The sequence below is a fragment of the Haliotis cracherodii genome, unplaced genomic scaffold (assembly GCF_022045235.1).
Source record: "Haliotis cracherodii isolate W230 unplaced genomic scaffold, xgHalCrac1.p SCAF_8, whole genome shotgun sequence".
NCBI classification, from domain to species: domain Eukaryota; kingdom Metazoa; phylum Mollusca; class Gastropoda; order Lepetellida; family Haliotidae; genus Haliotis; species Haliotis cracherodii.
Window position 1 is genome coordinate 19,821,718 of NW_027266341.1, and position 144,179 is coordinate 19,965,896.

Sequence of the window (144,179 nt, forward strand, 5' to 3'; positions counted from 1 at the left end):
CTAAATAAAAACATGATTTAATATTTGTGGATGAGGAAAATATTTTCTCTTGTGGTCTCAAAGGGACCAACCATTTCATATTCTGGACGAGCCTCTGAATTCTTATTAAATAATAATTTGTTCCAGACAATAATTTGTACCCAGGCTTTACCACCCAAAATAGATCCATGCTGATGTCGTGAAAAAAAAGAATTAACTTGTTCAGCTCCCCTTTTCAAAGAAAATAATTGAGTCTTCCGAAGCAGTGACCACACAAATAGCTTGTTGCTAACAAAGGCAGCGCTCACCAAATATTAAATGTTTGGTCCCTATTCAAAATCCCTAGGAAAATTTGACAAAAAAAATTGAATTTTCACTTAATTTAAGTGCATGGTATATTATCTATTATGCATTTGAATTAAAAAAAATTGATTCTCAGGCAATGACATAAGAATGATTAGTGTTTACAGTAAGGTGACCTAATTAGCAAATGTGTGTTAATTAGAGTTAAAAGGTTTATTTATGTGGGTGCTTTTGCCACTGCCTGAGAACCAAAACAATGTTTAGTAGCTAGATGTTCAGCATCTTCTTGTAGCTTTCCTTCAGAAAACCAACCTTTTGGATAATATTAAAGAAACCCATGGATTATCAATTTCTGAAATATGGTATGTCATATGATAACTCTTCTAAACGTATTCTACAACCCAAACCTTTCCCCCTTATTGCTATGAAAGTAGGAGAACTATAGACAGAAGAAAACAGACAGCATGTTGACTACCCTGGTCTACACAGATGACAGGTGCCAATAATGATGACATGCGCCATTGTCACTCAGAATCTTCATGGACAATGACAAGTGCCAGATTTGATGACAAGTGCCATTGTCACTTAGGATCTTCACAGACAATGACAGGTGCCAATAATGATGACAGGTGCCATTGTCACTCAGGATCTTCATGGACAATGACAGGTGCCAATAATGATGACAGGTGCCATTGTCACTTAGGATCTTCACAGACAATGACAGGTGCCAGTATTGATGACAAGTGCCATTGTCACTCAGGATCTTCATGGACAATGACAGGTGCCAATAATGATGAAATGCGCCATTGTCACTCAGGATCTTCACGGACAATGACAGGTGCCAGTATTGATGACAAGTGCCATTGTCACTTAGGATCTTCACAGACAATGACAGGTGCCAGTATTGATGACAGGTGCCATTGTCCCTTAGGATCTTCACAGACAATGACAGGTGCCAATAATGATGACAGGTGCCATTGTCACTCAGGATCTTCAGACAACAGTATATGCCAACAAAAGCAGATCAGATCAGATCTTGATCAGTAAAATGTAAAACATCAATATTGAAATCAAGACCTGACAAGAAGTGAGTATTCAACCTTTAACATGCCCTAAATATTAGGTTCTGCTAAAATTTGCTTCATATATTCTCTTCTTAGAATTGGTCATTGATCTTATATGTCATCAGCAGATGCCTGTTGTCAGTGGTTTAGACCAGGCCAGTGTCTGTAAACAGTAAACACGCAACTGTCCATATCTTATAGACAACGCATACCAGTTTACAAGATGTTGGTGATATTGTCCCTCAAATTTACCCTTGGTCCCAGTCATTGATATAATACAACACTCTGACTACAACTAAAGCTAAAAATCTTCCATTCGTATATCTTCCTCATTTATGTCTTCTTCCTCATCAAGAGACTCCTGGGAAATACCAGCATTGATGGGCTTGATGGCGGCAGGGTCAAGACGGGGCAAATTACTCATCATCTGCTCAGCGTTGAGCCAAGGTTTGAAGTGAGGGTTATTCTTGCTCTTCCAGTCTTTATATTTCTTACAAGCTTTGTAGATCCGGCTCACAACCTGGGAAAGAAAAAGCAATGCTGCTTGGTTAGGGAATGGTCATTCATTACAGGATGGGGAGTGGGGTAGGGGAAGGGTAGGGGTAGGGGTAGGGGCAGGGGTAGGGGTAGGGTAGGGGTCGGGGTTGGGGTAGGGATAGGGGTAGGGTAAGGGTAAGGGTAAGGGTAAGGGTAAGGGTAAGGGTAAGGGTAGGGGTAGGGGTGGGGTAGGGGTAGGGGTAGGGGTAGGGGTAGGGTAAGGGGTAGGGGTAGGGTAGGGGTAGGGGTAGGGTAAGGGTAGGGTAGGGGTCGGGGTTGGGGTAGGGATAGGGGTAGGGGTAGGGTAAGGGTAGGGGTGGGGTAGGGTAGGGGTAGGGATAGGGTAAGGGGTAGGGGTAGGGGTAGGGGTAGGGGTAGGGTAAGGGGTAGGGGTAGGGGTAGGGGTAGGGGTAGGGGTAGGGTAGGGGTGGGGTAGGGTAGGGGTAGGGGTAGGGTAAGGGGTAGGGGTGGGGTAGGGTAGGGGTAGGGGTAGGGTAAGGGGTAGGGGTAGGGGTAGGGGTAGGGGTAGGGGTAGGGGTAGGGATAGGGGTTGGGGTAGGGATAGGGGTAGGGGTAGGGTAAGGGTAGGGGTGGGGTAGGGTAGGGGTAGGGGTAGGGTAAGGGGTAGGCGTAGGGGTAGGGGTAGGGGTAGGGTAAGGGGTAGGGGTAGGGGTAGGGGTAGGGGTAGGGGTAGGGTAAGGGGTAGGGGTAGGGGTGGTGTCAGGGAATCAGGGGAGGGTCACCATAAAATATTACAGTTGCTACGGGAGGGTTGGGAAAAGTAATGGGGGGGGGTCTTCCAAAATGTGACAAGTTGACAAGAAGGTCATTATTTTCAGTACATTAGTGAATCACAAACCTTGGCCACCCCCCGCCACCTCCTACCCCCCTCCACCATATTAACAGACCAGTCCATTGGCCATTCATATTCAATTTATTTATTTCGAATATAATTTATTTTCTAGGAGTGAGTGATTTAGTATGGTTTTACGCCGCTTTTAGCAATATTCCAGCAATATTCCAGTGGGGGATACCAGAAATGGGCTTCACTCATTGTACCCATGTCGGGAATTGAACCTGGGTCTTCAGCATGATGAGCGATCGCTTTTCTTTTCTAAGAAGTTTATGCCAATGTTAAATGACATAAAGGATAACATCATGCACGCTTCCTGTAACCATGGTAACTGATAACATGTTGTTTCCATTCTCATTCTACATCCATGCATAAAACTACCAAAACATGTAACAGGAATAAGTTTACAGCAGCACAAATAATTTATGATGTATCACACCAACCATGACCAATAATTGTTTACGGAACTGAACATTATTGTCCATAACAATGAAGTAACTAAAAACAGAAATATTTCAAATTTGAAAGCACAGAAAATGTCAATAATGTACCAGTTTTGATGGCTATGATGTTCATTAAATGCTTTGTTTTCAAATAACATATATTATGCTTCAGTTAAAATGATTCAAACAGCCTCCGACGACCTTGCCCTAAAGGCAATGAATTACCTATAAATGGCTGTATATGGTTAACGGTAACAATAGACACCACCCACCTTTGGGGCCAGCATGTGTGTCAGCTTGTTCACAGCCCAGGATGGCAGCTTGCCTGAAACAGAAGCAGCACTGTGCAGACGGAGGGGAAACAGGGTTTAACATCGCATATATTATGTTGTGTGTGGCGTGGTGTGGCATGGCGTGGCGTGGCGTGACGTGGCGTGGCGCGGTGCGGTGCGGTGCGGTGCGGTGCGGCCTGGTGCGGCGTGGTGTGTGTAGGTGTGGTGTGGCGTGGCATGGCCTGGCCTGGTGCGGTGTGGCGTGGTGTGGCGTGGTGTGGCGTGTTTTGGCGTGGTGCGGCGTGGTGTGTGTAGGTGTGGTGTGGCGTGGCGTGGCATGGCCTGGCCTGGCCTGGTGCGGCGTGGCGTGTTGTGGTGTGGTGCGGCGTGGTGTGTGTAGGTGTGTATCTCATTAATCTGAACTACTTCAGACTTTCTCAGACTGCAGGTATTCTGCATATTTGTTGTTTGTTTGTTGCAACATCTGCTCATGCACGGATGTTTGAAACAACCCAGCATTTGACAGTTTTTATCAGGACATTCTAACAGCACATATTCAAATAAGATAGGTCGGGTCACCAACTAAGACTGAACAAGTTAAAGTGTTGTTACAAGAGTTAGCCGAACCCATTGAACATAAAAAAGTAGTGTTATGAGCACCACAACTGCTTTTGCTGTACTGGACATTTTCATCCTGTGGGTGAGCAGTGTTTTTTTGAAATTACAAGATTAAACAAGATTACTCTAACGTAAGATATCGTCATACACAGGTCATGACTGCCACAACAGCTTGATCAACTTGTGTAAACAAACTGACCACATCTGACGAGGTACTTGGTAAGAAGCACTCATATTTTTCACATTAATTTCATGATTTACAGTTTTCAACACCGTTCTGTAGCAACTAAATACCAAGAAATTTTCTTTCTAGTTTGGCTTGGCATGAATATTCACTAGAGCATGGTTCATTGCTGATGATTACAATAATGGCTACTGCACTTGAGATCAGGTGATGGGAGTTTTCAACTGATACAACTGATATCTATTTCCCTGTGATAACATTATTGTCTGTCTATCTTCAACAACTGTCTATCTACAACAATGTCTGGCCTGAATGCTGATACCTGTAGTCCTGTGACTTTGACATAAGCATGTTGAGGTCAAGGGTGAAAGGTTGACTATAGACATGATCCACCTACACAATGTTTCCTCACTATCAGATGGCCTTATAAACCAGAGTGAGTGAGGGTATTGTGTGGGTGAGTGAGTGAGTGAGTGTGTGGGAGGTAGGGTATTGTGTGAGTGAGTGAGTGAGTGGAAGGTAGGGTATTGTGTGAGTGAGTGAGTGAGTGAGTGAGTGAGTGAGTGAGTGAGTGGTTCTACAGTCTACACCGCTTTGAAAAGTGTTTCAGCTAGACAGGGAAGAAGTCTGAAATGACACAGTTGTTATATCGTTACCATACCCCGGTATATGTCATTGAAACCCATGAGCACTGGTATGGTGCTGACAAACCTAGAAACATAATCAGGATGGGCCGGGATATGAACCCACAATGATAAGATTTGTCAAACAGCTTTTTAGTCAACTGGACCACCTGTGCCTCGACCTTAAATATGACCATCTGATCCATCAATTGTAATCCCCATTAGGGCACAGAGAATAATTGATTATGGAGAGTTAGCATGGTTAGTTGAGCTCAACACAGCTTCGATCTTAAGATTTCCTAAATGTGTGAGCAAAGCCTAACGGATGCATGTCGATGACATTGATAAAACCCAACAAGAACAATATGGTGACTAAGAGCCCGATTAGAGAGTAACACCACACCTAAGGGACCTAAGTCTGCAATGACAAAACAGACAAAATCAGTCAAAATGGACAACGATGGGTCACAAATTGTTTTTTGATACAGTCAAACCTCGTTACCTCGAACAAACCAATAACTCGAACCTATTCTCCAGTCCCAACTTCCTTACTATATTATGTTCATGCCTCGTTTGGCTCGAAGTTGGGATATGTCGAAGTTACAACATGATCCTGCTTGGTTCTAGATAACAGGGTTTCACTGTATAACCTTAAATTAGTAAAAAGGGTGAAAGAATTGGTGGAAAGTGTTACTGAATATAACATGGATTAGATTAAGAAGTTACCGGTAAGCATAGTAAGTGATGATCCATTTTGATCTCTTGGAGGGGGAGCTTAGATGACTAGTTTCTTGAGAAATATGCCTCAAAATGAATAGTTTGCTAGCAGTGGTGAAAGTAAACAAACGTTACAATTTTTGTGTTATTAGTGAAAATGAATAGATTGTTTGATGGTGCTCAGTAAATAAATATTTTGTTGGATACAGCTGAGCAAAAATTAGATGGTTCTCAAAAGAAATCCCCTCACACTCCCTCAATACAAATCAAAAGGACACTCCCTTATACATTATTGATTCATCTGGCCTTGGCCTTTGACCTTTGATTTACCTTTAGGATCTGACTGGGAGATGTAGGTCAGCTGACATCTGTCGTTATCCAGCTTACGAATCATGTAACCCGTGAAATATGAAATACCTCGGATGAAACCTTTCCTTGGTGGGCATTTCTGTAATGGAATTGGGAAAAACATGTATATTAAAAACCACGATTGATAAGTCATAAGTTATTTCCAAATTACAAAAATGGAAACATGAGTGCATGTTTTGAAAGCATAATTGTCATGTTTCTATATGTTTATCATGAATTCTGTATTATTTGACTAAACGTTTACGTGTGAAGCAAGAAATAATGAGGACTAGCTGCTGTTGGTAATAACTCTGCAGTTGTTGTATCAAAGTATCACTACCTATAGAATAGTTTGGCCTGAAATTAGCCACATCATAGTTTGTACCAGAAAAATTAAGAAGATTAAAATCACAATTATTTCTATAAAATAAATCAGTATAGTTTCTACAGTGATTTTTCATGAAAGTATTATTTGGAAAACCAAATCACAGACATGATAGATCAGCGATTACACAGGGAAACAGTACTACAACGACATATTTTCTATATGGAAAATCAAAATATCAATATATATTACCAGTATTCATCTAGCCATCATAATACCCTAGGCAACCTTGCCAGATGGATCAGCTAGGTTTATAATGAACCATTCATAAATTACTTTAATATGAAAACAGTCCAATATGAAAGGATATGATATAAGAGTTCACTCCATAGAGATGATAAAAAAGCCATTTCATCAATAAAATGTCTGGCAACCGATACTGCACGTCATGCATGACAGTCCCAGGACTGGTTTATAAACAGCTGGTGATGTAGCTGGTGATAAACATGATATAGCTCGTAACTCCCTTCTATGCATTAACATACTCCTAGTCACCTTTCCTACATTAACCTGACTGTTGTAGTTACTACCTGTCTGTATCTTTCCTCTCACGAGCGTGTATTGACAAATGCTCATGTTTGTCTATCAATTAGGGCTTTTATGTTTTTAGCAGTTGGTTGACAAGACTGATCGACATAAAAAACGGAAAAGAGGACAAAAAGGTTTGGTATCTGCTGTTTCACAGTTAGATGACCCAGAAAAGTGTCAGTGAAAAAATCAAAGCTGTTTGGAGAATATAACTACTTTCAATAATAGACTAATCATTGCTGATAGATCCTGAAACTACTTTAGAACATTCAAACAAAAGCTGATTAAAACATCAGTTTATGTTCATCTTGATGTTTGCTTCTAGTATTTGTGCGTGTATACCGGAATCTGACCACCAACACTAGACATGCTGAACACAATGTTCTGTCAAGTAAGAGCTTGATTGTTTATTATTCGCAGTATGTGAATACAAATGGTTTTTTCCTTGTTTTGGACCATGTACGCTAACTTAAGGGAAACACAAGTTGTGAACCAACTAGTACTAAGAAAGGCCTTATGTTCCCTCTCCAGATCATTGCACCAACATTGTTTTTAGTTTCATTATGTGGCATATCTTAACTGAATCAGGACATTGAATAGAAAATGTGTGTACAGCTGATTGGCATTTCTGGCTTACGAGACAAGCACACACAGTACCTTATCTTATCATCTGCATATAAAACAATGCCTCGCATACAGTAAATACAACTAAAATGGTAAATCATCGCAAATATCGCATTTTCATCGACCAAGTTTGTTAACACAGTGTTGTGTTTGGCCGCGCACATTATCAATTTTCCTGAAAGTTGTACCGCGGAATAGGGAGATACACATTATACCGTATTTTCTTGAGTATAGTGCGCACTTTTTTTCGAAAAAACCCCAGCTATGTAGAAGGGGGTGCGCATTATACATGAATTATGAGTTTGGATGGTTTTTTCCCCCATCCAAGAAAACGTGTGTACAGCTGATTACTGTTTCCGGCTTAGTTTACGAGAAAATACACGAGGTAATCTTAATCCCTAGATATAAAACAATGCCTAGCAGAACAATAAATACTATTTAAACGGTAAATAAACATGTCTGGTGATTTTTTATCTCAAATTTCGAATTTGTACTGACGAAGTTTCTCAGCACCCGTTCGTTTGCCGGACTTCGCTGAAAGGGTACGATGTAAATTTTTCTGCGCATAATATTCAAATTTCGTTTTTTTCAAAATATTGAACCCGCTAGAGGGGGGTGCGCATTATACATGGGTGCGCACTATACTCAAGAGAATACGGTACTCAGTTGTGCATTACACGCAAGAAAGTACAGAATCTACTACATTGTACACTCTGCTAATGATCAATAAATCTATAATCACCTTGACATAATTAAAAAAACAAAAACAGTATCAGAGGAAGAATGTTTCATTCATCAGGGCTCGAAAAATACACTCGTCCGTTCGTATTGATGAGTGGCAGCACGTGCATGGTGAGAAAGAAGTGAATCCCATCCTACCGGGTGATTCAATCGTTTCTATTCATCTCTAATCAAATTCAATAAAAGACCATATTTTCTTGAGTATAGTACGCACCCAAGTATAATGCGCAAATCCCTCTTGGTGATTCAGTATTTAGGAAATTAAGAATGATTGTCAACATTAAGACACCTTCTCCGCATACCAATCAGTGAACTGTTTTTGGTTCAATTACTTTATTGCCTTTGAACTACCTTGCCAGTCGACAGAAAAAACAAACAAACTGTGTATTGTTTTAAGGAGTGCTCTACGCAGCGCTATTAACTGGTGCTATTAATGTTTGATTGGATAATTTCAGGTAAGATTAATGTAAGGATATATTTCTTACCATTGTCGATGGGGTTGGGTGAGTCGCATTGATAGTGAGTCGCATTTTTGGCTAGGGGATCATCAGTTGCATTAATTTGGAGAGGTTTACAGTGCATTAAATTTATAATAATCATAAGCATGATAAGCGAAGCACTTTTGTACCACTGATAGCTATTCCTGGAATGTTTTTTACGTATTGAACAATGAAACCAGTCACCGTAGAGGCTCCCGTGTGCACTATCGCGAAAAGTGAATGTTGACATATTATATTCAAACTACAACAAATGAGTCAAAAGACTTTATGGGTGTCCAAGTATGACATTTTTTATATATATCCACTCTCTGTCAAATAAAGTTTGTTTCAAGATGTCAATGGCTGTAATCTGACCATGATTACTGAAAATAATGGTGAGTAGTGCAGTCTACCGATCACTTCACAAATGATTTCACCAAAATGTATGTAAACAACATGGAATAAAATTTTGGTACACATGCATTATACCGGGTACATCCACCATGTTTGATGCTACTAATAAAGCCGCACGTGACAGCTCATGTACTTTATACCTGAAACCATGGTAACATTCCAGTTCATATTATCACAAATCAATTTAAATAATCCAGTTATCAAGTGACTGAGTGAGTGGTTTTGGTTTGACGACGCTTTGAACAATGTATCAGATCTGTTACAGAGTGTCAGCTTGATGTGGGAGGTATGGTGCTGACAAACCTAGAAACATAATCAGAGGGAACCAGCATTAGAACCAACGATCACAAGTTTCCGGCATGCCCAAGGGATGCAACTCTGCAAATTGTGTGACCCTTCAAGTTATTGAGACAAACAGACAATCCAGTCATCGATATTGTGAGCAACAATCCACGTCATCTGTGCACAATGGCACACAATCAACAAAGTCACCTATCCATCTTATAACAAGCATAAGTTGGTGGGGATCTATTCTAACCTAGTCTAACCCCCAGGTTGGATGGGTTCTGAATGACACGAGTCCAACATGCAAGGACTGCCTGTCATCCGAGCCTAGCACCTCTCTAAGATGTTTACCTCATGGTTGACGGAATGGTTGAAGATGTACAGCTCTGCACCAGTGTCCAGCCACGACCGCTGGGTTACAAAGTCTCGGTTCCTCACTGGAGGTGGGCACCGAACTGAAAAATAACACATAGGCATTTAGACGTGATAGACACAAGACAGAGAACTTATGGGTGTCAACTTTTTTATTAGGAGGAACACAACGTTTCGGAGTATATGCTTACTCCTTTACATAATAGGATGCTGAGAGCATATATATATGTGCACGTAAAAACAACAAGAGTAATAAGCATGATAAGTTAACAAAGGTGGAAACATTAACAAGCAAAGCCAATAGTTACTTAATGCTTACTGGTTATTAGCAATGGACAAATAGAAGGCAGGGGGTTAAATCAGAACTGATGGTAATTAGCAATGGACAAATAGAAGGCAGGGGGTTAAATCAGAACTCAATGGACAAATAGAAGGCAGGGGGTCAAATCAGAACTGATGGTTATTAGCAATGGACAAATAAAAGGCAGGGGGTTAAATCAGAACTGATGGTTATTAGCAATGGACAAATAGAAGGCAGGGGGTTAAATCAGAACTGATGGTTATTAGCAATGGACAAATAGAAGGCAGGGGGTTAAATCAGAACTGATGGTAATTAGCAATGGACAAATAGAAGGCAGGGGGTTAAATCAGAACTCATGGTTATTAGCAATGGACAAATAGAAGGCAGGGGGTTAATTAGCACTGATCAGTTCTAATCTACTCCAGGCTTTCTTTGTTATCTTAATACTTTTGTTGTTCTTACATGTACATATATACATATCTCAGCATCCTATCATTCATGGACCCGACGAAGGAGTAAGCATATACTTTGAAACGTTGTTCCTCATAATAAAGAAGTTGACATCCATAAATTCTCTTTCAATACCCTTTAAAGCATTGAGACGTTGGATATCCATTGAAATTTTATAATATAACCAAAGTTCAAATTTCTGAAAATTCAAAAGGCACCACTAGAACCTGATCAACATGTATACAAAGACATCTTGCTCAAGCAAGTGTCAGGAGAGGAAGAGTTGGGTTCAACGCCACTTTGAACATTATTTAATGAATATCATGGCACTGTCAGCTTGATGCTGACAGGAAGCCCAAGTTCTTCAGGCCTTGCATATTTACAATGACATTATCTAGTTTTCATGATTAATCAACTGTTCACCTTATTTAAGGGCACCATCAGCTCATGTATGAATGTTTGAAAACCCCACCATTTGACAGTTTGGATCATGATGCAGATATGGAAAGGCGTCATTGAAAAGGGAACCAATAAATATGTTTGTTGTGGTTTAACACAAAACTGAGACTGGTTATTCTCTGGCATTGATGTTTTATATTATGTTTAGGGTAAGGGGCATTAACAAATAATCTTTTTATTTGAAGTTTACTCGACATATTGCTTTTCCATTGGAAGAGAAGCATGTCACATGACTGTAAAACTGATGTTCATAGAGGTATGAACGACACAATTCAACATTCATACATTTGTCACAATACTGTACTCGATTGTCTTGAAATGACATAAACACAGACGGACTACCTCCACATTCCTGGGGAAACCACTGGAGTGAGTGAGTTTGGTTTTACGCTGCTTTTAGCAATATTCTAGCAATATCACGGCAGGGGACACCAGAAATGGGTTTCACACATTGTACCCATGTCGGGAATTGAACCCGGGTCTTCAGCTTGACGAGCGAACGCTTTAACCACTAGGCTACCTGACCGCCTGGGAAACCACTGGAAATTCCCTTGCACGAATACATACAACAGCGTTGTTTCTTGATCATTTAGACCCTTTAATCTTGAACTCAGAATTTTAGCATACATTGAGAAATGTCAGACACTTTGACTGCATGATCGTTCACGAATATCCTTGCCATGATCCAACCCAGCTGACTCTTTTTTGTGATTTCTTACAACTCAGTAGACATCCTTAAACAATTCCAGTCCTCTAGGAATCATAGCAATAGTGTCTCTACATCAGTATCCAACTATCAGCACATGCTACATAAATTATTCATTGAATGACTGAACATGCTGAGAGAAGTATATATTGTTAGCATTGGTATACATTTTATTTATACCCCACTTTCAGTCATGTTGCCATGGTTTCTTATGTTTATATAGTACTTAAGTAATAGTAGATGTATTGAACTATACATCTCTCCTTTTCAGTGTAGGATTTACAATAACCCTACTATTATCTTATGGTGACATGTCAGGATTATTTACTTGAATGCCTTCATACCATTTCACATATGATCCAAAAGTGATGATGAAACAGGTAAACATTGAAACTGATGTTTGTAGTTGTTTGTTGTTTAACGCCGCACTCAGCAATATTCCAGCTATATGACGGCGGTCTGTAAATAATCAAGTCTGGACCAGACAATCTGGTGATTGATATCATGAGCATCAATCCATGCAATTGGGATCGATGACATGCATCAACCAAGTCAACCTGATCCCGTTAGTGGCCTCTTACGACAAACATAGTCGTCTTTTACGGCAAGCATGGGTTGCTGAAGACCTATTCTATCCCGGATCTTCACGGAAACTGATGTACGATTATAAAATTTAATTGCTGAGCTTGTTTGCTTCTTGTTTAATGCTATAATCAGCAATATTCCAGCTATATGACGTTGGTCTGGAAATAATAAGGTCTGGACCAGAGCGATATTGTGAGCACCAATTCATGCCATTGAGGTACAATGACACACAATCATCAAAGTGTTTTTAAAATGTTTCATTATGGACCAGTCTACACCCTTAGATATACATAACTTTCATTGTGAAAATATCCGAAAACGTGAAAAACTATTTCCATTTGTGTATCCTCCACATGCTGCCACCTAAGCCTCAGTGAGCTCGTGATACGGTCACTTTGATGTGTTAAGCCATATTGTCATACACCTAACTGTCGCAGTTGTAATAGTAGGTCAAAATAATTATGCAAAACGATATGTAAAGCACACCGAAAAGCTTTCATTAGGCCCATCTGTCCTTATTTCAGATAAGTACATTTGTTTACAAAGGAGAGAAAAGTCGAGTCACGTGATAAGCCTACACACCGCGGTGTGGTCACTAGACAGAAAATTCTGTCAAAGAATAAGGCAAGCAGAGCCATGTAAGCTCGGGGTTACTGGCTATTGTTTACAAAGTTTCAGAGCGGTTGATGTCCTGTCCATTTCAGAGGGGTAATTGGTAAGTTCTGCGCCTCACATAGAAAGACTTGATCTAAAGACATCAAAATATGTTTTTCAACATAGTCACCTTCCACATTGATACACACACCTTCTCTTGGCTGTCCAATAACGTTCTACACATCTGCTATGACATCATCTTTCAAGCCTAAATGGGTTTCTGTTTGAGCTTTGTTTATGTTTGGTGACTGATAGAAGACTGACGGAGTCAGATCAGGAGAATAGGGTGGGTGCTGAAAGAGCTCATTGTCCTGATGAGGAGCACACCTTTTCTCAGCTTCCCACGTCTCAAAGTCTCAATTTCATCCTGTAAATGCAGCATGATATGCTCTGTTTATTGTCTGGGCTTTTTGGAAGATGACAGCTCCAGCATCTCAGAACATGAAGGCAATTTCCAGCTAATGCGAGTCTTTACCTTCTTTGATGCTGGTGATGTCAAATACTTCCACTGTTTCGCTTTCTGTATCAGCTTCAAATAGAGCAACATTATCTCAAGATGTGTGCCTGGTGTTTTTTTTATCAGATGTCAAAAGCTTTGGAACCAGTCTGGCAAATGAACTCGTAATATAACACTCGCCATTTGCCGGCTGGTCATCACCGTATCATCTAATCTCCAAAGCCAAAGATTTCACTACTAAGCAATTCCTTCTGTGTGAAACTGAGAACGTACATGCTAATCAATCAACCCCTGTACCATGCATACCAAGGCTAACACTGCATCTGTGACTTGCACATACTGTACAGATGCATGAAGCTAGTGTCAGCAGTGTGTTATTTGATCTTCAATGCACCTGGCGTCACCAACAGTCACAGTAACTGGGACAGTTCACAGTCTGGCACATGCTCTGGACACAGACTTTTACATACATGTCTACTCTTTCATTTTTATTATCAAATTTATTCATATATATCTAATTTATCTTTTGTAGTCTTAACCTGGTAATTCCATCAAATGTTATAACCATCAGTAATTCAGGCATAACACTGACAAGCTTTCGGATGTTCCTGGAACCGTAAGCTGAGGATTTTTATCAAGTTAATAAGAAAGATATAATGGTAACAACTTCTACTACCCCATGGGGATACTGGGTTAGAATATATCCCCAGCAATCTGTGCTGGTCGTAACCCCATGGGGATTCCAGGATAGAATATGTCCCCAGCAATCTGTGCTGGTCGTAACCCCATGGAGATTCCAGGATAGAATATGTCCCCAGCAATCTGTGCTGGTCGTAACCCCATGGGCATACTGGGTTAGAATATGTCCCCAGCAATCTGTGCTGGTCGTAACCCCATGGAGATTCCAGGATAGAATATGTCCCCAGCAGTCTGTGTTGGTCGTAACCCCATGGAGATTCCAGGATAGAATATGTCCCCAGCAGTCTGTGCTGGTCGTAACCCCATGGAGATTCCAGGATAGAATATGTCCCCAGCAGTTTGTGCTGGTCGTAACCCCATGGAGATTCCAGGATAGAATATGTCCCCAGCAATCTGTGCTGGTCGTACCCCCATGGAGATTCCAGGATAGAATATGTCCCCAGCAGTCTGTGCTGGTCGTAACCCCATGGGGATTCCAGGATAGAATATGTCCCCAGCAGTCTGTGCTGGTCGTAACCCCATGGGGATTCCAGGATAGAATATGTCCCCAGCAGTTTGTGCTGGTCGTAACCCCATGGAGATTCCAGGATAGAATATGTCCCCAGCAATCTGTGCTGGTCGTACCCCCATGGAGATTCCAGGATAGAATATGTCCCCAGCAGTCTGTGCTGGTCGTAACCCCATGGGGATTCCAGGATAGAATATGTCCCCAGCAGTCTGTGCTGGTCGTAACCCCATGGGGATTCCAGGATAGAATATGTCCCCAGCAGTCTGTGCTGGTCGTAACCCCATGGGGATTCCAGGATAGAATATGTCCCCAGCACTCTGTGCTGGTCGTAACTCCATGGGGATTCCAGGATAGAATATGTCCCCAGCACTCTGTGCTGGTCATAACCCTATGGGGATACCGGGTTAGAATATGTCCCCAGCAGTCTGTGCTGGTCATAACCCCATGGGGATACCAGGATAGAATATGTCCCCAGCAATCTGTGCTTGTCATAACCCCATGGGGATACCGGGTTAGAATATGTCCCCAGCACTCTGTGCCGGTCATAACCCCATGGGGATTCCAGGATAGAATATGTCCCCAGCACTCTGTGCTGGTCGTAACCCCATGGGGATTCCAGGATAGAATATGTCCCCAGCAATCTGTGCTGGTCGTAACCCCATGGGGATCCCAGGATAGAATATGTCCCCAGCAATCTGTGCTGGTCGTAACCCCATGGGGATCCCAGGATAGAATATGTCCCCAGCAGTCTGTGCCGGTCATAACCCCATGGGGATCCCAGGATAGAATATGTCCCCAGCACTCTGTGCTGGTCGTAACCCCATGGGGATCCCAGGATAGAATATGTCCCCAGCACTCTGTGCTGGTCATAACCCTATGGGGATACCGGGTTAGAATATGTCCCCAGCAGTCTGTGCCGGTCATAACCCCATGGGGATTCCAGGATAGAATATGTCCCCAGCAGTCTGTGCTGGTCGTAACCCCATGGGGATCCCAGGATAGAATAGGTCCCCAGCAATCTGTGCTGGGCGTAACCCCATGGGGATTCCAGGATAGAATATGTCCCCAGCAATCTGTGCTGGTCGTAACCCCATGGGGATCCCAGGATAGAATATGTCCCCAGCACTCTGTGCTGGTCGTAACCCCATGGGGATTCCAGGATAGAATATGTCCCCAGCACTCTGTGCTGGTCGTAACCCCATGGGGATTCCAGGATAGAATATGTCCCCAGCAATCTGTGCTGGTCGTAACCCCATGGGGATCCCAGGATAGAATATGTCCCCAGCACTCTGTGCTGGTCGTAACCCCATGGGGATTCCAGGATAGAATATGTCCCCAGCACTCTGTGCTGGTCGTACCCCCATGGGGATTCCAGGATAGAATATGTCCCCAGCACTCTGTGCCGGTCATAACCCCATGGGGATTCCAGGATAGAATATGTCCCCAGCACTCTGTGCTGGTCGTAACCCCATGGCGATTCCAGGATAGAATATGTCCCCAGCACTCTGTGCTGGTCGTAACCCCATGGCGATTCCAGGATAGAATATGTCCCCAGCAGTCTGTGCTGGTCATAACCCCATGGGGATTCCAGGATAGAATATGTTCCCAGCAATCTGTGCTGGTCGTAACCCCATGGGGATTCCAGGATAGAATATGTCCCCAGCAGTCTGTGCTGGTCATAACCCCATGGGGATTCCAGGATAGAATATGTCCCCAGCAATCTGTGCTGGTCGTAACCCCATGGGGATACCAGGATAGAATATGTCCCCAGCACTCTGTGCTGGTCATAACCCCATGGGGATACCAGGATAGAATATGTCCCCAGCACTCTGTGCTGGTCATCACATGGGGATTCCAGGATAGAATATGTCCCCAGCAATCTGTGCTAGTCATAACCCCATGGGGATCCCAGGATAGAATATGTCCCCAGCACTCTGTGCTGGTCATCCCATGGGGATTCCAGGATAGAATATGTCCCCAGCAATCTGTGCTGGTCATAACCCCATGGGGATACCAGGATAGAATATGTCCCCAGCACTCTGTGCTGGTCATCCCATGGGGATTCCAGGATAGAATATGTCCCCAGCAATCTGTGCCGGTCATGCCATGGGGATTCCAGGATAGAATATGTCCCCAGCACTCTGTGCCGGTCATCCCATGGGGATTCCAGTATAGAATATGTCCCCAGCACTCTGTGCTAGTCATAACCCCATGGGGATCCCAGGATAGAATATGTCCCCAGCAATCTGTGCTGGTCATAACCCCATGGGGATTCCAGGATAGAATATGTCCCCAGCACTCTGTGCTAGTCATAACCCCATGGGGATCCCAGGATAGAATATGTCCCCAGCAGTCTGTGCTGGTCATAACCCCATGGGGTTTCCAGGATAGAATATGTACACAGCACTCTGTGCTGGTCATAACCCCATGGGGATTCCAGGATAGAATATGTCCCCAGCAATCTGTGCTGGTCATAACCCCATGGGGATTCCAGGATAGAATATGTCCCCAGCAATCTGTGCCGGTCATAACCCCATGGGGATTCCAGGATAGAATATGTCCCCAGCACTCTGTGCTGGTCATAACCCCATGGGGTTTCCAGGATAGAATATGTACACAGCACTCTGTGCTGGTCATAACCCCATGGGGATTCCAGGATAGAATATGTCCCCAGCAATCTGTGCCGGTCATCCCATGGGGATTCCAGGATAGAATATGTCCCCAGCACTCTGTGCTAGTCATAACCCCATGGGGATCCCAGGATAGAATATGTCCCCAGCACTCTGTGCCGGTCATAACCCCATGGGGATTCCAGGATAGAATATGTCCCCAGCACTCTGTGCTGGTCATAACCCCATGGGGTTTCCAGGATAGAATATGTACACAGCACTCTGTGCTGGTCATAACCCCATGGGGATTCCAGGATAGAATATGTCCCCAGCAATCTGTGCCGGTCATCCCATGGGGATTCCAGGATAGAATATGTCCCCAGCACTCTGTGCTAGTCATAACCCCATGGGGATCCCAGGATAGAATATGTCCCCAGCACTCTGTGCCGGTCATAACCCCATGGGGATTCCAGGATAGAATATGTCCCCAGCACTCTGTGCTGGTCATAACCCCATGGGGTTTCCAGGATAGAATATGTACACAGCACTCTGTGCTGGTCATAACCCCATGGGGATTCCAGGATAGAATATGTCCCCAGCAATCTGTGCTGGTCGTAACCCCATGGAGATTCCAGGATAGAATATGTCCCCAGCAGTCTGTGCTGGTCGTAACCCCATGGGGATCCCAGGATAGAATATGTCCCCAGCACTCTGTGCCGGTCATAACCCCATGGGGATTCCAGGATAGAATATGTCCCCAGCAATCTGTGCTGGTCGTAACCCCATGGAGATTCCAGGATAGAATATGTCCCCAGCAGTCTGTGCTGGTCGTAACCCCATGGAGATTCCAGGATAGAATATGTCCCCAGCAGTCTGTGCTGGTCGTAACCCCATGGGGATTCCAGGATAGAATATGTCCCCAGCAGTCTGTGCTGGTCGTAACCCCATGGGGATTCCAGGATAGAATATGTCCCCAGCAATCTGTGCTGGTCGTAACCCCATGGGGATTCCAGGATAGAATATGTCCCCAGCACTCTGTGTTGTTTGTAACCTCATGGGGATTCCAGGATAGAATAGGTCCCCAGCACTCTGTGCTGGTCGTAACCTCATGGAGGATTCCTGATGAATCAGGAGATCAGGGTGGTGACAATATTGATGGTGTGTCACTGTACCCTGACGGCACTAGTTGTCCACAGTTTGTGTGGTTTGCTGATATCATTAGCAATGTCCCAAACTGTCAGGCATGTAATGAACCAAGACACCGACCACCTGATCAAATCTAGTCACCTCTTATGACAAGCAATAGAGTGCTGGCCCTGTGCCATGAAGCAATCACAGCACTTCAACTGTCATAAGTCTATGAATAGGTATGGGAGCTACAATTGTCACAGAGCTAAGATCACTTTGGAGAACGGGAACGGGACTCTGGGGATCTATTCCAAACCAGGGCCCTAGAGTCCACAGACTGATTAACATGGTAGAACCCAAATCATTCACTTAAACCAAAATAAATTGTTCAAACAGTGTTATGTTGGCAGAATACTTAATATGGAGTTATATCCTCTCATCACTGCTCAAAGAGGGTCGGTCAGATCTTCTACTAGCCCAAATATAGCTCTAAGCACCATTTTCAGTAGAGTTTATGGACTATTATTACCTGAACTTACAAGGCCACACAGAATTTCACTAGACTTGTGCTTCTGACTAGTGGGTAAAGTCACAGACCCTTATTTTAGTAGGGACAAAATGTCAAGTAGAATGTTGTTCTTAAATTCACCCTGGTCATATGCAACAAACCAGTTGACACTGTGCCAAAAACTAGTTAGTCAACTAGCCCAAGTTTGGCTCTTAGTATCATATTTAGCATGTAGATTTTAGTGTTATTATACATGTTACATGGACTATTAGCATTGCTTACTAGACCAAACTGCACTTTACTAGACTGACATGGGACTAGTGGCTTAAGTTGCAGTGGGTGAGTATGGATTTACGACGCTTTTAGCAATATTCCAGCAACATCACGACGGGGGACACCAGAAGTGGGCTTCACACATTGTTCCCGTGTCAGGAATTGAACCCGGGCCTTTGATGTGATGAGTGAACACTTTACCTACCAGGCTACCCCACTGCCCTACTAAAGGTGCAGACTGAAAAGGTCTAATATGACATCCAGGAAAATGGGTCCAGTTCTCTGTTTGGTTAAGGAAAAAGCTGAACCTGGAGAGAGAAATCTATAGAAAACCATGGCAACTATGGCAACAGATCCAATCTGTTCAGGGAGGGTTTAGAAGTGACAAGCCCTTGGATTTACTACATATTTAGCGAACACTCAAACTCTCTTTTTAACATCAGCAAACATGGTGTAGCTTTCAAAATATTTTGCATTTATTTGTTTATTTATTACAGTGGTAAGTGCTTGCTTGAATAATGAAAAAGGTGACAAATTCATAAAGTCAGAGGAACACTAAGTATTTTAATCATCTTACTTGCATAGTAGCCAATGTCATTGAAAGGGTTAATGACGCAGATCTCGTAGCCTTCCAGCATTGTTTGATCCCAAGTCTTCCTGTACAGTGGATCGTGAAGGACATCATACAATGTTGAGGCATCAATGTCGTCAAATATTGTGCGAACCTACAAAAGTCATAAGATGCTATAATCATATTGATGTAATACTTGGCTTTTTTAGATAATAATAGACATTTCTTGTGGTGCTGTTCAGTAATAAATATTTCCATGACACTATTGCTCACCTGGATATGTAACCAACAGTGTAAAATGTCAACAAAGACAGACACTTAACATGCTTAACAAAAGTTGCTGTCAGCGTTGACATACAAATATTTTCTACATGAATAAAAACTGATTAAAAATCAAATAATTTGTACAAAATATGTCACCATAAACATGATAAAGAGTTCAGCTCCCTCAGTTTGGCAATTTCAGAGAAGACGTTACAATGCAAGTACCGGTATGCATTCTGTGAGAATTCAAGAGCAAAAAGTTTACGGTTGCAGACATACTGAAAATCAGATTTGAACCTCTTGAAGAAAATCACATGTTATCACCGGTGGGTATATGCATGTGATGCCTTGGCTTCATCGGTCCAATGATTTTGGAGAAGATGATCTTTTCAGAAAGAGGAATTGCATTTTGAGAGACTTTAAGAGCTGTGCAAAGGTCAAAGCAAGGTTAACAAATTATTGTTAATACAAAACACGGAATACAGAAGTTGAGCACCACTAGTGACTACACATGTACCGAAATTTCATTACAATTTCATCAAAAATGGAAGAGTGATGGCCATAAGAAGGTTTTTCAATATGGCTGAACGTGTTGAATAAATTAGGGTGTCATCAGTGGTGGGAATCAGTGTGTGAAGTTTCAGCTTCACTGGTCCAGTGCTTTCTGATGACAAGGTGTTCATGACACATGACGGACGACAGATGTCAGACAAGACACATGCTCACTTGACTCTCACTTGAGATAATAAGTATAAAGCTGCACAGACAATTATAGACATTGTAAATATTTTAACATTTTCATCATTAACATCATTAATTGTAATAGTAACAAATACAAAATAAGTGCTATATATGGATACAAAACTAAAGAAACTTGAAAATTGTGCGTTATTAACATGTCAGTATAATTTAAGATGTTGAAGACTAAATTTCTCTCGAACAACTTTTGTAACAATGGTAACCATGGAAACTAATTCATCAACCTGTAGAACATTTCCCATAAATCCTTTGTGTCAATATGGTCAAGTGTCATGGCATTTTAAATACTAATAATTCTAATATAAACATGATGCAAAAACTGAGAAATGAAACTTATATTCGATAATTATTATGTATATCCACAACTAGGAAAATACCTGACCATGGACTACCATTATTAATCAGGATAAATAATCCTGTCTACATTTAGTACACAATGTTAACATTTTTCTGAATATATATACCCCTGGTATATATCAAATTTATCCTAACTAGGATAAAAGGCTGAGAACAATCCAGTTTCTTTCGGGAATATCATCTATTATTGTCCGGGAATATTATCTATTACGGTATTTTGTTTTCAAAATATACAAGCACTGGTATGTGAAATTAAATGCATTAAAACCTGTGTATGATAAATATCCTATTTATAACCCAAGCAGCTGGTGCTTGTGGAGACGTAGTGACATTCATTAAAACATGATCCGAATGATCCAAACAGTTCTATGTCATGGGGCTGAGTAGGCTGGTGGCAAACTGTGGCAGGGGATCTCAGCAGGCCCTCACTATAAAACCAGCATTAGTCTGAACAGCACAAGTGGCCACATACACACACATGTCCCTTTATAAATGCGATAATCTTGAATGGGACATTAAACCTCATTTTACTTTAAGTTATAAATGTGACATTTGCATGTTTCCAAAATCACCACCTCTTTCAATAAGTCACAACTGACGGTGACTTTCAACATGTTCACTGTACAACATTACAGTAATTCTAATATATCTATCATTTCATTGTTTTCAATGCAGAGCATGTGATTCCTATCAGTAGGAATGATTTCAAATCCAATAACAGCTGACAAGCCCCAACCTTATCACCAGAAGTTACACTTTTTAATAACCAAAATATTTTGAAAAGGGTGAATAAGGGGTGAGTGAATGTTGTTACTATGGTTACCTGTGGTTAGATAATGTAACTGCCAAATTGGATTGGTTTATGAAAGTTTGAAACAATACCTGTTTGGGGAATTGGTCAAACATAGAAAAAGCTATTATTGATAATGATTGAGGTTAATGTTGGTAAATGTCTAAAATGTCTGTGCTCAAATCGAGCTCCAATGCTTTTGCAAAGTGTTGTTTATTTCAGATTTAAAGGTGTAATGAGAAATTGTGCATAGTAATTTCTTTCATCTCACCCCATTTGCATGTGTTACGTGAAATACTATCATTTTCATATTTATTCACTGTGGATTTACAAGTTAACCACATCATTTTCAAGTTACCACAGTTATATTTTACATTATTACTACCTTCCTCAAACTCACCATGCCCGGAGTATACATTATATCATAGCATGTAAGAGTGAGTGAGTATGGTTTTACACTGATTTTAGCAAAATTCCAGCAATGTCATGACGGGGGACACCAGAAATAGGATTCACAGATTGTACCCATGTTGGGCATCGATAACCTGGGTCTTCGCCATAATGAGTGAATGCTTGAACCACTAAGCTACCCGACCGCCCCTCATAGCATGTAAGAACAAACATTATCACAACACAACACATCTGCAAGGAAATATTGCACCAGGCCTTGATCCATGTCCAATATCCAATTCTTGATGCTTAATAAAATATTCTTTATCCCTTTCATCATGTGAATTGGAAAATAAATCAATAATGCCTTTGTTGTTGGATGCACAGAGCCATAATCATGATAATAGCAAGTCAAATATACACTATGGGCAGCTGTTTCAACATGTGTTCACATCAAATCAGTATTTATTAGCTGACATGCTGATTTGAATCAACATTAAGCCTAGGAAATACAATTTTGTAATTTTAAGCAGTGAAAATAAGGGATAGTGTTGTCAAGGGCACAGAGTTGGAAATAAGGATGGGACAGGTAACTTGGGTACTCGGGTCGGGTGGGTCCTGACTAGGACCCGGGTACCCACAGGACTACTGTCCGATATGGAAAAGTTTGACCTTAGCCCTGGCAAAATGTATTTAGATACACATGTAAAATGATCTGGTCATGCATACACTGAAGTCCAGGTAGTCCTGTTGGTACCCGGGTCCTAGTCAGGACCCACCCGACCCGAGTACCCACAGGACTACCTGGACACGTGGTTAGTCACGTGATATATTGTTTAATGACAAAAATTATCTAAAACTCTATAGTTACACTATAAGTGACTAATGTTCCTATTTCTTTCTGACAATGCACCCATTCCTTAAGACTTTTATATGTTTGAATAAACATGATAAAGATAAAACTTCAGTGTATGCATGACCAGATCATTTTACATGTGTATCTAAATACATTTTGCCAGGGCTAAGGTCAAACTTTTCCATATCGGACAGTTTGTACCCATGTCTAGATATCTACAGCAGGCACCTGGGTAGGGTCAGGTAATAAGGTGGTGGATACCCCGGTTGTAAATTTGGACTCCTCCCAGCCGTAGTTGGATACTCTATTCATGATAATGTGGTGAGGTCAAACATGCATTGATCAGTTGATGGGGTTTAACGTTGCATTCAAGTTTATTGCATACACTGCATGTTCAGTCCTTCAGTGTGATATGGGTACCATTTTGGTAGGTCACGTATCAATAGAAGACATATATTAGTATGAACATTAGCGGTGTTCATTATAACTGGAATACCGCTATATTGCAATACGGCCATCAACAAGACATGTATCGCAATACAACCCTTGTGTATTGATATTTTCCGATAGTCACAAAAAAAGTAATATATAATAACATAAATAATATCTACTAACATGAGGCATTAGGATGGACTGGGTTTCTATAAAACCATTTAAACAGCACACACTTCACGCTGTTTACATTAAGATTCCATATTGATGACAAAATAGGTAGTCTCGTTTATCCATACTACCCATCTCATAATTTGTAGTCTCGATTATTGAAAGGAGAAGTACCATTTGAACATGTTGAACAGTACAAATATATTTATCATACCTCCATGTCAGAATGATGAGATCTGATTGGTCCATGTGATCTTGATAAAATACTATGTACCGAGCCTTGAAGGGGAATACTTTTCTCAGTGGGGAAATAAATCTCTTATATCCCACCACGATCAGGTCAGGGGAGAGACAGAATAAATCCCTATAACCCGCTTCAAAGCAAAAAGCGGCATGCTTCTTCCGAGTAAATGAAAGTCATGTGGCATAGTGCAAGCTTACTCCAGCTCAATTGAACAGCTGTTTTCTATCAATATTGAATATGTTTGAATTCTTTAACAATGTCATACTAAAACATGTCGGTTACATAAATTCATTGTAGCAGGATCACTCAGGGTACAATGCTGGATGCCAGTGGTATAAAACCTAACGAGGGATGCATAAAACCCCATAATCCCATCGTGCTCCTGCTCAGTGTTCCCACTGGCTTTTGAAACTGCCAGTCCTGGTGGACTGGCAACTCTAAAAATAACCAATCCCCACTAATTTTGGCAGTCCCATCTTTCAACAAATTAAAAATGTATGAAAATTAGCTGGTTTTAATTCTTTCAACATCATGTTCAGTGCAATGAGTCATCTCTGAAGTAACTTAGTTAGATCTACATGTCATTCACACTAACTTCAGTCACAATTTTCTCTCCCTTTTTTTAATATTCTGAGACAAAGTCACTACAAATGGATATTTTACCTTGAAGCAAAGTAAAATGTTATTTCCTTGCATTAAAAAAAGACAAGGGGATGACCTGATGGTAACAGACAAGCTGACTTCTTTAAAAAAAATAATTTCTATGAATATCACTGATGTTTTGTTCAACAACAAAGATTTATAAGGATCGTTATTTGTCGGTCCAGAGGGACTGGCAGTCACCTGAATTACCAGTCCAAGCCTAAGTTTACCGGTAAAAAACTGGTAATTATCGGTAAACGGGAACACTGCTGCTACAACTTATGGTAATTTGTGCCCTAATACATATTGCAAAATGTATCGCAATACCGAGAGCTGTATTGCGATATATTGCGATATGATTTATGTGCCAATACACTCACCCTAACGAACATGATGATAAACCATAAACATGCTGTCCCAGACACTGTCTTATGGACTCAAATCAAGTAAACCTGTTTCAGTTGGGTTACTATTCATTTTCTTTGATAATGGAAACGTTTCCTCAAAATGTCATATGTTGAACTTCACATTGTATAGAATCATGTTTTAGTGAGAACAGTATTCTATCGCAACAAAGTGTATTGTTGCCATGGTGACAGCCCGACATGGAGGAGTTCCATATATCTTTTGTAAATAGGAGTGAGGTCCTACTCCCATAATGCATCTGCTGAGTGGAATTCACTTCCTGTAGATTTAAGGTCCCTTTGAACAATTCCAGAATCAGCTAAAGACACACCTGTTTCCTTTGACTTTTAAATATTAATACATATTGACATTTATGTGCTTTGAGCACATTTAAGTGTAGAGGTTAGCACCACATTAGAGGCCATAATTATTATCATAACATGGATTATTAAAACTGGAGATTTGATGCTTTGGTGTCAGATTCACTCAAAATGACTATAATCGTCTGTGTGTCCAGGGGGCACTGGTGACCTAGTCGTCTAAGGCATGCATGCAGGTCTGCATCCTGGTCTGCCCTGACCATGCTCCAAGTTTTTTACAGACCCATACCTGTGCTGTTGGGTTTTAAAAAAGTGGTAACATCTAAATAATCTAACGCCTTCATCACTTTTAACTTCCCCCCACAAGCTGAAATGTTGTAATAAAACTGAAATACTGTCTTTGTGTGTCCTGACTGTCACATCCGACTTCCTCCACTATGAAGCCAGACCATTGATCATTGTTCACACACATCCTCTTAAACACCAGTCATTTATCAAACATGACGAGTCAATTAACAGCAATGCACATCCTTATTTGTGTTATACATGCAATACACTAGATCAGATGATACAAGCTATATATCCCTTATACACTAGATCAGACGATACAAGCTATGTATCCCTTATACACTAGATCAGATGATACAAGCTATATATCCCTTATACACTAGATCAGACGATACAAGCTATATATCCCTTATACACTAGATCAGATGATAGAAGCTATATATCCCTTATACACTAGATCAGACGATACAAGCTATGTATCCCTTATACACTAGATCAGAAGATACAAGCTATATATCCCTTATACACTAGATCAGACGATAGAAGCTATATATCCCTTATACACTAGATCAGATGATAGAAGCTATATATCCCTTATACACTAGATCAGATGATACAAGCTATATATCCCTTATACACTAGATCAGAAGATAGAAGCTATATATCCCTTATACACTAGATCAGACGATACAAGCTGTATATCCCTTATACACTAGATCAGACGATACAAGCTACATATCCCTTATACGACCCGTGAAGATTCCGGGGAAGAATATGTCTTCAGCAACCCATGCTTGCCGTGAAAGGTGACTATACTTGTCGTAAAAGGTGACTAACGGGTTCGGGTGGTCAGGTTCGCTGACTTGGTTGATGCATGTCATAGATCCCAATTGCGTGGATCGATGCTCATGACATTAATTACTGGATTGTCTGGTCCAGACTCGATTATTTACAGACCACCGGCATATAGCTGGAATATTGCTCAGTGTGGCGTTAAACAACAAACCAACCAAACAACATATCCCTTATTCACTAGATCAGATGATACAAGCTATATATCCCTTATACACCAGATCAGACGATACACGCTATACATCCCTCATACACCAGATAGGATGATACAAGCTATATATCCCTTATACACTAGATCAGACAATACAAGCTATATATCCGTCATACACCTGATAGGATGATACAACCTATATATCACTTATACACTAGATCAGATGATACAACCTGTATATTTCTTATACATCAGATCAGACGATTCAACCTATATATTCCTTATACATGTTATACACTAGATCAGAACATACAACCTATATGTATCCTTGCTAGTAGTACACACCTGTGTATACATATTGTGATCAGACGATACAACCTATTGTAAATCAGATGATACAACCTATATGTATCCTTGCTAGTGGTACACACCTGTAGACATATTGCGTCTGCCAAACTGATGGACAGTTTTACAATAGGAACAAAACATGAAGGATTTTACTCCTCACCACAAAGGATTGGATATACATGTAATTTCTCCTGGTGCATATGTTTAGTTACAGCACTGTAATGTCATTCAAGAGCATTCCTTCTCCATATCCTTCATCAATGTCTCTGTAAAATGGATCTCTGGGAAACATCACAACAGCAACAGGTACTAAAATTCTGTCTGTTCTCGGACATTGTTCTTTTCATCATGAAATTGATAATGTTCTATTCTACATGTTCTAGTTAAGTAATCCACAAATTCATTAAAATGACATCCTATTGAAAGATGATCCATCACAAACTTCGAGTCATCGATGGAAACTGTTGGTCCCAATGCTGATATCTTACTGAGTTTGGTTTGTGAATCAGGTTCGAAATGAATAATAATAATCTGTAATGCTTACTAAAAATCACTTTCAATGAAATTAAGTTTACATATTTTGGGGTAAGTGATTAAAAAAGATTAAGAAATAGAAGTATGATTATTAGTGATTTGGAGATGTAGGAGGTGCACTGTAATTTATCCTTCCAGGATAATTCATAGTCACCAGTAGTAACATATATTGCTGTATACCCCGTACTGGTACTGCTATATTAATTAATATTGTTGTTACCATGGTTACAACTAGCAGGTGTAATTTACAAGGCTTTATTAATAAATAGTAATGTTATGCAGTTAACTGATTGCTGATAGATGACAATGGTAAATATAATAGAAATAAAGAATAAATGAATATCACCAATGAATAAAGCATATATACTACTACATAAATAATTCTTATTGTTACTAAACATATGAGGTGCCGTTTTCCCACGACAATCAGTTCCTGTTTTCACACGTGAGGTGCCTTTCCACCAGAGGAAATTGGAGCAGTTTTGCTGAGGTGACGTTTTAGCTTGCACCAACCATGCCTACCGATATGAATAGGCATATATGTTTTGATTCACCCATCCCTCGAAATGCCAGCAATGTTGTCATAAGAATTAAAATAGGGCATGGGCACATGAAGATAGAAAAACTGATATTAAACAATGAACAGAAGAGGGGTTACGGTAACCACAGCTACAGGACAGGGATGTACATTGATGGTAGTTAAGTACAGAAATGTACCACAACGGGCATAACTATGGCCATATGTAAAATTAACTTCCCTAAGGATGAGCAATGAGAAACAATTCCTCTAACCTAACGAAAGTAAATAACAACTCTCATATCTATATAAACACCGGTTATCATGTAGACTGGTCTACAGTAAAAACAGTCAAAACAGTATTATAATTTCCAGTAAACACACACATGTCACGGAGTCCAAATCAAAGGAGTGATTGTCAGGTTAACCATTATACATAAAAATGACTCACCTTAACCATTTTGAAATTTGACACATCGTTTGTTTTCGTCCACACCGTCGTGCTCTGTTTATTGATTTCTAGTTTCCAGTCAGAATGATCGTCACACATCGTTTGAAGTTTTCTGAAATCGGCATCTTCCGCCACCCTCACCTCGCCGATTTCCATTTTGAGGTATCTTGAGGTTACCTATTTGATATATTCTTGCTTTGCCAAATGCGTACCCTAACTTCGGTGTCGTCGACGAGCGAGTACCTGTCAGGTGTGTTGACTCGACAGTCGCTACCGTAAACTGGTATGTATTGTCGTGTGTCAATCTGGTGTCGTAAACTACACGTAGTTTGAACTTACATTACCACATCCTTTATATTTAACAAAACCATTTCGGCAAAAGTGGACATACATAATAAATAGTTCATCAGTACAATTTTCAAAAGAACAATTTTAAGAATTGACAGTGTAAATCTGGAAATGTATAGTATCGGCCTTGACCTTGACACTCGTAGGCGACCTTCATTTTTTTTCTCTGGCCCGGTTTAGGCTTGTTTCTGATGAAAGTTAGCGCTACAGCATGTACAATTAAATCAGCCATACAGTTCGAGATGGATGATCTGGAAACTGGAAATGCTGACATTGACGCAAAAGTTGCCGAATGGATGCGTTGGGATAGGGTAAGTGAAGTATGATCGCAAATATCTGACGTTTTGCGACATTCATTGTTGACAGTGCACAATTCTTCTCCCAGGGCCATCCATTCGTTTGTTTGCGGCGATGTAATCATTCAACAGAACATGATTGTGATTTTGCTGGTTCTATCTATGCAATTCCGTCTTTCGCATAATATATCCAGATTTGACCTTTGGTGACCTGGAAAGAGTCGGAAATGACACTGCCGGAAGTTGTCGAGACAGGGGAAACTAACATTTTCAGCAGAAAACACACAGATTTCTGTAGCTCCATCAAAGATTCTTCAAGGATTGCTAGCAATGTTTCCAGTACATGTTTTGGATTTGCTGACACAGGCTGCATGTATATATACAAACTATAGATTTAAATTATACAAACTGATTGAATTTGAAATATAAAATACTGAAAATTGGCTTGGTTTCCACAATAACCTACATGGTATAATTGGTGAGAAAAACATGGAACAATTCTATGATCCATGTTCTAAAAAATATTATTGATCAGCCTATGAAAGGTTTTGGAATATAGAGAATTAAAGTGAAAAAACAGGCAATGGAAATTTCCAGTGGAATTAACAAGCGCATTGCAGAGACAAGATCTGTTATATATAGCTACAAGGATAAACCGTTCAAGTTGCCAGAAGATCTACTGGATATAGTTGGTATGTATATATTTGTTTTCTACATGTTATAAAATCTTCTATTTGTTCTTGTTAAATTATTAACATTGTTGTTATCATGCTTATGACAAGGACTTCTTGACATTCATTTTTAATTTATTATTTCAAAAGATGTTAATACGTGTATGTGACATGTGAAATTTTCTCTTGTGACATACCATGCATGATATATGTTGTATATCATATATGGTACTAATTTAGTGTTTGAAATAAATACAATTGTCAGGCTGCCATCAAGACCCACTCGACTTTAGAAGCTGCAGGCTCTTTCTATACTCTTCAGGCCCTCATTAAAAAAACTCCACTTTGTTATACATGTATTGTGACAAAAAAATGAACACTTAAATTTACTGCAGGTCATAAGGACTTATACAACTTGAAGACTACGGGCCCACAATGACATCTACTTGCCACTGGCCTACAGGCAGGCACTTTTTTTCGAACACTGTACTGATCGTGCCAGTATTAGTTAAGCACTGAATCTAAGATATAATACAATTACTGTTAATTAGCCATTAACTTGATTCCAGATAGTCATAATTATATAATTTTCATAGTGAAACATTTGACTAATTTACAAAGAAAATAATTCAATTTTATTTCAGCAAATCCAGATATCCAGAGCGTGAGCACAAAGGCCCCCTACAGACCCAAAGCAGGAGAGGTATATATCTACCACCATGACCATGATGAGCAGAGATACATAGATAAAAGTAAGTTATCACTTCAAATACAAAGTTCTGTTTTTTTGTGGTTTAACTCTGACTCATAAAACTCCCATGTACTGTCCAATGCTCCCTTGCCCTCCTGTGGGTTGGAGTATTTCACTATGAGGAACTCCGGATCGACTCCCCCTAGAGTCATATCTTAGTTTTCGACAAGCATTGGTTGCTTCGGACCTATATCAAATCTGCCCTTTGCTAAAAAAAAAACTTGCAATAATCTAGAGCAGTACATTGGTGACAAGTTCAAATAGGAATATTTGACATCGATACCATGCCCCACTGTCAACAGATTTTCATCAAAATACTAAAAAGTATTCTTCTATTTACAGAAATTTGGTTCTACGATGGTTATCGGTGGAGGAACAAAGGCAAGCATATGTACCCCCAGCATTCACCCTTGTTTGAGAAAATCTATTTCACAACTGCCAGTCACGACACAGATATTGTTGGCTTCCGTCGCTGTGTCTACATCCCGATCAACAAGGAACTGAAATACATGGTTGTGCATTACTTTGGAACTGCATCTTCCCCGGAGCTGGTTGCTTTTGTTAAAAGCATTAAACTATCAAATGGCCCCGATACAGCTAGGTTAGACAGCAACAACTATCTAATTAGTGACCAGATGAACATTTCTGCTTTCACAGCTAGAGATGAGGGAAATTTGATGTCTCAGATAGGAGACATGTCTCTCCCATCCACATCGGGATTGGTTAAGAAATCAACAGTATCGGTAAGCCTCATTCCAAATAACAACCGTTCTATTGTTGACGACTCAGAGGGTGCTGAAGTGGACACATGGATAGAGAAAGAGGGGGAAAGAAATTTCAAATTTAGTCAGAAAACATTTACAGATCTAATGAAAATATGTTTTGAAATGAGGAATAATGATTATTTTTGGTCCTTCAGCTCAGCTCCGGAAGTTATTCTTCTATTTGGGAGCTGTGACCTGTGTTCCGACCTCAATGACTTCCTGTCAACACGGAATGACACCATACAGTGTCTGTCTTATAGCACATCACCGTGCCTTGATGGATTCTTCATATCAGTCTTGTCGCTTCATCATCCAAAGTTTATTCTCGTGGAGACAAGCAGGAGTCCACCTGTTATTCCTCTAGTGTTCATGATCCACCAGGATAAGACCCCTCTTAGTCATACAAGTCTCTTCAATCTGATCGTGGAACATCTTCCAGCTTTGAGGGTTGAAGCCAATGAGCCATCCCTTGCAATTATTCTTGACAAAGATCAAAATGTTATGACTGCAGTTAAAAAGTGCCTTCCAAGCTGCATCACCCTTCTTTCTCCTTCTTTCATCAGACGAGAAGCTCAGTGCTGGCTGACTAAGAACATGCACTCTAAGCGAACTGATCGTTACCTGACCGATTTAGAGGATCTGATGAGGGTAAGTTCCAAGTCAGAATTTGAATCACTCCTTCACAGTCATAAACACAACTGCAGTAGGTCTTGGCTGAATTTCTTTGATAGTCAGCTAAAGGATGACATGATCAGCCACTGCAACAACTGGATGAGGATAAGAGACAAGGTCATTCACAAGGAGGTCCTTGAGGAAAACCAGTGCCCTCCCTTGGAACAGGTGTTATATGACCTTGAACTTTGCCATGAGGCAACCATGGATGTCCTGATCCAGGCCTTGTATTTCCTTCACCAGTTTCTCATGACAGAGCTGCAGAGAGGAAAAAGTGGATTTGGCTTGTACAGGCTTCATGAAAATTATATTTCAGAGTTTGGACATCCAATTATGGTGAATTGTCAGTTTGTGGGTCAACCTTCTGAAATAGTTCAGTTAGTAATGAGTAGGAGGAAGAGTGCTTGTAGTAAGCATGGTAAGACCAAGGAAAGCGTTGCCACCTATGGGGGTGATCAAGGGGAGATAATGCCTATCAAGCAAGAGCCAGCAGGGGAAGAGGATACAAGTTATCTTGTTTTCCGTGAAGGGAATATGGTCACTGGGAATGAAAATGAAGAAAAAAATGATGACTCTTGTCTGAAGGAAACAGTTGGTGGTCACAGAAAAAGGAAGTATTCATCTGACCATGTAGGAGAATCATGTACTGACTTCAAGAATCATGTCGTGGATGTTATGTTTAAGAATGTGTTCTAAATAATACTGTGGGGCCTGGGTTCTGCTAAAGTTGCGTAAAACAATACTTACTCACTCACATGGACAAGGTGTGAACAAAAGTTTCCATAACATATATATAAGTGATAACTTGAACTGAAATTGTGAAGTCCAGACATTAACTGATTGCTGTGATCGAAAAAGCCAAAATATTCATGACCAGCTTCTTGTATATATGGTGTCTGTTACACATGTGTTGTCACCATAGCAACATCGGACAAAATGGCGGACATCTACAAAGTTGTCTGATTGTGCGGGGGAAAGAACGCATGTCATGTACTGTGATATGTATTGCAATACAAAAACCATTAGTGCAATAATTTTTAATAAAGATGATAAACCCATCACTATCATTAACTTATTAATATAATTTATACCTTGACTATCAAGGCACACTGGTCAACTTCTATCAGTGAGGTTCTGTCATATTAGTATTGTGCAAAATGTGTCCTGATAATGCACAACATGGTGACATCCTTGATTATCCAGGGTAGTATATCTCCAGACTACCAGGATAAATACCCTGGATCCATTCGCCACCATAGCCTTGTTCAATTCCAGTGACAAAAATAGCCTTCAAAATCAACTCATGTTCAAGCGAAATTCTGGACTAGGAAATGGAGATGCTGATGTCACTTCCGAAACAAGGTTTTGTTGGTGAACGGGTCCAGGATATTTTGCATAATGGAATGGCGATAATAAACGCTGGATTTCAGCAAACCATGCTTGCCGTAAAAGGCGACTATGCTTGTCGTAAGAGGCGACTCACAGGATCGGTTGGTCAGGTTCTCTGACATGGTTGGTGCATGTTATTGTATCCTGATTGCGTGGATTGATGCTCATGATATCAATCTCTGGATTGTCTGGTCCAGACTTGATTGTTTACAGACCACCGTCATATAGCGGGAATATTGCATTAAACAACAAACAAACTAACAAAACTCTGGATAATCGAGGATGTCATAATATTGTATTAACATGGACTGTACAGTTAGTCAAGATTTATAATGTGTTACACAATGTCATATTCTTTATCTTTCCTTTTAATGTTAACTTTGAAGTTTGTGTGTTACATTCCTTTGACAGAATGAAAAAATATTTACACTAAGTTGTGAATAAATAATATTTTTATCATGGTGAATGTTTTTTCTTTGTCTGATGTGTGCTGATTACAAACATTGTTTTTTTTAATGCCTAACTCTGCAGTATTCCAGCTGTATCATTTGTATGTGACAAGGGCCTGTTCATAATGAGCCTGGACAAGACAATCCAGTGATTGATGCCATTGAGCTTCGATAACAACAATTCAACCCATTCGATTAAGTCTCCTCTTTTGACCGGCATGGCTTGCCAGGGACGTAGTCTAACCTGGAATCCCCACAGAAGGGCCTATTAAAACTGCACAATATTACCTAGTCACTGGTAAACCATGATACGAACCTTCAATACAATAGACAAAGTGATACGATCTGAATGGGTCAGTATATTGAATTTTTTTAATATATAAGTGTATTTCTTTGGGTTTTATCAATAATGAAATAAATTGAAATCATCCTGGTACAGCTAATCTCAGATGAATCAAATTTGTAGTTGACAGGAAACATGCAGGATGAACATGCAAGCTCACAACATTACTTTGCCAACACAGTTATTGTGATTTTTTTAATTTATGTTGCTTTTCTGATCACCCCAAAAAGTGAAATCAGCTCAGTCCATGATATCCTGTAAAATATTCTATGACATCATGTAGACAAGAAAGGATTTTATCAGACCTCCATGTCAGAATGATGAGATCTGATTCGTTCACATGATACTATGCATCCCACTTTGAGGGAAACAAATTTCTCAGCAGGAGAATAAATCTCTTATACCTCGCCACGAACAAGTCAGGCTGCACATGGACTTCTGAGAGGTAAAATAAAACCCTATTCTTGCTTTTTCCAAATAAATGAACGTCACCAGATATGATGTCAGGTTGCTGGGGGATGTTATGGTGGTTATGCAAACAATGAAAATAGGCAGAGAACCAGCCAGTCAATGTGTAGCTAAAGTATTATTCTCAATGAGATTTATGCGGGCTGATTGATAGGTTCTATGCCTTGATATTCCTCAAGTTTGTCCATGTACAAAGGTGAGGTGAGGTGAAATGGGGTTTAACGCGCGTCCAAGATTATTGCACTTATATAGTGACGTGCAAGTACGTGTGTGTGTTTGTGTGGCTGCTTGTACTAGTCCGGACTGATGCCGATTTATAGTGCTAGTTCACTGAGATACCATGCCGCAGTTTAACATGAATACCCCACTCAGACACAGTATACTGACTCCGAGCCGACCAGTCCTTGTTTTAGCCCCTTAATGCCGAGCGCCAGACAGGGTAACAAGAAGTACCATCTTTTAACGTCTTTTGGTATGACGCGGTCGGGGATCGAACCCCGGAACTTTCGCCCTCTGGGCGAACGCTCTACCACTAGACCACAGAGGCGGTCCATGTACAAAGGTCACAGACTCCTGCTTTTTTTACTGACTTCTATGACGTCATCATGTAATGTCCACGATAATAGATTTCACTCTTATGCAATTCCTTCTATGTGGCGCTTAGCACTTATCAATCAACCCTCATACCAAAAATAGTTCCCGTGGTGATTAAGAGAAATTAACTTTTATTTACATGAGTCCGCAACAATGATCTGCAACAATAAGTTGCCATTCTCCTAATGGTAAAGGTGGTAGAACATGAAGAAAAATGTCACAAGACCTCCTTGAGATTTACTAGTGCCAGCCTAGCAGACTCTAACCATGCCAATATTTGTGCCTCTATACTCAACACTCCTGTAGGTCATATCGTTCATGACAGAGAAATGTTTTCACTCTCACCAGCCACTGAGTGGCTTACTTTTTCCCTCCAATACTGATGAATAACTGTTCATATTTTCCCGCCAATACTGATCAACAACTGTTCATCATATCCCTCCAATACTGATCGACTGGTGAATATCAGAGGTAGAATAGGTCTTCAGCAACCCATGCTTGCCGTAAATGGCGACCATGCTTGTCGTAAGAGGCGACTGCCGGGACCCTGTGGTCAGGCTAGCTGACTTGGTTTGATGCATGTCATCGTATCCCAATTGCGTGGATCGATGCTTATGATGTCAATGATTGGATTGTCTGGTCAAGGCTTGATTATTTACAGACTGCCGTCATATAGCTGGAATATTGCTGAGTGCGGCGTTAAACAAAAAAACAAACAATACTGATCAACAACTGTTCATATTTTCCCTCAAATATTGATCAACAACTGTTCATATTTTCCCTCCAATATTGATGAATAACTGTTCATGTTTTCCCTCCAATACTGATCAACAACTGTTCATATTTTCCCTCCAATATTGATGAATAACTGTTCATGTTTTCCCTCCAATACTGATCAACAATTGTTCATATTTTCCCTCCAATAATCATGAACAACTGTTCTTATTTTACCTTCAGTATCCGATCAACAACTGTTCATATTTTCCCTCCAATATTGATCTGCAACTGTTCATATTTTCCCTCCCACATTGATGAATAACTGTTCTTTTTTTCCATCCAATACTGATCAACAACTGTTCTTATTTTCCCTCCAATATTCATAAATAACTGTTCTTATTTTCCCTCCAATACTGATCAATAACTGTTCATATTTCTCTTCCAATATTGATGAATAACTGTTCATATTTTCCCTCTAATACTGATTAACAACTGTTCATATTGTCCCTCCAATATTGATGAATAACTGTTCATATTTTCCCTCCCACATTGATGAATAACTATTCATGTTTTCCCTCTAATACTGATCAACAACTGTTCATATTTTCCCTCCAATACTGATCTGCAACTGTTCATATTTTCCCTCCAATACTGATCAACAACTGTTCATATTTGCCCTCCAATATTGATGAATAACTGTTCATATTTTCCCTCTAATACTGATCAACAACTGTTCATAGTTTCCCTCCAATATTCATAAATAACTGTTCTTATTTTCCCTCTAATACTGATCAATAACTGTTCATATTTTCCCTCCAATACTGATCAACAACTGTTCATATTGTCCCTCCAATACTGATCAACATCTGTTCATATTTTCATTCTAATACTGATCAACAACTGTTCATATTGTCCCTCCCACATTGATGAATAACAATTCATATTTTCCCTCTAATACTGATCAACAACTGTTCATATTGTCCCTCCAATATTGATGAATAACTGTTCATATTTTCCCTCCAATAATCATGAACAACTGTTCTTATTTTCCCTCCAATACTGATCAATAACTGTTTATATTTTCCCGCCAATACTGATCAACATCTGTTCATATTTTCATTCTAATACTGATCAACAACTGTTCATATTTTCCCTCCCACATTGATGAATAACTATTCATGTTTTCCCTCCAATATTGATGAATAACTGTTCTTGTTTTCCCTCCAATATTGATCAATAATTGTTCATATTTTCCCTCCAATATTGATGAATAACTGTTGATATTTTGCCTTCAATACTGATCAACAACTGTTCTTATTTTCCCTCCAATACTGATGAATAACTGTTCATATTTTCCCGCCAATACTGATCAACATCTGTTCATATTTTCCCTCTAATACTGATCAACAACTGTTCATATTGTCCCTCCAATATTGATGAATAACTGTTCATATTTTCCCTCCCACATTGATGAATAACTATTCATGTTTTCCCTCTAATACTGATCAACAACTGTTCATATTTTCCCTCCAATACTGATCTGCAACTGTTCATATTTTCCCTCCAATACTGATCAACAACTGTTCATATTGTCCCTCCAATATTGATGAATAACTGTTCATATTTTCCCTCTAATACTGATCAACAACTGTTCATAGTTTCCCTCCAATGTTCATAAATAACTGTTCTTATTTTCCCTCCAATACTGATCAATAACTGTTCATATTTTCCCTCCAATACTGATCAACAACTGTTCTTATTTTCCCTCCAATACTATCAATAACTGTTCATATTTTCCCTCCATTACTGATCAACATCTGTTCATATTTTCCCTCCAATATTGATGAATAACTGTTCATATTTTCCCTCCCACATTGATGAATAACTATTCATATTTTCCCTCTAATACTGATCAACAACTGTTCATATTTTCCCTCCAATACTGATCTGCAACTGTTCATATTTTCCCTCCAATACTGATCAACAACTGTTCATATTTGCCCTCCAATATTGATGTATAACTGTTCTTATTTTCCCTCTAATACTGATCAACAACTGTTCATAGTTTCCCTCCAATGTTCATAAATAACTGTTCTTATTTTCCCTCCAATACTGATCAATAACTGTTCATATTTTCCCTCCAATACTGATCAACAACTGTTCTTATTTTCCCTCCAATACTATCAATAACTGTTCATATTTTCCCTCCATTACTGATCAACATCTGTTCATATTTTCCCTCCAATATTGATGAATAACTGTTAATATTTTCCCTCCCACATTGATGAATAACTATTCATATTTTCCCTCTAATACTGATCAACAACTGTTCATATTTTCCCTCCAATACTGATCTGCAACTGTTCATATTTTCCCTCCAATACTGATCAACAACTGTTCATATTTGCCCTCCAATATTGATGTATAACTGTTCTTATTTTCCCTCTAATACTGATCAACAACTGTTCATAGTTTCCCTCAAATATTCATAAATAACTGTTCTTATTTTCCGTCCAATACTGATCAATAACTGTTCATATTTTCCCTCCAATATTGATGAATAAATGTTCATATTTTCCATCCAATACTGATCAAAAACTGTTCTTATTTTCCCTCCAATACTATCAATAACTGTTCATATTTTCCCTCCATTACTGATCAACATCTGTTCATATTTTCCCTCCGATACTGATCAACAACTGTTCATATTTTCCCTCCAATATTGATGAATAACTGTTCATATTTTCCATCTAATACTGATCAACAACTGTTCATACCTTCCCTCCAAAATAACTCCATGAAATATGTGTAATGAACTTTTTGCAACCCCAAAAGGACCTGCCCTTGTTATAGTTGTGGAGAAGTGTGAGATGAACTTTCTGCAACTTTAACATCCCCATGGGCTGGCCAGAAGAAAGTTGGTGTGCTCATCTCAGACATCAGGGTTGCTTCCCTTAAACATGGCCGAAACCTATGATCGTGAGTTCAAATCCAGATTTGCCCTGATTATGTTTCTAGGTTTTTCAGCATTATGAGTTTCACCAAATGCTGAACCGCTAAGACTTGCAACACTGTGGCCTTCCTCTGACACACTGACATGCCATTCAAATTCCCTTGCAAAATATGTGGTTAAAAATTCTCTCCGAATCCAAGTTTTGGCTGGATATATGCAGACTTTAGCATATTGCCGTGGTTGAATTTATTTTCAATATTTTGTTGTGAACACATTGCCGGTCTTTAGGTTTTGAACATGACCTGTTAGTGTGCCCTGGTGTAAAGAATGGCGCAATTATAAATACATTTTTTTCATAAATAACAGTAATTTCAATCTATATCTTGGTGATAAATAAACCTCACGCACTCACTCACTCACTCACTCACTCACTGGACAAAGATTTTTCTTCCTCTTGAAATCCACATGAATATACTGTAGGTAGGCATATTGAACTGTCATTCAAGAAGACAAAATAACAAGAGTAATATCTGTATTAAACACCCAAAATTTCATCTGCGACTAATCTTTTATAGCACCCCTTTATAAGACTGAAAATGTACATGACAGTCCGTATTGTCTTGTGTATATTACACATACATGTATAACTAAGTTTGTTCACTTCCAATCGACCTCTGAAAACAAATTTAGCTTGTTGTTTATGTTTTTTATAAGTGCTCTTTGTAAATGTTCTAAGTGCCCTACACACTCATTACAGTGAATACGGTATTCAGAACACAGCTGTCGGTACAGTCATGGACAAACTATTATGTTTACATGGTTTTTTTACCATTGCCAGTATAATAATTGTGAAAGATGTGATGGCCTTCAGCTCTTTTGGTTTTCTGAAAACGGACTCTCTAAACTGGAAATTATATATCGTATCTTGGTATTCAGATTTAATATGTTATCATGTACTGACAGCAAAATTTCTTTTGAAAAATTGTCTTCTATGTACATGGGCTGTAGCTGAACAACAAACTGTCTGTTTGACTGGCAAACATATTATTCTGCTAACCGTTACAATTTTCCTTATCATGCTTATGCTAATACCTGATGATTACACTGATTGCAGCTATTCTCTGTATTTTGCTTGAATATCTCTATAGATATTTGGGTTAAAGTCGTGATAGTGGTACAGCAGTCACACAGCAGAGTTGTGCTTTTTCTCATGCCAGGATCCACAAATTGTAGTTTGGATTTTTTCTTGATAACGATCTTTGGTCAATCAACACAGTACTTGTTTACCAAATTGCAAAAATCTATCACCTGTGTCATTTTTGGCTTTCCTCCTACATTGAGCTGACATGCTGAAATATGCAAAGAAGCATTAAAGTTTAATTCACTTACCCTCTCATTGTAAGGCATATATGAAGAGGAACTAAACAAGTGGCATAAATAACAAAAGAGTGCTAAAAGTCGAGCAATACTACATCCAGAACTATTTTCTTTGCAACTATTTCTATTGTAGAATGATAAGAATCGTGCCGAGATCCGACAACTGGCTTTGGAGAAGAATGTTTCCGAGTTAGAGAAACGCCTGCTTCAGAGGATGGAGTTTGGCACAGCAGGTTGGTAAAATCGTCAGAGTGCAGATCTATGCGAGTACCGTTAGTTACATCTGGAACCGTTATAGAGTAGATGTAGAAGTGGGTGAACACCATCCACTGAAGAAGAGCTGGAGTCTTTGAATCCAAGTTAAAAACTCTTGTGTCATATCAGTATACACAGCTGGTGTAAATAAAAATGAAATACAAAAATTCTAATACAATTTTATTTTGGAAAACAATTCATGTTTGTTAGCTTGATAAACAGTCAATTAATTGTTATTTTTGTTGAAAACATGTCTTCAAATGATTTAGTTATATGTTTTTTTATACATCATGTTTTATACAGCACATGAAATGAACCCAATTTCACAAACCTCTAATTTGGGACACAGTCTCATATACGTATCATGGGAAATTTGACGAATATGATTTTGAATCCTGTGCTGTGATGACTGTGTGTCTTCTGTGCCTCAGGTCTGCGGGCGAGGATGGGAGCTGGCTACTCCATGATGAATGACCTCACGATCATCCAAGCAACACAGGTAAGTCTTGTCTCTATTCATCTTGACCAGTTTCTTACATCAACAGGAGCTTATATCATGTTGGATTTCACTTTCTGTCTGCTTTCACTGCACTTGTCAACCTGTATCATGTTGTTCTCCAAGCATCCTGACCTCCTTTCCACAAAGCTAACTTTAGTGCTAAGATGATAACAACTCCCATACTTTAACATAGACTGAAGACAACTGTAGCGCTAAAATCACTTTGTGGAATGGGTCCCTGGACTTATCAATAGTGAATTTTGACATCATATTAATATTTCATAATGTACATGTCCCTGTCTACATCAAAATAAGATTTTGATTGTCAAAAATTCAAAATGGCCGCTGCACTACCAAATATTATTTCAAATACAGACTTCAGGTACTTCACTGATTGTCTGTAACTAATGGGCATATTGCTTTGTAATTACTGGATGATGTTCATGAAATTCTTATTCATAGTGAATTAAATTTGTCAATTACAAAATTTGTAACTCAAACTTCAGTGTCATAATTTGTTTAATCACCTTGATCAGGGTCTGGTGAAGTACCTTATAGCGACGGTTCCGGATGCCAAGAAGAACGGTGTTGTGGTGGGATATGATGCCAGACACAACAGCCAGAAGTCAGTATAGACAACTTTAAATATATCACTGATACCTTGACAATCCACTGTAGACAAGGTTGAGGCCAGGGTTCCCTGGTTTGGTGCTTTAGTCCCAGATTTGCATGATAATGATTAGTTTGGAAATGTTTGATTAGCGTAGTAGAAGTTTGGTAATGTGTTTCTTGTAAATTCATAGCTGTGGCAATAAAGATCAATAGTGCATTAATCTAAAGCTAAATTCTAAATTTTGTCAATAAAGTTCATTGTCAATCACAGTGTCTGTTCCCAAATCTGAAGTTAATTCCGTCCAGAACTGAAGTGACAACACAAATGTTCCCTCGATAGAGCATCTTTTGGGTGTGATGCCATGGAACTGAGGAATACCTTTTGTTCTAGTCTCCACTCGGAACTGCCTGTTTACATTTGTTTTTGAGATATAGAAATCAGATGTTCAGCTCCGAATGCCCATGCTCACTCCTATCGAGAATTTGGAAGCCTCCACTCAGATTGGCTGATTAGAAAGTTCACCTGACATGATAACCTATTGAGGGTTTATCACGTCTTCACATGGAGACATATCAAAAGAGAAGTAAAAGCACAGCAACAACATTCACTCAACTCACTCCAGAAAGAATCGTCATGTGATCACCAACTGAATTATTGATAGCTTGATGTAAATGCCAATTCACTCACTCTTCGTTGTTTAGATGGAGTGAGCTGGTTGCAACCATTTGTATCAACGAAGGTGTGCCAGTCTACAAGTACTCTAAGATCTGCCCTACTCCATATGTGGTGAGTCTCCTGTGATCATTTACCTATAGCAGTACATTTACCTATACCTTTGTCATAATCTTATTATGGAGATTCAGGCACTATTAGTATACAGAAGAAAGCCCCAAATTTCAAGTTCTCTGTGGTCCCTAAAAATTGAAATTCACTCTCTTAGTCGATTTCTATCATGTTTTCTGCCAAAAGCATTACCATACATACTTTGATAATTTTAGTAACAGCAACTATGCTTTTTGTTATAAACCTATGTTACATATAATTATTTAAAAAATGCCTACCAATAATGACTGATAAAGAAGTATTTTTCCATGAATGTTAGCTTCAGTGGTTTTCAAATTGCCTGTTTCAATCAGAGGAGGTTATTGTTATTTGAGGACTCTGATTGACCACGCAGAATTGAGTAATTTCCAAATTCAGGGTGGAAGAAATCTTGGTTACTCTTGCTGGCTTGAGTCGAGATGTCCATCAGTGAATGTGGTGAGCCTTTGCACACATCCTGGTATTGATGACGACTTGCTAACTGCCTATTCTGTACCTCTACTTCAAGCCGTATGCTGTGGTGCACTATGGAGCTTCATGCGGGATCATGATCACTGCCTCTCACAACCCAAAGGAAGACAATGGCTATAAAATATACTGGACAAATGGAGCTCAGGTAGCTGACTTGGTTATAAGAATTAATTTTCACATTATGTGGGATCATTGGTGTACCAACGTTCATACAGTTGGTAAAGATCTGACGTTCATACACTTTGGCCATCACTCTGTGAAGTTTCATACTCCAATGAACTCGCACAAAATGAATGTTTTTCATATCCCAATGCTGTACCTTGAAATACAGGTAACAGACAATATTTACAGGTAACAGACACGGTTTACAGATAACAGACTGGGTTTACAGGTAACATTCCAGAATAACAGGCTCTAGTTAAACAGTTTCAATTTCTGACAGGGGTAAATGTCCTGACATCTGAGTCAACCTTCAGTAAACGGCCGGAACATTAATGTGTTGATGCTCCATGCTTATCTCGCATCCATCAACTTATATTTAGTTCAACCCATGAATGGTAATCTGTTTGTTGAAAATACACAATAAGAAACAAAAACATTGGCTTAAGGAGGAAGACACAGTCAGGAATCTAGAAATATTGTTTCGCTCAGGCCAGACAATCAGTTTAATTTTTCTTCATCATGTTCTTGAACATAAGGGGGCACATGTCATGTGGCAGGCAATTAGCATCCATTTGTCATGCCAAAACCTATGATTGTGGGTTCGAATCCCTGATCAGCCTGATTGCGTTTCTAGGTTCATCTGCACCATACCCTTGCTCATGGGTTTCACCAAATATGTAAACGTCTTAGACCTGTATCACTTGGGCCTTGGTATAATGATATGCTTGAAACACTGTTCAAAGCAGTATCATATCCAAACCACTCACTCTTGAATATAAATTTCTTATAGATCATTCCTCCGATCGACAAGGGTATTGCAACGTCCATCAGAGAACATCTTGAGCCTTTCCCCACGTCCTGGGATACATCCTGTGTCGCTGACAGCAAGCTGTTGAGGGATCCCTACGATCAGATATTTGATCTGTACAACAAAGATCTCCATCATCTCTGTCACTTCAGGTATCTTGTGTCAGGCACTGGGGGAGTCCTGGGCAGAGTACGTCACCAGTACACAATCTTACTGTAAGAGCTGACAAATGAATTGGGTGGTCACAATGTGTTTTATTTGATGGTTCCGTCATTGTGCCATGACTATATATATCCTTGCAAATGCTATCACTAACCGGTTCAGCTCATCCAGATTGAAGGCTTTCCTCATGACGTCCACGTCATAACAAAAGACATTAAAAGACGATACTTGTTGATGATACTTGATGTTAAACCCAATTTCACCTCACTTTAAATTGAATGTCTTCTGTGCAGAGATCAGAATCCGTCCTCCAAAGTGACTTTCACCTATACTGCCATGCATGGTGTGGGGTACAAGTTTACGTGCGAGTCTTTGCAGAGGTTCGGCTTTCCTCTTCCTGTACCAGTCAAAGAACAGGTCAGGGAAAGAAGTAACAAATACATTGTATATATAAATGCAGGATATCAGTGTGGTGGGGGCACAGGTGGCCCAGTCGTCTAAGGCACCGCGATTCGCTGTGCAGAGTTGTGTCCCTTGGGCATGCCAGAAACCTATGATTGTGGGTTCGAATCCCGGTTCGCCCCAATTATGTTTCTAGGTTTGTCAGCACCATACCCGTGCTCATGGGTTTCACCGAAGTGGTAAACGTCTTAGACCACCATCACTTCGGGCTTTCCTCCCACATTAAGATATGACTGTAATACTGTTAAAAGCGGCGTTAAACCCAACTCACTCACTCACTCACTCACTCATTGTTTGTTATATTTAGTATTTGGACATCTTGATGACTATTGATGATTTTGTAGTTGTGATGTTATCAACATGAAGTAGATATTACAATGTTTTGATGTGATAGCATGTCTTGCTTGTCATTGTTGTGAGAGACATATTAGGACCAATGTGCTTGTGTTCCTATAGGTGGTGCCAGATCCGGAGTTCCCCACAGTGAAATACCCCAACCCAGAGGAGGGCAAGAGAGCACTGGTCAGTACTGGGAGTTTTCTGAGAGTTTATTTTCACCTTCAGGGCTGGGAGGGGCAACTCAGGTACCGGTACTCGGTTTCCTTCTGACTGTTATATGTTTGAGTGAAGATAAAATTTCTGACAACTACAGTGTATGCATGATCAGATAGTTTTACACGTGTATCTAAGTAGTTTTTGCCGAGGCTCCAGTAAAACAATTCTCAGGCAGACATTTTGTACCCAGCTTGAGACCTACACCGAGTACCCAGATAGGGCCAGGTAATAGGGGGTAGGGTCCGTGGGTAATAAATTTGGACTTGCCCCATCCTTAATGACCTTGCATGCTCATGAGATAAGGGCCAAATATATTTTGATTTGTCACTCTTTGCAAGAAAATAAGGCGTAAAAACATTTCCACATTTCTGGCATCCAGCGTACTGCACTGCATCAACCAGCAAATCACAAATAGGTTGACACCTTTTTTTATATCATCTTCCCGAGGCAAGGGAGTTAACTGATTATAAAAGTCTAGTTTCCACCCTTGTCGAACTAGGCTGGTATTATGGAGTTACATTTTGGCTGGAGTAATGAGTCTGTGCATAGTCCAAACAAAATCGCATAACGATATCGATGGAATTTGATTGGTCAGTAGGAGGGACATAGAAGGGACGTAACTCATAATAGTAACTGGTGGCGTTATGATCGAGCCATAGAATTCCAGCCTAGTTCAGCAAGGGTGAAAACTGGACTTTGATAGTCAGTTAACTCCCTTGACTCGGAAAGATGATTATATGCACCCACAGATGTCCAGCAAATATTAACCATAGGGGATTGAACAAGTGTTAGAACTTTCCAATATTTGCATATGCATTTTAATGATACTCGATGCTGATTGGGCAGTTAGAGAGATATGACATCGCATTGCTCCATTGTTCAGAACAATTCATCATGAAGTCATCCCTTGTCATCCAAACAAATGTTTTACAATTTCTATGTTTCTATGTAGATAGGGCAATGAAGATCAAAATAGGCCGAAAAATGTCCTCGCTAGCATTTGTATAGTTTAATATGCTCAAACCTCAACATGTATATCGAAACAGTTCATAAACATCAACGACAGGACATCAACATTGAAATATTAAAGTACTCATGGAAATGGAAAAAAACTGTTTTTTCGATCTCATATTTTAAATAAATGCAGTTTATATACAAAATATATAAATAGTCAAACAACTCAATTAGTACTAATTGGGCCTTGGCACAAATACAGCGTATCAAAGGTTTTTATGTCTTTTTACACGTAAAAGTGTGTAAAAATATGAACAAAACAGACTATTGTGAAACTGAGCATAACCAGGTGTTAGTAGATCAAGGTGAATGTCCATGACCTATGACACCTTGACGACAGGTGAAAACAGGTGCTTGAAACCCACGTGCATGTCATTTGTCAGTTGTTAGTGATATGTGAGTGGCATTGTGGGATAGTGAATCATCGTCAAAATATCAAAAGTAACATATTCCCTTCTCAAACAACAACATACATGTCATTATTATTATATACATAAACACAGCTGTTATTTTTATTGTTGTTTTGATAACTTTTTTCCAGGCTAATTTGCATAATGCCTATAGCCTGTTTCTGCCATGTCAATTTGGACTTAGTTTTATTTTTGAATGTTGAAATTGCCTACAAATTACCTCCTGTAAAGTACATTTTGTATTGAGCACTGAGATAAAACTAGCAAATCCAGACTAGTACTTTTCCAGTTGTTTTGTTATTTTGTATTTACATCTACAGGATTATCATGTTCATAGATATTTAGCAATTATATTCACCATTCAGTCATTGTTAGGGGTAATGCTTCACAGCTTTGTTTCCCTATGTTACTCCATCAACCATGAATACATATGGCCACCATGAGGTGTAGTAATGACACATGTCTATATTAGATGACTTTTTGTATGATGTAAGTTCACTCGCTGGCTTCCCACCACACTTTGGAACCAGGCCTGACTTGATTCCTTGGTCAAAAATAAAGGCGATTGCGGAACAAGTGTATACAAACCTGTGAAGTATCAATGATGGTAAACCATTTTCTGTGGTATTACGATGTGTTCCCTTATTTTTATGCATCAGTATACATGGCAGCCGTCAAAATTCATGCTAGTCTGCTCTACCAAAGAAAATATATTGTACTGAGGAGAAGTAGAATAGCTTCAATTTTAGCCACAAATTGGAACTGAATAAAATTGACAGAAAATGTAAACATAGTAAACATTATTGTGTTGTTCGAGCAGGACTAGCTACAAACTCTGAGGACAAATGAAACAAAGTTTCCACTTGTCTTCTGGTTAAGTCTTAAAAAAATGAATTTCTAAGTCTGCAGTATTCTTTCACAAACAAACTCTGCTGTTTCAGAAATTGTCAATGCAGACGGCAGATGCTAATGGAAGCGTGGTAATCCTGGCCAATGACCCTGACGCAGACAGACTGGCAGTAGCTGAGAAACAGCCCAGGTTAGTGCTACCAAACATCCTTTAATTACATTGGGGTGTGATATAACGAATACTGCTGACTGTGGTGTTATAGACAATATTCATTCACTCACTGACTCGCTCTTTGATGTGTCAAAGGTCATCACATAAACAGTCAACTCTTTATCATCTTTATTATGTCGAGAAAATTCATTAAATATATAGACGTGCTCAATTCTGTTCATTGAATAGAGAGTTATTAGAATAATTATCTTCTATGAGGTACTGGTCATTTATTATAGCGGTAGGTCGGATGACTGTTTCATATTTGACCGTTCCTTCCCATCTATGACATTTTTTTGTGACACCCCCTCCCTATAATAAATTACCAGTCCCAAAATTTATTTGTGTTTCAGTGGTGAGTGGAGGATCTTCACTGGGAATGAGATTGGGGCCCTATTGGGGTGGTGGAGTCTCTTCACCTTCAGAAAAAGTCGCCCAGATGTCAAAGGTAAGTCCTAGACTTCTGAGAGATGATGTTATGTTTATTGCAGAAATAATCCCCACAATAATGCTACTGGTATTAAACAAAGACAACTTCATGTTTAAGTACAATGCTTCCAAACACACTACCGGTAATTTTGTTTGTGAAAGAATGAGCCGATCAATAACAATTTCACTTCTCACTCTTTTAAAATGATTCAACAGACTCATCAGGAATGGTTTTATATATGAGTGATTTATCTTTTCAGACAGTGATATTTGTATGGTGGCCAGCACAGTTTCTTCCAAGATCCTGCAGACCATTGCCAAGAAAGAAGGGTGTATCTTTGATGTAGGTTAACTCACTCTCTCTCTAGGTAACTCACTGATAAGGTTCAAATTCACTCACTCACCCAACTTACTTCAGATAAGTCATCACATGATATCACTCTCTCTCTCTCTCTCTCTCTCTCTCTCAATTAATTGTAGTTGATTACTATGTCTGCAGGAGACTTCGACGGGCTTCAAGTGGATTGCTAACAAGGCTTGCGATAGACAGAATGATGGGAAACATGTCATCTTTGCATTTGAAGAGGCCATTGGTAGGTCACACTTGATAACATCACTAGATATTGTTCATGTGTGCGTCTTGTACACGGTTTATGTGTGTGTGTGTGTTATTCAGGGTTCATGTGTGTTTGTTGAACAGGGTTTATATTTGTGTTGTACAGGGTTCATGTGTGTGTGTTGTACAGGGTTCATGTGTGTATGTTGTACAGGGTTCATGTGTGTGTGTTGTACAGGGTTCATGTGTGTGTGTTGTACAGGGCTTGTGTGTGTGTGTTGTACAGGGTTCTTGTGTGTGTGTTGTACAGGGTTCATGTGTGTGTGTGTTGTACAGGGTTCATGTGTGTGTGTTGTACAGGGTTCATGTGTGTGTGTTGTACAGGGTTCATGTGTGTGTGTGTTGTACAGGGTCCATGTGTGTTGTACAGGGTTCATGTGTGTGTGTTGTACAGGGTTCATGTGTGTGTTGTACAGGGTTCATGTGTGTGTGTTGTACAGGGTTCATGTGTGTGTTGTACTGGGTTCATGTGTATGTGTTGTACAGGGTTCATGTGTGTTGTACAGGGTTCATGTGTGTGTGTGTTGTACAGGGTTCATGTGTGTGTGTTGTACAGGGTTCATGTGTGTGTGTTGTACAGGGTTCATGTGTGTGTGTGTGTTGTACAGGGTCCATGTGTGTTGTACAGGGTTCATGTGTGTGTGTTGTACAGGGTTCATGTGTGTGTGTTGTACAGGGTTCATGTGTGTGTGTTGTACAGGGTTCATGTGTGTGTGTTGTACAGGGTTCATGTGTGTGTTGTACAGGGTTCATGTGTGTGTGTTGTACAGGGTTCACGTGTGTGTGTGTTGTACAGGGTTCATGTGTGTGTGTTGTACAGGGTTCATGTGTGTGTGTTGTACAGGGTTCACGTGTGTGTGTGTTGTACAGGGTTCATGTGTGTGTGTTGTACAGGGTTCATGTGTGTGTGTTGTACAGGGTTCATGTGTGTGTGTTGTACAGGGTTCATGTGTGTGTGTTGTACAGGGTTCATGTGTGTGTGTTGTACAGGGTTCATGTGTGTGTGTTGTACAGGGTTCATGTGCGGCACCAAGGTTCTGGACAAAGATGGAGTGAGTGCAGCAGCAGTGATGGCAGAGATGGCAACATTCCTGTACAACGACAACTCAACTCTGGCTAAACAGCTGGAAGAGATATTCAACAAGTAGGTTATAGATGTTGCATGGAGATAATAATTGATAGTATGTGCTCGTTAGTTGTCCAATCAAAGTGCCCAGATTTAATCATCTCCTGTTTGTTGGCATTCTTTAACAAATTTCTCATGATGGTTGGAATAGTGTAATTATATGTCATTATTTGTATTATACTCCAAAGATTTACTCTGCCCCTGATGTTTGTGTTTCAGATACGGTTATCACTTGTCACGAAACTCTTACTTCCTGTGCTATGACCCAACCATTACTGCCAAGATGTTTCAGAATCTCCGTAACTTCGATGGTCCAGGAAAGGTAACTCTTCCCTCCTCACAGAGGGTTCATGGGAAGAATAACATGTGATCTTTGCACATGCTTTCAACTGCCCAAACATCAGTGTGAAAATAACTCTGAAAGATAATGACCATATTTGGAGATTCTCTGAAATTTCAAACAGTCATAATGGCGACTATTTACATGGTGTTGGATCTAACACATCACAAAAGAAAAATCTGTGTTTTACCAATGATAGGGGAATTCTCAAACCTTTCTTTCAAAACAAAATATTTTCTGTGCTTATATTCATAATTTCCATGCTAAACTGTTGGAGAGCCACTTTTGTGTCACAGTTACATATTCAAGTTGTTTCGAATACCATTTAATTCAAATTTTTTGTTTCAGTATCCATCAAGTTGTGGCCCTTACAAGATCAAATATGTTCGAGATCTGACAGGCAAAGGCTACGACAACAGCCAGCCAGACAGTGTTCCAGTGAGTTGAACTCAGAAATATGACAGGAAGTTCTTGTTCTTGTAAGACCTACTCAAGGGATGTACCCGAGTGAGTGAGTGAGTTTGGTTTGACACCACTTTCTGTTACCCAGAACAATAATCAGGGCAAATATGGTATGAACTCACAATCATAGGTTCGAGTACAGCAAATTGTGCAGCATTAGCTACCACTCATGTCGACCCCTCTCCACATCCTCTTATTGAGAGAAGGGGGAACAGGTCATGTGGTCCAAGGTACCTCAGTTCACTGAGCAGAATTGCAGCCCAAGCCATGTCTGACTCGAATCACTTGGGTCTTCCTCCCACATTAAACTGCCATGCCACAAATAGATGAAATACTGATACAATTGGTTTTAAGCCCAACATAATCCCACCTTCTTGAGCAGAACACTGGAAACTTTTATTCGAAAGATATCAAAGCACTAAACCCATAAATGTCCTACCTCTAATACCCGCAAATTGTACAGATTTGTCTGCTTCATATAAAAAATATCAATGTCTTCAGATTCTACCCACAAGCAAGTCCTCAGAGATGATCACATTCACATTTGAAAATGGCTGTGTGGCTACCCTGCGGACAAGCGGCACCGAACCCAAAATCAAGTACTACACGGAACACAAGCCAGACCCCACTACAGGGTAAGTTATTGAGGGGACATGGGTGGCCCAGTGGTGTAGGGTGCCACGAGAAGGAACAACTTAGCTCTATTTTCATCATGATATCAGCAAAATAAAAGCCTTTACATTAGCATTGATTAGTTTTAACTATAACAACTTGAACTGAGATATTTTTAATTCCAATTAGGGAATTTGCCTTCAGACTTTGGGCTGAATATCGTCTTTTAACTGGGCTCTAAGGTCAGTTTACAGTTTGCATACATTTGGCACAGATTTAAGCAGTATGTTTAGACTTTGGGCTTAATACCAGCCTCTCAACAGGTCTGGATAAATCCCTGTTTTAGCTATGCTCCTAGGTCAGTTTAAATTTTGCTTACATTTGGCACAGATTTAATCAGTGGCTTTCCATGATGTGAACAAAATAATTTAATTCAATGTTTGTCAAATGTGATCTTGACCTTCAGAATGGACCGAGAACAAACAGAAAAGGAGTTGAATGACATGGTCCACTGTATCGAGACTCATTTCTTGCAGCCAGAGACGTTCGGACTTATTCCACGACCTACCAGCTGAACGATGTGAGTGTCACATCCATCCAACTGTCTCCTACTACTAAACCACAGGCGCAAATAGCTTCAAGCACCCGTGCAATGGCCCCAGAATACTCCTAGCTACCAGTAGCTAGCTTTTGTTCCATGTAGTGTCAAACCGTTTATATGTTATAGTCTTTTACTCACTCACTCAGCATGGAAACTTGTTTGAGCTTACCTACAAGATAGTTTGAGCTTGTTTGAGAATATTTTAATTAATTGTTTAGATGTTAATTCCTTTTTTGGTATAAATGTAAATGAACAGAATAAGTTGGAAGGCTAATAAGGATTAAGGGTATTTATCTTGTGAGAATAGTGGTACAATACGCCTTTATAATCGAGAATGCACCGAGAGAAGTTGATCTGTGACTACAGTATCTACTTCTAGAGGGAGATTTGTGTTAGAAAATTGGTACTAGTCCTGTAGTCCTTGCTAAAGTTCCCAATAGTTAAGGTATCATAAGAACTAGTAGAAATTTGCCATTATTAAGGGTTTTGTTATATGGTATCATTATAAGGACTAGTGGACTAAAACAGTTAGCTTCTATTGCTGGTCCGATATGGATGTATCAAACCTGAGTAGAGATGAAAAAGAAAATCATTCTCCATATATATTCCAATACCTCAATACCAAAAAGTCCTGTGTTACCTGTTTGTCCTTAACCTGTTTGTTTAGAGTCCCATATTGATTCACATTTGCAATAATCATTACCCTTGTCTCATGCTATAGAAGCAGATAATACCTAGTCATGATAATGGCCACATCTTTTGGTAAAGGAGTGTCACAAGGGACCTGTCATTAGATACACATGACATAATGGGAAGTTTTGGTTTTATATCTGACATGTACCAGGCAAAACATGCCTTTAATTCTGTTTGAAACTGATCCAGAAAGGTTTTTGCAACGATCTCTGACTATGGATGAAACCTGGGTTCATCACTGCCAGCTTGAGTGCAAACAAAAATCCAACCTATTGAACCATTTGACATAACCAACACAAAAGAAGGCAAAGTCTGTACCATCATCTGGAGCTTATGACCTCTATGTTCTGTGATGCTGAGGGTGTCATCATGGTGGATTATCTTCCAAAAGGCCAGACAATAGACAGAGCACATTATGCTGCACTTCTGAGGTTGTTATTGTTACTAGTGTTTTAGTGTCATTTTGTTATAGTCATTAGTTTTGTAAAGGGTTTTCATGATATTGGTTGGTTGATTATTTGCTCCAGTGCAAGTTGCAGAAAATTGTCCTATCTAGAAGGATCTTGTTTTTGTAATAAAACTGACAGCAGGTCAGTAACATGTGGTCAGCAGACATGCGGAGCTTGACACAAGGCAGTATCATGTAACTATAAACAAACAAATCTGGTACTTAGACACTTAAACAGAAACTAAGTCTGCATCACACAAGTTGTATTCCTTTAAAAAAATATACTATCTGGTCAAATTTGACCTGCTGTCTAAAAGTGTGAGTACTTGATTTCAACACATATATATAGGAGTGTGGTAGTATGCTAGTCCTGTGACTGAATGTGTAGGGATATACTTTGTATTCCAGTATTGGTCTTGATACTCCAACACCATGTCCCTCCCTAGGAAATATCTACTGTGCATCACTGAACTGTTTTTTGAAGGAATCATACCAACCAATAGAAGATGTTACTATGGTTACCATGCAAGCAATATTTACAATATGTTGTTCATCTGTTGATCTTTTATTGTTTGATGATGGTGTCAGTAATTAAACCAAGAGAAACCAGTCATGGTCCAACTCCATGTGTGTTTAAGGCCTTTGTTCAAAACCTTGAAGAACAAGAACGACACTTGAAAACATGGCCCTGACCAGGACATGCTTTGTCAATAGTGGAAGAAATTGTTCAGAATTCTACAACCAGGTTGACATCTCTAATTTGAATTCTAAAACTGAACTTGAAGCAATGATTGATTCCCTAAAATAGGAAATTTCGGACAGAGTCGAAAATGCTACTGAACATGTGGTGTCATAACACAAAGAAAACATCACAATGAAGTTGCTAAACTCAAAATGAACCACAGGAAAACACAGAGAGAACCCTGAGACACTTTATTGTCAAATCAATCAATTTTAGCGAAGACCATCTTCCCGAGGCAAGGGAGTTAACTAACCATAAAAATTGATGCCCTTGCCTCGGGAAGATGGTGAAGACGGATGTTATGCACTTTGAAACTGGGCACAGGCTACCAATGTCAACACAAACCTACAGCCCCACCAAGTAGTTTTGCTACGTTTATTCACATGTCCAACAGAGATGCAGTCTTTTGAGCCAAAGGGGGCACGGGTGGCCCAGTCGTCTAAGGCGCCGCGATTCGCTGTGCAGAGTTGCGTCCCTTGGACACGCCAGAAACCTATGATTGTGGGTTCGAATTCCGGTTCGCCCCGATTATGTTTCTAGGTTTGTCAGCACCATACCTGTGCTCGTGGGTTTCATCGAAGTGGTAAACATCTGAGACCTGCATCACTTCGGGCTTTCCTCCCACATTAAGCTGCGCGATATAACTGGAATATTGTTAAAAGCGGCGTTAAACCCAACTCACTCACTCACTTTTGAGCTAAAAGGTCCTTGAAAGGTATGTCATGTGGCTTTCACACAGTCGTTTCCGCCTCTTTTGAGGAAGCACATGATGAACCTCACAGACAAGCTCACCTCACTCTTGAAGAAACGTAACTTTGGGCTAGAGTGTGAGTGATTGGGACAGAGGTCATCTTGGAAAGAAGGGATCCGCTATTCCTCATCAACATGGAAAAATATGACATATCTGGTAGCCATTTTCATTGATGTTGACCTGTTTACATTCATAAGCCACAGTATCATGCTTTCCAACAACTGTAACTGGACATCGTAACACACCAAGGACATTTTGTATTATCACCTATCTTTCCGTGCCAAAGACATTTTCTTGCCGAAAGCATCTTCCATCTTCCCGAGGCCAGAGAGAGTTAACTGACTATAAAAGTCCAGTTTCCACCCTTGCCGAACTAGTCTGGAATTCCTGGGCTTGATCGTAGGGCCACCAGTGGTTATTATGAGTTATGTCTCTTCTGAGCCTCTCCTATGGACCAATCCGATTCCATCACTTCCATTTGTTTCAAACAAAATGTCGCCGTCCAGACAAGACGATCTGATCGATAATCAAGATCTACATTGAGATATAACAGGTCTTACATTGCAAAGTGCATCAAATTATGCGAGCACCTTGATCAAAAACATGAAAAGTTTTTGAAAATATCTGTTGACAACCAGTTGGCGGTGCACATGCTTTGCAAATCCTGCAATCGAGCCAAATCTGTAAGAAACGGATTTCGATTTCGTTGCGAGATTTTGATTGGACTATGCATAGACTCGTTAGTCCAGCCAAAATGTAACTCCAAAATACCAGCCTAGTTCGGCAAGGGTGGAAACTGGACTTTTAAAGTCAGTTAACTCTCTCTGGCCTCGGGAAGATGGCATCTTTATGCCAAATCGAGTTTGTCGGAAGAACTATAATGTGATACTCAATTTTTACTACTTTTTTATTCTTCAAGCAAATATTTTGCTTCAAACATGACCATGATTACAGTCTAACTGTGTCTAAATATACCTTAATCATACCTTACTTATCAGTGGGGAAACATCATCAGCTAATGAAAACAGTTGACACCGCTGCGCTGGTCACTTTTGAGCACACACCAAAATAGATTTGTTTTGGAAGCTGATTGCGGAGTTGGTGATTTCAGCACTTTCACTTGGACATTGAAATACTTTCTATGAATATTGTTAATTTTCTCTCTCAGAAATTGACTAAATGTATTTTGGAAAATTGATGCTCGCAACAAAAGAGACACATAAGAAATTCGTAGTATTTCCCAGTTGCATTAATCTGGATTGTTAGATGTTTGTTTCTTCAGTTGTTTTATGATTGTTTTATTAGTGAATTTATGATGTTGCTGCGGACTACAGTACAGGAATGTTTTAGGGACCTACCCTTTATTACATTCTGGTGGGCCTAGGGAGTTTTGTTCAGTCACTAACCACCAGAAGATGTTACCATGGTTACCATGCAAGCAAAATGTGACTCTGTTAATCATATATGCTTGTTTTGCTTCAGTTGTTTATTTGTTTGTTTTATTTGTTGATTTATGATGTTGCTGCTGACAACAGGACTGTTTTGATGACCCAACCTTTATCACATTCTGTTGGGGCCAGGGAAGTTTGTTCAGCCACTGGCAGCCACTGGCTTCAAAACATGCTATTTATCATTGTAGAACCAAAACCATTTTTAAAAAATCACATCGACACAATTAATTTTTAGGGGCAAGCCCTGAGGACAATAGTTAGCATATTATTAAATCCCATGTCCCACTAGAATATCAACTGGTCCAGTCGTCTAAGGTGCCGCGATTCGCTGTGCAGAGTTGCGTCCCTTGGGCACGACAGAAACCACTGATGGTGAGTTTGAATCCTGGTTCGCCCCCATTATGTTTCTAGGTTTGTCAGCACCATACCTGTGCTCGTGGGTTTCATCGAAGTGGAAAATGTCTGAGACCTGCATCACTTCGGCTTTTCCTCCCACATTAAGCTGACACACCCTGATATAACTGGAATAATGTTGGTGTTAAACCCAACTCACTCACTCACTCACTGGTTGTCCCCTCAGCACATTATGCTGGTCAGCCATGTTTTATCACCATTGTTTAAATATTTCCGATGTCTTAATGATGTTAGTGAGTGAGTGAGTGAGTGAGTATGGTGTTACGCCGCTTTTAGCAATATTCCAGCAATATCACGGCGGGAGACACCAGAAATGGGCTTCACACATTGTACCCATGTCTTAATTCGAACCTGGGTCTTCGGCGTGACGAGCGAACTAATGATGTAAGCATATTCGGTCGAACAGATGATAAATCAAAGTCATTCCTCAGCCACTTTAAAACCTTCTTCAAACATTGCCATTATGAAAAAACATTCACGAGCATGATGAATGCTCATATTATTTTCATAGATTGTACAATATCTTCCAGTGTCCCCGACATCTGACCATCTTTGTGTATCCAGGGTATTATATATATCTCCATTCTGTTGTGATTAATATCCTGGACCCATTCACCACAAAAAGGCACTATAGTTTCCTTTCAGGCACAGGAACTTGATGATATATCACGAATATCACAATATATCCATATAAAAAAAATTACCTGTGTTTTCAGGTGGTGTATGTCACACTCTTGAGCTCTCTTATCACCACAACTCTTTCACCTGAATTTTTCACCTCGATGTCTCGCCTCTTATGACTTGATATATTTAATGGACTGTTTTTTTATAACTTTTATCTGGAAAATATGTTGTCAAGAGCGGTAAAAGATTATATATCATAATGGAATGGACATACTATACGCTGAATAATCAAGGATGACATGACTTGCATCATTTTATCTCCACACTATGTTTGCTTCATTGCCACTTGTTTGGTTATGGGGAGTTTTTGTTTGTGTTTGATGTTTTTTGTCAGATGTTTTTAAAAGGTAAAGCAGTAGTAATATTTTGATATTTATGTAATTAGCATGTTTAACTTGCTGTTAATTTGTTTCGTTTAGTTAAATTATTTCCACTTTTAATGAAAATGCGAAATTGATAATTTATCAAAATTTATCATAATCCAGTAACTATGGGTTTAATATATATATAAAAATATATATATATTCTTTTGAAATAAATGTTATAAGCACCAGCAAGTATTAAACAATGTTATCTATTTACTAGACTTGCAATTGTTAGTGACACCTTGTAAAACTACTGTAAAACAGTATTGTTATGGGTTTTTTTCCATTTATATATTGGTTATTTACTTGTTGGCTATGCAAAATAAATAGTTTAAAAAACATGAATGTCTATTTTGTTTAACTGACATATATTTGCAATATCAAGATGAAAGTGAGTGAACAGGTCTCTGCTACATGGAGCAACGTTGGCAATGGAGTGACAGTTGCTTTTGAAACTACAAAGCGGCAACGCAACCTCAAAGGAGCCGCTCACATTTAACCCGAAGTGGGAATAAAACCTGGGCCTTCAGCATGGCTATCAATGTTTTAACCACTAGGTCACCCACTGACCTACCAAGAGTGAGTGAGTTGGGTTTAACGCCGCTTTTAACAGTTACATCACGGCGTGTCAGCTTAATGTGGGAGGAAAGCCCGAAGTGATGCAGGTCTCAGACGTTTACCACTTCGGTGAAACCCACGAGGACGGGTATGGTGCTGACAAACCTAGAAACATAAACGAGGCGATCCGGGATTCGAACCCACAATCATAGGTTTCTGCGTGCCCAAGGGACGCAACTCTGCACTGCGAATCGCGGCGCCTTAGACGACTGGGCCACCCGTGCCCCCTGACCTACCAAGAATAAGTTTACGTGACATTGTGTCTGTGTAATGGCTAGTAACCATTAACGATATACTCTACTTATATGTGCTGTATTCGGTGTAATAAAAGCCCAGGTGCTTAGAAAATTGACAAAGGGAGGCACTTATTAAAACCATACAAACAACTGCATTGTAACCTCGCTTTGTGTGGCAACAGCGCTGTATGACATCATTGTCAGAGATCAAGTGGTAGTGAACGAAGTTAGTTCAAACATGGATGAAACTAAAACTTATTCAATAATAGTTGGGCAATAACATTATTCCCTTTCTGTTCTGTCATCTGTAAACAAATCTGCAATATACACAAGAAAATATGGACTGTCATGGAAACTTTCAGTCTTAGTAGGGGGAGCTTATAAAGATTACTTATGGATTGGTCAAGAAGTTGGTCGGTGGAATAAAAGAGTTTATTGGTGCAAGGTGCTTAATATGGCTTATACGGTACTTGTGTTCACTGCAACTCGGGACCGTCGTGTTTCTAGAATCCTTTTGCGATATATTTCCAAAATTGTAAGATTCAAGTAATCGTTGTATGGTAATAATGAACCAACTGGGAACGCATTATAACCGGTATGACAGTAGATGTTATGACCCACAACGATCTTGAAGGACGATACGGGTAAGGTCCGCGTGACACTTGACAATATTCACATTTCAAATTTTATTTTTGAAAGATGAAAAGCTTGAAAGCTCTAGATCGCTTCCTACTTCTCACTTCCGAAATTATTTGTTTTAGAAGGAAACTTTTTACTTCATACACCGTTTTGGAAAGATGGAAAGCTCGAAAGCTCTACGTCGCGTCTCGATGACTTCCCACTTCCTTAAAAATGTTTCAGGGAACAGAAACCTTAAAAGCTTGAATTTGCTGCTAACTTTATACTTTCTATTTATGGTTTGGGAAGCTAACGTTACGGTGGCCATTTTACCTTAGTGAACTACCTCCTATGGAAAAATGAGATTGGTTGGTTTGTTGTTTAACGCCGCACTAAGCAATATTCCAGCTAATTGACGGCGGTCTGTAAACAATAATATCTGGGCCAGACAATCCAGTGATTAATATCATGAGCATCGATCCACGCAATGAGGATCGATTGCATGCATCAACCAAGTCAGCGAGCCTGACCACCCGATCCCGTTAGTCGCCTCTTACGACAAGCATAGTCGCCTTTTACGGCAAACATGGGTTGCTGAAGACCTATTCTACACCGGATTTTCACGGGTTTCCGAAAAATGAGAGAGATGAGATATTTACAACACTCGATGAATATGCTTTAATATATTAATGCACTTGCAGTATTGGTAATAAATTTATTACCCGCTATTACATAACATAAATGAAAATTTCCGAACAAACTTAACTATGTTCTAACTGACATAAACAGTTTATACTGCAATAAAGACCGACCAGATACTTTGTCTCCACTTTTTGCAATGTGATTTTCACTATAGTGCGATTTGGGGGAGGTTTTAGATATGGTCAAAGTGAATCGAGGTGTTGAAAATGCTGCCTGCTCCATATATATACTTTAAAAAGATAACTCGAAACACTTCAAGATGAAATAAGTATAAACTTACTTGAAAGCCGAAAAACGTTTACAAATGACATTCACTAAAGTCAACATATATGCTAATGGCTAAAATGTGGGTGACTGGCCTATGTGACTCGTGTCCTTTGAATTTATGTTTCTATTGTAAGCTGCGGTACATAAGGGTCATGAATACTGAATTTTTTGCCAGCTTAAATACATGTATAAGTGTTAACTTCGTTTAATAATATGCCATGTTAACATTTTTTTTAAACGCCGGAAAACGCGAAACTTTGGATGTTATAACATATATTCAATATATTCAAACTTGTACATCAGTATAAAAATATACATTATATAAGATATAGTCGACTCTTGGTCGTTGTTTATCGTACAATACCTGGGGGTAGCGCAAACGTTTTTACTTTTCTAAGATGCCGAATATAAGAATAAACTTGTGTTTTATTAAAGGTGGGGTTAAAAGGAAAACTGTAACGAGCGGTGCCTTAAATTTTAAATCCACAAACACGGCTAAATGACGGGCTGTTCCACCAAACTGTCGGTTGCACTATGTTAAAGAGACATATTTACGTTTTAAAGATAACACAAAGTACGCAACTAAAATGGATAGTTGTTATTCAAATAGGTCATACTTCATTATCCGTTCAGTTTGTGGTTATCAATCAACCCATGCAGCTATAATAGGATTTTAAAAAGTAAGTGTTTATTAATTTGCTTCAAATTAATCACGTATAACTCGAAAATTGTGTAAACATAGCCGGAATTCGATGTAGCTTCTGTTGCAAGTTCAAGTTGCAACTCTGTTTCCAACACTAATGTTAGCAGACTGCAGCAACTGGTCGGTTGCACTACATGATCCCGTCCCCGACGTCAATCGACGGCACAGGGCATGGTGTGGCGTCGTCGTGGGATGAACATCGCGGAGGAAGAGCAGCAGCGGCCATTTTGGTTGATTGCTGTATATTGTTAAATGCCGTAAGCTGAGCAACAGGTGTACATGTGGTTAGGAAATTTTTGAAGGATTGCTCATTACTTTGTCCAGAGAGACATACATGATTCCTAGGACACAAACGTCCGCATTGGACATTGCCGTTGCCCGGACACAGTATAGTTTGCATATGTTTAGGGAAACCCAGCGGCAAGAGGTAATAATTTTCAACTTATTAAGAAACTATTTCACCGATAAATGATGTGGATGCGCCATCTTGTTTGACAATAATGAAAAACGATGTACTCCTCATGGTTCATTCTCCCTGCAGTGTTTTATTGTACGATAAACACGACCACGAGTCGTTTATTTCTTAAATATAACATAGTTATGAATAAATCTCAAGAACAATGAAGAACGAAGTGTGGTTTATTTAAGAAATAAACGACGAGTGGGAGTTGTTTATCGTACATTCCACCGAGACATTGAAGGATGCTTGATTCTGATTGGTTAAATAGGTTTCTTGTTTGCTATGGAAACCCCTTTAAAATATTTTAAGCCTTCTCACACACAAAAAAAACAACGTGCGCATGAATACATCGATACCCTACACATCGATTCATAAAAAAATGACTGCCGAACGATCACCCATATGAATTGTAAAACGTATCGATATTTCCTCTATTACACCTGGGTCTCTAATACAAGCCAGGTATATCGCGAAATTAATAGATGGCCAAGCGTCCAATAGAAGAAATACGGTAGTTCGGATGTATTTGGCGACGATATGACGTTCTAGTCCATTATCCTGACTGCTTGGATGATGAGATTACAAGGCTTTACGAAGGCATATTTTTGCATACAAATGAAATGTTTATGAAACTGTTAGGGACATGTTCGATGCCCCGACAATGAAAGTAAAACATAACATTATAAATAAATGTGTTTGAAGAAAACTTTATTCATAACATGTTTACAAACCTTTTGTGATCGCCATCTCCGTTAACCACCACCGTAAAGATTAGGCAGGAAGGAATTTGAAAGTCCTTCAGAAAACTCATCTTCCGACATCACTGAAGTAACTGCTTATTAAACGTGATGAAGCACGCACATGCAATTAAGAAAATCAAACGCGAACCACTATTTCTGGGCACAGAATGTCTCATTGCTTACACACGCTGACTTTGAATCCGTGAAATCTTGAAATTGACAGGTCAAATCATGCAGATTCCTCGTGTTAAAATATCCGGCTCGTCTGTAGCCTAAAAAGTGGCTGTTAAGTCTTACTCAGTTCCATTGGTAACCATATTGTACCAGCAGGCTCATTCACAGTAAATCTACAGGTTACCCGTGAAGATCCGGGGTAGAATGGGTCTTCAGCAACCTAGCTTGTTGTGAAAGGCGACTAACGCGATCGGGTGGTCAGACTCACTGACTTGTTTGATCCATGTCATCGATCCCAATTACGTGATCGATGCTCATGATATTAATCACTGGATTGTCTGGTCCAGACTCTATTATTTACAGAACGCCGTCATATAGCTGGAATATTGCTGAGTGTGGCGTGAAACAACAAACAAACAAACAAACAAGTTAATGTTGAAACACACACTGACAGCTGTGAGTCGCGAGTAACCATGATGTAGGTCAAGTTCTGCCACATCGAAGTTCGGGGTGGAGCGGCATCTATTTTGATTTGTTCATCATTTACTGGGGGTAATTGCTAACTAATAAGTCTAACACATGTAAAATAAATCGTAGAATGTTAATTCATAAAGTTTGTTGGAGAAATATATTCGTTTAGCATTTTTAAATCTATTTCTACAACCTGCCACCCCTACAATGGATATGGCATATTCGATTTCCAAGAAAAGACTTCTCTCCCTGATTGCCAAGAAATGACTTGGCGAGTCCAAACAGTGAACAGGTTGTGTTGACATTGAAACATCTATCTTCTGATATGTTTGTCAACCTCTTTTCGAAAAACTGTTTTGAACACTTTAAATACTTTGAACTATTAAAGAAATTGGTAGTTAAATGTTGAACTTTAGTAATATTCGTTACATAGGAATCTTCCTGTGACCACTTTTCGGAATGTTCTAAGACTGTGGACCTTTGTATACCCTGTGTTCTTACCCTCTTATCTGTACATTTGAAACCTCACCTAAAGCGCTCGGTTTGCAGCAATTTGATTCGCCGATTTAGCTTGATTTCACATCGATCCTGTATGTACTCCTTTAGCTCGGACGCCCTGAACGGGGTCAAACGTCAGTTAACATATTGGGTTTGTTGGTTCCTATAGTCTGCTAAAAAAAAGAATCTGAAACAGTGAACGTATTGGCCACTGTACACTGACCTCTGCCAGTTTCCAGTATGCCAAAACCCCATAGACGTTCTGCGCAATGCAGACGCCGCATTTACCCCTGAAGATTCGGGCTAGGCTAGGTCTTCAGCAACCCATGCTGGCGACTATGCTTGTCGTAAGAAGCGACTCATGGGATCGTGTGGTCAGGCTCGTTGACTTGGACAAGTTGGTTGATGCATGTTATCGTATCCCAAATGCGTGGATCGATGCTCATGATGTCAATCACTGAATTGTTTGGCCCAGACTCGATTATTTACTGACTGCCGTCATACAGCTATATTCCTGTTTTGCCAAAAGCGTACACTAAAATCGGTGTATTCAATGCGCGAGTACCTGTCATATAAATGTGCTGCTCTAAGCTTGGCCCGGTCTCCTATCGCGAGTAGACGCAAGCTCCTTCCCAGCGCTCGACACATTCGTTACACTCTCATTATGATTATAATTGTGTATAGAGAGCTTCGCGAACGGGATATCGCTGTGAGAAGCTTGAAGTTATCGATGCGCCTACACAACCGGGAACCCAATCCGACACACGCTACCGTAAACTGGCATGTCGTGGGTCAATGCTGTCGTAAACTACACGTCTTCAGAACTTACATTACTGTATCCCATCATATAACAAAACGATATCGACAAAAGTGGAATCACAAGGCTATAATTAAAATATAAACAGTGCGATTCTTAAAAAGAACAACTGTATTGATCGACAGTGGAAATTGGAATCGACCTTGACCTTGACATTCGTAGGCGACCTTCATCATAGTTCATGTGTTCACCCTTCGTGCTCTTGTTCGGTTCAGTTTCTGATGCAAGTTGACTCTACAATTGAATCAGTCATACACTGTTGTCTGCGTGGCAGTAGGTAGAATCAGTTCGAAATGGAGGATATAAAAACTGGAAACGCTGACATTGACGCAAAAGTTGAGGAATGGATGCGTTGGGATCAGGTAAGTCTCATAATGACTACTATACCAAGTGAGTACAGTGTGATTTATTATTGAATATGCCTTACGTTTTGAGACAGTGCAGAATGAATCCGTCCCTTCGTTCGTTTGCGGAGATCTGTGCATTCAACAGACCATGCACGATATTTCGGTCGTGCAATTCATGCAATTCCGCCTTTCGCATAATATATCCAGATTTGACCTTTGGTGACCTGGAAAGAGTTGGAATTGACGCTGCCGGAAATAGACGAAACAACGGAAACGGACATTTTCAGCAGAAAACACATATTTCTGTAGCATCAGGTATTCTACAAGGATCCGTTGTTCTATTTCAAGTGAATGTTTTTTTAATTGCTGACACAAAATTTATAAGTTCAAACTGTATCATAGAATACTGAAAATTGGTTGTGTTTCCTCTAGCCTGCATGGTATAATTGCTAAGAAACAGATGGAACTATTCTAAGATCACTGTGCTATGAATATTTTGATGTTTGTATAGTAGCCAGAGATTGAAAGTCTTCATTGACATAATTGGAAATCAGTGAAGGAAAGGCTTTGAAATATATAGATGAAAAATACAGACAATGGAAATTTCCCTTGGAAGTAATGAGAGCATTGCAGAGAGGAGAACTGTTATCTACAGCTTCAAAGATCAACCATTCAAGTCACCGGAAGATCTACTGGAAATAGTTGGTATGTATATTTACATCCTAAAGGTTATTAAATATTCTAGTTGTATGGTCAACGTTTTTAACATTCTGTGATTCAGGAGGCCGACCGTTCTGAAGCCTTGTTTGTAAACAACAAAGGCCCTGCTCAACTTTTTCTGCAAGAGAATTTTTTCTGCTCCAGTAACTACACCGCGGATGTAGGCTTATCACATGACCCGACTTTTATCTTGTTTGTAAACAAGCACACTTATTCTGAAATAAGGACAGATGGGCCTAATGCAAGCCTTTCGGTGTGCTTTACATTTGTTTTGCATAATTATTTTGACATACTACTATAACTGCGACAGTGAGGTGCAGGACAATATAGGTTTATACATCAAAGTGACTGTATCACTATTTGTACATAGGGCTTCGAAGGCAGTATGTGGTTCTAAAATACCCAAATAGAAATAGTTTTTCACATTTCAGGATCTTTTCTCAATGATAGCTACGTTTATATAAATGTGTATGACTTGTCCAAAATCAAACATATGTAAAAGACATGAATGGACTGCCTAAGATCAATCTCATTAAAATCAGATCTTAGTTCTCGCTACCGCTAAACAAAGCTTTGTTTAGCGGTAGTGAGAACTAAAGTCTGATTTTAATGAGATTGGCCAAAGATTTGATGATGTGACAGAGGTACAAGGCTGGGTAGGACTGTAATTGGCTTCCTCCGACTGAGGCATATTTATGTTGTCATCTTGACTTTGATGAACACTAGGGCTGCAAATGATTACACTATGAGGCTAATACGATTTGTATCATGAATATAGTGTAATGAATACGAATATTTATCCATAAATACAATAACAAGTCAGCAGTTGATGGATTATTTGTTCTATTCAATGGAACAAAAGCAACACAAATTATTTGACATGGTTTGTTAATTATTAACATATTATACATTTATACACTGCACTTATCCAGTTACTAGTATCTGCTAAAATGCGACAATGACCAGTGACCACACTTCTGTCAAATTAAATATTATGAAAGTGTTGTCTTTGAAGACATCTATGCATACAATATGTTCTTATGGATATTTTTAGATACAGGGTATGTAAATGAACAAGACTGCATATTCATAAATATTCGCTTCTATTGGTCACGAATAATGAATACAATTCATGAATGGATATGGTTCAATTCACCGAATATGCGAGTTAATTGTAACACCCCTTATGAACACTGCATGGCTTCTAATCCAATGAAGATGGAAATTAGTATTTTGTACCATATGAAAAACACACAAGCTTTTTTTCGATTTGCCTCAAATAAAAAGCATGACTGAAGCCAATTTTATCTGCACATCGCTTATGTTGTGGACTTTGCTGTCCGGAATGCTATTGTTTTGGTTTGAGAATTGAAATGGGCATGTGACGTCACACTTGGAAAGTAGTTCATGCATGATTTATTAACGCAAACAGAACCGTCAACATACTGTCCCTTTAATCAGTATTATATAAACAATAATAAAGGATGGTCCTGGGATCCTTGAACATGTTGAATTTTTTCTGCTACTGTGTTGTGATCTGAAGACCCCATAAGATATGTAACTGTTAATGCTACAGTTATGACAAGGACCTCTTGACTTTCATACTTACTTAATTCAACACTGATGTTTCAAAAAATCTTGAAATGTGAATTTTGTTAAAATTCTGTCTTGCAACATTATTCATGTGCATGACAGAATTTTAACAAAATTCATGATGAGATATATGAGCTTAATTGTATATTTGGTACTGATCATGCTGGTATATTAGATAAGTACTAAATCTGAAATATGATACAATTAGCCATTAACTTGATACCAGATATTCATGATATTAATCATGTTCATAGTGAAATATTTGACTAATTTACAAAGATTACAAAGAAATGTTTTATTTCAGCAAATCCTGATCTTCAGAGAGTGAGCACAAAGCCACCTTACCGACCTAAAGCAGGAGAGGTATATGTCTACCACCATGAACAGACTTACATGGATAAAAGTAAGCCATCACTGTTGATGCAAAGTTTTGTGTGTTTGTCTAATGCCACACTCAGCAATATTCCAACAATATGACGACTGTCTGGAAATAATTGGGTCTGGACCAAACAATCCAATGATTGACATCATGAACATCAAATTCAGTCCACACAATTGGGATTCAATGATATGCAACTAATCAATACCATTTAGTGGCCTCTTACAGCATAGTTTGCTGGGGACCTATATTCTTATCCAGAATCCCCACAATTGGCTAATACAAAGTCTGTTTATTAATGCTCCAAAGCATTGCAATTGTCCCATGAGCGATCACAGCTTGGATGCCAAATTAAAATGATAATATTTGACATATGATACCATGCCACACTAATGACAGTTTCAATGGATTAGACATAATAACATTTTTTCCCCACAAATTCATTGTTTGATGACACCACTGGTATCAATTTACAGGTTAATGGATATTATGCCACATGTACATGACTGTAAGCCAAGCTGCCTCATTTGACAATGTAACAAGTTCTATTACTGTCTAAAATAATTATTGCGATTGTGATTATGTTGAATATAACAGCAGTCTTTGCAAAATGTTTGAGTCTACTATATCGAACCTGTCAACTGACATCATTTTCAGTAGATCTTGGTATTAATGTATGGACTTTATCAGTAAAGCTTTATACTAGACACAACTACATTTTAATAGACTCGGGCTACGGATTAATGCCTTAAGTCAAAGCCTGTATCAATGAATATTCATAGTACCATCAGAACCACTACCTTTCTCTTAACTTCGACAAATGTCACTGTTGTGAGCTGGGAGTGATGGTTCGGGGTGGGATAACCTTGTGGTTAAAGCATTTGTTCTGAATGGTAAAGGGAAAAGTTTGATCCCCACATTAGTACAATGTGTGAAGCCTATTCTGGTGTTTCACAGTCATGCTGGTTTTTTAAAAAATACATTCATATTTTGGCCTGTATGGTAATCAAATCATGTTTTTTTCTCATCAACCTCACCATTCCTGATTAAAAAGAGACATTACCCTCACAAAATCATTCACTTTCGTTTTGACATTTGAAAATCAGTAACATGTCACTTACAACAGAATTAATAAATATATTTGTCTTCCTTTAAAAAATAGTTAAGAGACCTGCTGCATAAAACACCTTTTGTATATTTCTTCAACAGAAAGTTGCCATGTTTTCCATATATTTATGATATGAGCGACATGTAGTTCGTAATTATTACTACAAAATAAAAACATATTTTATCTTCAAAATTATCCTGTATATTTTATTGAAACGATTTGAGATGAATTAATACAATTGGAATTTCTTGCCCTGCACTTGCCGCCAACATGAGCAGACGACTTGATTTTCCAAGCTATGGTCATGAATCTGTTGTTTACAATATTTAGAGATATTCCTCTGTACCCATGATGGTATCTGGAAATGTGTTTGTTACAACAATTTGACTGGGAATGGTACTGATCCAATAAGCTTTTATTAATTGATAATGCTGTACAGAAACGTAGTGCAAAACAAAGGTCACACATTCATCAAAATAGTAATAAGCATTGTCTTTCATTTACAGAAACTTGGGTCTATGATGGCTATCGGTGGAGAAACAATGGCAAGAAAAAGTACCCGAAGCCTTCACCCTTGTTCGAGAAAGTGTATTTCACTATTGACTGTGCAGATGCAGATAGTGTTGACTTCCGTCGCTGTGTCTATATCCCGATCAACAAAGAACTGAAGTACATGGTTGTTCAGTACTTTGGCGCTGCATCTACTCCTGGCCTGTTTTCTTCTGTTGAAAGAAATAAACTGTCAACTCGACCCAACACATCTAGGTTCGAGTATTTGGAATCTGCGGACAGTGATAACTCTTTAATTAGTGACCAGATGAACATTTCTGCTTTCACAGCTAGAGATGAGGGAAATTTGATGTCTCAGATAGGAGACTTGTCTCTCCCATCCACATCGGGAATGGTTAAGAAATCAACAGTATCGGTAAGCCTCATTCCAAATAACAACCGTTCTATTGTTGACGACTCCGAGGGTGCTGAAGTGGACACATGGATAGAGAAAGAGGGTGAAAGAAATTTCAAATTTAGCCAGAAAACATTTACAGATCTAATGAAAATATGTTTTGAAATGAGGAATAATGATTATTTTTGGTCCTTCAGCTCAGCTCCGGAAGTTATTCTTCTATTTGGGAGCTGTGACCTGTGTTCCGACCTCAATGACTTCCTGTCAACACGGAATGACACCATACAGTGTCTGTCTTATAGCACATCACCGTGCCTTGATGGATTCTTCATATCAGTCTTGTCGCTTCATCATCCAAAGTTTATTCTCGTGGAGTCGAGCAGGAGTCCACCTGTTATTCCTCTAGTGTTCATGATCCACCAGGATAAGACCCCTCTTAGTCATACAAGTCTCTTCAATCTGATCGTGGAACATCTTCCAGCTTTGAGGGTTGAAGCCAATGAGCCATCCCTTGCAATTATTCTTGACAAAGATCAAAATGTTATGACTGCAGTTAAAAAGTGCCTTCCAAGCTGCATCACCCTTCTTTCTCCTTCTTTCATCAGACGAGAAGCTCAGTGCTGGCTGACTAAGAACATGCACTCTAAACGAACAGACCGCTACCTGACCGATTTAGAGGATCTGATGAGGGTAAGCTCCAAGTCAGAATTTGAATCACTTCTTCACAGTCATAAACACAGCTGCAGTAGGTCTTGGCTGAATTTCTTTGATAGTCAGCTAAAGGATGACATGATCAGCCACTGCAACAACTGGATGAGGATAAGAGACAAGGTCATTCACAAGGAGGTCCTTGAGGAAAACCAGTGCCCTCCCTTGGAACAGGTGTTATATGACCTTGAACTTTGCCATGAGGCAACCATGGATGTCCTGATCCAGGCCTTGTATTTCCTTCACCAGTTTCTCATGACAGAGCTGCAGAGAGGGAAAAGTGGATTTGGCTTGTACAGGCTTCATGAAAATTATGTTTCAGAGTTTGGACATCCAATTATGGTGAATTGTCAGTTTGTGGGTCAACCTTCTGAAATAGTTCAGTTAGTAATGAGTAGGAGGAAGAGCGCTTGTAGTAAGACCAAGGAAAGTGTTGCCACCTATGAGGGTGATCAAGGGGAGATAATGCCTATCAAGCAAGAGCCAGCGGGGGAAGAGGATACAAGTTATCTTGTTTTCCGTGAAGGAAATATGGTCATTGGAAATGAAAATGAAGAAGACAATGGAGACAGTTGTCTGTGGGAAACTGTTGGTGGTCAACGAAAAAGGAAGTTCTCATCTGAGGATGTTGAAGACTCATGTACTGACATCAAGAAACAGTCTATTTCACAATAGTGGATGTTATGTTTAGACTGTTATAAATAATACCTAACCTTGTGGACAGGGGTATACAAGATAATAGATGTTCACTGTAAGTTGCATTCCTTAGCCATGCCAGGATCCACTGATCTCTGCTTCAGATACAAGATTGTCCCTGATTTAGAGACTTAGTTTGTTAGCATCACATCTGTTGTTTGAGGAATTAATCTGTGACCTGCATTACTTTTGCCTTTCATCTCACAACACACAGTGATGTGACTGTACGGTGCTGAAATAGTGTTCAACATGGTACATTTGAGACTGTATTATATTCAGTAGATTTAGGTGTAAATATGTGGGCTTTCATGTGCTTGCTAAGTTAACAAACTGAAAGGATATTTTACTGGACTTGGGTTTTGGACTAAACATGCTGAGGCGCAGACTGCAACTCACAATCTCATGATTGTTTAATGGTTGCTGTAATTGTTTGTAACTTAGAAGGGTTTCACAAACTAGGGATGTAGTGTTACCAGTTTCTTAGTGTACTTATCAAGTCATATGCCTGGTTCCATTTCTCTCATGAATAAGATGTGTGAATCCTTTCTTGATAGTTGTCGTTAATATAATTTATACCTTGACTAACAAGACAAAATAGGTCACTCATATCTAGTGAGGTTCTGTCATATTGGTTTTGTGCAAAATGTGTGATGATGATACAAGACACAGCATACATGATGACATCCTCGATTATCAAGGGTAGTATATACCCATTCACTACCATAGCTTTGTTTTGAGTGATTATGGTTTTACAACGCTTTCAGCAATATTCAAGCTACAGTAGAACACGGATATAACGAATACAGATATAGCGAACAAAAGTTTACAACAAACTATTAAAAAATCCCCGATTTATCTCTTATAAAATATCATATAAAACTTATGTATATAACGAACTCTCTACAGCGAACTGATATCTGATCACTGACAAGCCCATCTATCACCAAATAGTGACGTGTATAGTGAACGGAGAAATCTCTCAGTGTCAAGTGTCACTGACAATTGGCTGTACGCAATCATCGGCGAAACAACACAATGGCGGCGAAAAAATACAATCAGCTGTGACGGATCAACATTGTTAAATGTGCATTGTGTTATCTTACCTGTACATGTAATCTTGTTGATAAAACAAACATTAAACATATACACTGCTAATACAAATCAATGTTGCAATTACGTGTATTATGTTTTGTCTTATCCAAGATGGTGGACGTTTCCAAGCGAAAACGTGTATAACAAACAACGGATATAACAAACTGATTTCTCTGGTCCCTTGTAGTTCGTTATATCCATGTTCTACTGTATATCACAGCAGGGGACACTAGAAATGGGCTTCACATATTTTACCCATGTGGGGAGTCGAACCCAGGGTCAAAGCTTTAACCACTAGGCTACCCCACTGCTAATGGACTGTTCTAAGAGAAATGGAGATGATGACGAATGGGTCCAGGGTATTTATCATTATAGAATGGACATATGATACACTGGATATAGGAGGATGTCATAATGGAACATATGCTATTTGTGTCACCAAAGTCTGTACAGTTAATCAAGATTTATGTGTCACACTATGTAATATTCCCTATCATTCCTTTCAACTTACTTTGAAGTTTCTGTATTACATTCCTTTGACAGAATAAAAAAGTACTTGGAATTGCTTGTGAATAAATAAGGTCTTAATCTAGGTGAGTGTTCTGTCTTTCATCTGATTTGTGTTAATGGCATTATGTGAGTCAAGATGGCCATTACTAATGTTTTTGTTTTTATCCCCCGCCGCGCGAAAGCGCGAAGCGGGGGATATAGTATTCACGACCGTCCGTACGTCCGTCCGTCCGTCAGTCCGTACGTCCCACCTGTTTGTTGCCGCGATATCTCAAGAACTAAACACTGGATTGTCTTCATATTTGGAACTATGGTGTATATACAGACTCCGTAGACACCAGTCGGTTTTGGTGACCTTGACCCCATTTTCAAGGTCACAGCAGGCATATCTGCTTTTGGAGTTGGAAAACGGTGTTGCCGCAATATCTCAAGAACTAATCTCTGGAATGTCTTCATATTTGGAACTATGGTGTATATACAGACTCCGCAGACACCAGTCGGTTTTGGTGACCTTGACCCCATTTTCAAGGTCACAGCAGGCATATCTGCTTTTGGAGTTGGAAAACGGTGTTGCCGCAATATCTCAAGAACTAATCTCTGGAATGTCTTCATATTTGGAACTATGGTGTATATACAGACTCCGCAGACACCAGTCGGTTTTGGTGACCTTGACCCCATTTTCAAGGTCACAGCAGGCATATCTGCTTTTGGAGTTGGAAAACGGTGTTGCCGCAATATCTCAAGAACTAATCTCTGGATTGTCTTCATATTTGGAACTATGGTGTATATACAGACTCCGCAGACACCAGTTGGTTTTAGTGACCTTGACCCCATTTTCAAGGTCACAGCAGGCATATCTGCTTTTGGAGTTGGAAAACGGTGTTGCCGCAATATCTCAAGAACTAATCTCTGGAATGTCTTCATATTTGGAACTATGGTGTATATACAGACTCCGCAGACACCAGTCGGTTTTGGTGACCTTGACCCCATTTTCAAGGTCACAGCAGGCAAATCTGTTTTTGGAGTGGGAAAACGGTCTTGCCACAATATCTCAAGAACTAATCTCTGGATTGTCTTCATATTTGGTACTATGGTGTACAGGCGGGGGATATTTCGTCACTCTGTGACAAATACTTGTTTAAAGCCTAACTCTTCGATGTTCCAGCTATATGATGTGGACCAGTAAATAAATGAGTCTGGACAAGACACCAAGCCTGACCACCCATTCCATGAAGACACCTCTTTACAAAATAAATTTATAATTTCGGAAGAGTAATATTTTTAGTACACAGGAAATATGCAGAAGGAACCTGCAATCTCACAACACATGTGTCTCAGCACCCCTGACAGTACTTTCACCAACAGTTGTTGTCTCTAGCATTAACATGATTCAAATGTTGTTACTGTCTGCACATCAACACAGCCAACAAGAAGTCATTTGTTTACATCACTGTACATCTTCCAGCTACATAACTCATTAACATGTCAATGGCAAGATATCACAATACAGACCTTAATAAATCATGAGGCCGTCCTATAAGAACCAAGGCTGAGAACTCAAGGAGCTCTTTTTGTAGGCCGGTGACATTTGTTCCACGTATTGTATATACCCTTATGGTGAAATGGGGTTTAACGTCGCACTAAAGATTATTGCACTTATATCAACCTCTGTGTGGTGTCTGTGTCTGTCTGCCTGGCTGCTTTCACTTGTCGTTTTAGATGCTTTAAAAATAGGTATGTTTTTTGGTGTATATAAATGCAAAATATTATTTGGTCACTAATGATGGGTAGGATAAATGCTTGCAAAGAAACCATGTCTTAAAATAAACATTTTAAGCACCTCTCTGAAAATAAGGGCCAGAGAATCAATTGAAATTAATTGGTACTATTTTAGACTCTGGCGTTTTGAACTGTCAAAAAAGACAAAGTAAGAACAAAATCTGCATGATAAGTCATTGTTTCAGACAGTACATCATATTCGCAGAATTAAACACCTCGCTCCATTAAGCACCCCTGACAACTTATAGTTCAATCTGCAACTTATTTTTATAAGGCCCCCTTATATGACTGAAAATGTCCATATTTACTTGTGCATATTATACATTTGTTAGAGAAAACAACAGCGCAGAAAGGGTATGTAATTGCCAAGTGATTGTTATTGAAATTATTATTTATTCAACATTTGAACTAAGGTTGTGTTCTCAACCACTCTTATCTCTGAAAACGAATTCATCTCGTGTATGGTTTTAGTAAGCACCCTTCCTTTGTCAATTTTCTAAGGACTCAAAGTGCTTTAATAATATGGCTAATTACCAGTACTGTATTCAGACCACAGCTGTCAGTTCAGTCAGTGTGGTGTTAGTGCCAGGATAGGGATACTTCAGGTGAATGAATTACCTCGATAGCCTTGACTGAAATATATAACTGTATGGCATGAAAGATGTCCACAATAAATTAGCGATTATTTGATCATGGACAGGCTGTTATGTTTTTGCCAATTATATATAATGATTGCGAAAAATGTTAATGTTTTAGTCCTACAGGTTGTACAATGTTGTACTTCGTTATCCTGTGATGATTGTGTGTCTTCTGTCTGGGGCTTGGATGGGAGGTGGGTAGCTCCCTCGGGCTCTGAAACAGCAAGTCCCTATACTGGAAGTTATATACAGATATACAGTATGAAGTTGAACCTCGATCATTGTGTCAAACTTAGATGTAACGAATTCCTGGTTGATTCAAATTCATCTTCTGTTCCCTGGGAATTCCTTCTATATGTTGATCTGTCAAATGGAATGGTTGTCTTGAACTCATTTGGGAGTCCCAAGTATCCAAATTAAGCATAAAATTCCCCCGATGTTTCGAACAGTTCAAAATAGAAAACAAAGTCTTTGCCCAGCTAATTTTCAACTCACTTGAAACACAAATGACCATTCTCACTGTAGGATGCTTTCTAATAACATGCCAATATCCAATCACATCAAAGCTGCAAGCTGACTGCTTTATACACACTGGCAACAAATTACAAAAGTGTTCTCATGCCTTTGACACATGAACATTGAGAAATGAGTAAAGCAGATTAAGATTATGTTAGTGGATCTTAATTGAGTTATGAGTGAGTGAGTGAGTGAGTCAGTCAGTCAGTCGAGTTTAATTCCGCTTTGAACAATATTCCAGTTCTATCCAGACGTTCAAGCTATGATGTATATTATGTCGATCCAGACGGCGATAGTGAGATCAATGATATGCCCGAGTAGACGCCCCCTTCACTACCAGGAACCTCGGCACTGACATTTATGCATGCATTGAAAACTAGTGTTGCATCAGGGCCTGGTAATAATCTCTAATAACATGATGTTTGCTTTTTGTAAATTCCTTTTGTTGGTTGTCTCAAACCCGGGATAACTCAAACATCAGGTCCAAACGATGTTCAACTGACACTTATCTTTGGCATTTCAGAATCTGATCTGTTATTATATATAGTGTTAACATTACATTCAAACAATTATCTTCTGTATACATGCACTCTAATTGAAGAGTTTATAAGTTTGACCGGCAAACATATTCATTTTCTATCTGTTACAATTTTTAGAACATCCTTAACCATTCTCTGTATTTTGCTTGAATATCTCTATAGATATTTGGGTTAAAGTCGTGACAGTACAGCATTTTGAGTCTCACACAGCAGAGTTGTGCTTTTTCTCATGCCAGGATCCACTGATTTTATTTTGGAATTTTTCTTGATAATGATCTTTGGTCAATCAACACAGTACTTGTTTAACAAATTACAAAAATCTATCACCTGTGTCAATTTCGTCTTTCCTCCTACATTGAGCTGACATGCTGAAATATTCAAAGAAGCATTAAAGTTTAATTCACTTACCCTCTCATTGTAAGGCATATATGAAGAGGAACTAAACAGGTGGCATAAATAACAAAAGAGTGCTAAAAGTCAAGCAATACTACATCCAGAACTATTTTCTTTGCAACTATTTCTGTTGTAGAATGATAAGAATCGTGCTGAGATCCGACAACTGGCTTTGGAGAAGAATGTTACCGAGTTAGAGAAACGCCTGCTTCAGAGGATGGAGTTTGGCACAGCAGGTTGGTAAAATCGTCAGAGTGCTGATCTATGCGAGTACCGGTAGTTACATCTGAAACCGTTAATAGAGTAGATGTAGAAGTGGGTGAACACCATCCACTGAAGAAGAGCTGGAGTCTTGGGAAAGGCACAGCAGATATGAACATGGGCAGAGCAGATGTGAACATGGGGTGAGCAGACGTGAATAGTCATGGGTAGAATAGACATTAACATGGGCAGAACAAACGTAGAAGTCAAATGAAAAAGGTTGCTGTCATCAGTGCATTTCTGTGCTATCGGGACTGATAGAGCCTGGGTTTCACATCATGCTGATGCCTAGGGTTTGACTCCTATTCTCCGTGGACCTGCTGTGATATTGTTGGAGTGTCGTACAAAGCAAAATTACTTAACCACTTTGTATCTGACAAGAAAAGTGTCTTATTGATATTTTGTTTGTTAATCAGATTATCACTGCAGCCACAGATAAGCTATTTTATTTCAAATACAAACATTCTAGCACATACTTTAAAAACAATATATGTCAACTGATTGTTTATTTTGTTGAAAAATGGAATTAGTTATGTATGTTTTTCAAGATTATTTATATGCTCAAATGGGGGTGTAAAGACACTGTTTTATTTATCATTTGAAACACTGGGAAATTTGCAGATAAACTTTTAATCATATAGGATGCACTTGTGGTGCTGTGATGACTGTGTGTCTTCTGTGCCTCAGGTCTTCGGGCGAGGATGGGAGCTGGTTACTCCATGATGAATGACCTCACGATCATCCAAGCAACACAGGTAAGTCTTGCCAAACAAACACTCCTTTCAAGAAACAACTTGAATTATGTCTACCAGTAGCATTGCCCAAGTGTCACTTTCTATTCAACTTGACCATTTGTTGGCATCAACAGGAGCTTATGTCATATGGGTCACCAGGTTTTCACTTTCTGTCTGCTTTCACTGCACTAGTATCATGTTTTTCTCCAAACACCCTTGGCTTATAAATAGGTAAGTTTTTACACTATGTTGAGATTTTAAACATATGTCCCTAGCTATCATGAGCTATGGCAAAATTCGAGTTTGATTATGACAAATTCAAAATGGCCACTACACCAGCAAAAGTTATTTTAAATACAGCCCTCAGGTAATTCACTGCTTGTCTATAGCCAGTTGTTTTGCAATTATTAGAGGATGTTTATGAAATTGTTATCCACAATGAATCATGTCATAGTTGTGAATTATCTTAATCAGTTGCTATCCATAAAAAAGTGTCATATATTCATCTTGATCAGGGTCTGGTGAAGTACCTTATAGCGTCGGTTCCGAATGCAAAGAAGAACGGTCTGGTGGTTGGATACGATGCCAGACACAACAGCCAGAAGTAAGTATACATGGTATAGACAAGAACTATAAATATATTACCAATTCCTTTGGTTTGATTGTTTGATTGGAGTAGTAGAAGTTTGGTAAGGTGTTTTCTTATAAAATGATGCATAACTATATTCTATATTTTGTCAACACAGATCATTGATAATCGCATTGTCTGTTCCCAAATCTGAAATAATTTTGGTCTGAACAGAACAAACAACATAAAACACAAATGTCCCCTTGATTGAGCAACTTTTGGATGTGATGATATGAGCTCATGAGAACATTTTGGTTATGTTCTCGACATGGAAGTGCCTATAATATTTGTACAGAAATCAGATGTTCAGCTCCAAATCCCATTCTCACTCATTGAGAATTTGGAAGCCTCCACTCAGATTGGCTGAATAAAAAGTTCACCTGACGTGACATCACATGGAGGGTTTATCATGTCTTCACATGGAGACATATCAAAACAGAAGTAAAAGCACTGCAACAACATTCACTCAACTCACTTCGGAAACAATTGTCATGTGATCACCAAATGAATTATTGCTAGCTTGATGTAAATCCCAATTCACTCACTCTTCATTGTTGAGATGGAGTGAGCTGGTTGCAACCATATGTATCAACGAAGGTGTGCCAGTCTACAAGTTCTCTAAGATCTGCCCTACTCCATATGTGGTGAGTGTCCTATGATCATGTACCTATAGCAGTACATTTACCCACCCCTGTCATGATCTTATGGTGGAGATTCAGACACAATAAAGAGCTGAACATAGTGTGTTTTCAATGCAGAGCTAGGTCACGTCACGTGGGAGGTTCAAATGTGTAGCATGGTTAAATCTGCAGGTAACGTAGCTCTTCATTGTAGACAATATTTGTATCTGCATTCTATGGTGACAAAATTGAACACAAATTCTCTGATGGTAGCCAAAATTTTGAATGAAATTGCATGGATTGAGAAAGTGGGTTGTCAAACATTGATTATAGACATTAGTGAAAGTTTGGTGTTGTACATACACTTGAACATGGTTTCTTCTGAGGATTCACTCACATGTTAAACAGGCATTGACAGTGTACAGACAAATCAGTGGCAATGCTAGCTTTTGTCAATGCTTGAGATTTATTTGTACATATTTTCTCCATGTAATTTATGACATTATAGGCCAATTTTCGAGTCTAAGAATGTATGATTTGGCCATGCTTACCTCGCTTTAACATGTTTATTTGCTTGTAATCAACTTCTATCAAACTACTTTTAGGGAATTCTGGTATTGACTTGTCACATTGACCTCTTAATAGTCATATGAGCACCATGTGTGTCCACGGAAGCGTAGTTGATTTCATCGTCATGACCTGCATGATCACAACATGCGCACATCTCTATTTGTAAGAAACAAGATATATTTACCCTAATTTTCATCTTCCCACAGCAAAGGTGAAAAGTGGACTTTCTTATAAAGTCAATTAACACCTTTGCCGTGGGAAGATGCCTAATTCTGTGAGTTGCCTACTTTTCTCAAACATGTTTTGTGAGTTGGCTCAACTTATCCTTGATCACCAGTAGCAAGGTTTAGTTCCACACCACACGCCATTATTATGACATCCTACCGCTCTTTGCGACAAAAAAGATATGACCTCACAGTGGGCCATAGAAAAACACTAAATGTCAAGCTCCTGTGAATTGTTTGATAGGCATTACTAAAAAGTTGACGGATGACAAAGTAGACACAATTTGCCTACTATGAACTCGTTAAGCAAAATCACTACACCTATACAAACTTATCCAGTTTAATTGGCTTCATGTCCCATTGGCTTCCACCTATGTGTTCTCTGTCCATTATGTTGTGACAGTATTATCCTTCTGTTGTCATTACCTACTCATTTTGTGTGAAGTCCATTTCTGGTGTCCCCTGCCGTGATATTGCTGGAATATTGCTAAAGGCAGCGTAAAACCATACTCACTCACTCACTCACTCACTTACTTATGTTATCCCACTCATATGTGCAATTGTTGTTACTGTTAATCCTCCACCAAGTATTAAACTTTAGTTTTCTCAATGATGCAGTCGTCAAATTGTCTCTTTCAATCAGACTTATTCTACCATGAATTTGGAAATTACTCAGTTCTGATTGGTCAGTCAGAGGTATCAAATCACAATAACTACCTTTGATTGCCTGTTGGTTTGTTTGTTTGTTTGTTTTTAACGCCACACTCAGCAATATTCCAGCTATATGACGTCGGTCTGTAAATAATCGAGTCTGGACCAGATAATCCAGTGATCAATATCATGAGCATCGATCCAATTGGGATTGATGACATGCATCTACCAAGTCAGCGAGTCTGACCACTCGATCCTGTTAGTCGCCTCTTACGACAAGCATAGTCGCCTTTTACAGCAAGCATGGGTTGCTTTGATTGCCTGTCCTACCTTGCAAAGATATAGATCATTTTCAGGTCGCTCAAGCTACTAATAGATGGGGATTTCCTCGTTTGAAATGAAACTTTTTGAGTGGAAAAAATCAGATTTCAACAGCCTGAACATAGGTTTTATTTCTCGTTAGAATAGAAATGTCAGTTAAATCTGACACTCATGCTAAAAACATGTACAACTGAATTAGTTTCAGTCTCAGTTTTTGTGTGTAATGACCCCCACCATCTTTGTCAGTCAAATATCGCAAAATATGTTGTAATTAGTGTTTCAAGTTCTCTATTTAAATAGCAGCTACAAAACATGTCTCCAGCTAGCCTCTCCTTTTAAACCTGCTCTGAAATATTTATGGTTTCCTCCCGATTTGACGTAAATATGCCTGTCTTGATACGTATCCTATCGTATCCTATTTATGTGATACATATCATCACCTTGTGGTATCGTTTTACCACCAGCATTTTTAATGCAGTATTTTCATTCTGTAGTGTGGTAATGCCCTGCTGGTATTAATGACGACTTCTGTACCTATTCTGTACCTATACTTCAAGCCGTATGCTGTGGTGCACTATGGAGCTTCATGTGGGGTCATGATCACTGCCTCACACAACCCAAAGGAAGACAATGGCTATAAAGTATACTGGACAAATGGAGCTCAGGTAACTAACTCGGTTAACACATAGTAAACTGGCATACAGGTAGTGGTCAGATAATGTGAGGTAACAGATTAAGTTTACAGGTAAAAGACTGAGTTATCTGGTAATAAACTAGGTTTGTAGGTAACATATTATGTTTACAGGCAATGGAATGGGTTCAGATACCTGATTCAAACTGATTATGTTTATAAGTTTGTCAGCACCATACCCATGTTCATGCATTTCAACAAAGTGGTAAATGTCTAGGACATGCAAAACTTGGGGCTTTCTTCCCACATCAAACTGACATGCTGTGGTCAATAATTGAAATACTGTTCAAAGCAGTGTTCTATCCAACTCTCTCACTGTTGAATATTAATAAATCCATTTCTTATAGATCATTCCTCCGATCGACAAGGGTATTGCGACGTCCATCAGAGAACATCTTGAGCCTTTCCCCACATCCTGGGATACATCCTCTGTCGCTGACAGCAAGCTGTTGAGGGATCCCTACGACGAGATATTTGATCTGTACAACAAAGATCTCCATCATCTCTGTCACTTCAGGTATCTTGTGTCAGGCACGGGGGGAGTCCTGGGCCCCATCCACAAAGCGATCTTAGTGATACGCCTATCGTAAGCCAGTGTTAAAATATAGGAGTTACGATCACCTTAGCACTAAGATGGCTTTGTGGAACGGGGCCTTGGGCAGAGTACGTCACCAGTACACAATCTTACTGAAATGGGATTGGGTGGCCACAATATGACCTGGGTTGGTTCCATCATTGACAATATGCATCATTGCAAATGCTATCACTAACTGGTTTAGCTCATCCAGATTGCAGGCTGCTCTCACGAAGCTGGAATATTGCTGACTTCTGTATGACCCCCTCCGTGGTCTAATGGATAGAGCATCTTTCCTGGAGAGCGGAAGGTCGATTTTTTTATTCCCCAGCCATATCATGCCGAAAAATGTTTTATATGGTACATGTTACCCTGCTTGGCCCTTGGTGGTAACACTGAGTAAGGGGCTAAAACAAGGTGTGTCAGCATGTCAGTGTACTGTGTCTGAGAGGGGTATCCATGTTACACTGCAACACAGCATCTCAGTGAACAAGCACCATAAATCTGGACTAGTACAAGCAGACACACAGACACACAGACGCACAGATGCACATTGCTATGTAAGTGCAATAATACTGAACACAATGTTACACCGCATTTCACCTCACTTTAAATTGAATATCTTCTGTGCAGAGATCAGAATCCATCCTCCAAAGTGACCTTCACCTATACTGCAATGCATGGTGTGGGGTACAAGTTTACGTGCGAGTCTTTGCAGAGGTTCGGCTTTCCTCTTCCTGTACCAGTCAAAGAACAGGTACAGTAAAAAATAATTACCCAACAGTTAAAGGATTGCAGTCGGCAGGAATGGTATTATAATAATATAAGGTGTGTAATATGAGGGTTATAATGGTTATATATCACTTTTATACCTTGAATGTTATATATTTACTTGGTTTGACATGCCTACAGACATGTCACGTGTTTACGAAGATTTGGAGAATTACAATTAATGCTAAATGTTGTTACCCAAAAAACACCTAGCATTAAAAAAGGTTATGTACATTATGTAACCTCAATACAATTGAAGATGAATCTGTCTGCATTTTACCGCTCTTAGAAACATGTTTGCCATTCTTTTACACTTATTGACAAAAGAAGTTTTAATTTAATCAGCTACTACTGTGTAATAAAAATACCTTATCTCAGTGTGCTGTTTATTCTAGAAAAACACTTGCTAAGAAAAGACTTATAATAACAATTAAATGTGTTTCTAAATTATTATGTATATGGGGCTATGGCCTTATTACTGAAATATCCTTCTAAAGTTCTCTCCAAAGAACACACGTCTAGTCTAATATCAATACAGTGAAAGAAGAGACAAATAAATTGTGTATGTGTGGATACAGGATATCAATGATCGTAATATTTAGTATTCCAGTATTTTGACATATTAGGACCAATGTGCTTGTGTTCCTGTAGGTGGTGCCAGATCCTGAGTTCCCCACAGTGAAATACCCCAACCCAGAGGAGGGCAAGGGAGCACTGGTCAGTATACAGAATTTTATGAGGGTGCCAATCCCCTCTCGGCATCTGGCATACCACCAATCTCATTAAAATCAGATCTTAGTTCTCACTACCACTAAACAAAGATCTGAGCACATGCCATTAGGGGGCGCTTCAGAACGACCTTTCATCTGACCAATCAGAGCGTCGCTTTCCAGATCATGAAAGTGACAGTCCGAATGTTATTTCTAATCTTGCAACCTCGAACGATAGTTACAGGCTCAACGACTGAGTCCTTGAGCCTGTAACTAGCCATTCCAGAATGTATTTTTGTTCAGGTTTTAAAAAATTTATTGAGAATTTGTCAAAATGTGTTTCGAAGCGTAGTCGCCAATTTGAAATTAGTGCTGAAAAGCACTAGAAAGCAGCCTTCTGATTTGCTAATGTGGACTTCTTGTCAGTCATTTCATTGGTCGGTCAAAGTTCGCGCAAGGTCTGTCCTGAGATCTTTGTTTAGCGGTAGCGAGAACTAAGATCTGATTTTAATGAGATTGGGCATACCACTTTTAATTTGTCTTGGTATCCAGTTAAGAACTCTTTGAGTCATACCAGTGTACACAGCTGGTACAGTTAATTAAGACTGGGAGGACTAGTGCAGTAAGTTGTCTACTAGTCGTCTGAACTAGTCTGAATAAATGAATTTTTTAAGTCTGCACAGTATACTTTCACTAATTAACTCTGCCTGTTTCAGACATTGTCAATGCAGACGGCAGATGCTAATGGAAGCACGGTAATCCTGGCCAATGACCCTGACGCAGACAGACTGGCAGTAGCTGAGAAACAGCCCAGGTAAGTGGAACCAAACGTCCTTGGATGACATTTTTATCCCCCCGGCATATAATGCAGGAAGATATAGTTGACACCTCGTCTGTCCATCTGTCCGTCCGTCCATAGTCATTTCATTTCTGAAGCATAACTCAAAAACTGTAAAAAAGAATTCAACAAAAATTGGCAGATATATCAAACAGATCTTGAAGTGGTGCCTCTTACTGTTGAAAGAATTTTGGCTTTTTTATCTTTCATGATTTCCATGGAAACAATTTGGACTGAGTCTCATAAGGGGGTATATGGACAGACAGATTAGATAGAAATTCTCTCATTAAGTTGGACTTGAAAGTAACAGGAATAAGATTTGTTTTTTCGAATTTGTGGGGGCTGGGGGTATTTGTCATCTTTTGATGACTCTTGTCTTGTATTGATGATAATACGGTCAACTCAAGATCTTGTAAAATTAGTCCAGGAGACTTTACAAATGGGGATTGCTTTATCTGCATGATGACCTCTGTATAGGGTAGGACTGGGTGATGTAAAGTGGTGCAGACTGATTGTAAGTTGGAGAGTTGTGTTTCAGTGGTGAGTGGAGGATCTTCTCTGGAAATGAGATCGGGGCCCTGCTTGGGTGGTGGAGTCTCTTCACCTTCAGGAAAAGTCACCCAGATGTCAAAAGTAAGTCGGGATGTGGGGTATCCTAGTTGCTTTCGCTTGTCTCGCTGAAGGACTCACCTCACCTCACCTCACCTCACCCTAAACCTCACCTCACAGCTTCAAAATTCAAAACACACTTTTGTCCCTGCCACTTGAAGAAGTATCATGAACTATCACGATTATCGACTAGAATGTGTTTTTAGTAATAAAAACATATGTCTCCCCCTTCTTTTTACTCATCAGTTCAATTTGTTTCTAAAAATGTGTCTGCAAATCCGAAAAAACAATAATAACAAAAAATACCAGTACAGATTCTGATTAATGCATCTATGAAGCAGCATGACAGTTGTGATATTTTCATTTCAGACAGTGATATTTGTATGGTGGCCAGCACAGTTTCCTCCAAGATCCTGCAGACCATCGCCAAGAAGGAAGGGTGTATTTTTGATGTAGGTTAACTCACTCTCTCACTGATGTAGGTTAACTCACTCTCTCACTGATGTAGGTGAACTCACTCTCTCACTGATGCAGATTAATTCACTCTCTCACTGATGTTGGTTCACTCATTCACTGATGCAGATTAACTCGCTCTCTCACTGATGTAGGTTAAGTCGCTCTCTCACTGATGCAGATTAATTCACTCTCTCACTGATATAGGTTCACTCATTCACTGATGCAGATTAACTCGCTCTCTCACTGATGTAGGTTGACTCTCTCACTGATGTAGGTTAACTCGCTCTCTCACTGATCTAGGTTAAGTCGCTCTCTCACTGATGTAGGTTGACTCTCTCACTGATGCAGGTTAACTCGCTCTCTCACTGATGTAGGTTAACTCGCTCTCTCACTGATATAGGTTAACTCGCTCTCTCACTGATGCAGATTAATTCACTCTCTCACTGATGTAGGTTGACTCATTCACTGATGCAGATTAACTCACTCTCTATCACTGATGTAGGTTAACAAACTCTCTCACTGTGACGCAGGTTAACTCACTGATGTAGGTTAACTCACTCTCTCACTGATGTAGGTTAACACACTCTCTCACTGATGCAGGTTAACTCTCTCTCTCACTGATGCAGGTTGACTCTCTCTCTCACTGATGCAGGTTAACGCACTCTCTCTCACTGATGTAGGTTAACTCTCTCTCTCACTGATGCAGGTTGACTCTCTCTCTCACTGATGCAGGTTAACACACTCTCTCTCACTGATGTAGGTTTACTCTCTCTCTCACTTATGCAGGTTGACTCTCTCTCACTGATGCAGGTTAACTCTCTCTCTCACTGATGTAGGTTGACTCACTCTCTCTCACTGATGCAGGTTGACTCTCTCACTGATGCAGGTTGACTCTCTCTCTCACTGATGTAGGTTAACACTCTCTCTCACTGATGCAGGTTAACGCACTCTCTCTCACTGATGCAGGTTGACTCACTCTCTCTCACTGATGCAGGTTGACTCACTCTCACTGATGCAGGTTGACTCTCTCTCACTGATGTAGGTTAACTCTCTCTCTCACTGATGCAGGTTAACTCTCTCTCTCTCTCACTGATGCAGGTTGACTCTCTCTATCTCACTGATGTAGGTTAACTCTCTCTCTCACTGATGCAGGTTGACTCTCTCTCTCACTGATGTAGGTTGACTCACTCTCTCACTGATGTAACTACAAGACTGATGACCTGTATAAATTGAAGCTGACACAATCTGACTTATGTCTGCAGGAAACCTTGACAGGCTTCAAGTGGATTGCTAACAAGGCTTGCGATAGACAGAATGATGGGAAACATGTCATCTTTGCATTTGAAGAGGCCATTGGTAGGTCACACTTGATAACATCACTTGTATCTGTTCATGTGTGCGTCTTGTACACGGTTTATGTGTGTGTGTGTGTTATTCAGGGTTCACGTGTGTTTGTTGAACAGGGTTTATATGTGTGTTGTACAGGGTTCATGTATGTGTGTTGTACAGGGTTCATGTGTGTGTGTGTGTGTGTGTGTTGTACAGGGCTCGTGTGTGTATGCTGTACAGGGTTCGTGTGTGTGTGTTGTACAGGGTTCATGTATGTGTGTTGTACAGGGTTCATGTGTGTGTGTGTGTGTGTGTTGTACAGGGCTCGTGTGTGTATGCTGTACAGGGTTCGTGTGTGTGTGTTGTACAGGGTTTATGTGTGTGTGTTGTACAGGGTTCATGTGTGTGTGTGTTGTACAGGGTTCATGTGTGTGTGTTGTACAGGGTTCATGTGTGTGTGTTGTACAGGGTTCATGTGTGTGTTGTACAGGGTTCATGTGTGTGTGTTGTACAGGGTTCATGTGTATGTGTTGTACAGGGTTCATGTGTGTGTGTTGTACAGGGTTCATGTGTGTGTGTTGTACAGGGTTCATGTGTGTGTGTTGTACAGGGTTCATGTGTGTGTGTTGTACAGGGTTCATGTGTGTGTGTTGTACAGGGTTCATGTGTGTGTGTTGTACAGGGTTCATGTGCGGCACCAAGGTTCTGGACAAAGATGGAGTGAGTGCAGCAGCAGTGATGGCAGAGATGGCAACATTCCTGTACAACGACAACTCAACTCTGGCTAAACAGCTGGAAGAGATATTCAACAAGTAGGTTATAGATGTTGTATAGAGATAATAATTGATAGTATGTGCTCGTTAGTTGTCCAATCAAAGTACCCAGATTTAATCATCTCCTGTTTGTTGGCATTCTTTAACAAATTTCTCATGATGGTTAGAATAGTGTAATTATATGTCATTATTTGTATTATGCTCCAAAGATTTACTCTGCCCCTGATGTTTGTGTTTCAGATACGGTTATCACTTGTCACGAAACTCCTACTTCCTGTGCTATGACCCAACCATTACTGCCAAGATGTTTCAGAATCTCCGTAACTTTGATGGTCCAGGAAAGGTAGATGTTAACTCTTTCTTCCTCAGATGGGGTTCATGGGAAGAATAACCCCCAGAGCCCCTTACTTGTCTTGTGAGTCAATTAGTATCGGAATTATGTTATTACAGTGTGTGACCTCGTTAATATTGAACCATTGTACCCAGATGGCATTGACCATTGCACATGCATTCAACTGTGTGTTTGCATGACTGAGTGAAGGGCTAAATGAATTATGTTATGACCTGCTAGAAATTCTGTAAGAGGTTTAGAATAACCATGCAGCCTTTCACATTTCTCAATACATGTACTTTTTATGGGGGTCAGTTCTTTTGCATTTCATAAGAATATTGAACAGCATAGGTCATATAATATTGATTTATGGTCTTTATTATTTCCTCATCACGGTTAGAAGTTAGAACTAAACTCAAAAGCTTTTCTAGCCCAGCTAATGATAAAATGCCCTTGTTAAAACAATAGGGAACTTTGTACTATCCTGCAGGAATTAGTACTAGCCCCTGGCTAGCAGGCTAGTGTTAAGTTCCAACAAGCCCTGCTCATACATTTTTCATGATTTTGGGAGCAATGATTGTCCTTGCAGAAGTTATCATAACTCTGTATCTGTACATAATCTTTTTACCTTCCTAAATATCAATGTTAGAATGGTTCTCAAAGACAATGACCATATTTGGGAATTCTCTGAAATTTCATATTTTCATAATGGCATTTATTTCCCTTGTGTTTAATCTGACACATTGTAAGGGAAAAATCAGTTCAAAAGTCCCAGTCATTAATGATAGGGAAAATCTGAAGCCAATCTTTCAAAGCAAAATGTACACTGTGCTTACCGGTATATTGATTTATACTGCTGGACAGAACATTGGAGAGCCACATCTGTGCCACCGTTACATATTCAAGCTACTTAGAATACGAACATAATAGGAGGAGTTTTACTTCGCAAACTAATTAATTCATGCTTTTTGTTTCAGTATCCATCAAGTTGTGGCCCTTATAAGATCAAATATGTTCGAGATCTGACAGGCAAAGGCTACGACAACAGCCAGCCAGACAATGTTCCAGTGAGTTGAAGTTCTTGTTCTTGTTATTATTGTAAGGCCTACTCAAGGGATCCTTCCCAGGTGAGTGAGTGAGTTTGGTTTAACTACTAATATCATTTCAGTTTTATCATGGTGTGTCACCTTGATGTTGGAGGAAAACTAGAACAATAATCAGGGCAAATCTTGGATGTGAACACACAATCATAGGTTTCTGGCACGCTTAAGGGAAGAGAAGGGAGGTCCAAGAAACCACAGTTCACTGTGCAAAATTGCATTCCCAGCTGACTCGAATCACTTGGGTCCTCCTCCCACATTTGACTATCGTGCCACAAATAGATGCAATTCTATTCATATGGTGTTCAGCCCAACATACTCTGATCCTAATGTGCAGACTACAAGAAAATTTGACTGGAAAGATATTAAATCTTTTATTTTAACCCATATATATCCCACCTCTAATACCTGCAAAATTGTACAGATTTGTCTGCTACATATAAAAAATATCAATGTCTTCAGATTCTACCCACAAGCAAGTCCTCAGAGATGATCACATTCACATTTGAAAATGGCTGTGTGGCTACCCTGCGGACAAGCGGCACCGAACCCAAAATCAAGTACTACACGGAACACAAGCCAGACCCCACTACAGGGTAAGTCATTGAAGGGACATGGGTGGCCCAGTGGTGTAGGGTGCCACTAGAAGGAATGAATAGGGTTGTATTACATTCTTAACAATATTACTATAATGAGAGACGCCAGAATGGGATCTTCCTGAGACAAGAGAGTTAACTGGCTTTAAAAGTCCAGTTTCCACCCTTGCCGAACTAGGCTGGAATTCCTAGGCTCGATCGGAGGGCCACCAGTGGTTATTACGAGTTATGTCCCTTCTATGACTCTCCTATGGAGCAATCAGATTCCACCTATCGTATCACTTGCATTTGCTTCGAACAAAATGGCAGCTCCCAGTCAAGACAATCTGATTGATAATAAAGATCTATATTGTGATAAAACAGGTCTTACATAGCGAAGTGCATCAAATCACATGAGCACCTTGATTAAAAACATGAAATGATTTGGAAAATATCTGTTGACAACGAGTTGGCGGTGCACATGTTTTGGAAATCCTGCAATCAACTGAAATCTGCATGACAGTTTACGAACCAGATTTTGATTTCATTGCGCGATTTTGATTGGACTGTGCATAGATTTGTTAGTCCAGCCAAAATCTAATTCCTTAATACCAGCCTAGTTTGGTAAGGGTGGTAACTGGACTTTTATAGTCAGTTAACTCTCTTGCCTCAGGAAAATGAAATGGGATTTACACTAAGGTGACCGTGTCATGTCTGGCATGTTTGTTTGTTGTTTAATGCCGCACTCAGAAATATTTCTGTTATAAGACGGTGGTCTGTAAATAATTACAGTACGTTAGTACGACAAGCATAGTCCCCTTTAACTGTTTTCGCAATGGTTATTTTTATCCCGTTAAAGCACTGCCACAAGTCCTCTCCCTTCTGTCTTCGAGCAAAGACAAATACTCAAGTTCCATTAATAGTTATCAGTGAAAATATTGAAAAGCTAGGACAAACGTCACTTCCCACTTTCCTTTCAAGGCTCACAGAATCCACAGCCCAGGCGTGTAGAGTGTAAGCTTGAAGTACATTATTATTATTAGCAGGACATGATTTTGCTACATGTGACCAAAATGATGAAATGCCACTTGATCAGAGCCTTTACAGGGATTTATCTAGTATTTTGAACAGAGTGCCTTAGGCAGGCAAATTGGGAGATAAAAATGACATTGATTTTTTTTATTTAGTATTTTTCTAAATTGAGGGGTATTTTAACATTAATGTTTAATATTGCATTCAACGCAGATATGTTAAACTAAGCATTGGAGCATTTTTTGCAATATGGAGATATGTTTATTTCCAATTTGAAAATTTTTACTGACATTTGCTGCTGACTTCATGGACATGGAATCTGAACAGGTTTAAATAAATCCCTGCTTTAGCTATGCTGCAAGGTCAGTTGAAAGTTTGCCTACATTTGGCACAGATTTAAGCAGTGGCTCTCCATGATGTGAACAATATTATTTAATTCAATGTTTGTCACATGTGACCTTGACCTTCAGAATGGACCGAGAAGCAGCAGAAAGGGAGTTGAACGACATGGTCCACTGTATCGAGACTCACTTCTTCAAGCCGGAGACTTTCGGACTTATTCCACGACCTAAAATCTAAAGGATGTCAACCACTAGTCAACCATCCAACCAGTAGTCTGCTACTCCTATACTACAGGCACATATAGCTTAAAGTAACCGATTCCATTGCCCCAGAGTACTCCTACTGCTACATGTAATGCCATACCTTATATTTTATAGTTAAGATTTATTAAATAAGAATAGACATAAATTTGTGTTGTTAGATATATATTATTTCTGGGCACAAATTTTGTTTGGATTGGTCGATCTAGTTGGAATAATTAGATGCTAATTCTGTCTCTGTGCATTTACTGTTGACAGTGACGGCTTTGCTCTAGTGATCAGAGACTTTCAACATTATCTATAATGCATTTGATCAATTATCATTTTAAAGGTAAAGTTATTTTCTTGTTAGATTTTTTGGTAGCTGTATCCTCTATTTTCATAAGTTATCGGGGTTGTGGAGTCGGTTATCAAGGTTGGGGACTTGGTTAATACGGCAGTCTGCACAAGGGGTACCTGTAGCACGCTTCATGGGGGAGGAATCATATTTCTGTTTAACTCAAGGCAGTTTGGAATTATATGACAAGCAAGTGTTAGCTGAAGCCATGTTTTCCTGATATTTCATGTGTATTTTCCAAAGGTATTTTTGAGTCGTGATGGAAACTTGAACGACAACCTTTTGTAGTAACACAAGATTTTGAAATACAAATATGTTTCATCAGATAGAAGTTAGTAGCAGATAGCTAGGTCTTTCACATGCTTTTGAATATAGGGATATACCATAATTAATTTAATTCAAGATATCTCCTTTGATATATGTAGAGATTAATGATAGGATTACATTTATAATTTATTGTAGAATGAATATATAATGTGATGAACATTTTACACTTTAACAAAAGACAAGATGTGAATTGTTTGTAAACACCCCAGGGAGCTGAGAATGAGACTAATCCATTGACCAGGGTAATACGAGTAATAATGTCATAGTGCCATGAGCATACCGACAGGCATGGAAGTTTGCACTGTCGAAATGTACTCATTATTATTATTGTTGTTGTTGTTGTTATTATCAATATCAATAATTGTATTGTTAAATTTTATTTAAGCAAAAATGAAGTATAAACAAATACCATGCATTGAAAAGTTGCTGCATGTTTGTGAGTACGGTTCTCTATCACTCATCTCTCTGTGATGGGGATGAGTGACAACATCATTTACTCACTCACTCACTCACCATGGAAGTACTGGTACACTGTCAAGAAACAGTGTTGGAGCTTACAAGGTATTTTGAGCTTGTTTGAGAACGTATCAATAAATACCGTTGCTTAACTGTTAATTCCTTATTTCGTATAATTGTAAATAAACAGGTTAAGTTGGATGGCTAAGATCATATATATTTTTCTCATAACTTGTGAAATGCTTAAGCCTCGCTGAGAGCATCTTCGATTATTCAGGCTAACATAATCTCCTTTCTATTATGACAACAACCCTGGACCCATTTGCCATCAATGCTTTGTTTCCAAGTGATGCTGTGGTGGTGAATGTGTCTAGGGTATTTATAGAATGGTGATTTTATACCTTGAATAGTCAGAAGATGCATTGAGAGACGTTCCACCATGTTGATCTGTGGCTACAGTGTCTGACCTTTAGAGGGAGATGACTGTATCAGAGTATAGAAATGAAAACAAAATCATTCTCCACATATATTCCAATACCTCAATACCAAAATTGCCTCTTTTACATACATGTATTTGTCCCTGACCTGTTTGTTTTGAGTCCAATTTTGATTCAACACTTGCAATAACAAACCAAATCGCTTGATAAGCCTTGTCTCATGCTTTGAAACCATTTTAAATGAATTTTTGAAACCAGACAAGTGTCATATCTTGTTTTTTGTATAATTTTCTTGGTCAGGTATAATGACAACATACAGAAATAATAAAAATGATGTAAGGGTTGATTTTTCTATAACAACCTCTTGAAACAACGGTTTTGACAAAATTATAGACAAAAATATGCCCAGATAATGTATTTTAATAATCAGTCACAGCATTTGAATTTATTTATCATTTCATGTTTTATTTTGTTACGGATAGGTTTTTCTATAAGAAAATAAAGAAAAATACCAAAATAAACTCGGCTGGTCAAAGAATTGTTTGTTTTGTTTGTGATCTCCCTAATAGCCACAAATAGGCAGATTTGCCTCATGAGACAATAAAAAAAAGCATTTCGGGGGGTTACCATCAAATTCATTACTTGTAAATAAGAGAAGGGTTATTATTAAATTAATTAAGTGTCTAGTCGGTTTTGTCACTGTGTGCCAATTATTTTCTGTCATCAATAATTGTTATCGCTACTTTTAATGTTATTTTGTTTTTAGTGTTGTAAAGGAATTTTATTAAATTGTATTGTCAAAGATGGTCATTTACTCCAGGGCAGTTTTGTTTTGCTGTGCATCACTGAACTGTTTTCTGAAGGAATCATACTAGGCAAAAATGTTACCATGGTTACCAGTCAAGCAACATTTATGATATGTGACTCTTCTGTTAATCATATGTGCTTGTGTTGCTTCAGTTGTATTATTTGGGTTTTTTATTAGTGGATTTATCATGTTGCTGCTGACAACGGGACTATTTTAAAGCCCGACTATTTAACATTTTGGTGAGACCAGGGATTTTTGTCACTTTAACAAAACATGCAGTTTACCTCTGTGGACAGCAAGAATTTTCAGTGAACAGTTTAGTTGTTTTGGGTTTTTTTTGGGGGGGGGGGTTAAACTATTATTCCCACACCCACTAGAATGTCAAATGGTTGTCCTCTTAGCACATCATGCTGTTCATCCATGACATTATTTGTCACTATTGCTAAAATATTGCCGATGTTACTGTTTTTGCTGAATCTTGATTATTATATTTGTCCTTTATCAGCTTAACCTTGTTGGTATATTCAGTCGAATGGATGATAAATCAAAGTCATTCCTCAGCAATAGTAAACCCTTTTACAAACATTTCCATTTGTGAAAAAACATTCACGAGCATGATGACCTTGCTCATATTATTTTCATAGATTGTACAAAACGTTCCTGTGTTCCCGACATCGGACCATCTTTGTGTAGCCAGGGTATTATATATCTCCATTCTGTTGTGATAAATATCCTGGACCCATTCACCACTATAGCTTCATTTCAGGTGGTTTATGTCACAATCTTAAGTTCTCTCTTCACTTACTCTTTCACCTGATATGTTCACATGGATTTCTTTCACCTGAAATCAAATCAAGCGGCTTCTTCACGAGTCTAGCATACAAATAATTTGAAAATCCTGGCATGTTACAAGCCATTGATAAATTTAAGACTTTTTTGGTGTGAATTTCTAGTTGGAAAATATGTTGCCAAGAGAAAGACAGGAATAGGTGAATCATTTGCTGCAAGACATTCCCAGTTCAAGTTGAATATGAGATGGCATGCAACAGAATGGTGATATCATTGCTTGTTTCTTAAAAGAACAGTCCGTTTTTAGCATTGTGTTATTCAACTGAATTCAGTATGATTTGGTTTGTTGTTCTATACAGACAGACAGTTATGGTAGTTAAAAGATCCAGGGTATATACATCATAATAGAACAGCCATATGATACACTGGATAATCGAGGATGACATCTGACTTGCATCATTTCATCTCCACATTATTATTGCTTTGTTGCCACTTTTGTTATGGTATGTTTTAGTTTTGTGAATATTTTGTTGTTTTTTCTACAGTTACTTTTTGAAAAAATGTAAATCAGTCATATTTTGATGTTTATGTCTTTAATTTGCTGTTGATAAAATTATTTAGGACAATGGGCCTATTGATTTCGTTCATTTAGGGTTTAGTTAAAACAAATTCACTTTAATAGAAATTTTGAATTTGATGATTTATCATAATTCATTTAAGAAAACAGTAACCATGAGTATAACTGGTGTCATTTTATTCTTTGGAAAACAATATCCTTATCTACGCTAGAAAGTATTAAACAGGAACAGGTTAATAGGTCAACTAGACTTGAAACAGTTTGTAGCAGAATGTAAAACTATATCTTCAATGTGTATCAGTATTGTGCATGTTTTTTTCTCATTTACATGTTGGTTGTTATTTATCTGTTGGCTATGCAAAATAAATAAGTTAAAAATAAGTGTTTGTTTTGTTAAACTGTAATTTCTTTTTGTCTATTTGTGGTTAAACTATCTTAACCCTTGTTCGACTGCTGAATTAATTTGAATATCATCATGAAGTGAAGTACAACAGTCACTTAAATAGAGTTCTATCCTTATTTATTGAAGTTTTACTGAATATTTTAATGCCTAAGCTGTATATACACCTGTATATTTCTATTTCTGAATTTTACAAATTTGACTTATATCTATGGAATTTACTTGTTTTTACAAAAAATTGTAACTTATCCTGCATTACTCCTTAAGGCATTTACTACTAAATTCTTGACAGAGAGAAAGAGCTGTGTGAGGTCTTAATGAAGAAGAAGTTGTTCCAACTAGTTGAGTGGCAAAGCCTATCACACAGCTCAAGGGATAAATATTTCAATGTCAAAACAGTTAAGGACCTTTTTAGCACTGTTAATTCACGTTTAATCATAAACTTTTTAAAAGATATAGAACTAATTCACAAATTTTGATGTAAAAAGTTCTGTATTTTATAAATCGGTAGTGTATAACTTGTAACTGAGACTGTTCGTGGCTATACCCTCGATGGGGGTTGAAGTAGCGTAAAATCATTGTACCCCTGAGAGGGTATATGACCACCTCTTTCAAAGTATATTTATATTACCTCTATTTTAACTGCAGAATGTTTGTTCACTTTTAATCTCTGGCTACACTCGCAACAATCGCCAGTAACTTTGGGAAGTGTAAATCCAGCTGGGGAACCATGCAGGTAGCAGAGGTACCGTAAGTCCCCTTGGTCCCCAGTATGGTGATTTTAACCTTGTTGCTGGCGATCTATAGCCCCATTTTTATATTGTGCGGTACCTCAAAAATCAGATATTTTTAATGTTCTACAACTAGTTTTAACTTAATATGTGATAAATTGCTAGTTATTATACTGTCCCTCGTCGACAGTCTTTATAACTATTGTATAACTTGTTCAAGTCACATTATGGCTGAAATATTGCCGACGTGACTGTAATTAAACTCACTCACTCACTCACAGCTCCCGTGAGACCACAGGAGGTAACATCACTGATAAATTATTACTGCTAAAATCAGAGCAGATGGGGAGGCAGATGGAGGATAAGTATACGAATATAAAAAAATATCTAGGATTTTATTAGATATTTTAACTTATCCTGCATTACTTAATGCATCTTTATCAAACAGTACCTTCAGATGTGATCTTCAATGAAATTCTCCAAACTCCAACCAATCAGCAATAGCGATATCTGGCATCGAGTGACCATTCCTGTTGACAGAGGAGGAGAAAGTTAGGTATGCGTCATGTCCAGGTATTGATGCAAACATAGAAGTTAAATAAAATAAAGTCTAGAACTGACATACCGAGTCTAATGCGTGCAGCATGTAGCCTTCTAATAAGGGGTGAAACACCCCGGAGAGGTTGCTAGGCTGGTTCTGGACGTGTGGAAACGTCAATGGCGTCTTATGGCGGTAACTTGCTAGGCAACCACAAAAGGGCCAATGCTGTGTACACCTCCTACTTCTTCTAAGGCGAATTCAGAGGTACCCCCTTTTGGCTGCGTTCCATCATCCTTGGAGCTTACCAGTTTGGGACATTACCACCTCTTGTTGCTGCCAACCCACATGAAAGATGGGCATTGGCTTCCACCTTGGCATTGCAACTGAACACTCTCAGCCATCATGGAGGGATTCTTCTTGAGGTGTGACACGGTTTTTGCTTCCCACTACCTTTGTGATGTCTCCGTCGCCCATGTCCAAGGTCTTTATCACTTTGGTCCTCTTGTTTGGCCCCCGGGTGGTGAGGTGACCTAGTGGTTAAAGCTTTAGCTCTTCACGCTGGGTTTTGATTCTCCACATGGGCGCAATGTGTGAAGCCCATTTTCAGGTGTCCCTAGCCGTGATATTGCTAGAATTTTGCTAAAAGTGGCGTAAATAAACATACTCACTCACTCTTGTATGGCCCAAAAGCTTACAGCAGCTGTCAGCAGTCAGCACAGATAAGGATACCAAGTATGCAAATGTCTCAAGTCCTGTATCCTGAATATACAACGATAAATAAGCAGTTATTTTATTGCCTCTTTTGCTTTCATCGGGTTCCCAGACAAGTTGTAAGAGATAGAGTACATATATGTCTGTTGAGACATAGAAGTCACCATCGAATGCTGCCATATTTGTTTATTGTGTCCTGATCTTCTGTCTGCTCATCTGTCTTGTGCATGGATGTCTCAGTAGTTGATTGGAGACCCGTACAGGTATTGTCGATTGTTTACTCTTCTCGTTCTTAGAGTACTCAATCTCTGTGGTTGTGATTGATAGCTTTGACGAAGAGTGAAAAGAGATGCCCAAGCTGGTCCGCCTTACATCCAATGGATCGTATGTATGGTCAGTCTTGTAGAACCTACTGAGGAAGAGGTGTTTTTAACAGAACACCTCCTTGTACGAGGTGAGGTTAAAGTTGTGGCTAAGGAGACTTCGCCTGACTCAAAGGTTCACAACAGCCTTTATACTCTACAAAGAGAATGAAGGTGCAGGAAATGTCAGGAGATTAGGTCCAAGAGGTTGCATCGCACAGGATTGCTGTGGTGCGTGACCCATGATTACAGTGGAAACTATAGCGATGTATGAGTGTGTTGGGGTGAGTTGGGGTATTTTTTAAGCTAGAAACTTCCTCGAAACATTCAGCAACCCATGCTTGACTAAAAGGCAACTATACTTGTTGTAAGAGGCGAATAATAGAACCGAGTGGTCAGGCACGCTGACATGGTTGATGCATGTCATCATATCCCAATTGCGTGGATCGATGTTCATGATATCACTCACTGGATTGTCTAGTCCAGGCTCGATTTTTTTACAGCTGGAATATTGCTGAGTGCGGCGTTAAGCAACAAACAAACAAAACCATTCACAATCATCTCAAGTATTTACACCATCTGGAATCGGAATACATCCCCAACATAACACATGCATGTACCAGTAGTTTGAAATGAGCATACTCACCAAGACACCTTGGTTTTCATTTCTCTTCATTATTTCGACAAACACACAAACTGGATAACATTGAAAACGTCTGAAACCTATTTCCAACCGTCCTGTGCAAACTTACGGCACCATATTCGTCTGCGAATACGATTGTGTGTGGATATGACAATTTCCTTTTTACAACTCTTCTTTAGTAACGTCTCTTAACAGATGTCTGAAATATGTTTACAGATGCCCGTGCATTGATAATGTTAGTTAGGTCACTCAAGGCTTTTCTTCTGTTATCTTTAGGATCCTTTACAACACCTGAAGTTTCGAGCGTCACTCTTTTTGGGTCTGCCACTTCGCTTCGTTTCGAAAATCTAGGCCCTGGTCCCAGTTGCACAAAGCGATCTTAGTGCTACGACTATTGTAAGCCTATGTTAAAATAAGGGAGTTACAATCATCTTAGGAAATCGGACCGATTTGTGCAACTGGTCCTATCGATTCCCGGATTTTATTTCGTTTTAGGAATTTTGACATTGTACATCCGTTTACCCAACATTTTTTTGCAATTTCTGTGCCAATAACTTCATTATTTGTCAAGGTGATAAGTAGATCTAATTGTTTCTCTGTTTGCTTAATTTCTTTCAAATCGGTGTCATGATTAAGCAGACGACATATCAAGCTCCTCACAGCGATAGTCCTTTCGCAGAGCTCTGTTACCGAGAGTGTAACGAAGGTGTCACGCGCTGGGAAGGAGCTTGACGACATATAAACTAAGGGGGATAATTCAACCAATTTCGTGTGCATGACCCATGTCAAACGTACCGGTAAAAACTGTCATTTATCATAAATTAGGGCTTCGAAAAAGTGGAGGGTGAAGGGTAAAACTGCAACCGTCTTGTTGAATTAACTTTTTGCACTCGGGTGGACATACCTGCGTATTAGTTATTGTCGGATTAGATACTAGACCATCCGTACCCACTGAAAATAGACGATCCATACCTAAAATATTCGATAGAGATCTGTATACCTCTTTTGAGGCATGATTGTCGGTGATTAACTACTGTTACGTGAAACGCCAAACAAGCGCAGTCTTTATTAAATACCTGACAGAAAATGACTCGGCATCCAGAAGGTTAAATCCTACCAAAACTCAATAAAAAACAACAATCACGGGTCAAGTTTCAAAACGAAGGCAAATTTCAATCACAGATAGACTCAATGGCCGAACGGTCGTATCAAAAAGTGGGAGAGACATGATAATCAGCATTAGGAGAAAAGGTACAGATAATCGACGTGAGGATTGTGAGAATATGCGGGAAATACCACACAATTCCTAGGTCGGATTCTATTCAGGGAGTCATCGTTATTAAAATTTGGGTAAACATGGTTAAAGTTTGATCAACAATTTGATCAGCTAGCGAGTCCTATATCGGCCAGTGTCCGACAGCCGAGAAGAGGGTTCTGGAAGCCAGAGATTAGTGCCCCTTTAAAGATGATGTATATACATACCTCGTAGGCCTTTATAGGCCGGCTGGCGTTATCCCTTTTATATACATCTGCCAGTATTTTACCAAATTGAAATATTATTGTATACAACGCCGGGTGACACTTAAATAAAACAATTTTGGCTGTATCGATGTTATCATTATAAGGTCTAGTGAACTAAAAATGTTAGTTTCTGTCGCTGCATCTTTTTAACGAGTGCAAATAGCGGAACAAAATTCGTGTTATTTAAAGATGTACAGTAGTGTACACGGTGTAGACTATTTTCATCTTACATTTATAACCACGATTCATGCATTCGATAATTAGTGAATACTCGTCAGTTCCAGCTTTGAAGTGAATTTGTTTTTCGAATTCCCATTGCTAACTGTACTGTACAATCTCGATCTAGTTCCAAGTGTTTGCAGCAGCTTGTTAGAAAATCCACAAAGCTACATGCTAGATGCATCTAGTGATTACTTTTCGAGATATTATATAAAATCATTGTTCATGAGTTTTCTACGTAAAGTAGATCTACGTTTCCAGGCAGATATCCAGTTTGAAAAACAGTGTTTGTGTTTTTAGAATGTCTACATAATCGAAACCTAATTTGAAATCCTCAATGCTATTTCAATGTGGAGATTAATGTCATGCTTTAACACATGTCCCAAAACGTATCAGAATTAGCATGGAGATTCAATAAAGTAATGTAATCAAGAGATCTACAGGACAGATCTAATGTTTAGGCACTGGGATAAAGATAATATGAGATTACGGAAACAAAAGCCACACCTACTACAATGTCATTTCACAAAAGAAGTGATCGCGTGTTGAACTGTCCTTTAATCCCATGATTAACATATATTCGGCAGCAGAAAGTTAATAACTGGGCAAGAATGCAGTATACCAGACATCTATTATAATGCAGGTGTACAAAAAGACTTTTTTGTTGTTGCTTCACCCACAAAACTAAGAAACGAAGATGTAAGGATGGTATACTCGCATGTATGCCGAAAGTCCTTATCTATGGTGAACCCATTGCTGTTTGTTTATTTGTTCTACATTACATATCAGTAAAGACTCGATGCAGATATTTCTTTTCATTCGAAACTGTGTTTATAAGTCGGGCAACAAACTTGCGTAGTTTATTATCTTTACCCAAATATGGCGGTTCACCCTCTTTACTTTACCATACATGTAAATGCATATAGGCCCCCAGTACATGGTTCAATGAAGATTCATTGAACACTTTTGTCCGAAACAGTCACTTCCACTGTTGACATCAGAATGTAATTAACATGGATTACACATAGTTAGGCCCTCTCTAAAAAAACACAACATATTTACCGACCTAACTGGGGATAACCAGTTGGCCTACTTGAAACCCATAATACATAACTATCAATTTGCAGGAAGTATGAATACACATAGAGCACTCACATATAATGCTGGACATGGCGACCCGTGAAGATCCTGGTTACAATTAGTCCTCAGCATCACAGGCTTGTCCTAAGACTAAGAGGCAAATGTGCTACTGTCGTAAGAGGCGAGTAACGGGGTCGGGTGGTCTGCTATATAGGCTCGCTGACTTGTTTGATGCATGTCATTGTATCAATGTAGATCGATGCTCATGATGCCAATCACTGGATTGTCTGGTCCAGACTAGAGTATTTACAGATCGCTAAATGCTTCGTTAAACCACAAAAAACTAAAACTGAACCTGGCATTCCTTGTCAGTGCTCGCCATGTCATGACATATCATGGTAATTTATGACGTCACCTATTAATTTCTGAATGACGTCAATTTCAAATGACGTCATGACCACGTACTGTTTGGCTAAAAGCGAATACCATTGTTCAGTCATAACAAACGACTCTTGAAGACAAACTAATTACCGTATTCGACGTTATAAGCGCCCAGGACGCTCTCAAAATTAGAAATAGGGGGCTCTTATTAGAAAATTATTTTAGTGAAAAGAAAACAGAGTTAAAGATAAATTTCATGGTTTATGCTGACAGCCTGAAATGTTTATGCAGTTAATTGCCTATAATTAAGTATGCGTATAACTCACGAGTTCGTATTATACGCGAATATATAAGTCTTGTGTACATTGATCAATCGGAAGGGGTGCTAATTAGGATTGTTCAATGGCAAATATATTAGCAAATATCGCTGTGGGCGCTTATTAGAGCGGGGCGCTTATTACATCGAATACGGTATGTTCAAAACGAGGTCCTAATTAAAGTAGAGATTGTAATTGCAATAAAAGGGTGTTCCGTATTTGAGTACAGTTCATAAAAACAATAGAAAGAAAACATGCAATGTCAAACGAAATGGCATTGATAAAGCACCACTTCTTGTGCAACAAGCCCCTCTGCAAATACGAGTTTGTATGGATATGAGAATTTTAATTTTTACAACAATGAAACCTATGAAATAGATGTCTGAAATAACTGAAGATATTGTTATTAGTTCAGTGGGCTTGTTGGCGTTCACATGCAATGTTTGTTTGTATAGCAATATCCCAGCTATATGATGGATGCTTGAATATATGATTGATTAAAGCGGTCTGTAAATAATCAGATCTGGACCAGACAATCCAGTGATTCACATCGTGAGTATCGATCTACGCAATTTGGATACAATGACATGCATAAACCAAGCCAGTCGGCCTGACCACCCGATCGTGTTAGTCGCCTTTTACAGCAAGCATGGGTTGCTGAAGACATATTCTACCTGTCACGGGTCTCACCTGCAATGGAAGAATCTGTTTCCATTCAGTGAGTGCATGGCTTTATGTCACCAAGCAGTATCCCCGCAATATCACGGGAGGACACCAGAAATAGGATTCACATTTTTTTCTCATGTGGAGAATCGAACCCAGGCTCTTGGCATAACAAACTAATGCCCTTAACCACTAGGCTACCCCACCACCCAATTTCCATTGAACTTGGTTGAGTCTGAGCGTGGGCGCAGTGCATGTCGCCTTCATACTTTATGGTATATGTCAATGCACCATGACATATGAGCCCATGAGCAAATTTTCATGACAGTTTCACACAATCAGCCATATCAACAACAGGAAAGAAGACGTAGAGGAAATGCCGGTTTTATCATGTTTATTGCATAAAATGTTAATGCTGAGTTCAAAGCATATTTATATATTTTAATTTCTCTGGTGAATCCAGTCACAACCTGAACCCATATTTCTTGTATCAAACACAAAAACCTACAGCTCACCAAGTGATACAGTAAACAACCAACAAAGAAAGATGAGTATCTACATTTGAGAACCAAACATACAAATACGGGCAAGGCATACATATGACAAAAACATTGTCATTGTAGATCAATAACATGTGAAAACTAGTCGGAATGGCAGAGTGGGTTGAGGAAATGGCTTAATCTCAAAGTACTGAGGACCATGAATTCTTTGGCACATACACACAGGATGTATATTTGTTGCATAATAAACGTCATTTGGACACATGATTAATGAGCTACTTGCAAGGTCAGACAAAGTGCTCCAAATACTAGTTTTTATTCAACATCCTACAATGTATTTCGTGCCTGCAAACGACCTGACCTTGTTGGTATTATAACGTCTCATTTTTGGGAAATCTCAACTTCAGAATTTGAAATTATTATCACATTTGTATTGACAACATGATTCAGAATCATGAAAAAAAAAGAAAATTTCAATTTCTGAATTTTGGAAAGATAATCATTGTGAGTAGATACCACTAGTTATCATCTATAAAAATAAACATATAATGCCCGGTTGGCATTATACCCTTGTGTTGCACAAGTTTACCACAATGCTCCAAACAAACAGCATGTATTACAGCTGTAACAACATTGCCAACCATTTTCTGTATGTTGGATATAACGAACTTACTTTTTAGTCCCGACTATTTGCTGTGGTTATGCTGTATATATGCTTATAACTAACTACGGTTATAACAAACTAAAAATAGTAGTCCCTTTGAGTTCGCTATAACCATAGTTTACTGTATTTACATTTTCAGTTCAAAATTTTGTGCCAACCTTCACATAGTTGCCATCTTCCTGAGGAAAAGGCTTTAACTGACTATAAAAGTCCAGATTCCATCCTTGCCAAACTAGGCGGACATTTCCAGGATCGCCACCAGTGGCTTTTATGAGTTATCTCCCTTCTATGTCCCTCCTACTGATCAATCAGATTCCATCTCTCATATCACTTGCAATTCCTTCAAACAAAATGGCAAACATGAAATTCTTACCATGAACACGTTTGTGGCACAATTGAAGGCACTGGAGGTTTATGGTGGGATTACTGGAATGTCTCATATAACGCATTCATAAAAAAAGGTTTATTCTTTTATCAATATTACAAATTGACAATGGACCCTCAGAAACAATGCAATCAACTCATTTGCACGTCACCCTCATTGAAATATTAATCAATGCACAATGGACATCAACTTATTCGCACATCACCCTCATAAAAATAGTAATGAATGAACGAGCCACATCAAATCACACATTATACCTCTTCAATATCAATCAACTTTAATCATCATGAAAGTGTCCCTGCATTTCTGAGAAGCCCATGTGTGTCAGAAGACATAACGCCTATAATCCCTGAGTAATGGTGGTCAACAGCGGCGGCAGTACAGCGCTAGTATTCTTGTCTGTACAGGTTGCCTCCTCTTTTATGTCGCTGACCTTCACACTTCATCCTTACTGCCCTGAAAACAAACATTCATATTTTCTTAGAATAGGACAATTTGTTTTCATCAAGATTCATGATCTTATCATCCAAAACCGGCTTTCACAGGAGGTATCATTAGGGTAAGTAAGTATTATTGGCAGGGTATGGCAATTTCATATTTGTAACACAAGCTAAGTTTGCAACAAGCGATGGTCTCACAAGTGATTGGATAACATTGAAGGTCAAAAACTTATATATTGAAATTTGACGAAACTTTATATACACGATGTCAAGGCAGTTCATGGCAGATTGAAGGTCAAGGTCATTAAGCCAGAAGTGCTTATAACTTTGTTATTATGTAGTTAGAGGCATGGGACTTTCTGTTTCAAAGTTGTACTGTACTGGGAGTTTAATTTCTATCTGATCTGTCTGTCAGTATACAAAACTGGTTGTTGAGCTATCAAAACAATACCATGGTATTAGGAATAGAACTTCGTATTTCTATTTCAGGTACACACCTGAAAATAACCGAATCAAAGTCAGACTTGTTGCCATGGAAATGGAAAAAATATAAATCCTAAAAATCTGCACCGGAAACGACACCTACCTCCTTCTCAGCCAAGTCTAACTTGTTTCCATGGAAACAGGGAAAAATCAAATGTTGTAAACTTATGTTGAAAAAAGATATTGATCGTTTTTGAGTTATGCTACGGAAACAAAATTATTATGGACGGACAGACAGACAATGCGTCGACTACATTGACAAAAAAGAAAGTAGAAACGAGCTACAGGGCAGGCACTTATTGAGGAGGCTGATTCCACCACTCAGATAAAGAGAATGGTTAAAAATTCAAATGGAACATGCTGGCCTACCTCATATGCATCCCTCCCGACATTCCACCAGGATTTCATTGATCCCGACATATTCAGGTTGTGAGGCAGCAAAAACCACAGCACGGGCAACATCCTCTGCCTCCAGGACTTTACACGATTCACTCATGTCAAACTGGGACTTTGCCTGCAATGGTCATGATGAATTGTTGCATTCATTACCATCCTCGATTGTCCAGGGTATTATATCTCCTGGCACATTCCCTACCAAAGTGTCATATGGTATTAGTTCAGCAAATCATAACAAGAGTCATCAGAAGATGACAAACCCCCCCTCAAATTCGAAGGAACAAATCATCTGACAGTTACTTCAAGTCCAACTTGATGAGAGAATTTCTATCTAATCTGTCTGCCTGTATACAAGAGTAGTTAGTGAACTATCAAAACAATACCACAGCATTAGGATTAGGAAGTTTGTATTTCTATGTCAGGTACACACCACTATGAACTCGAGTCAAAGTCAAACTTGTTGCCATGGAAACAGAAAAAAATGTTAAGTCTAAAATCCCCTAAATAGCATTTGGCAACCTGGTCTTTGTGCGTGCACAGTTTCAAGAAAGAATACCTATTAGTTTTAGAGATATTGTCCGAAGAAACACACCACAATAAACAGAGTCAAAGTCAAACTTGTTGCCATGGAAACAGGGAAAATGAATATATTTTTTACAATTTCTAAATAGCAAAAGGGACCACTTCAGCCCTTGATTAATACATGTACCATGTTTGGACATAAAATCTTTCACAGTTTTCAAGTTGTGCTCCGGAAACGACACATACCTTCATCTTTTAGAGAATAAGTCCAAATTGTTTCCATAGAATCATGAAAAATAATAATGCCCAAAATCTGCAAATAGCAAAAGGTACCACTTCAGGATCTGTTTTGTATATCCGTCAAGTTTTGTTGAAAGATATTGAACGGTTTTTGAGTTGAGCTCCGGAAACAAAATACACCCCACCTTTAGAGAGTAAGTCCAAACTGTTTCCACGGAAATCAGGAAAAAAAAAATGATTACAGATGGATGGACAGACGAGGCGTCGACTATATCCCCCCTCATTATATGCCAGGGGGATAAAAATGTGTCCAAAACATATTTACTCAGGGCAATTATTGCATGACTTCACAGCACCTTATAGTTGTAATTATTTGCTCAAATTTCATGACTTATAAGCAAAGGCATTACATAAGTGCTACAGAATGTCTCAGTTGCCTTCTATATCGATTCACTTGATAACAATTATTGATCTTAATTTCCATCCAGCGAACAAAGTGTGAGTCCTAAACATGTGTGAGAATAGCTAGCTCATACCTCAGCATCTGTTGTGTGGCCTTGAAGTTCCGTCTTTACGTCTCCAGGCTGGATACAGGTGACCTTGACCCCCAACCCCTTGACCTCATGGCGCAAAGCCTGGGACATTCCTTCCACAAAGAACTTGGTGCCTGAGTAGACAGCCAGTCCAGGAAATCCCTAAAGTGAGACAAGTGGCAAGATCTAAAACTGTTGCAAATGATGACGTTGATGGTTTGTTTGTTTGTTGCAGCAGTCGGTAATATACCAGTTATATCATGGTGGCTGTATATAGGGGAATTTGGGCAAGACAAAACTGTGACTGATTAATGAGCAAAGTATTTGGCAAAGTGCCATGCTGCCTGGGTGCAATGACACAGTCAACCATGTTACCACGCCTCACCAGCCAATCCAGTTCTTCATTTCTTATGACAAGCCTGGGTTAATAGGAAGCAATTCTAACCTGGAATCCCTGGTATACCCCTTGGTGATAAGGAAAAATATCATCACTGTATTCAGAGACCATATACCATATATTTTGGGGCTGGGACGAGTCCAAATTTACTACCCGGGTACCCACCCCACTATTACCCCACCCTACCCAGGTACCTGCTGTAGGTCATAACTTGGGCACAAAATGTTCAGTTGGGAATTGTTTTACCGGAGCCCTGTGGCAAAAAGTGTTTAGATATACATGTAGTATAAAATGATCTGATTGACTGAAGCTTTGTCTTTACTCAAACATAGAAAAATCAGAAGGAATGTGCCTATAGTGAGAAAGAAATGCGACTTGTACTAGTGTAACCATTGAATTGTATTGTTATTGTCATTTAACCATATATCACATGACTAACCACGGGTCCGGGTAGTCCTGTGGGTCCCTGGGTCCAACTGATCAGGACCCACGTGACCCGAGTACCCGAGTATTAGTCGCCTAATATACCGGTATTGGTATATGATCTCTGCTGTACTGATTCAAAAATGTACCGATAGTGCCTGTAAGCATGGAAAGTTCACTTTTATCAACTCTTGTTTTAAGCTTACATACCGTATTTGACGTAATAAGCGCCCTGCACTAATAAGCGCCCATGGCGACAATTGCTAACATATTGGTTAGTGAACAATCCCAAATAGCACCCCTTCTGATTGGTCAATGTACACAAGACTTATCTATTCGCGTATAATACGCATTCATGTGTTATATGCACCCTTAATTTTGGGCAATTAAATTCTGGAAAAATATATCTGTCGTACATAAACATTTCAGGCTGTCAGCATAAACCACCAAATTTATCTTTCAACTCTGTTTTAATATTCTAATAAGAGCCCCCTATTACTAATTTGGAGAGCGCCTTGAGCGCTTATTACGTTGAATATGGAATATCAAAAGGCAAGGCCATTGCTGACAAACCTAGAATCATAATTGGGTCGAACTGGGATTCGAATCCACAATCATAGGTTTCCGGTGTGCCAAAGGGATGCAATTCTGTTTGTCTTAGGGGACTGGGCCACCCATGCCCCTTCTTACATGGAACTTTAATCTCATTAAATGGTTTATATCGATGAAGTATGATTGTGAAGTGGGAGGTTGTGTGGCTGCTGTTCTTACATGTGAAGCGACAACTTTCCTAGTTGAAGGTTGCCTAGGCATCAAGCTAAGAGTTGTTTAAACCCAATTAACGTCACTGCCTATATATGTCCTTTATTGCAAGATACTTCTTGTAGTGGTTTCATATCACTGGTGTTGTCTAAAAAGGGAATTGTACTGTGGCAAACTTTGGTCACATGCTACTTTAGGTCTTCTAGCCTTTGGGTATCGCTCACTGACTTTCTTTAATATCTATATCTGTTTTTGAACTCTCACCTTCCTGCCTGCATCCGATGAGATGTTGATGATGTGACCCTTCTTTCTCTTGACCATCCCATCAAGGACACTACCAATACAGTTGGTCACGCCCTGTAAACAGTAGACAGTTATTCAAATATATATTCAGGATCATAAATATTAAAATTCAACACATTGTTGATGGTATATTTAACCTATCCAGTGCTGCAGACAGGTGCCGTATTCGTGTTCTGAACAAACGAAAACTTGTCTAATATGGATGGATTGCAAATTATAACAGTCTTAAACACGCGGGTAAACAATACTATAAGCTATCATGATTAATTGTTACCATACCTTGTCTATATATTATCAAAAATGTTCTTCAAAAGTTGGTTAAACTACCGTTTACCGTATCAGGCACTATCTTCCCCTTATCGGGAATATGTCATTTTGTGTCAGCAGGAAATGGATTTCCTCCCAATCCTGCATTGCAATTGGCTATTGACGCACTCAAATTCTCTTGTCTTGGTTATGTTAACGCTATTTTGGCATCCGAATCCGAATGTACAACAATGTACAAGGCCTTTGAATGATCCCAGCACAATAACATACCAGTACTTGTCAATTCTACAAACGAGCAGTGTGGTACTTTTCGTTTTGAAAAATTATGTCAGATTATTGTCAATTTTGATACTGACCAGTCCTGTACTCATGTGGTTGAAAAGTTATCTGGACCACTGCCTATCCTTCAATATACTGCGTGAAAGAGTGTTCTAAATACACAACAACAATTGAAGTGCCACAGGAAAAATTGGAAAAACTCCAGACATGGTGGGGGATTATCTTTGAATTTAATCAACTCTTTTACGAATGTTTCATTTGTGTAAATTGTAGAATTACTTATCCCTTCCCTAAAATGATAGTCACTTATAACTAGAAACAGCTACCAAAGCTTTGTATTGAACTTAAGGTGATATGATGTGACAATACCTGTACAATCAATGTTCACTCAACAGTCAAGAGAAATTCTGCGGAACATTACCAACAGAGAAATGGATATGTGGTAATCACTTCCCAAAATAGGTTAGATTGTGATTGAGTGCAGGGTAAGGGGATGGGTTATAATACACTGGATTCTCAGGATTCTCAGGATGTCCCACAAGGGACAACAGCACTTACTTTACAGTTGAGGTCTACTTGTTTGTCCCACTCATCGAAGTGCAGGTTGGTCATCAGCGTGTAGTACATGACGCCCGCATTATTCACAAGGATGTCCACGGGGCCAAGCGTCATCTCTGTGTGCTTCACCAACTCCGCAACCTCAACACACAAACATCACATGTATAACACACAGGTTTGTTTGTGTGTTGTTAACGCTTCACCAACTCCGCAACCTCAACACACAAACATACATGAATAACACACAGGTTTGTTTGTATGTTGTTAACGCTTCACCAACTCCGCAACCTCAACACACAAACACCACATGTATAACACACAGGTTTGTTTGTTTGTTGTTAACTCTTCACCAACTCCGCAACCTCAACACACAAACACCACATTGATAACACATAGGTTTGTTTGTTTGTTGTTAACCCTTCAATCCACAACCTCAACACACAAACACCACATGTATAACACACAGGTTTGTTTGTAGTTAACGCTTCACCAATTCCGCAACCTCAACACACAAACACCACATGTATAACACACAGGTTTGTTTGTTGTTAATGCTTCACCAACTCCGCAACCTCAACACACAAACATCACATGTATAACACACAGGTTTGTTTGTTTGTTGTTAACCCTTCACCAACTCCGCAACCTCAACACACAAACACCACATGTATAACACACAGGTTTGTTTGTTTGTTGTTAACTCTTCACCAACTCCGCAACCTCAACACACAAATATCACATATATAACACACAGGTTTGTTTGTTTGTTGTTAACTCTTCACCAACTCCGCAACCTCAACACACAAATATCACATATATAACACACAGGTTTGTTTGTTTGTTGTTAATGCTTCACCAACTCCGCAACCTCAACACACAAACACCACATGGATAACACATAGGTTTGTTTGTTTTCTGTTTAACGCCGCACTCAGTAATATACAAGCTACCGGTACATCACCGTCTGTAATTAAACTGTCTGGACCAGACAATCCAGTGATTTATATGAGCAACAATCCACACTGTTGGAGGAAAAAGACATGCAATTTACAAAGTCACCAAGCCTAAACACCCGATCCATCCATTTGATCACTTCTTACACCAGCGTAGGTTGCTGGGGACCAATTCTAACCTGGACTCCCCACAGGAGACAACACGTTTATTTGTTTATTGTTGAACAACACAACAACACAACAATATTCCAGCTATATGATGGCGGTCTGTAAATAATCGAGTCTGACCAGACAATACAGGGATTGATATCATGAGCATCGATCCACACAATTGGGATACGATGACATGCATCAACCAAGTCAGAGAGCCTGACCACCCGATCCTGTTAGTCGCCTCTTACGACAAGCATAGTTGCCTTTTATAGCAAGCATTGGTTGCTGAAGACATATTCTACCCCGGATCTTCATGGGTTCACGTGTATTGTGGCATAGAGTATCGCGATGCACTCAGTGACCCTGCCTACAACAACACGTAGGCAGGGTCGTTCAGTACTAACTACTTAATGACTATATTGCACATATTCCAATTTTGTGCTACAGCGACTTAACGCAAGTCGTGGTTTTAAAAAGAAAAATAATATATATTGTCAATACCTCACTTCTCTTCGTTACATCAGTCTTAACAGAAATCGCAACTCCACCAAATTCAGCCATGCTTTTCTCGACTTCCCTCAGTTTATCCTCTCTCCTTGCTGCCATAGCAACCTTGGCGCCTTCTTGAGCCAGTGCCAGTGCAATGGCTGACCCTATGCCAGATGATGCTCCTGTTACTATGGCAACCTTTCCATCTAGAGCACCTGATCCTGTTTCCGGATGAAATAAGGAAGATAATTATCACACAGATGCAGTTTTATGGTTTACATAACCTTTTACCTTTTCTCAATGAAACTGACATAGGATCATTCATGAAAGAATAAATTTCTCCATGAATAAATATATTCAATAACTTGCTGGGGGCCGGGCATTAAGGGGATGAAACAAGGACTGGTTGGCTCAAGAGTCAGTATACTGTGAGTGAGTGAGTATGGTTTTACGCCGCTTTTAGCAATATTCCAGCAATATCACGGCGGGGGACACCAGAAATGGGCTTCACACATTGTACCCATGTCGGGAATCGAACCCGGGTCTTCGGCGTGAAGAGCGAACGCTTTAACCACATGGCTACCCGACAGCCCCCAGTATACTGTGTCTGAGTGGGGTATCCATGTTAAACCACGGCATGGTATCTCAGTGGGCTAGCACTGTAAAAACCATCATTAGTCCAGACTGGCATGCGCATGCACACACAATGCATTGTACAGATTATTATTCATCTTAAAGGTTCATTTGGATTTGAAATGTGAACAGAAAAAAATGACAATTTCTGAATTTTTATGGCTTTAGATGAAATCTTATGTAGAAAAAACAAAGAGGGGTGACCTTTGATCTAATCACTTTAACAATAATAATTAATGTTGAACATACAAAATGAAAAATAATATGAAGTTATATTTTCTCCCAAAAACCAATTATGGACTCTTACAATTAATCAATGTATCAGAGTCAAGTGAACCAGTCATCAATAATAATAAATAACAAGAAAATCACTAATATTAACTCATGCATCAAACAATAAATATGTCACTTTAAACAATACCATATTCATTCTAATATGCAACCCCTGACCAACTTCTAGTCAAATCTAAAAGTAATCATCATAAATGTGCCCTACACAGACTGAAAATGTACATAACAGTCCATAATATTTTGTGATTAATACAGACTTATTCTTACTTGCTACAGCAGCACAGAAAGAAAATATAGTGCTGGAATATAAGCAACTACTCTAAACAATACATTTAGAATCATCAGTGTTAGAACTACTGTAAGTTTGTTCTCTACTGCTCAAATCTAAAAACAAACTGAACTCATTTATTGAACTCCACCCCCCTTTAATTTGCTACACACCAGGGGAACTTAGTAAGGTGAATACGGTAAGTGATTATTGTATTATCTACTCTATATGATCAGATATATCTGAGATAACACATTTATTCAATATCAGGAATAGATGCCAGTGTTAAATCCCACTTGTTGAACATAGATTTTACGTAACGCAAGTCGAGGTTTAAGTATGTATGGAGTAATCATCTAAACCCTAAAGATGACATTGTGGGAACAGTGTCCTGATAGGCAGAGAACATTCCCATCGTGCTTACCCTCAAAATTGAAAATAAATAAACATTATTAGCATCATAGTATGTGTATACATTCCATGTCCAGGTTCAAGTATGCATGGGACAGTCATTTAAACCCTAAGATGATATTGTGGGAACAGTGTCTTACGAGGTAGAGAATATTTCATGTATGAGACAGTCATTTGAACCCTGAGATGATATTGTGGGAACATTGTCCTGAGAGGTAGAGAACATTTACATTGTACTTACCCTGGGGATTGAAAATGAATAATTATTATTAGCATCATAATATGTTTATATATTCCAAATCTCATACATAAGCTGCAAAATTAAAACAGAAGTGAGAACTGTCATGCTAGAATGAATCTAACCCTTTGTGGAGGCAGTTTGGGCAGCCATGTCTCTGTGTCGCTTGCTAACAACTGTAATAGATGCCGGCTGTTGTACTACAAGGTTAATCTACAACGCTGCTGAACTTTTGAACTCTCCAAGCTAAACTGTGTCCCATATAGCATAGAAAAATAACATTACAAAGAGTTACTTCCCTTTAATTGGCTGAGAAAGGAGTATTGTCCTTGGAATGTCTTGAAAGTAAATTCCTTTGATACTAAAATGATTTCATCAGATTTCTTATGATCTTATTGTTTTATTAGAATTTGATTTTCTATTAAAATGACATAGCAAACATTTAAAGATATAACTATATTAGGGCTGGGACGGTTAACTCTACGAGTTACTAATGTTCGCATTTCTTTCTGACTAAGCACCATTGCTTTTGACCTTTATAGGTTTGAATCAAAATATAACTTCTGTCAACTTCATTGTATGCACGACCAGAGCATTTTATACATGTATCTAAATACATTTTACCAGGGCTACGGTCAAACTATTCCCAATTGGACATTTTGTATCCAACTCTTGAGACCTGTAGCGGGTACCCGGGTAGGGTCGGGTAATAACAATGTGGGTACTCGGGTAGTTAATTTGGACTCGTCCTAGCCCTAAACTATATTGTACATTGTACTTAATATGTCCAGACCATTAGAATCTGTCAACAGAGTGATGGTGCCCTTGGGTGCTCTACTAAATAGGAGAATAGTGGGTAACATTTCATATGAATTTTCTATTCCACTGAATGCTTATTGAAAAGTAGTTGTGATGAATTTTACATCTTACCCTCAAATGATTTGAGCATTTTTAACCTAAAGAAAATGTTTACAGAAAAACAATTTTTTCAGTTGTTGCAGTGATGACTCGGATAATAGATGGTATTTTAATATACCAGTACCTCAAGGTCCCCGATTCCTCCAGTTCAAGAGCTGACTAAAACCGGGATCAGGTGATTAAGGCTTGGTGACTAATTATAATTGGGTGATTGTGTTGCTCATGTCTTCAGTCACGCTGCCTAGCCAAGATTACTTACATGCAGCCATGATATAGGTACAATATTGCTGATTGCAGCACAAAAAAACTCTGTTTGTTCACAAAAACAAAATATGACAACTGTGATTAGCAGAATACAACTGCCATTTCTTTTGCCATTTTCTGTAAAATCTCATTCTCTAAACTCATCCCTCTAAATGATATTCCAATATTCTGTTAAATGTAAGCTTTGATTTCAAACTCTCAGAAAAATTAAGAAAGACTTTTTGTATGAGACTCGATCATTACCTGGAAGTGTCAACCGCTGACGTCTCTTCACGATAAGTTTGTTGTTGAGGAGGTTTGTGAAGTAGTGGTTGAGCAAGACACTATCGGTGTAGGCGTATGAGAGACCAAGTTGTGACAGCATGGACAAAAGACTTTTATTTGTATATGAGCTGAGCTTTTCAAAGAATGATGCATCTCTGAAAAATAATTAAACACAATAAGCAATTTACGGGACGGAAATAGATGCTTTCTGCCATAACATTTTCGCTTATTAAAAATAGTTTTAAAATATAAACTGTAGTTTATTTTTACAAGAGTTATTATTATAGCTGAAACAAAGTGAAAGAATTAGTCTCATAAACAACAGGAATATTGGAAATATACAAATTCCTTGAAATCAAATCTTTGCTATGATGTGATAACTCTCTTCATGAAGTTCATATTGGAGTAAAATATGTGACTTACTAATTAGAATGTCCATAGCATTTTAGTTTCTAAGTTAATTAATTGGTCATATTTTTCATGATTTATTTTTTAGATGTGCCTGCATCAATTTTTCTAAAGGCATGCACAGCCTTAAGAACCAGTTATTCTTATTTTCCTGCATAATCATTAAATAGATTTAATTAATATAGAAAATCATCTTTTAAAAAAACCAATACGCAATAATATGATACATATATATTTCCTGATTTATCAATAAAATCTTAAAATCAGCTGATCAATTATTCTTTATAAATTGCACTTGAATCAGCCAAATTAAGAAAAATATCAATCTGCGCTAGATATGCTTACTTGATGTATGTGTCCAGAAGCTGGGGTAGCAGACCTGTCTGGTTGCTGTGACCGTTGGACTGTCCCAGAACAGCATCCCGCCATTCGGAGAAGGGGACAAACTTCAGGGAAAACCCATGGCCGTGCATCCGCTCAAACACCCATCTGGAAGTCAACATTATCAAGTTGAAATTCTAATATAAGATGCAACAGTAATAAATGTCACCGCCTATGCAAGACCTAAATTTAAGTATTCTTATAAACCTACTGGCTGTTTGTGTAACTCAATATGGAGTTTTTGAAATTGTGGTAACACCTTGTAGGAGGTATTACAACGATTGTAACACCTCGCAGGAGGTATTACAACGTTTTGTAAAACCTTGATAGAACAAAAACTACGAACAACCTACGAGACGCACATGCAGATTTCGTGCCATTGTGAGATCCACATGCAGATTTCGCACTGTTGCGAAACCCACGTGCTGAGGTCACTGGTTTCATTGAACCGAGTTTATGACTGCAGGCGATATTTCATTACACATTTGAGAGTTTTTATTACAGTTATTTGATTAAAAAACATTGTCTATGCGATGAGTCGGTTTATAAGTTGGACAAACCATGTCTCCTCGGGATTACTAGAGATTGTAAACCCTCACATTTCGGGAACGTCCCTCATGTGAGGATTTACAATCTCTAGTAATCCCTAGGAGACATGGTTTCTCCTACCCTTATCAGTAAAATTCCTCCTACAATGTACAGATACTGTAATTTTTTCTTATTTATTTCTTATTTTTTTCCAAACATTATACATGTGTCTGTTCACCTTGCTTTGATGGGTTGTGTGTTGATAACATGGAATGTTTTCCCCATTACAGATGAAGGATTCTGGGTAATCTTAACAATGACTTTGGAAGCAAAATCCACAGGTGTCATTTCCATGTTCCAGTCCACTTCTGGAGCCAGTCCTAGTTTTGTACAAGCCTGCAGCACCAGCAGTGTGAAGTCTTGAGGGTTCCATTGTCCTGTTAGCCTGTCACCGGACAGGTTACCTGCAGCAACAAACTCTTAGCTAAAAGAGGTTCCCATTACGGATTCATAAAAGTTGTTACGGTATGTGAGACCAATTTGTTTCACATGTGAACCTCAATGGATGTGGCACTGGTGATCCAGGTCGTCAAAGGCTCTGTAATTTGTGATGCAGCTGAACTGTGCCTGTAGGCTTCCCAAAAGTGATAAACATCTAAAACCTGCATCATTAACCTGATATGCCATATTCTAAGTGAGTTCTTGTTCAAAATGTTTATCCAGAGTACAATGTAAAGGGAGATAACTTTACCTTATCTGTAAATTCTGACTGAATAACTGTTCAAAGCTGCGTTAAACAAAACTGTCGCTCAATCCAAATAAAGTCTCAGTGGACTGTCAAGGGAGATAACTCTACCTAATCTGTAAATTGTAACAGGCAGTCCCCTCTTTCCAGCTTTCTTTACCAGTTGCTCGGCAACCCATTTAGATTGTGAATATCCATCTTCCAAGTCGTCATGGTAACTTGACGCATCATCTTCTTCTGAACAACCTTCTAATCCATTCGGAAAAACTGCATCTGTGCTAAAATGACATTATAATTTTTTACATAAATGCGGATCACAAACAACCCGTAGTTTTCTTTATTGTCCGTCTACCCAAAACCGGCTGTTGGCAAGATGTTTAAAGGTTTAATGTTAATATACTCCTGAAAGAAATGCAAATTGATAGACATGTTTTAAAGATAGTAGCAGATAAATGATACGCGAATACGCATCAATGTGATGTCATTTAGTACCAATAAAAACATGGTATGATTGTACGCATCAAAACACAGCAAAGGCCACATGTATAACCAAACGTAACAATACAGAAAAATAACACCGCACAAGAAGCACAGGACTAGTCCACATGCATGGAAGCAGAACTACACCTTCAGAGGACTGGTCAAGGAGAATTACAGGCAGGTGTAGCCAGGTCATTCGATGTGTCTCTGAGCACCATTTCAAAGGCTGGATTATCCATTAGAATATTGTATAAATTTGATATTAGAACAACAGTTTATCAAACATCATGACTTCTAATTAATCAACACACACAATTACGTATATACACTAACCACTGTCTCGATCAAGGCCATATAATCATCGGTTACAAAAAATGAACAGTCAATCTCGTGACGTCTTGTCGTCGTCTGCTTCTTAGAACGGCGGTATTCAGCAGTACTTCAGGGTGTTAACCTTTGGCAACGGTTGTGCCAGTTGACTCATTTACACGAGTACCGGTACATCGCCTGGTTAACTACAGATCGAAATTGTCCCAGAGCTGAGGTCATGCAATTTGTAAATAGCACTGTCACCATGAAAACTATTTTGGTAGCCAAGGGCAGCGACGAGTAACGGAAGCAAGTCAGGTTCCGCCAGGTTCGGGGTTGAGAGACTGTTTAACTGTTGGAAAATCATTTCAAACCAATTGCCACACGAGTACAACTTAAAAAATACTAATAACCTGTTAATTGATAAAATTTGTTTGACAAATTAAGTTCTTCGGCATTTTGTTCACTATTTCTACAATCTACAACCTAGAATGGGAGATGCCATATGGATTTTGAAGAAATGACAGGTCGCGTCGATTACCAAGAAATAACTTGTAGGTTAAGTCTAAACAGTGGAAATATACAACAGGTTGCGATGAAATTAAACCTTTTATCTTTGGAGGTTATTTTATAACTTCTTTTTGAAAACAAAACTATGTGTTTTAAACCATTTCTTCCAACTTAATCTTGAACTTTAGTAATTTGTTACATTTATAACTACCTGTGACCCCTTTTCGGAATGTTCTAACATAGCGGACCTTTGAACCAGGGGTCCGGAAAATTTAAAATCCCAATCGCACATTTGCATTTAGGCCACGCCCCCTTCAAATAGCGTATTTTAGGACGACTTTTCGCACACATTACAAGTTGTTGCGTATTCATAATATGATGAATTATGAATTGTTTCAATTTAAATTGTTAATTCACCGGACAATTAATGACAAATAATATCATTTTAGATATACATGGAAAACATACGTATGTTTCTGTTGTAATATCGATCTGTTAACGTAGTGAATGGTCTAATTAATATTCATGAGTTATATTCATGAGTCTGCTCAAGTGTACGCGTTGTAACATTTGGATCGAGACTATTATCCCATATTTGGTTATCACGTGACCTCACGGGAAAAGTTTTTTTTAAACTAAAGATTATTTAAAAACAAGACAGAACAAAGTTTGAACCCACGTGTCATTACGCGTACCAGGGGAGCACCATTTTCAAAGCATTCATGTCGTTATGGAGGATTTGAGATTAATCTCCTGTGTATTTAAATTTGATGTAGTTTGACCTGTGAATTACATATACCTCTTATTTAAAGCGCTTGAATTAAAATAAGAGGTATCTAATCTACAGTAGGACTACATCGAAACTCAAAACACAGTCGGTTTATCTCCAAAATGGCTCAATGCAGCTTACTCATTGAAGGATATCTGACCAGACAGTGTGGAACCCCCTTCCTGAGGCAAGTCTCAGGGGTATTGATGCTAAAACATCGCCATCTTCGACATGCAGTGTTTGGCCTAACCAGCGATTGAGGACTGGGTGGTACTGAAAAGAGTCAAGATTCGTGTTGCGTTTATCAGAATTGACATCCAGGGCTAGGGTGTACTAACGTCATCATGGACATTTTGACGCCAACTCATATGCGGGAGGTCAAACAGATTTTGTGGTGGAAGCGTAATGATGTGGGCGGACGTCTGCCACGGTGGCAGAAGAAACCGGGCATAAGTGCAAGGCAGTATCAAACGCTATTTTGACGAAATCCTACACTGCTACTGCTAACGTTGTCTTTCAACAGGGCAATTCTGGACCGCATACGAAACTAATAACAGCAGCATCCCATGGAACCACAATGTAAACCTCCTCCCGTCGGCCTCTAATAATCACCAGATATGAACACCAAAGAACACCAATGGGACGAGGCGATCGCGGACTACGACAGCGTCACCCTGAACCAGGAATACTGCAACAACTTGCTCATGCACAACAGACTGAATGGACTAACATTTCTCAACGTGTGATCCGTACTCTCTTTACGTCTATGGGCCGGAGGTGCCAGTAGTTATCTGACCGTGAAGATCCGGGGTAGAATAGGTCTTCAGCAACCCATGCTTGCCATAAAAGGTGACGATGCTTGTCTTAAGAGGCGACTCACGGGATCAGGTGGTCAGGCTCTCTGACTCGGTTGATGCATGTCATCAATCCCAATTGCGTTGATCGATGCTCATGATGTCAATCACTTGATTGTCTGGTCCAGACTAAATTATTTACAGACCGCCGTCATATAGCTAGAATATTGCTGAGTGGGGCATTAAACAACAAACAAACAAACAGTAGTTATCAACGCTAACGATGAGCCAATGACTTCCCATGACCTTGATCGTTGTCATTTTCAGTGTAATGTCTTCATATTACATACGTGTCGCTTGTATGCAATGATGTGCAGTATATGTGTGCAACGTCCAACACAAAAACATCTTGTTAAGCATTTCTTTTCTTAGGAGTGAGTATGGGTTATTATGAGTTAGCTGATCTTACCAGACAGAAAGAGACTTTTCCAGACACAGGCTTCCAACAAGTGGCTACAGTCGCAGATTGCGTTATTTATGTCAAACTAATATGGTGCGTTACCTGATGTAGTGGATGGGCTTTACTTTTCCAGTACAGGCAAACAGAATGATGTTGGCAGTGCCCAGAACATTGGGGCCATGGAGAGCCTGAGAACACACACACACAACCATGGATATGTGTACAATCAACTCACCATAGAAAAAACACAAGAACCTTAAATTAGTGTGATTAAACTGAAGTTGAATGTTTAAGTGAAAATGATGATTATTCTAAATCACTGGGTGATTTATAAAATTTTATAGTGCTAGTCCATAGATACCATGCCGCACACACACATACACACACTCAGACACTCAGTATACGGTGACTGACGAGCCGATCAGTCCTCGTTTTAGGTTTATATTATAATAACTGACATAAAAATATAAATATGGGACATCACATCCTGGTAAGAATAGGTCTTCAGCAATCCCATGCTTGTCGTAAGAGTCTGTTGTTGTCGTTGTTGTTTAACGCCAAACAATATTTCAGCTATATGACGACGGTCAGTAAATAGTAGAGTCTGAACCACACAATCCAGTGATTGACATCAAGAGCATCGATCCACGCAATTGGCATACGATGACATGCATCAACCAAGTCAGCGAGCCTGACTACCCGATCCCATTAGTCGTTTCTTACGACAAGCATATACGCCTTTTACGACAAGAATGGGTTGCTGAAGACGTATTCTACCGGGGATCTTCACGGGTCTTAGGTACGTACACTATAGGGGTAGGCCAGGTTGACGATGGCGGCGGTGTGGATGATGAAGTCTATGTCGGTACAGAGGTATGTGTAGTCGTCCTCACTCATCCCCAAGTTTATCAAGGCCACGTTACCTGGGGGATGGGGTAGAACATGCAATAAGTGTCAATTAAAGCGACAGACCCTTTTCCATGTTCATAAGAAATTTCTACTAAAATCGATTGAACGATATCAACTGTATCATGAGCAAGGAAAGATCTGATTATTACAGAATTTCTGCAAATATGAAAATTGAAGACAACCTTGACAAGATGAATTGTAAAATTATGCCGTAGTTGACAAAGGAGGTTCGTTCAAAGAAATGTGAGTTTATGGGGATCAGTATTTCAATGGCAATAGCAACTCCAGTATAATGCTGATCCCTGAGGACTGACTTTACCATTCAATCTCATTGTTTCATCTGAAAATACTATAGACAGACATAGTTTTTTTCAGTATTCAAGGCCTAAATTCAATGATTAATTTCCATACTACAAGGACCTTGAAATAGCTTTCCTTATTACTAGTATCACTCATATAAAAATGTCTCACATTTTACATTTTCAGCAAAACAAAATATTCTCAACCAGTTTAATAGACGTTTATTAAGATGTGGTGTGGTGAGGTGAAAAGTAGCGTTCAAGATTTTGCACTTATAGCGTCGTGCATGCACGTGCGTGGCTGCTTATACTTTTATAGTGCTAGTCCACTGAGATACCATGCCGCAGCTTAACATGATTACCCCACACAGGCAGAGTATACTGACTCTGAGCTAACGAGTCCTTGTTTTAGCCCCTTAATGCCGAGCGCCAGGGTAACAACAAGTCCCATCTTTAGACGTCTTTTGGTATGACGCGGCCGGGGATCGAACCCCTTCACGCTCTCGAGCAGAGGCTCTTCCACTAGACCATGATGTACTTACTATCTGTGATGAAGTTTGTTACAACATTACCTTTAATAACCGTGACTCTCCTGACGAGCATGGCTTCCACTTGTTTCTGCTCTTCTGTCGCCTCACTTTCAGATTTACCCAGAATGCCATACTTCCTCAAGGTTTCTTTTATTCTGTCAAGTGCTTCCACCTGCGGCAGTTCCCGTACCAGGCAGTATATCAGCAGCTGTGGAGAACGACATAGACATCCTTTCTGTAGGAAGTGCCACTAAACTGTACATACCTTCTCACCCTACCCTTGGAAATTGTCCCATACTGTTTCACCCTTTGGGGCTGATATCTGTAAGACTAGCAGTGTTTTAGTCCAGATTTGACACTACCAGCTATAACTTATGTCACAGTAGCGGGGCGATCGGGTAGCCTAGTGGTTAAAGCGTTCGCTCGTTACACCGAAGACCCGGGTTCGATTCCCGACATAGGTACAATGTGTGAAGTCCATTTCTGGTGTCCCCCGCCGTGATATTGCTGGAATATTGCTAAAAGCGGCGTAAAAGCATACTCATTCACTTACGCACAGTAGCATAGGTGATATATTGATATGTATAAATTTGGAAAATGCCTAATGATAAGGACGAGATTGAATTTGGTTTTACAACCTTTAAACAACATTTCCATAGCGTCGTAGAGAATTATCAATTTGGTGAATCCTACGAACATGAGTATAATGCTAACAAGGACCATAAACACCATCTGTGATTCAAGCTATGATAGCCAGACCCTGGTACAGCTAAGGGGGGTAACTCTATGTAGGGACAATATTGGTTCAATAGTTGTGAGAATAATGTGATGTAGAATTGACTTGAAAAAAGAAGAAACATTGCATTGTTTTCAGAAGCTTGCTCTGTCACATGAATTTTTTCACTTTTAATCAAGATTAAGCTACACTTTCTTACTGAAGTGCAAGAACAGTAACATCTATTGCTATCAAGCTTTCTTTTCTTTAACATCTTAATTCCACAAAATACATTTATACTTTTCTAATACATCGTCAGTGGATAATAAGTGACTATTCTGTCTGGTAAGAAACATCAGTGACAGTTCCCACAAATTGGAATCGCGACCAACCTTGGTACTCAGTAACAACTCTCTGAGTATAAATACTCCAAGGAATCCCGTTGCCCCTGTCAACAAGACTCGCCCCTTATGGAAATGATGGCGATGATGGAAGGTCCGCCAGAATGCACGCAGCTGAATGTCCAGACTGGAATACACATATCATTCTATTAGATCTTGTTATCTCCAGCCCATATAACTCCACATACTGTTGAAGAAATGTAATTGTATTCTTACCGTAGAATCCACCTTTTTCGGATATCCTCCTTCTGCTTGTCTTAAACTATACACAAAACTTCATATAATTCGTTTTCCGAGGTACTAATATAGTTTCAATGTATGCATTAAATATGCTGATGAGGGTTGTGAAACATTTGTTTATTGTTTTATACCACAGTCGCCAATATTCCAGCAACATCAGGGCGGGCAATAAGCAGTAGCTGAAAGCATGAGCAGCGATTCACGCCGTAGGGGAACGATGACACTATCAGATAAATCACAGAGCCCGACCGCCATTTCCATTTTATTCGACCCTTACCGACAGCATACGGCAACAATGACCAATTCTAACAGGGGATAGAATAGAAAACTACTGCGTTTTACAAAAATACGAATTTTTTTTTTTTAAAAGATCATGAAACCTATCAGGTCACCACTGTACCGGTTTGCGGGTATTACGATACACGTCTGGAAGACTCGTTTTGCGTTCAGCCAGTATTCCGTCTTTTGGTGTTTCTTAGATCTGGGATTCGCCTGCTTCATTCTTTTCTAATCTAAACCAATTATTTGCAAAGTGTTTTTGTTTGGTTTAAAAACGTTTCGTATAATGTTTCAGTCATATTGTCATGGAAGATCTAGACGTTTATCGCGAGCACGGTTGTGGAGCTGACAAACCAAGAAACCTATTCAAGGCATCGGATTCTGACACGATTAAAGGGGGCGAATTGCTGTGGTAACCATATGAGTGTCTTGAGGTTGGACATCAGGGGTCACGGTCAGTCTCAGCACGTGTACTTACTTGAGGACGCCCTGGTCGTGTTTCTCGACCTCCGCCTGGAGGTCCAGCTTCGGTCTCTGGGCGGAACACTTGGTGACGGCGTTGTTTAGTTTGCTGTCCAGCATGCGGCTCAGACTGTACACGGTGGGGTAGGAAAACAGGTCCTGTACAGCGATCCGGAGGCCGAACTTCTCCTGGATCACGTTCAGCAACTGGGCAGCGAGGAGGGAGTGACTGGAAGAGAACAGTGCCCAATTGCACAAAGTGATCCTAGCGCTTGCATCTCTCTTACTTAACCACTGACTTACGATAGCCGAAGCGCTAAGGTCGCTTTGTACAAACGGATCCAGAACATGTAGGTATGATGCGGGTATGATACGTTCAGTGTTGATGCTGATGCTGATATGAAAACACGTAAGGGTCGTAGATGACAGAGTTGGGAACAATACACATTGGTACATTCACATGGGAGGAAAGCCCGAAGTGATGCAGGTCTCAGAGTACATTCACAGAAGAATATGGTAATGAAAGAGTGAGATGTGTGTAACGCCGCTTTGAACAGTATTCGGCTGTGTCATTGGGTGTGGGAAGAAAGTCCCAAGTGATCCAAGTCTTGGACGTTTACCAATTTGGCGAAACACACGAGCAGAGGTATAGTGCTGACATACCAAGGATGAATCCTAGATAAAGAACCTGTAGATGAAGGTAAAACGTATATCAAATTACCAAAAAATGTTGCGAAAAGGGCAAGAAGAAAATGTTTAAGAAAATGGAACACTATATACCAAACTTACTGCTTGTCAATATCATAAAAACAAATCTTCTCCGAAGATCAGATGGCACCTCCATAAGATGTCGCGTCAGATAAACCCTGAGCGAACATTGACCACCCAATCAAAATGAAGTAATCGTTAGTTGTTGAGCCAATCAGATTTTAAAATGATTCGACTTAATTTCTTTACGACCTCGGTTCGGAAATTCCGATCTTAGCAAAAGAAAACCGCCACAGAATACAATTATACCCTTGATATCACACCATTTTAGATGTAAATGCCATGGCGCTGAGAAACGACATAACAGCGCGGCTTTATGGTTTGGCAATCGGAACTCTCCGGTCATATTCGTTTTAGAGATACAGAAATCAGATATGCTTGTGTGAATGCTTCGCTCACTCGTACCACGAATTTTGAAGCCTCAACACAGGTTGGCTGGTTAGAATGTTCTCGTGACATGACGCCCTTCATGCATAGAGGGATCGAAGTAAAATATTTTTATCAGGTTGCACTGGTTGTCATTTCAATATCTTCGGTTATATTATCAATTTATTTCCAATACATGAACATTTGCACCTTGAATTTAATATACTATGCTATTTAAAGAAACGTGAAATGAAATTGTTTACCCTCCCATATCAAAGAAACTCTCTTGAATGTCGATGTCCCGCATCTGCAGGACTTTACACCAGATGTCGGCAACCTTGACTTCTGTTTCGGTTGTCGGACGACCTTCAACTTCACCTTCCTCTGAATCCTGCTTCTCAAACGGCGGGAGTGACTTCTTGTCCAGCTTTCCTGTCGCTTTTACGATCGGAATACTGAGGGGATGAATAAAAACCGTTTTAGTTCGGCAAAGGGAAACACGAAAAGACAGTGACAGAACCTATGTTGTTTTGCAGAATCCAGATCATGCCAATTGGACGCTGAAAGTTTAATGAGTGGAGAGCAAAATTATGCCATAGCTGGACAGTGTGTTCGTAACGTAGCTCACCTATACATGTTCATGACTATAATAACATTGTTATCAGTTGCTTTTATCATATGTTTGATTTACAGTTGCAAATATCTTAAGTTAGCGATATTATATCCCAAACATTAACTGTACTGGCTCTTAGTCAGCACTTCCACGTGGTTTTAGGTCTTAAAATTCATAACATCTAAAACTTTTATAAAATTAACCCCAAAAAGCACAATACACAAGTACGGGTGGGTATCTTAGAATCTATCTTTGAAAATCAATAAATTCGTTATTTTCGGCACAAATTTTCATTTAAAACGTGGTTGGCCCTGTGGCCATGTAGTTGCAATTTTATTTCTTACCCCAGTCTTCATTGAACCAATTTATTTTTATAAAACAATACCCAGCCCCAGATTACTTTTTAGAAACTGTTGCAGGAATGTGTGAAGAATAGACATAATCAAATTAATGGTATTCTTTCGTTTGCCTTCATCACGCATCCTACGGTGACACATCTTCTGGAGGCAAGAGAGTAAACTGACTTTAAAAGTCCAGTTTCCACCCTTGCCGAACTAGGCTGGTAATATGGAGTAACAGTTTGGCTGGACTAACGAGTCTATGCATAGGCCAACCAAAATCGCGCAACGAAATCGAAATCCGGTTCGTAAACTGCCATGCAGATTTCGGTCGATTGCAGGATTTGCAAAGCATGTGCACCGCCAACTCGTTGTTAACAGATATTTTCCTATTAATCTTTTCATGTTTTTAATCAAGGCGTTCACATGTTTTGATTCACTTCGCGATGTAAGACCCGTTTTATCACAACATAGATCTTGATTATCGATCAGATTGTCTTGACTGGGCGCTGCCATTTTGTTTTAAACAAATACAAGTGACATGAGAGGTAGAATCTGGTTTGTCCATAGGAGAGGCATAGAAGGGACATAATTCGTAATATCCACTGGAGGCGCTACGATCGGGCCCAGGAATTCCAGCCTAGTTCGGCTGGGGTGGAAACTGGACTTTTGTAGTCAGTTAACTCCCTTGCCTCAGGACGGTGACGGTGACTTAGCATGTGGATGTGTTATTAAACTCAATTTGGCCACCTCACCTCACCTCACCTGTATCCCCCACTGCAAGGTGGCCGAATATTATGCAGTGCTGAAGCCGTTTACCTTTTAAGGATCACGAAGTAGGATGGTATCATGTAGAAGGGCAGCCTCCTCTTCAGGGCGGCTCTCACCTCCTTCTTGTTGGTCTGCCCTTCTGGCACAAGATAAGAAACGAGGAACTTGTCCTCCCCTTCTTCACCCATCACCAAGACAACACACGCGTTCACCATCGGGAGTGACATCAGGGCGGACTCCACCGCCTACAGCGAAAATGAATCACACATCATGTTTGAAACAAGCATGTAAAATATATGGCAATGACTTATAATTAAAGGGTTACCATGAACTGAACATGATCCATCTGAAAAGCGAGACCCGTGTCAGAGTTTCTTCAAAGAACATTTCTGGTGTTCCCGGCAGTGATAATGCGGGAATAGAGCTAAAAGGGGTGTAAAACCATACTCACTCACTCATACTATTTTGGTGCACGAATGGCCCAATCGTCTCGTCTCCGAGGTCGCAATTTATTGTGAAGAGTTGCGTCTCTTAGGCGTGTCAGAAACCTATGATCGTAGGTTCGAATACAAGATTCGCGCTGTTTAGCCCTATCCATCAATTGCTTGATAAAGGTGTTAGGATCTACACCGAAACGTGGCACTAATTGTAATAAAGAAGTTGTTCATCCATAGAACTCGTCTTACTTCATCACTCCAATTCCTAAATGCCACTGAAAGAAGTAAAATGGTAAACGTTCAAGGCATTCATAACTTGGAGCCTACCTTCAACATCAAGCTGACATGCAGTGATATAAGTGAAAAAAATTAAGGAACCAGTATCTTACCTGTACTTCAATGGAGTACCCTCTGATCTTCACCATAGAGTCACACCTGCCGCATATTTCCAGGCTGCCGTCGGAGAGGACGTAGCCCCAGTCTCCAGTCCTGTAGAGGACGTCCCCGTACGACGCTGGCACCGTGTCTGGCCGCTGGATGAAGCGCTTCTCCTGGATGTCGGGCCGCTTCAGGTATCCACGAGCAAGTGTAGGACCACTGACGAATATCTGGAGAACAATCAAAGGGTTAGGTCTTTGAAAGGCATTTAGAAGTGATTCACATAAGGAAGAGAATATATGGATGTTAACTTCTTTATTATGAGGAACACAACGTTTCGGAGTTTATGCTTACTCCTACATCAGCCAGCCCCAGAACCACCAACAAGACTGTAGTCATTTTGAGCAGCAAGACCCTCACACCTGCACAGACCTCCCTCCTCACCAAAGGCCTAAAGTATGTCCCAGTCAGTTTAAGGAAGGGAATATATGGATGTCAACTTCTTTATTATGAGGAACAAAACGTTTCATTCACCTGATGTAGGAGTAAGCATATACTCCGAAACGTTGTGTTCCTCATTATAAAAAAGTTGACATCCATATATTCTTTTCCTAATCAAAGCGTTGTTCATATTCGTATCTCGATAACGCGCAATGGATAGCTTCAAGCAGCTGGCGAATATCTGAATTGAAAACGTCAGTACCTTAAATGTATTCACATCAGCATCTTTGCCACAAGAGAAGGATTGATTGAATGTGATTTTGCGCCGCTGAGCAATATTCAAGAAATATAACAGAAATATATCGACAGGGTAGCACAAACGAGGAAGCAATTCAAGCCTCTGGAGAATATCTGAAAAAGGAAGGAAGGAAGGAAGAGCACAAACCACAGACGAATATTTGATACGTGTATACGTAATCGTATTCGTGTAATATATACATGGATATATACATTCGTGAAGGATCGGAACATGCAGCGACAAACAGTTTCCAAATGTATGAGTAACGGTATTAAAACATGTTTCCGTAAAATGACGTCATGCTTAACAATTGTAACAAACCGAATATCACTTCTCTTAGAATTCATACCTCATCAAGTTGGGACATTGAGCAGGATCCTCAGAAGCAACCTGTGCCCTAAAAGATGGCTATCGTGACTACTAGGGTGTGGATGGTACATTCAACAGGACCTTCTTGGGTTACTGATTTAACGAGCGCTTCCGGTGGATCCGGTTTCGCACTCGAGAAACAATTATGGGAGCAGTGGGAATCCATATTTTGTACCATATATTCCCATGTTTTTTTAAGGTCAAAATTGACTTGCCTTTGCATGTGTTTGTGACGGGTGCCACTGATGGGGCAGGATACGTTAATCTTTTCGTGAACATCTGTTATCATCACTATTTTATAGATATTCATAAACAAATGCTTATGATATAGTCGGAATCCTACAATGAAGACGAATCTCCCGAACCTTAGGCTGTAATCCTACTTCAGTTGCAATGATCAATACTAACAGTATTGGTTATTGGCTTGACTGTTCCGCAATAGTGACTGTTTTATTCATTCCCTCCTGGTTCACTTACCTCCCCTGGCATTCCGACAGGCTGAACTTGTTGGTCCTCGTTCAAGATGGCGATATGAACGCCTGGTAACAACTTCCCGACGGGGCAAAACTTTCTCGACATCATTGATTCCTAAAAAACAACATACAATATTGAACTGTGTGTAATCTAGGTGTCCAAAAAAGAAAAACAGTTTCAGCTTGAACTCATGGAGGTACATGGTTCCGCCATGTTATTGCTGGACTTGTACCAAAAGCAGGATCGGGTGGTCGGGCTCGCTGACTTGGTTGATGCATGCCATCGTATTCCAATTGCGTGGAGCGATGCTCATGGTGTCAATCACTGGATTGTCTGGTCCATAATCGATTATTTACAGAGCGCCGTCATATAGCTGGAATATTGCTGAGTGTGGCGTTAAACAACAAACAACAACAACAACAACATCCAAAAGTAGAATAAACCCCTACCCTATCACTAAAGGAAAGCCAGTCTTTAACGAATCAGAAAACGAAAATATCAACAGTTTGACACAACAAAACATCAACATTTTACCTACACGTAAGTAAACGTCACTTCACATTTACCCCTGTTTGCTGCGACAACCACTGATATGAGAACATAGCACCCGCTTTTCTTCACAAACCTTTTGAGACAATATTCCAGCTTAAAGCCTTGGAACCGTTCATCATTTAGTTACGTAACCAAGGTAACATTGGATACGCCCTATACAAAATATATTATTACTTTATTATTGGTGTAGTAAGCTGTGAGATCTTCGCAAGCGACATCATGACATTCCGAAATACTGTACAGGTTGACAAAGCGTATCCATGGCAACGTCTTGACGCACCTTCGCAGCAATGCCGTCGTCACCACCTCACCACAGAACCATATTTGTCTGGGTCAAAGAACATGTCTGTTAGTGAACCTGTATTTCCAGACAAATCGATGCGTCATGCAAAAGCAAGCTAATTAAATATACCACAGCAGGGAACATCAATTTCATGCTTTAAATTAGCAATGTTATTGAATAAAAAATGGTTGTTCGATATTGTAAATGAGATTTTCGGGTCATTAAACATATGTCTTACAAAGGTGATGGTAAATACATGTTGTCTGTATGTTTGAACTTTCGACATTCAATACATTAAAATATCCGAATCCTATTCCTGCTGAAATACAATTCCCTGTTTTGCAATCAACACAGTCTCTGGTAATGATTATTGTTTGTTTGTTTGTTTGTTGTTTAAGGCGCACTCAGCAATATTCCAGCTACATGACGGCGGTCTGTAAATAATCAAGTCTGGACCAGATAATCCAGTGATTGACGTCATGAGCACCCGTCTAGGCAATTGAAATACGATGACATGCTTCAACCAAGTCTATCAGCCTGACCACCCGATCCTTATAGTCGCCTTATGCGTGCCGCAAGAGGCGACTAAAGGAATTATCTTCGTGTCCCAATTGCGTGGATCTATGTTCATGATGTCAATCACTGGATTGTCTGGCCCAGATTCGATTATGTACAGACCGCCGTCGTATAGCTGGAATAGTTCTAAGTGCGGCGTTAAACAACAAACAAACAGACAAACTATAGTCGCCTCTTACGACAAGCATCGTCGCCTCTTACGACAAGCATCGTCGTCTCTTACGACAAGCATAGTCCCCTCTAACGACAAGCATGGGTTGCTGAAGACCAATTCTAATCCGTATCTTTACGTGTCCTTCGGTAAGGAGGTCCAATGAAATTGAATTAACGCATGATAATACACATGTGCATGAGTATCAACATCATATCAACATTTATATCATGTAGAGAGGTGTTCATTAGGCCATGCATCTCATTACCTGGGGAATAGTCTTAATGTTGAGTCCTCGCTGTCCCAGTCCAGTCTCAGCAGCTAGTAGACACGATGCGCAATAGCTAGTGTACATCCTGTCTGTCTCAAAGGTCTTCCCGTGATATTGGAAGGGCAGTTCCACTATACATAGTACTCAGCCTGATAGGGACATGGTAAATGAATTGTGCAACTGTAACCTTTGCCTTATAATCAGCATGTATATGTTATGGCAATGGCCGTTTGATCAACCCGTCCAAACCAGTATGTCAACAGGGTTATTACGTCAATAGGTCATCTGTATTGAGGTTATGCAAGGGGTTATCATTATCTGCGTCCTTTACACATTTAAAGAGGATTGGCCGAGTCCATTCTATTCAAGTGCCACGTGACCATTTCCAGAACCCGGATGGACGTTCCCTATCGCCGTCGCTTATCATAACCGTCTTTAAACAACGTATAAAATATAATGGCATATGACGCCTTACATATGACATGCCATTATATCTTCTCCGCTTTTCCGCCACAGTAAACCACACGCCGTGATATAACTGGCATAATGTTTAAGCGAAGTTAAACCCAACTCACTCACTCACTCACTCATTTCTTCTTCAAAGATCTATGCTCTTTAGTGAAACTACCGTATTCGACGTAATAAGCGCCCTCAAAATAAGAAATAGGGGGCTCTTATTAGACTATTATTTTGGTGAAAACAGAGTTGAAAGATAAATTTCGTGGTTTATGCTGACAGCCTGAAATGTTTATGTCCGACAGATATAATTTTCCAGAATTTAATTCCCCATAATTAACGGTGCATATAACACACGAGTGCGTTTTTTACGCGAATAAATAAGTCTTGTGTACATTGATCAATCGGAAGGGGTGCTGATTGGGATTTTTCACTAGCCAATATATTAGCAAATATCGCCGGGGCACTTATTACGTCGAATACGGTACTTTGGGACTTTACCCAGAGGAACTGTTGGTCGTCAGTGGTCAAGTGAATTCAAGCAGTCTTTAAGATTCCCCAAATGCACATCTCTACAAAAACAGTGGCGTTGTCGCGCTTTGGTTAATATGTCAGATTTTATTTCTTTTCGTACTGGCGACAATGACCCTTCTATGATTCCATAAATACCTGTAAATAGTCGCGTTAGAATAGTTTAAAGCTGCATTACGAAATGTCATGAATCTGATCGTGTGAAAGTTGATGTCAAAGCAATGGAAACCTTGAGAACGTCAACGATCGTACGCAATGGTACGCACCTGAGCGTCTTCAGCGACTGTTTGAAATCTATGTCTGCAGTGTTGAGAATTGTCTCCAGCAAGGATGGCGTGAAGAGGATGCGAGTGATGACTTTGTTGCTGATGCTTTGACACAGTAGGTGAGGGTCGTAGATGACGGAGTTGGGAACAATACACATCGGTACACCTAGAGCAGAATATGGTAATGAAATAGTGAGTTTTACCCCGCTTTGAACTGTATTTCAGTTACAATCACAGTGTGTCAGCTTGATGTGGGAGGAAGTGATGGCAGGTCTTAGGCATTTACCAGTTTCGTTGAATCAGCGAGCATGGATATAGTACTGACAAACCTAGACACATAATCCGGCCGAATCTGGGATTCGAACAACTACGATAGACTTTTGATACACGTCAGAAACGCAACTCTGAAAAGCGAATTACAACATCTTGGATAACTGGAAAACGAACCCACAGTATTTTGAGACGAAACATATATCTCACGTCATTATGAACATCTACACGGTGAGGAACTAGCAAAGGAAATTTGTCATGTTTACAATATCTTTATATCAATATCAACAATAATAAATACTACCATATACTATTGATAAATCCCACAATGTATAGAAATCAAGTAAATTCATATAAAATTATATCTTTGAATTAGGTCAAAGTATCCAATTAATATCCCGCAGGAAACCAAATGGACATATCTGTGAACCGCACGGTCCCTCATTTTTCCGAGCGTATGAATATATCCCCATGGATGTAATAAACCAGACGTCTAAACTTCGGTTTCTGGATTTAGCCAAATAAAGAATTGCTGCATACCTTTAAGGATGGGCCGGAGCATCTCCCATACAAAGAATATGTTGCTGCCCTCTCTTTCCCCTTCACCATATGGGTAACTGATGTGACGCCAGTGGTAGGAAAATACGGCACCCCGGTGGGGACACATTATGCCTTCAAGAAAGACCAATATACAGTTATGCACACACCTTAATAAATATAGCATTCTGTGTCACAAGATAAATTACCATATATCGGTATTCTATTTATTATAACAATGATGATGTCATAATCAAAGCTTCCATAATTAAATAGTTTCAGAACAACGGATAATTGCCCTGACTAAAGAAGGCTAGGGAACTATACATGTATGTGCGACATTGATCAGTTCTAGGTTTGCTATAGTTTACTGATGTCAAACAGTCACAATATTTTATCGGAAGGCCAGTTTATTTACTTACTTAGCGGTTGTAAAACTAAAAGATAACAACAACAAAATCAACACCTTACGTGCATGCATGGACAATTAATATTTATTCATCTTTACTTCATGAGACCTATTGTTTTGCTTATTTGTTGGTTGTCGTTGCCCATTGGCTGACGTCCCAGCGACACTCTGGCTCAAATATTGCTTAATCGGCGCCACGACCTAACTCTTGACCAAGTATGAACTCCACCAACCTGCACACTGTATTGAAAAAAAAGGTTGTGAATAAAAAGACACCATTGCCATCGAGTTCTATTTGGTAGAGTTTGTTCACCTTTAGGTCTGCCCGTTGTGCCAGATGAGTAAACTATATAGGCCAGGTTGTCAAGCGTCACCCCATGGGGCATTTGGTCGCCTTTCTGTTGGTCGATCTGCTGCTGTAGGCGATCTTGCCAGCCATCCGCCATTTCAATCACATTGTGAGAATCTGGAAATGTTCATATTTTTGATTAATTTGTAGGTATTTGTTTACAAATTACACACAAACGCACGCGCACGCAAGCACACACACACACACACACACACACACACACACACACACACACACACACACACACACACACACACACACATTATATATTAATATCAAAATCTAATCAAACAAATTGTAAATATATTTTGTAAACAAGAAATACTTTTCCCCTAAAATACACTCATCCACTCAAACAAATGTCATTTTTATGATTAGTTCATGAACTATGATTTGCCAATGGCGCATCCTTCACTCACACTGTATCGGTCCATTAAGCCTGATTCTGGCAGTAAAAATGTGTCTGTCAATCAGTAGTTCAACTACACATTGATCTCATTATATGTTGGATAAAAAATATATTGATTGACCTATTTATTCGACAACGTTATCAGTTATTGTGTTAGATACATTTCATTCGAGCAGCCGGGATGCGAGGAACACAGTTTGGACATCCTGCTTCGGTGACATCATGCGAAATAAAAAATAATATTAATATTCCTCCAAGTTATACGGACGCCGAACGCCACCCCTTTAGAGTGCAATTCTCGAAGGCCATTCTTGGTGTCCCTCAAAGTGGCATTATCAAGGGTATCATACTGCCATTAGACAGGATATATACCCTGATGGCCTTCATGCATCTTCGGGTGTTATCAAGTATTTGATCAAACCATATATATCAATATTAAATATCATTTTCCTCAGTTACAAAGATATTAACTGATCTAGTTTTGAAATACATATTGTTCACAGAAATAACATTTTGAATACATTTGACAGAAAATGGAAGATTTGGCCTCACATTCATCAAATCCAAATTAAGATTGTTATCGTAACATAATATTGTAGTGCCCATCTCTTTAATTATCAATATTTCTTGTACATAAGTAAATTTCACAAATTGAAATAAAGATATTGAATTACGTTACAAAATTAAGGTTTTGATCTTCGTCGAATTTTGTAGGAAAAACCTTAAGACAAAATGCTAACATAACTTCAAATTTTATAAACTATACCAACTAAAAACAGCTTCATACGTGGTATCAGTGGCAACGTCTAGATCTGTGTTAATAATGGACACCAGACCGTGATCCCGCTTTAACAAATGAACCGACCCGTGATATTCTTGGACAGATCCTTTGAAGTAAGAACTGCGACTGGCTGTGCATCTTTCAAGATGGACTCCAGCAGTGGGGTGGGATAGGATGTGTCGATCGGCAGATACGCTCCACCTGAAAATAAATGTTAGAATTGTTCTTTGGAGTAATCGGGTGTAGATTTGACGAATGTTTCTAGTGAATGCAGATATTGAACACTATCAATTGACAAGGCGTAACCCGTCTAGTGTATATACTCTTAAATATAATAGCCTGGACGCGGATTGTGTTGCATTAATGCGCTGATAATGTTGCTAATTTCGTATACTTGTCTGCAGCTTTTTTAAATGTATTAATGATTACAATAAGCAGTTTGTGAAGATTTTATTGCTGACGTATGTATTTATAAGATTTGACATCAATATGTTTTTGCCCGAAGTCAGTTCTGAAATATTCCCTTCGTATATAGATATATTTAACTATCAGTATTCGCACAGAACGTACGAAAGCGCCATACTGTTTTTATTACAGTCCTATGTTTCTGATATGTACTCTGTGAAAAAATAAGAAGATGGAATTTTACCAAATGAACATCCTCGTAATGAGTGAGTGAGTGAGTGAGTATGGATTTACGCATCACTTGCGACTACCACGTGAAGGCGACACACCCGGATATAACGTAATACTACTGAAAACAGCGTCAAACTTAAAACTAACTCAAGTTTACTAGGCAATGACTGCAAGCAGTGTGACCATCGTTAAGTTTGGGTTTGTTGTTTAACCCCACAATCCGCAATCTTCCAGCTATACAAGGGTGGTCTGTAAAAATAAATCGAGTCTGGACCAGACAATCCAGTGATTTACATCATGAGCATCGATCCACGCAATGGAGATACCATGACATGTACCAACCAAGCCAGCGAGCCTGACCACCCGATCCTGTTAGTCTCCTCTTACTGGGTTGCTGAAGACCAATTCTAACCCGGATCTTCAGGCGCCTTGGGTTGGTTTGACTAACTCGACTTGATTTTATTACATTGCAACCTTTCGTGACCGGATCAGAGGTGTTCCCCCCAGCAACCCATGCAAGTCGTAAGACGTCAGCCTCGTTGACTTTGCTTATTGCGTGTCATCGTGCCCCGACGGCAGGGCCCATTGCTCATATCAACAGCCTGTTTATCTTACCAAGATTCGAGTACATGTATTTACATGTAGGTTGTTGTGACATAGCTTTAATGTTGCTGACTCATATGCAACAAACAAGTATAATACACAAAAGAAGTTAAAGACCATCTGATTGATTCTTTCATATTACTATCATTAATCTAGCATGCTTCTTAACTTCTTTTGAATAGTAGATACTAATTGGTGTAATGAAACCAAGACAAGTTCCGTTCCATGTTCAAGATTTTAATATTGCCGCGAACTAAAAAATGGTTACCATAGGAACTATCTATATAGCCTTTCCATCTAACCAGAAAACCAAAATAAAAAATCTCCCTAAAAATATAAAAAAATCTGTTTTCTCATACTACACACTTCAAAAAAGACCAAAAAAAAGAAACGCATAGAAGATTATGAGAATGTTGATTTTGTTTATTCATGAAACATTCAATAGAATGTTTTGACTAAACGATGTTAGTCACATGTTCGTTACCTCGTGTTGTGCACAAGCCAACCGTTTTAAATTTGTGTAGCTTTATACAGCAGTTTTTTATAAGACTACACGATGCAAATGTCATGGAAAGGATATTAAAAGAAGAATGCGCGTGCAAGTTGTGACAATCATGTGTAGTGACAATGACTATAAAAGGTCAAACGTCAGTCAACACTTTGCCGAGACTGCATGAATGCTGCCAATCGCAACATCGCAACAGGACATCTTGAGTGAGTGAGTGAGTGAGTATGGTTTTACGCCGCTTTTAGTAATATTCCAGCAATATCACGGTGGGGGACACCAGAAATGGGCTTCACACATTATACCCATGTCGGGAATCGAACCTGGGTCTTCGGCGTGACTAGCGAACGCTTTAACCACTGGGCTACCCGACCGCCCCAGGACATCTTGAAGCTGGGGAGTGCCAGTCTGCAGTTGCACGTCATGTCAACGTACACCAGAACACCATATATCGTTTATGGGATCGGTATACCCGCCTCAATTCCACCCCAGATCGTCCGAGAATAGGTAGACATAGTCACCACCTCTGCACCACATCGCTACATCCGGGATCTCACCTGCGTCATCGATATGCTTCTGACATGAAGACCACAGGGCACGTGCTTAGCTTGAGCTGGGTATTGGACCAATCAGGAATCGTCTGCGGGGATGGGAATTAGACCCAGAAGGCCGGTATTTGTCCCTGTATTGAGATATTGACTCTGAGAAACTGGCGGCGAGTCTGGTTTAGTGATGAATCACAATTTATTCTCCAGCGCCGAGTTGGAAGACGTCCAAATGAACGTTTTGAACTGCGCTCGAGAGGTCGACAGGTTCGGTAGCGGAAGTGTGATGGTGTTGGGAGCCATATCCCACACACGATCTGACTTGGCGGTGGTGACAGAAAATTGGTTCATCGACCAAATTCATCAACGTTACCTTCCGATTATTAACCGACAGTGGGGGTTGTTTCAACGTGACAACGCTACACCACACACAGTTCGTGTCACTGTTGACTTCTTTCATAATTCGAACGTCAATGTCTTGTAATGGCCCTCCAGATGTCCGGATCTGTTTGATTGACTCGATAGACGTTTAACGTCAACGTCAACATACGCCACCGACACTTGCACAATTGGCCAACGCGTTGCAGGAAGACAAGAGGTGTAGAGCAGTGATAACAACACACGGTGGTCACACCAGGTACTGATTGGAAACCGTGGACGTGCGGGTGTTTCAACAACCAGCATTTCCATTATGTCTACAGAACATTTGACTATCAAGTTTCATCCTTGTGTCAATCAAATTTAATTAAATATGCACATTTAATTGAACACTACCTATTCGGCATATATATCGCGGTGCTACGACCATTGTGACGTCATACATAACTGGATAGATTGGTGAAACTGCTGTTGAAGCAGTTTCAGGCAGTTTCAGGCAGTTATAACACGTCCCTATCGGAGATAATGAGGTGACCTTTGAGCTAGCAACACAATTTGGTGACAGCTTGGAGATAAAATTCCGCGAATGTTATCGTAATCATATGTCTTAATTAATAACACTTACATAGTTATGTTTATTTCAGTGTGCTACTATTTTCTAAAAGATAATGTATCAAAATTAGTAATGAACAAAGGAGCCGTTTTAATTGTTTCCAAATATTTTAATCATAACTTTGATCAGCAGTTGAAACGTAAAGAGTAAACATCATACAGGTAAAATCTGGAAGCATACGAGTTTTCCCAATCTTTTTTTCCCATCTTTTCCCGTTAAGTGACGTTATAAAGACAGTTAACACCTTTGCCGAGGGTATATGACGAGTTCCTGTGGCCCGTGTCGGCGTCATGTGGGAGGAAAACCCAAACTGATACAGATTGTCGTCGTTCAGCCATTAGGTGAAAACCACCAGCACGATATGGCGCTGACAAACCAAGGCATTCAAACCCACAATCCGCGGACCTGGCTACGCTAAGAGGTCACTGGGTCATCCGTGCCTCCATTTAATTATGTACTTCGCAGGTTACAACAACGCCACTTTGCGGCTGTTTATTTGGACGCTGGATCCTATCTGAACAAATTGCGGATGTAAACAAATGTTAACACGTTGACCTTTGTAACACTTGGGTTTGGACCTTCATACTTGTCAACACAGTCGTGACTGCTGGCGGAATAGGTCGCCATGACATTCCATCCTCCACTCTCCCTCTTGAACCCTGTTATCACCACAGTCGTAGCATTACATCAAATGCTATCAATTGTAACAGATAACAAACAGTAAAGTACTGTGTATTCTATAGTATGAATTACACAATTTACCTTCTAATTCATGGGCGAAAATCAGACATCTACGGACATCACGTAATTTATGATGAAAATGTTTGATTCTTAATACTTCCGAAAGTTCTTTTTTAAACTCATGAATGGTAAAAGTATTTGTTATGTTGAAGTGAGTGAGTGGTGAGATGAGGTGAAATGAGGTTTAAAGTCGCGTCCAAGATTATTGCACTTATATAGCGATGTGCATGTACGTGTGTGTGTTTGTGTGGCTGCTTGTACTAGTCCGGACTGATGCCGATTTTTAGTGCTAGCTCACTGAGATACCATGCCGCAGTTTAACATGAATACCCCACTCAGACACAGTATACTGACTCCGAGCCGACCAGTCCTTGTTTTAGTCCCTTAATGCCGAGCGCCAGACAGGGTAATAACAAGTACCATATTTTAACGTCTTTTGGTATGACGCAGCCGGGGATCGAACCCCGGACCTTCCACTCTCCGGGCGGACGCTCTACCACTAGACCACGGAGGTGGTCTAGTGAGTGAGTGACGTGTCCTAGCAACAATCCAGCAATGTCACATCGGGGGAGGGGAGGGGGGCAACAGAAATGCACTTCACACAAACTTATCAATGTGAGGATTCGATCCCTGGTCTTCGATGTGACGAGCGAACGCCTTAACCCCCAACCCAATATATTTTTTTTTGTAATACTTTTTTTATTCAGGGTTCAGGATACATTGTACATGATATAGTGCATATTGATACATTGACTGTTTGCACATCATTTGTAATGTGAGATTGATATTACTAGTGATAATAAATGATTTAATACATAATATATATGTATCACATGATGGAGTCCCCTTTTTTTATCATAAAAACAACAGCCATTCACACTTCTCATACAAACACCATTTACACGCTTTCACACAAGAAAGCCACAAGCACTCTCATAACCAACCCAATATATTAGTTGAATGTTTTATTTTGACATACATAGTTGCTGCATTTCAAAGATTGCTTGGTTGGTTTGTTGTTTAACGCCGCACTCAGCATTATTCCAGCTATATGACGGCGGTCTGTAAATAATCGAGTCTGGACCAGACAATCCAGCGATTAATATCATGAGCATCGATCCACGCAATTGAGATCGATGACATGCATGAACCAAGTCAGTGGTGATTAATATCATGAGCATCGATCCACGCAGTTGAGATCGATGACATTCATCAATCAAGTCAGTGGCGATTCGTCACAGACTTGTACATACATATGTTTGTTTGATTGTGTTAGTCGCCTCTAACGCCAGGCATAGTCGCCTTTTACAGCAAGTATGGGTTGCTGAAGATCTATTCTACCCCGGATCTTCACAAGTCGCATTTCCAAGAAGGCACTAGAAATAGAATACTTACACTTTTCCATTTACCATACATACGGGAATATTGACATTAAACGTTTCGCAATCTTAGTTTAGTTAAATTCTCCTTTCAGAGTATGGTCACGTGTGCTGTTCCTACATACAGGGGAAATGAAACATTCACACGTGCTACTTCCCGCCATCGAATTGGAGTGTGATCGATTAATGTGTGGACAAGGATAGCACTAGTGAAATAATTGCCACCACCTCCATCGATCCCCGAGTACGCTCAACAGCCTCTTGTTTGAGTAGTGTTGGAACATAATGTATTGATTTTAAGGCTACGTTTTAATGAGGAAAACATTACATGTGTCCTTTTTCATAAGGATTACACAAATATTCAAGTATTCATGTATGTCGGATATACAAATACGGAGTATGAATAATTGTAACATAGATTTCTATTTTTCCTGAGACTGAAATACCCGTAAGATTTTAATCAAGAAACACAATTCAAGACTATAACTTCAACGGGTGATAACATGATAGCCCTTCAGAAACCCATGCTTGCCGTAAAAGGCGAGAATGCTTGTCGAAGGAGGCGACTAACGGGATTGGGTGGTCAGGCTCGCGGACTTGGTTTGATGCATGTCATCGTATTCCAATTGCGTGGATCGATGCTCATGATGTCAATCCTTGGATTGTCTGGTCCAGGCTCGATTATTTACAGACCGCCGTCATATAGCAGAAATATTGCTGAGTGCGGCGTTATGCGAGACAAATATGCTTTTAGAGTTTGAGACAATAGTAGCAGTGGTAGTGATCTAATTTAAATCATCAAAATATATTAAACGTTAAAATTAATTTTCTTGATCCTCTAGCAGCTTTGTCTTGTTTTGTAGTATATGGTCCAATGCAGTGAACGCCCAAATGATGTAACCAATAATGAAATAATCATTCTGTACAGCAAACTGAGAATGGTTCAAATATGGCAGTGTTGGTGAGCTCTTTGATCTTTGACAACTATTCCATCTTATAATGGATCAATCGGTAATTGTCGCTACATGTTGCTAAGTTTGCCAAAGTATTATGAATATATCAAATAAACACGTTCGTTAAGAAAAACGTCAATTTCAAGTTCAAACAATAACTCGGTAATATTCCAGCTATATAACGGCGGTCTGTAAATAATCGAGTCTGGACCAGACAATCCACTGATTTACATCATGAGCATTTGGGATACGATGACATGCATCAACCAAGTCCCGTTAGTCGCCTCCTACAACAATCATAGTCGCCTTTTACGGCAAGCATGGGTTGCTGAAGACCTATTCTACCCCGGATCTTCACGGGGGGAGGCAAGCATGGGTTGCTGAAGACCTATTCTACCCCGGATGTTCACGGGTCGGGAGTATGAATGGATATACCCCGGAAGAAACCTGCAGGTCCCGATGATTGGTCAGTGGGTTAAGTTGGCACTGTTTGAGAACGGGGCCAGATCAACGTCGTTTGTTTAGAAAGCCTCCGGACGTACAACTGCGCCCATTCATCGACCAAATCCGAATTTAGGTCAATGATTATATCCTTGAATGAAATAATCAATACTTCTTGTCACACCACACACTTATGTTGTCTTCCGATGAATTTGGGAAGACGCTAATGTGTGAAATGAGAGAAACCATTCCCCTCAGGCACCGACCGCACTACAAGTACTGAAACTGTGGACCAGTAGGTACAACACCCTCCATCAACCGGTGTATTATAGACTAGTAGAGCCGTTCCACTGTTGATAAACGTCGTGGGAACATTCGCTGCCATCGATTCGTTTCCGAAATGACGTTATCATCTCCTTCGCTTCCCTCTGTAATTAACACAGAATTTCCTTCGCGCACGAGAGTAGTTTGATTGGACGTCTATTTTCAGCGTCGTGCTTTTCGAATCGGACTCAAGGTGAGGTGGAATGGGATTTAACGTCGCGTCCATGATTATTGCACTTATATAGCGACGTGTGTGTGTGTGTGTGTGTGTGTGTGTGGCTGCTTGTACTAGTCCGGACTGATGCCGATTTATAGTGCTAGCTCACTGAGATACCATGCCACAGTTTAACATGAATACCCCACTCAGACACAGTATACTGACTCCGAGCCGACCAGTCCTTGTTTTAGCCCCTTAATGCCGAGCGACAGACAGGATAATAACAAGTACCATCTTTTAACGTCTTTTGGTATGACGCTGTCGGGGATCGAACCCCGGACCTTCCGCTCTCCGGGCGGACGCCCTACCACTAGACCACGGAGGCGATCTGAATCGGACTCGAAACGAAGCTATGACAAATTGACCAATTGGTCCAGTGTATTATCACACTAGATCCTCGAGAATAGGCGCAGCTTGACTGATGCAGAGTTTTTCGAAAAGGCGACAAATTCTTATACGAATGAAATCCATTTTACAATGAGACTTAAAAAGTACCAAGAGTATTGAGACGTCATGAGGAATGATGCCAGCTGAGTTTTCAGTAAAACCCCGTTACTAGTGGAAATCACAACAAGATCCATGTTATTACTGAACATCGTTTCGAGCCAAATCAGGTGTGTTTTAATTGGGGTATCCTCCATTAAACCGGACTGAAAGCCCCAGATTTAAATATCGGTGCCCTGGTAGGTACCATGTCCTTCGTCCTGATGGGAGTCAGTTAGGCTTAATGCCACTTTAAGTTTTTCGCTTGTTGTTTTACGCCGCATTCAGCAATATTCCAGCTACATGATGGCGGTCTGTATATAATCAAGTCTGGAAAAGACAATCAAGTGATTGACATCATGAGCATCGATCTACGCAATGAGGATACGATGGCATGCAACAACCATGTCAGCAAGCCTGACCACCCGATCTCGTTAGTCGCCTCATACGACAAGCATAGTCGCCTTTCATGGCAAGCATGGGTTGTGGGTCACCGGCGTGACGAGCAAACGCTATTACCACTAAGCGTTTCATCCTTCTTTAAAGAGCACCTGGATAAGCATCTACCAGAAGTGTCGCCATACTTGGTTTCATGGTGTGCCTTATCTCTAAACAGTATCCGGCAGTTTCGTTTGAGGTCTTTGACAAAAGTTGATAATGATGTTAACCCTATAACGTAATATCATGGGAAAGAACGTGTTTGGGATGGATTCACTTTACTCTCAAACCAGATATCTTTTTTGTATTATTTTTTTCATAAACATGATCACATATTAAAATTTTAATGTTTTTGGATGGCAAGGGTTAAGCAGATTTATAATGCCCGTGGTCTAACGATTTCCTGTATTATCCAGATGATATTGTATTATTCTGCAGACAGGCCAGTCTAGAGCTTGCCAGACCGTTTCAGTATAGAAAATATGTGTCTGTAATCTTAAATTAAGATATAAACGACGAGTCGGAGTTGTTTATAATACAATAAAACACTGCAGGAAGAATAAAACAAGAAGTGCGCAGCCCCGAGTGGTTTATTCTACCTGCAGTGTTTTATTGTAGGTAAACAACTCCCACTCGTCGTTTATTTCTTACATGAGATATCAACATTATGTACAGCTTCTTTAAGAATGTTGATAAAATGTACCAGCTTTAAACCTATTACCCAAATTTTAATAACGATGACTCCCTAAATAGAATCTGACCTCGGAAATGTGGGACAGGTCCATTTTACGAACAGGTGGGTTAAGTGTGGTATTTCCCGCATAATCTCACAATCCTCACGTCAATTATCTGTACCTTTTCGCCTAATACCGATTCTCAAATCTCTCCGAATTTTGGATGCGATCGTTCGGCCACTGCTGCTACTGCAGCTACTGCGTTTATCTGCGTAGCCCAGCAACATCTATGGGGAACAACTCTCTAGACACTCCCCCAGAAAATAATGTCGTCCAATATACGACGTCATCAGTTTACGAGCACATGTTCGAATCTCCCGAAATAAAGTCATGATAGAACAATGTTTTATCGTGAAATAAACCACGGTTCGTTCTTCATTGTTCTTGGCGATTTATCCCGTAGGTATCTTATATTCAGCTATAGTGAGTGAGTGAGTTTAGTGTAACGCTGCTTTAAGCACAATTCAAGCTACATTGCGATTGAACTTCACAATTGTTACAAGAATAATTAAGAAACATTTATCCTTAGGCGTAGTAAAAGGAAAGCTTCTATCGTGTGCGCAATCCCCAATGACTTGAAGCACTCTTTAAATCTCCAATCTGCCACATCATGAACGCGGGTATGCTGGATTCGAACCCATGATCGAATTGTGGCACCATAGGCGACAACCATTGTCTGAAGGAACATTTCATACCATGGCACGTATATGTCTAGAATCACTTAACTACCATTCCTTTAATGCGGGGGGCACGGGTGGCCCAGTCATGTAAGGCGCCGCCATTCGCTGTGCAGGGTTGCGTCCCTTGGACACGCCAGAAACCTATGATTGTGGTTCGAATCTCGGTTCACCCCGATTATGTTTCTAGGTTTGTCAGCACCATACCCGTGCTCGTGGGTTTCACCGAAGTGGTAAACGTCTGAGACCTGCATCACTTCGGGCTTTCCTCCCACATTAAGCTGACACGCCGTGATATAACTGGAATCATGTTAAAAGCGGCGTTAAACCCAACTCACTCACTCACTCACTCCTTTAATGCGTGCTATATCCCATTGTTAATACTCATCACCAATGTACTGTATAACTATTTTCAGCCAATCTGAACGAACTGTGATACTCCTCATGAGTGTTGTTTATATTTATGACTTAAAATACGTGTAGAGTGACCTTAGATATATACGCCTTAGTCCAGAGGCGAGGAGGGCGGTCTCACCATTAGCTTAGCAAGGGTTAGGGTAGGTGCTCCGAGGGACCAACATCACAGCCACGACCTCTATTTGCCGACCTGGCACACATCGCTCCTTGTCTATATATCGCCTGTGTAGGGCAAACCTGTATACGGAGAGCCATCGACTTGATGGTGTCACTTCCTACCGAGATCCAGAGACCTTGAAACTAGGAATATGCAAATACTTATAATTAACCACACTGGCGTCTCTAACGTATACACCAACGCGCTGTTAATAGTATTGAGTTATTCATGATATTTGCTGCCGAAACAGGTGATACACGTGTTGACGAGATGTCATACAATAGACGACGTGGGCTATTGTTCTAGGTACACATCAGGTGGGAAGTCTGGAGAAGGGAGACATATAAAACATTGTTCTGTGGCATGTTCCGCGAAACGATCGTTGCTACGAATGTGCT

General features: G+C 39.6%; 6 protein-coding genes across 6 annotated transcripts in view; 4 read left to right on the plus strand and 2 right to left on the minus strand.

The window, feature by feature from the left end:
* Nucleotides 1–1,293: 1,293 nt before the first annotated feature.
* On the minus strand, nucleotides 1,294–28,703 carry LOC139450400 (START domain-containing protein 10-like). Its single transcript, XM_071232091.1, has 6 exons — nucleotides 28,449–28,703; nucleotides 19,684–19,831; nucleotides 9,749–9,852; nucleotides 5,924–6,041; nucleotides 3,452–3,504; nucleotides 1,294–1,866 (listed from the first exon to the last, which is right to left on the minus strand). Exons 1-6 carry the CDS (start codon nucleotides 28,602–28,604, stop codon nucleotides 1,648–1,650), a joined length of 798 nt encoding a protein of 265 aa, XP_071088192.1. The 5' UTR covers nucleotides 28,605–28,703; the 3' UTR covers nucleotides 1,294–1,647.
* A 279-nt stretch (nucleotides 28,704–28,982) lies between these two features.
* On the plus strand, nucleotides 28,983–53,931 carry LOC139449563 (phosphopentomutase-like). The gene is made up of 18 exons (XM_071231014.1): nucleotides 28,983–29,107; nucleotides 40,374–40,473; nucleotides 40,927–40,994; nucleotides 41,531–41,619; nucleotides 42,309–42,393; nucleotides 42,938–43,045; nucleotides 43,853–44,022; nucleotides 44,326–44,449; nucleotides 44,951–45,016; nucleotides 47,415–47,512; nucleotides 47,887–47,985; nucleotides 48,227–48,305; nucleotides 48,462–48,555; nucleotides 49,593–49,722; nucleotides 49,924–50,026; nucleotides 50,393–50,482; nucleotides 51,008–51,141; nucleotides 51,585–53,931. The coding sequence occupies exons 1-18, from the start codon at nucleotides 28,988–28,990 to the stop codon at nucleotides 51,691–51,693; spliced, it is 1,866 nt and encodes a 621-aa protein (XP_071087115.1). The 5' UTR covers nucleotides 28,983–28,987; the 3' UTR covers nucleotides 51,694–53,931.
* Nucleotides 29,563–33,211, plus strand: LOC139449562 (uncharacterized). Its single transcript, XM_071231013.1, has 3 exons — nucleotides 29,563–29,784; nucleotides 30,408–30,515; nucleotides 30,857–33,211. Exons 1-3 carry the CDS (start codon nucleotides 29,676–29,678, stop codon nucleotides 32,644–32,646), a joined length of 2,007 nt encoding a protein of 668 aa, XP_071087114.1. The 5' UTR covers nucleotides 29,563–29,675; the 3' UTR covers nucleotides 32,647–33,211.
* A 9,820-nt stretch (nucleotides 53,932–63,751) lies between the features above and the next one.
* On the plus strand, nucleotides 63,752–92,561 carry LOC139449503 (phosphopentomutase-like). Its single transcript, XM_071230927.1, has 18 exons — nucleotides 63,752–63,933; nucleotides 75,630–75,729; nucleotides 76,442–76,509; nucleotides 77,004–77,092; nucleotides 77,676–77,760; nucleotides 80,060–80,167; nucleotides 80,541–80,710; nucleotides 81,401–81,524; nucleotides 82,190–82,255; nucleotides 82,965–83,062; nucleotides 83,625–83,719; nucleotides 84,065–84,147; nucleotides 85,414–85,507; nucleotides 86,163–86,292; nucleotides 86,494–86,596; nucleotides 87,562–87,651; nucleotides 88,147–88,280; nucleotides 89,762–92,561. The coding sequence occupies exons 1-18, from the start codon at nucleotides 63,865–63,867 to the stop codon at nucleotides 89,868–89,870; spliced, it is 1,815 nt and encodes a 604-aa protein (XP_071087028.1). The 5' UTR covers nucleotides 63,752–63,864; the 3' UTR covers nucleotides 89,871–92,561.
* Nucleotides 64,083–71,602, plus strand: LOC139449502 (uncharacterized). The gene is made up of 3 exons (XM_071230925.1): nucleotides 64,083–64,623; nucleotides 66,536–66,634; nucleotides 68,225–71,602. Exons 1-3 carry the CDS (start codon nucleotides 64,515–64,517, stop codon nucleotides 70,003–70,005), a joined length of 1,989 nt encoding a protein of 662 aa, XP_071087026.1. The 5' UTR covers nucleotides 64,083–64,514; the 3' UTR covers nucleotides 70,006–71,602.
* A 9,016-nt stretch (nucleotides 92,562–101,577) lies between the features above and the next one.
* LOC139449682 (uncharacterized) overlaps nucleotides 101,578–144,179 on the minus strand; it is a 47,386-nt gene continuing 4,784 nt past the window's right edge. The window contains exons 3-26 of the mRNA XM_071231180.1: nucleotides 133,625–133,741; nucleotides 132,315–132,467; nucleotides 131,596–131,727; nucleotides 130,786–130,951; nucleotides 128,426–128,579; nucleotides 127,703–127,813; nucleotides 126,129–126,347; nucleotides 125,351–125,547; nucleotides 123,844–124,035; nucleotides 122,463–122,675; nucleotides 121,457–121,592; nucleotides 120,392–120,557; nucleotides 119,419–119,534; nucleotides 118,714–118,799; nucleotides 115,401–115,567; nucleotides 114,783–115,008; nucleotides 113,981–114,124; nucleotides 113,207–113,382; nucleotides 109,953–110,161; nucleotides 108,346–108,486; nucleotides 107,203–107,295; nucleotides 105,360–105,518; nucleotides 104,035–104,179; nucleotides 101,578–103,198 (exon numbers count right to left, since the gene is read on the minus strand). Of these exons, the coding sequence (XP_071087281.1) occupies nucleotides 104,036–104,179; nucleotides 105,360–105,518; nucleotides 107,203–107,295; nucleotides 108,346–108,486; nucleotides 109,953–110,161; nucleotides 113,207–113,382; nucleotides 113,981–114,124; nucleotides 114,783–115,008; nucleotides 115,401–115,567; nucleotides 118,714–118,799; nucleotides 119,419–119,534; nucleotides 120,392–120,557; nucleotides 121,457–121,592; nucleotides 122,463–122,675; nucleotides 123,844–124,035; nucleotides 125,351–125,547; nucleotides 126,129–126,347; nucleotides 127,703–127,813; nucleotides 128,426–128,579; nucleotides 130,786–130,951; nucleotides 131,596–131,727; nucleotides 132,315–132,467; nucleotides 133,625–133,741 (3,617 nt within the window). The 3' untranslated portion in view covers nucleotides 101,578–103,198; nucleotide 104,035. The remainder of the gene's footprint in view (nucleotides 103,199–104,034; nucleotides 104,180–105,359; nucleotides 105,519–107,202; nucleotides 107,296–108,345; nucleotides 108,487–109,952; nucleotides 110,162–113,206; nucleotides 113,383–113,980; nucleotides 114,125–114,782; nucleotides 115,009–115,400; nucleotides 115,568–118,713; nucleotides 118,800–119,418; nucleotides 119,535–120,391; nucleotides 120,558–121,456; nucleotides 121,593–122,462; nucleotides 122,676–123,843; nucleotides 124,036–125,350; nucleotides 125,548–126,128; nucleotides 126,348–127,702; nucleotides 127,814–128,425; nucleotides 128,580–130,785; nucleotides 130,952–131,595; nucleotides 131,728–132,314; nucleotides 132,468–133,624; nucleotides 133,742–144,179) is intronic.

Excerpts from the sequence above, each read along its gene's own strand:
- LOC139449563 (XM_071231014.1), top strand. The coding sequence starts at position 28,988 with ATGAAAGTTAGCGCTACAGCATGTACAATTAAATCAGCCATACAGTTC. Across the intron at positions 50,027-50,392 it reads ACTTCGATGGTCCAGGAAAG|TATCCATCAAGTTGTGGCCC; the intron begins GTAACTCTTCCC and ends TTTTTGTTTCAG. Across the intron at positions 51,142-51,584 it reads AAGCCAGACCCCACTACAGG|AATGGACCGAGAACAAACAG; the intron begins GTAAGTTATTGA and ends CTTGACCTTCAG.
- LOC139449503 (XM_071230927.1), top strand. The coding sequence starts at position 63,865 with ATGGAGGATATAAAAACTGGAAACGCTGACATTGACGCAAAAGTTGAG. Across the intron at positions 75,730-76,441 it reads GATGGAGTTTGGCACAGCAG|GTCTTCGGGCGAGGATGGGA; the intron begins GTTGGTAAAATC and ends TCTGTGCCTCAG. Across the intron at positions 82,256-82,964 it reads AGGAGGGCAAGGGAGCACTG|ACATTGTCAATGCAGACGGC; the intron begins GTCAGTATACAG and ends TGCCTGTTTCAG.
- LOC139449502 (XM_071230925.1), top strand. The coding sequence starts at position 64,515 with ATGGAAATTTCCCTTGGAAGTAATGAGAGCATTGCAGAGAGGAGAACT. Across the intron at positions 64,624-66,535 it reads AGATCTACTGGAAATAGTTG|CAAATCCTGATCTTCAGAGA; the intron begins GTATGTATATTT and ends GTTTTATTTCAG. Across the intron at positions 66,635-68,224 it reads ACAGACTTACATGGATAAAA|AAACTTGGGTCTATGATGGC; the intron begins GTAAGCCATCAC and ends TTTCATTTACAG.
- LOC139450400 (XM_071232091.1), bottom strand. The coding sequence starts at position 28,604 with ATGGAAATCGGCGAGGTGAGGGTGGCGGAAGATGCCGATTTCAGAAAA. Across the intron at positions 9,853-19,683 it reads TGACATTGGCTACTATGCAA|TTCGGTGCCCACCTCCAGTG; the intron begins GTAAGATGATTA and ends GTTATTTTTCAG. Across the intron at positions 6,042-9,748 it reads ACCATTCCGTCAACCATGAG|AAATGCCCACCAAGGAAAGG; the intron begins GTAAACATCTTA and ends ATTCCATTACAG.
- LOC139449562 (XM_071231013.1), top strand. The coding sequence starts at position 29,676 with ATGGAAATTTCCAGTGGAATTAACAAGCGCATTGCAGAGACAAGATCT. Across the intron at positions 29,785-30,407 it reads AGATCTACTGGATATAGTTG|CAAATCCAGATATCCAGAGC; the intron begins GTATGTATATAT and ends ATTTTATTTCAG. Across the intron at positions 30,516-30,856 it reads GCAGAGATACATAGATAAAA|AAATTTGGTTCTACGATGGT; the intron begins GTAAGTTATCAC and ends TTCTATTTACAG.